The following is a 144,179-nucleotide window of genomic DNA, read 5'->3' as shown; positions in this document are numbered from 1 at the left end:
ATACGTACAATATATATATATATATATATATATATATATATATATATATATATATATATATATATATATATATATTACGTTGCAGCCTCCAGCTCAGCATAAAAGTCCACATCAAGGCCGGGCCATAATTGAAATATAGAAAGGTTAACGAAAGGGAATTTTGGAGGAAGTGAAAAATCTGTTTTCCAAAATGCGCCGTCATAATTATTCCGAAAGACATGAGAGGGCAAAGACTTCCAGATCTTCGAGGTGCAGGGAAAGAAAGTTATCAAAACGGCCCACCCTCGAGTTGCCAGCGGCCACAAAGTAATCATGGGACACAGCAGCTTGCCGAGTATTGCGTGGGCTAGTTACTATATAAGCCGCCAACTCTCGGGGGAAAAAGAAACAAAAACCGACATAAGAAGAAAGTAAACCAACATTGCGGCGTAAGCTAAGTGGGTCAAGTTTTGAAGTTAGCCTGGGAGAGTTGATAAGTTGGACCGCTTTCGACTCTTAACTTTATCAATCAAGATTACAGAGCTAAAACCACCTCTGACGTGAGAGCTGTCCTCCGTAAAAGGACGGATCAATCCTTTGTATAAACGGAGCAACTGTTCGGAAAAGAGAAATTTCGAAAACTAAACAGGAACCCCATTTTCTTAAGAGGCAGACTTAGGTATTTCCGTAATGTGGCGTTTCCACGATAATTTGGATGTTACAATAATACCGAGAATGTTCACTGAGTTAAGAAGAGGAATTAACGAACCGTCGAAGGAGAGAGGAAAGTTGGGAGGAATTCTGGATAGAGAGATGGACAGAAACTGGGTCTTGGAAGCATTAAACTTTAACCAGATTTCGTCTATCCCACTGATATATCCAGTCCAAGTCTTGAGTTTATTGAGGAAGTTGTGTCGAGACGAGATGCAGATTGAGTGAGAGAAGGAGGAGCAGAAGTGAAGGATGTAGAGGAATGCAGTGTTGAGTCGTCGGCGTTTGAGTGCATTTGATTATTTGTAGAAGAAAGAAATGCAGTGATAAAAAAGGAGTAGGAGACAACAGAATCTTGTGGGACACAAAAGTTGATGGAGAAAGGTATATATATATATATATATATATATATATATATATATATATATATATGAGAATAGAAGGGTGGTGTTGGAAAACATATCACATGGAAATTGAAAGACAGCTGCACCAGACAGACATTCGCAAATATATTTCATGAAATTCCAATTCAAAACTATCAGCGTCACTGCTTCTTTCATTCACCCCAGCCAGTACCTTATGTTGTGCTGGGGCCAATGATGTTCTCCCTGGGCAAACGATACTCTCTTGGGCCAATCACATTCTCCCTCCGGCGACGGTATTCTCCCTGGGAATTATTTCACTCGAACAATACTCTTCCAGGGACAATCATTTTCACCCTTTGGACAAATATATTCTCCATGGGCGATGATGATATTTCCCCTGGGGAAATACATTTCTCCCTAGATCAGTAATGATATTCTCCCTAGAGCGATAATACCATTCTTAGGGGCAATTATATTCTCCCTGGGACTACGGTATTCTTAAAGCGTCACTGGACAGACGAATATATCTTGAAGGAGTTAATGATATCACTGGTACACCCTGGACCCATCAGTCGAGTTGACGACATTTTTAAAAAAGTGCTAACAATGTCAGGCGTCAATATTTTGTCTTTTATGACCTATGTACATTAAAAGGTGAGGCGAAGCTATGCTACGCTAACCTAAGCTATGCTACGCTCGGATAAGGTTGGCTAGGTAAGGTTAAAGTTACTTACTGGTGATCACATTGCAATACTATTATCCAGTATCTCAAAACACATGTAGAGCCTCAGTAGTGACATATCTATGATCTATATCTTTCCTTAACATTCCTGATGAAATGATAGGATTACAGTATCAACGAAATGCTCAAGTACAAACGAAGGATGGAATCTTAAGAAGCACATCTGGTACCAGGTACAGAGCTGCTGAGGATCGATTGCCATTGAAGAACCAGTTAACAACCTCCTGACTCACGAAGCAGTTTACAACCTCCTGACTCAAGAAACAATAACCTCCTGACTTAAGATAACAACCTCCTGACTCAAGATAACAACCTCCTGACTCAAGATAACAACCTCCTGACTCAAGATAACAACCTCCTGACTCAAGATAACAACCTCCTGACTCAAGATAACAACCTCCTGACTCAAGATAACAACCTACTGACTCAAGATAACAACCTACTGACTCAAGATAACAACCTCCTGACTCAAGATAACAACCTCCTGACTCAAGATAACAACCTCCTGACTCAAGAATCAGTTAACATCCCCCTGACACAAGAAACACTGAACATCCCCCTGACACAAGACACACTTAACATCCCCCGACTCAAGAAACACTGAACATCCCCCTGACTCAAGAAAGTTAACTACCCCCTAATATCCTGACTCCCCCTCTCCAGTGGTGAGTTATCGTGGCGTCCCACACCAGACTGTGCACCCTCCACTGCTGAGACATTATCATTAGTGTACCATCTGTGGTACCAGAGGATCTGCTTCTCTTCCATCCTCCTCAATGTACACTTCACTCCCTCCTTCATTTTCAACATGCGCTCCATCACCACTCCACTCCATCATCTCTCCCCTCTCTACACCAACATCCCCAACCTCCCCAGCTTCACCATCATCATTCTCCACATTATCACCCCCCCCCCAAACATCACCACCACCCCCACATCAACGCCACCCTCCACATCCCCACCACTGGCCAGCAGGACATGGAGGACTTCTGTCGACAAGATCACAAGCGATGTCACCCATGAAATTAATCCACAGTCGAACCTGAGCCCGGGGGTCTGGTCTGCCTCATTACGGTCGGTGGTGAACCTCATCCCTCCCGTCTCACTAGGCTAGGCTCCGACGCCTAGCTACCTCACCACTCACACTTGAATCAATAACACCAAACACGTAAAATCCAAAACCAAGAAAAAAGAATGACTAGCATGAAAAAAGTTCACTTTAACATGGCCTGAAATCCTGTCCTGACCTCGCATTCAGCCCACTACTGATACTGGAAAACTGGGCTTAAAAACATTAGTGTAATCGCCAGAGGGAAATTAACAAGCTTTTGGCAAGTCTCACGTTCATCTCATTAGCGATCTGTAGCCGCCGTCCCGTGGGAGGGGGACGAGGGACGGTAACAGCCATTCATAAACGAAAAAAAAGAGATGTATCAGCGGAAAAGGGCTGTGTAAGGGGGAAAACTATGAGTAAGAGGAAGAGGAATGTATAAGAGGATAAGGGATTAATAAAACGCTTATGTATGCATTACCGGAAACCTTTAAAAACAAAGGCATAATAAGTATGGTTCCTTTGCCCGAGTATACACGAGTCTTCACCACGGCCACACTGACTGACTCCCCCAGTGAGGTGTCCACCATCCTTCGAAGTTCGAAGGCGTTCCTGGACTTCGAAGCCTGGACACACTGGCTGGCCAGAAGGCACGCGAGTCGTGGGACCGCCAACAACTCACACCTGGTGACCATAAAATGACCCTCTTCACCTCCAGTTACAACCAACTTCCACAAGTTTTACAATTCGCAGGAATTCTGAGAAGCGAAAGCGCGGGGCCGGACCTCCTCTCACAAACGAATGGCCTCGTCAGACTCAGAACTAGAGATAATTCTACATATATTTCCCCTCATTCCCTTCCAGAGCTTCGTCCTCATCTTCCCTGCTTCATGCAACCATCACCAGGAGTCGGGATATACTGCAGATCAACACGGGAATCATCATCACTACAAGTCGTCACAAATATTCCACAATCAGGCGCGGCGCTGCTTTGCTCTCTCTCTCTCTCTCTCTCTCTCTCTCTCTCTCTCTCTCTCTCTCTCTCTCTCTCCTCCAAGACCTTATTGGTTCTCAGGGCAGAACCTGGTATAACAGTCAGGGAAACAGGTGTTCTTTCATTTACCAAGGCATCCTGGAAACGTCTTTCATGGAATTGCAGTAAATGAGCACAAGAGTGCAATCTTATTTACCTGCTTCACAATGCATTCCTCGCCAGCTTTGAGCCCCAGCCAGACTACACAAGGCTTATGAAATTCTCGGGTTGCCAGATCATTTCTCCTGCGCTACGGCAGCTCTTTCAACAATGCCCAAATTAACCTCAGTTAAAATTAAAATCAAGCGAATCCAGCATTAGGTAAACTTTAATTAAACAGAAGGAAGAGATCCAACAGACGCAGTGATTAAAGTCCCTTTGTATAACGTGCAGCAGAGGAGGCAACAGACGCTAAGATCAACAACGAGCAGACGTAACAGCATCACCCACGACAAGTAAGCAGAAGTAACAGCAGCTGCAGCATTAAGGAACAGCAGCACACCATCGGGAACGCTCGAAGCAACAAGTGTACCAACAAGAAACATGAGTAACAACAACAACAACAACAACAACAACGGTGAGCTACCGTACCTACAACATCAACACCTGTGACATCATTACCAACACCTGTGACAACATTATTACCAACAACACCTGACATGCAAAACACCTACGGTCTCTACAGGAACAACAACAACAAGAACAGCAGAAGCAACAACAACAAGAACAGCAGGAGCAGCATCACCAACGGCAGAGAGTCAAGCTGGTCGAACGACACTGGCAGCAGCATTACCAACAGCAGGAGAGCCAACCACAGAGACCCCGGGCAAAAGTGAGGAGACTCCGGTGTAGTTGGCGGTCTTCCAGGGCCAGGGGTTCCAGGTTTCAGCAGCAGCAGCACCAGTATTCCAGGCCTCGCGCGCTTCCAGAGTAGAGCGCCCCAAAGTATTGATCGTGTAGTGTTGCCAAGATCGACCTTAAACCATCTCTACATGCGGTAGCTACACCACCGTCTCGCTGTTCCTCCTGCGAGACGGGTCGTGCGGTAGGTATACCCTGCCGTGTATGGGGGGACACCTCACCCGTCTGCTGGGTGATCCTGACGGGCTGACGAAGCTCCTGCAGGAGAGGAGGGCGAGGTGGGGGGTGGGGGCTGGCTGCAGTGTGCTGCGAAGTTAGAATGTGTGCCATGTCGCTGGTAACACTGCCCGAACCTTCTTCTCCTCTCACTACCCCAGAACCAGCCCTCTCCTCTCCTCCTCCTCCTACTCTCCCTTTTACTCTCACTACTCCCTCCCTCCCACTACAAAAAGACTAACCATGGGGGAGTCTGGACCCCTGGAGGAAGGACTTCCGTGGCCATCTTCGTACCCAGCGTCCTGGGGCATGACTGCCTCCCTCCCCGACCCCTCACCACGCTCACGCTAATGACTGCCATTCCCACTCCCACGCACCCCACTCTCTCCCTCCCACACTCACCCTACTCCCACGCACCCCACTCTCTCCCTCCCACACTCACCCTACTCCCACGTACCACACTCTCCCTCCCACACTCACCCTACTCCCACGCACCACTCTCCCCCCCACACCCACCCTACTCCCACGCACCCTACTCTCCCTCTCACACTCACCCTACTCCCACGCACCACTCTCCCTTCCACACTCACCCTACTCCCACGCACCCCACTCTCCCTCCCACACTCACCCTACTCCCACGCACCACTCTCTCCCTCCTACACTCACCCTACTCTCACGCACCCCACTCTCCCTCCCGCACTCGCCCTACTTCCACGCACCACTCTCTCCCTCCCACACTCACCCTACTCTCACGCACCTCACTCTCCCTCCCACACTCACCCTACTCCCACGCACCACTCTCCCTCCCACGCACCCCACTCTCCCTCCCACACTCACAACCCTCCTACGCACCACATTCTCCCTCTCGCATTCACCATATTCCCACGCACCCTACTCTCCCTCCCACACTCACCCTACTCCCACGCACCACACTCTCCCTCCCACACTCACCCTACTCCCACGCACCACTCTCTCCCTCCCACAATCTCCCTACTCCCACGCACCTCACTTTCCCTCCCACACTCACCCTACTCCCACGCACACCACTCTCCCTCTCACATTCACCATATTCCCACGCGCCCTACTTTCCCTCCCACACTCACCCTATTCCCCCCGCATTCTTCCTCCCACACTCATCTTAATCCCCCGCAATCTTTCATACTAATCCTACTCCCCATATTCCTCACACTGATCCTGCTCCCCTCTACCGCACTCTCCCTCACACTTGATCCTCCTCCCCCGCACCGCACTCTTCCTCACACTGATCCTGCTCCCCCGCACCGCACTCTTCCTCACACTGATCCTGCTTCCCCGCACCGCACTCTTCCTCACACTGATCCTGCTTCCCCGCACCGCACTCTTCCCCACACTGATCCTGCTCCCCCGCACCGCACTCTTCCCCACACTGATCCTGCTCCCCCGCACCGCACTCTTCCTCACACTGATCCTGCTCCCCCCGCACCGCACTCTTCCCCACACTGATCCTGCTCCCCCGCACCGCACTCTCCCTCATCATTCCGACTCTCACAAACTTCCCCTCGTCTTCACAATCTTTCGCACAGTTTTTTTGGGGCTGCAATTCTTCTCCAGAGACGCTGCGCCCCCCCCCCACCACCACACACACACACACACACACACACACACACACACACCTTCCTCCACCCCCAACCACCACCACACACACGCACACACACACACCTTCCTCCACCCCCACCACCTGTCCTCCCTCAGCCCCACCACCATTCTGTCCTCTTCTCATCTACACCACAACCATTTTGTCCTCTCTCATCTCCAGCACCTGCCCTCCCTCAGCCCCAACACCACCATTCTGTCCTCCCTCATCTACACCACAACCATTTTGTCCTCTCTCATCTCCAGCACCTGCCCTCCCTCAGCCCCAACACCACCATTCTGTTCTCCACCATCTCCAGTACCTGCCCTCCTTCAGCCCCAACTTTACCACCTGCCCTCCCTCAGCCCCACCACCAACATCACTGTCCTCCCTCAGCTCCACCACCTGCCCTCCCTCAGCCCCAGCAGCGTGGAGCGCCTCACCTCCTGCAGCTTGAGGCAGGGTTGTAGAGGGGGCCGGCCATCAGCACGGGCGCCCCTGGCCATCGACGTTTGACATTCCCCCCGTCGGTTCTGGACCCTCTGACGTCACGCTGTATACAGTATTACGTGATCATTTAGTTGATTGCTTGTGTTGTACTGACGGGTTGTTCTACTGTTGTTGATGTTGTAGCACTGTTGTTGGTGTTGTAGTACTGTCTTGTAGTGTTGGGCTGTTGTCTTGCTGTTGTTGTAGTGTTGGGTTGTTGTCTTGCTGCTGCTGGTGTTGTTGTTGTTGTTGTTGTTGTAGTGTTGGGTTGTTGTCTAGCTGTTGGTGTTGTTGTAGTGTTGGGTTGTTGTCGAGCTGTTGGTGTTGTTGTAGTGTTGGGTTGTTGTCTAGCTGTTGGTGTTGTTGTAGTGTTGGGTTGTTGTCTAGCTGTTGGTGTTGTTGTAGTGTTGGGTTGTTGTCTAGCTGTTGGTGTTGTTGTAGTGTTGGGTTGTTGTCTAGCTGCTTGGTGTTGTTGTAGTGTTGGGTTGTTGTCGTGGTGCTGCTGGTGTTGTTGTAGTGTTGGGTTGTTGTCTAGCTGTTGGTGTTGTTGTAGTGTTGGGTTGTTGTCGTGCTGCTGCTGACGTTGTTGTAGTGTTGGGTTGTTGTCGTGGTGCTGCTGGTGTTGTTGTAGTGTTGGGTTGTTGTCGTGGTGCTGCTGGTGTTGTTGTAGTGTTGGGTTGTTGTCGTGGTGCTGCTGCGTTGTTGTTGTAGTGTTGGGTTGTTGTCGTGGTGCTGCTGGTGTTGTTGTAGTGTTGGGTTGTTGTCGTGGTGCTGCTGGTGTTGCCACGGGGGACTGTATTCTTTGAGCTGTCTTCGGTGTAGTATTACCTGGGGTCCTCAGAGCTGCAGTGAGAAGGGTTACAGTGGAGGCTGTCCTCAATTTACAGATGGACGTCCATCAACCTTTTGAACATCCATCAACCACTCGGACATCCATCAACCACTTGCACATCCATCAACCACTCGGACATCCATCAACCACTCGGACATCCATCAACCACTTGCACATCCATCAACCACTCGGACATCCCTCAACCACTTGCACATCCATCAACCACTCGGACATCCATCAACCACTCGGACGTCCATCAACCACTTGCACATCCATCAACCACTTGGACATCCATCAACCACTCGGACGTCCATCAACCACTTGCACATCCATCAACCACTTGCACATCCATCAACCACTCAGACATCCATCAACCACTCAGACATCCATCAACCACTTGCACATCCATCAACCACTTGCACATCCATCAACCACTCGGACATCCATCAACCACTCGGACGTCCATCAACCACTTGCACATCCATCAACCACTTGCACATCCATCAACCACTTGTACATCCATCAACCACTCAGACATCCATCAACCACTTGCACATCCATCAACCACTTGTACATCCATCAACCACTCAGACATCCATCAACCACTTGCACATCAATCAACCACTTGGTCATCCATCAACACTCGGACATCCACAATGTAGTCTTCTCGTCGTGAATGGTAACAGACGAACACTAGACATGCAGGAACCTTGTCCTCGAGTCACTCTCTCTTGACCTCAAAGATGATATCCCTCCAGTCCAGCTCCACTGTTACCATGGCTCACTTCAGTCCCACCCAGCTTCAGGAATGAACTGCTGAAGCCAGTAGTAACAATACAGTGAATAGCTCACACACACACACACACACACACACACACACACACCAGGTGATAAGGCTTCACCTGCCCGGATTTAACCCCTTGAGCACGACGGTACGACCCTTGAGCACGATGGCGCGACCCTTGAGCTCGACGGTGCGACCCTTGAGCACGACGGTACGATCACTCAGCAAGACGGTACGACTTTCGAGTACGATGACCCGGGTTCTGACTTTGCTCTTAGGGTTAGGTTGAAGACCAGCAGGCCACCATACCTAGACACCTTAGCGTAGTTCTCAAGGCCTATAGATTCGTGCTCTCGGGTCGTATCATCGTGTTCAAGGGGAGTATCACCGTACTCAAAGGTCACACTACTGTATTCAAAGGTGGCACCGTCGTACTCAAGGGTCGTACCATCGTACTCAAAGGTCGCACCATCGTACTCAAAGGTGGCACCGTCGTACTCAAGGGTCGTACCATCGTGCTTAAAGGTCGCACCATCGTATTCAAGGGTCGTACCATCGTACTCAAAGGTCGCACCATCGTACTCAAGGGTCGTAACATCCTGCTTAAGGGTCGTAGTGTCGTAATCATGGGTCGTAGAGTTGCGTTTCTACCATCGCAATACTGTTCATCGATCCCACCTACACATCTACTCGAACAACAACCCAGCCTGACATACTCGTTCACAACATACAATTATTTCTCCCATCAGGAACCACAGATGAACAAAAACAAATAAAAGCCCAGAATTATCTCCGTCATTAATTCTTCACAATACTTCCCCCACCCCACCTCCTGTTTTTGTTACCGTTGTGCTGATGTGGCTACAATTACCGCCGCTCCTGCTGCTGTTATTACTTCTGTTGTTGCTGCTGCTGCTTTCGCTGTTGCTTCTGTTGTCCCTGCTGCTGTTGCTTCATTTGCAGGTACTTCTACTGATGCTACTCTTGCTTACTTATTTTGCTATCACTTCAGCTGCTCCTGTTGCTGTTACTTCAGCTGCTTTTGTTGCTGTTACTTCAACTGCTTCTGTTACTTCTCCTGTTCCTTTAGTAGTTGTTACTTTTCCTGTTGCTTCTGTTGTTGTTAATTCTCCTGTTGCTTCTGTTGTTGTTACTTCTCCTGTTGCTTCTGTTGTTCCTGAAGCTATCATACCGTTACTACTACTGCTGCTGTTGCTGTTGTTGTTGTTGTTGTTGTTGTTGTTGATGATGATGATGATGATGATGCAGTCAGCCGCTAGGAAGATGAATTTTACAAGCCAATGACGACATGAACAATCTCAGAATAGTCGGGAAAAAAATATTTAAATTCTGGTGAAGTTCTTCGACCGCCAGGAAGAAGACATGTACAGTACTGCGTCTGGCACAGACTTCGCTACTACACTACATCAAATAACAGAACAATCCTCGCTCAAAGCGCATTAGCGAGGGGCTAAACAAGGTGAAATACTGAGTTTACAAGGATGAAAAAATGATTTTCACCCCTAGGCAATGCTGCTGTAGCAACCAAGTCTCCGTAAAGGCTCTGTAACCTGACCTCATGCAATTCCTCACCCGCAGATTGGGTTACGTAATAGAGGACCACCCCCTCACCCACACGCCCTCCTCCCCCCAAACCCCCCCCTTCCCCCCTCCATTCACAAGTCGTCGGCTCGGGTTTAAGAATGGTCGGTCGGGACACGACGACGGACGCAAGTGTTTGGCCAAACACGCACAAGAACAACCCATGGGAGAGACGCAGATCTTCCGGCGCGCCAAGACCACACGCAAATACACCGAACAAATACAGTGAAAAGACCTCCGCGCTGTTTGCGCTCCTCGGTCGACAAACGCATACAAGCGCACGACAAACACATGCAAGCGTCCAAGAAGAGGTCGAACACCACAGACACAAGATCGGAAATGCGTTGCATCTGGGGTGTGGGAGGGAGGGAGGGGTAAGGAGGAGGAGCGAGGGATATCACATGGAAAGCTTCGTCAATAAACATCTTGTTGTCAGGTGGAGGGATGTGGGTCAGATGATCCTCCTTCCAGCCCACCTGAGTCAGCAGGGTTCTTCCCCTGAACTCTGCGGTCGCAGCTTGCCCCTCTCACACGACCTGGTAACCTGTGTCTCCTGCTCGAGTGCTCATCACTCACTAACTCCACACCTCGTGTGTCTGAAGACTCTCCACCGGTCATGCCCTGAAGACCTTCACTCCTCCCACTCGAGCGCTAAATTCTTAAGTGTAACACTGTCCTCCCTCGGTATAAAACCCACCTCGCGTGTTCCAGTCTGTCTCGCGGGACACATTACAGCGAAGTACTCGTCCTAAAAGGCTTATCTTCATGCCATTCTTCTCCACCGTTTCAGTTCTACATCAGAATGTCTCCCTTAACTCTAAGAAGCAGGAATCAAGTTCCTTAACTACAGAGTAATATGGCTGCCTCTCAAAGGTGTACTTGGGGTACCAATGGTGCTGACAATAACATAACACCTATGAGTGTCTCCTACACTTCTATAGAAGAAATACCATTCAAAGGTCTACAAAAGAAAGAAATAAGTCTATAACAGTTCTACAGTGATTGAGTATGTCCTCTGCACTACATGGAAGAATATTTTCTTAAACACCACTAGGACTATCCCCTTCAACTCCAAAACGATACGGGTGTTGTCCACTCTATCCTGCAAAGGCAAACCATCAATCCTAACGGATAAACATGCCTCCCACAACACAGCAAGGACAAACAGTCCCCCCTTAACATGAAGACTGTCTTTCTGAACCAGAAAACGTCAACAACTGCGATGCTACACCAATATGGCAGAGTCTCTCCTCCCATAATATAAATCGCTAAGAATATCTGTCCTCGCCCCCTGGAAGTCTCAGAGCGCCCACTCTGCTTCCCCTGTGTGTCTGGCTGTTGTGGGTCTGCTCGCTACAATACACCTGGATCACTCCAGACCCTCGCTCTCCAGTCCCCCATCACAAGCAGGCTATTATTACGACTATTGACCTTTCTTGGCCTGGAAGCTGTTCCTGGAAGGGCTTCGTGTTCCAAAAAGACCTCCATCCTTCAACTGTGTTTCCATATTCATAGTTGGTTTAGTGATCGAGGGGGAAGGGGGCAGGACGGCTTCTTCTTCTTGCGGTTCTATGTTCCAGGCTCAGTTCCAGTAGTACCTTCCAAGTTTCAGACGGACTTGACCCCATTTTCCAGGCGGAGCTCTACATGCCAGGCAGGTGTCCATGTTCCAGGAAGGTCTCCACTTTTTAGGCTTTACTTAATATACCGACGGGGATATAATGCCTCAGGAGGAATCACGTTCCAGCCGAGGCTCAACACTCCAGACACTATTTCTTGTTCTAAACGGAGCTTCACATCCATATTCATGGAGGGATTTAATAATCCATATTCGAGATGGGGATTGGGCTCCATCTTCCAGGTAAGGCTACTATTCCAGGCGAAGTTCCTACTCCATGAGAGACTTTATTTTACAGGCAGGTGTCCTAAGTCCTGGTGGAGACACATACTCCTTGTGCTTTAGTCACAAAACAGAAAGAACCAAATAAGAGGGAAGGGTTCAAGCACAAAGAGGACTTCTACTTAAGCCATCATCGACAGTGACGCCCTTACTTCTGAGAAATCTTCAGAGATTCTTATTTCCGAACTTTTGCCTTCTTCCATTTTCCTGTACAGAAGCACTGGAGACTTACCATCATGGCTAACCCTGTACAAGATCACTGAATCGTGCACATTTCGTTTGAGAATTAGGTCCAACAATCTTTCAACACGCAATCATGCAATGATCATGAGAACCTACCATACAATGATCATGAGACCCTACCATACAATGATCATGACACCCTACCATGCAACGATCATGAGACCCTACCATACCATGATCATGAGACCCTACCATGCAATGATCATGAGACCCTACCATACAATGATCATGAGACCCTACCATACAATGATCATGACACCCTACCATACAATGATCATGAAACCCTACTCCCTCGATGAAAATAATCCCCTTACAATTTCTTCAGGCACAGATCAGGTTCTGCATGACGTAATGATATCAAGTACGTGTCTCCACACCCATAAGGCCTGTCATCACCACTGCAATAATTTCTTACGTCCTCGTGAGACAGTGTGTTGATCGCCTCCAGTCTTCTGGGGTCTACACTCCCTCCTCCAAAATGGCTTGACTAATGTATGTTGCAAAGTCTTTAAGACGGTCCATTTCTCTCCTGTCAAGGGTAGAGACTTAGCCTAGCGCGCACCATGGATAAACGGTCGCTTCCAGTCACCTAATATTTTAGTAAATACCCAACACTGACGCTTAAAGTGTTCAATGAGCCAACGAACAGCACTGCCGCCTAGTGTGTTCAATGAGCCCACGAGCAGCAATGCCGCCTAGTGTGCAGTTGTTCTACGGACCACCACTACCAACTATTGTGTAAAAGTAAAATCCTCCAGGCACCCCACACTGTGTAACTGAATCAATACCTCGCGCTGCCGCCTAGTGTCTAAAAGCAACCAACACCCGCCGCTAATCGAACCAAGGTCCGCCACTGATATGGAAACCGAACTATCCATACCACACACTGGGTACAGTGACCTAAGGCCTAGTTCTGCAATGACACTTGGTGTGTCAGCCGAAATAAGTATTGCCCACCGCTGGCCGTATCTCAGGATATGTGCCAACCCGCACTCTGCTGCGCCGCCCTCATCTTACTGGGAATGGAACCTTGGAAGTTAATTTTCAATTATACTCGCCTCCCCAGCCAGTACTTCCACATTCTTGAGTCCCTCCACCAGCACTCCGGTCTCCACCATTCCTTCGCAGTTTCCACCATCATCCCACTGCAAACTCCATCCCCTTTAAAGTCTTCACCATCAGCCCTCTCTACAACCCCCAACATCCCTTCACAATCTCCACAATCATCCCCCTCTAAAAACCTCCAACATCCCTCCACAGGCTCTACCACCACTCCTCCATCATCCCATTCACCCCCAGCTTCGGGATCAGGTCCCTCCCCACCACCACCACCAGCCGGCATGACCCGGGCGGCGGGAGGAGGGCTGGAGCCTCTCCTGAAGGGGTGTGGAGCCCGGAACCCACAGAGTTGGAGGCTCTCCAGGACTGCAGAGACTAGAGGGAACCGGTGACCTGAGCCGGACGGTTCTCCTCGCTCCTGATGGCCACACACACACACACACACACATACACACAGCCACTCACCAACTTTTCTCGTGAGTAAACACCAGGAAAAGGTTTCCTGCTGACGTTGCGAGCAAGAGTAAATATACCATAGAAGTTAAGTGAAGGAGTCTACGGGGTCTGACCCAACACTTTTACCGGTCGTATGCAAAACGTCGGAGTCCAGAGCGACACAAGTGTTGGATCAGGAGGGCTACGGAACCGGGCTGGCTGAGGAGGTCCAATACCTTCATTTGTAGAGACAAACGGATCCCTCCAGCAAAGGTCGACAATTCCTCAGCACCATCTGGACGTTCACATTAAGTGTTGAGGACGGATAGATCCGCCATCCAACACACACACATACACACACACACACACACACACACACACACATTACATTCAGGCCGGAAGCTCCTCCGTGCGAACTATATTCTCGCAAAAAAAAAAATAAAAGGTGAGCGGAAAAATATAGTATCCCATGAAGCCAACATGAAAACGAGATGCGTGGGGGGTAACACCGGAGAAGAAAGAATGAACCATAAAGCTGAATATCCTATATGACCTTTTTACGGCTCCCACACTATCTCCCGGGAATATCTCCCGTTTATTACGACCCACATCTTCCCGGAGACTGGAGGGGGGCGCTCCACTCGCCATCACGTCTCGCAAGGAGACTCGTAAGCGAACCCTGAAATACCGAGCCTAACCTTCCAGGAGAAGGACTACAGGTGTTCCAGTACTGCCAAACCCTTGGACACTTTCCACATGAATGATGACTGGCACAGGAGGTCGTGATTTCAGCGCATCGCTGATCGTGACAACAACAATCGTACCCACAACCACAACACCTTCACTACATCACAAAGCATTCCCAAACACAACAGTTTCTGAAGTTGTAATACACCGCAGAAGGCGGTTCACAACACACGAGTAAGAAAACCAAAGCTACTCCCACTCAGTACGACGGGTGGCAAACCGTGTCATCATCGAGGATCATGGAGCCAGACCAATCCTTACGTGTGGGAGAGGGTTGGGGGGTGGGGGGGGACATAACCAATCATTAAATGAGGGGAGACCAGGAACCAGACCAATCTTTACGCGAGGGGAGAGCCAGGAACCAGGCCAATCCCTACATGAGGGGAGGCCAGGGACCAGGCCAATCCTTGCGTGAGGGGAGGGCCAGGAACCAGACCAATCCCTACATGAGGGGAGGCCAGGGACCAGGCCAATCCTTACGTAAGGGGAGGAAAGGAGTCAAGTAAATCCCTACATGAGGGGACCAGGCCAATCCTTACGTGAGGGGAGGAAAGGAGTCAAGTCAATCCCTACATGAGGGGAGGCCAAGGACCAGGCCAATCCTTACGTGAGGGGAGGAAAGGAATCAAGTCAATCCCTACATGAGGGGAGGCCAGGGACCAGGCCAATCCTTACGTGAGGGAAGGAAAGGAGTCAAGTCAATCCCTACATGAGGGGAGGCCAGGGAGTGTAGACATGACAAAGCCGACCAATGAACCGGTATAACTTTGATATCAAAAAACAAATTTACAATGTAAAAAAAAAAGTAGAGTGAGAGGGGAGAGCCTAGAGTGCTGGGCGAGGAGCGGAATGAGAGGGGTGAGGTACAGGACGTGCAAAGCGAAGGCTGGAGGGAAGTACTGAGAAAGTTGGGGAGTGTCAGATATTCTACCTGGCAGGGGAGGTAGACACTGTCTCATGACAGTGTACCGTCGACCAGATTCTGCCTATAGGTGGAGGGGTTAGTGTGTAGAGTCATGAGACGAGTCCTGGGCTGTCCCACCCCCTCCACCACTTCATGCCCTTGTTGAGAAAACACACACACTCGTGTCTCCTCCCTCAGTGTTAAATGTCATCCCCCTCCCTCACTTTCCTCCCCCACTATTCTCATGTCATTAGAACCTCCATCAACACTAGATGCACCCCGGCTCTTTCTTCTTCTTCTTCTTCTTCTTCGACCCGCTCGTCTCAACAACCCTCATTACAGAAGTTTGTTGAGTTCTCCGGTATCCCGATAATGATCACCCTGTAGCGGGGGTTGATCACAGCCCTCCACCCTGGAGGATTCTCAGTCCAACAATATCCTTCACTCACACCTCACAGGAGGACCCACCTCTCCTTCGGAAACAAACAGCTCTGGAGCCCACAGACAGTCTCTCTCTCTTCATCATTCCCTGCCGTACACCATCTACAGAACGAAGGTTGCCTACAAGCATGACGGGAGCGCGGGGTGTGTGCTCTCACTGGTCGTGGACCCGCCAGCAGGAGGTTGGGTCCACCGTAGACTTCCCAACCGTTCGAGCTCTACCACCCGCAGTGAAGTGCACGGGCTCTTAGATCCCGTTGATCTCTTCCTTCAGAGGAGATTACATGGTGTCATCTGATGCGTTTCCCAATCTGCCCTTCAGGTCGTCTCCCCTAGGCCTTGATGCCTCCCTTTAATTCAACGTATGTTACATCTATATTACCTTTAACTCTTGAGAATTCTCTTGTCATACATTTCTTACGGACTTCACCTCATGTTTGAATATCACACACTGACAGTGATGACCTTCTGGCTAAGAACGTCCGTGGACAGGCCCTCCCTGACGCCGGGGATACCCCCCCTCCCTCCTCTGTCACCGAGAGAAGATACGTTCAGCGGCTCTTCTCCGCACAATACATCTCAGGGATAATGAACGGGGTGAGGGGTATATACAGCCAACACGATGATCACTTTCTACTTTATCCATACAAGTGCCGTCGACGTAGACAAATGTTGTCTCTCCCAGCATTACGCTAGGACACAGACCTATCTGGCTAGTCTCTGAGGAGAGGGATGACCCAACGCTAACATCCTCTTCAACACTATAACCTCGACTGTCCCACTGTCAGAGTCCTCCTACAACAGGAAGAGTCGCTTATGACCACGTCACCACCAACTTGTACATAATAACTCGGGTGTAGTTCTTGCACGCGGCCTACGCTTTGGTTGGGTGTTAAGTCCCGTTGTCCTGAACCAATCTCGAATGTCTTCGTGTCATGAGTCCTGCGAGACATGAGGGGCCCTATGCACTGTGTCTGGCCGCACGGTCCTGCACTAGGCTTGTCGTCCCCAGGGGCGTTTTGATTAAAATAAAAGTTGGGTGAGATGCGCGTTGCCGAGTCTTGAGTCCGAGATGGAGAGCTTGAATGTTTGTAGACTGAATGCCATAAGTCACAGTATTAAGTGAGGCAGAAAGAAAAGGCAGTTTCCTGGGTCAAGGAAGAGAATTTGATAGACATTGTAGTCATGGCTCACTACTAACAAGCCAGTTGATCACTTATACCGAAGAAATGATACACTTACACTTCCAAGATGATGCACTTATACCGACCACTTCATGCTCATATCCTAACTTCCCCCCCCCCATCCACCTATCCATACACTTTCACCTGCCTGCTCACATACTTATACTTGCCAGCTGATGCACTTATACTTGCCCGCTGATGCACTTATAACGGCCCGCTGAGGCACTTATAACGGCCCGCTGAGGCACTTATACCGGCCTGCTGAGGCACTTTAACCTGCCAACTGATGCACTTATACCTGCCAGCTGATACACTAATACCTGCCCGCTGAAGCACTTATACCTGCCATCTGCTGCACTTACAGACACAAGACACTTGTGGTCACGTCTGTAGGTGTCTTTCATCAACACTTGGTCCAACCTTAGCCTCATCAAGGGCTCCGTCTCCCGGCCTCACCACACACCACCAGCAGCAAAACCAAATTCCCATCTCACAAGCGATTACGTTCAGTGAACTTTTACAACCATCTTCCTCCTTCCGTTCCCACACGCTTCCTGTCACTACGTTCGCGTACGTCATTCATTCCTTACGTGGCCCTTGTTGGTAAAAAGTATCAATTTCCTCCTCATCTTGTTAACGTTTTACACATTCTTCCTCCGTTCGGTCTTTAGGTATGTTGGTTCAGTCTTGCTTTCGTCTCAAGTGTCCGATGTCTGGGGCCACAGGAGAACCATCGTCTAGCCTCTGGTCAGAGTATCGCCTTTACCCCTTCCAGGCAAACTCCCTTTCTCGCTGACGACCATGAGACAGAGGAACAAGACCTTTGGGTAAAGGACATCAAAAGCCAAACTTCCTCCGCAGCGTCGGTTAGCTAAGTGCCATCGACTGCTTTTTTTTTTTCTTCTTCTTCTTCTTTTTTTAGTCTCAACGAACGTTGTAAATTGTTCAACAATGGTGCGGCCGCAGAGCTCCGTTCATGTGTCATCCCATGCCAGTCTGACCTACAGTGCAGCAGAGCTTCCCTGAACTGGCTCAGCCCAACCTAGTCTGACCTGACAGTGCTGTAGAGAGAGAGATCTCTATCTACACGTGTTATCTTAGCGGGTAATACATCCACGCCATATCTACAACGGCTCTATGCACTATAGTGAGTAGTAGTGCTCACATGGGATAGCATTTTCCTCTCTATCAGCCAGAATGGAATCAAAATCCTCCCGTCTGACATCTCCTCCCGCCACTGTCCTCGTGAGCTGTCTGTATGTGCCCCCCCCCCCCCCAACCACCACAGCCTGGACCCATGGCAAGCCTATAGGTGCTTCTTCCCATAGTGTCTATATGGAAGACTGGCCGTTATGGTACATGATGGCCTCAACCATGTGAAGCTGTGGAGGGATCTTCCTCTCATCTTTCCCTCTCCCTCTTAACCTTTCTACCTCTTGAGAGTCAGTTCTTCGAACACAGCAGGAGCCCAGTTTGATTATCTTATTCCTTTATATACAAGTTACTTTTTTCATCCATGGTGGTAAGAGGGGAAGCAAGCCTCGCCAGATACAATCGTCGATATCCAGAGAAAATGTATCTCTCCATCAGAGCAACAGACCTCGCTATATATGTATGGCTTGGTCGCCAGGGAGTGCTAAAAATTACTCTATATCATTTAAGGTTATATGTATTTTAATGAGTTCATTAAAATGGTAATTATTCCACAACTAACCGTGCAAGTCTGGACACCGAGCGATAAAAAGTGAAATAATGGCCAGAGACATTTTGACAACTCATTGTCGTCTGGATAAAATAAGAACAAAAAAAAAATAAAAAAAGAAAAAAATCAACACACCTGAAGGCCCATAAATTACCCAACAAAAGAGAATTTAACATTTTTGTGCGCTAGACAATATGAAAACGGACGAAGGATTGTGCTAAATGCTCTAAGGTCTTGCCTGACATTGGTACCCCTGTTTTCCTTATATATATTTTATCAAAAACCGTAAAACAAAGTCTACAACGTAGAGTACGCTGTTTTCTGAGTTATGATACATACATGCGTTTCGCACACGTGCTTACAAACACTACAAAGACAACAAGAGTCGCAGTGGTCAATTTGAAATCCATCAGATGCATTTGTGAAGATACTTTATTTGTTGGGTGTACGTAGAGCGAGAGCGGGCATGGCACAACAAAAAAAATTATCTTCAACTCCAGAAGAAAGTAATCAGGATTATTCGACTGGTGATTATAACATGACAATGACAGCCTTAATGATCCATACAGTCACTAGGCCCAGGGCACAAACAACCAGCCACCCAAGAGTAAATCATCTAATCAAACAATGAAAAAGTCAAACCTTCTCAGATATAACAACATGTCACACAAGCTGACTTGCTTATCTACCACTGATTATTACACGAAAGTGCACTTGGGAATTTATCTTGTTACATTTTCCCCGCGGACTCATAGGAATATGTATATATATATATATATATATATATATATATATATATATATATATATATATATATATATATATATATATAATGTATATATATATATACACACACACACACACACACAGAGGGAAACACAAAATGAAATAATGAATACATTAGCCACATCATGTAAGCGACAGATTATTTGCTTCATCTCCCACAGTTTAGCAAAAGCCGGAGTTAGGCGCCGACGGGTGGCCTAGTCACGGGGCCCTGTGGTCACCCATGAACATACATACACACCACCACCACACTATCATGAAGCACTGTATAAGCGAGATACGGAAACATCCACGTTTTAACTCTCTCTCTCTCTCTCTCTCTCTCTCTCTCTCTCTCTCTCTCTCTCTCTCTCTCTCTCTCTCTCTCTCTCTCAGCCATCAATACACCGTGGGGAACACACATCCCTGGTCTAGCATCATTCTCCCCAGGCCGGCAATAATAAATTCCCATATATTCCATCAGATACAATCCCCTGGGCCAACCTAGGCCTAACCTAACCTAACCCAACCAACCACTGGACTGACAACTTCATCTGGACTACACCCTTCCCATCCCTCCTTCCCTTCCCTCAGTTGAGGTGGCAACGGAGGTGTGGTGAGGGTGTGGGGGGGGGGGGGGGAAGGGGGTTGCCATAACCACCACCACCACCACGCCCCCTTCCCCCGCCCATCCCGAATCCCCCCAACTACACGCTTGAGGACCCGAGGCTGCCACGCCCATCCATGGCGACTGGGGGGGGGGGGGGTTAGGTAGGAGGGGGGGGGGGGTAGTATTACTGTCAAGCGCATTATCTTGAAAAAGCGTTGCCATGATCTTATGGCAACTTGAGCACGGGGGAGGAGACTTCCCACGGCCACCTTGCCACACGGCAAACCAAAAAATTGGACAGGACGACCAACCAAGACCCACTGGTAATCGAGAGGACAACTTTCTACGTGGAGTGAGAGAGAGAGAGAGAGAGAGAGAGAGAGAGAGAGAGAGAGAGAGAGAGAGAGAGAGAGAGAGAGATGCACTGCCCTCAAAAACTTCCTCAGCATAAATCCTTCACCTTCATATTTGTCGAACTCGGCCACGGGAAGATTTCCCTGTGGAGCCGTGGAGACCTCCTCGTTCCGTTTTCTTTCACCCCCTACTCCTTCTTTCACCCTCATTCCTTCTTCTTCCTCCACAAAAGAAGAAGAAAAAAAAAAAATGGACCGTCTGTCAATTCCTCTGGTGCCTTGTGATCTCTTCCGATCTATGTCCATCTTGGCAGGATGGTAAGGCATTTCTGATCAACGCTCACAGATGGTATGAAACTAGCTTGATCAATACTCACAGCTGGGCACAGATGGTAGGAAACTACTGTGATCAATATGCACAGCTGGGCACAGAGGGTAGGAAACTACTGTGATCAATATCCAAAGCTGGGTACAGATGGTAGAAACTACTGTGATCAATACCCACAACTGGTAGGAAACTACTGTGATCAATACACACAGCGGGGTACATATGGTAAGAGACTTGCATGATCAATACCCACAACTGGTAAGAAACCAATGTGATCAATACACACAGCTGGGTACAGATGGTATGAAACGACTATGATCAATAACCACAGCTGGGCACAGGTGGTAGGAAACTACTGTGATCAATAACCACAGCTGGGCACAGATGGTAGGAAACTATGATCAATACCCCCAGCTGGGCAGATGGTAAGAAACTAGCATGATCAATGCCCCAGCTGGGCACAGATGGTAGGAAACGACTCTGATCAATACTTACAGCTGGGCACTGAGGGTAAGAAACTATTATGATCAATAACCACAGCTGGAACAGATGGTAGGAAACTACAATGATAATCCCAGCTGGGAACAGATGGTAAGAAACTAGCATAATCAATACCTCCAGCTGGGTACAGATGACAGGAAACTACTATGCTTAATACCTCCAGCTGGGCAGATATGGTAGAAAACTACTATGATCAATACCCACAGCTGGGTACAGATAGCAAGAAACTAGCATGATTAATACCCCAGCTAGGAACAGATGGTAGAAACTACTATGATCAATACCCACAGCTGGTAAGAAACTAGAATGATTAATATCCCAGCTGACTACAGCTGGGGACAGATGCTAGAAAACTATGATCAACACCCACAGCTGGCCACAGATGGTGGGAAACTACTATGATCAATGACCACAGCTGGGCACAGATGGCAGGAAACTACTGGGATCAATACCCACAGCTGGACACAGATGGTAAGAAACAACTGTGATCAATACCCATAGCTCCCCAGTTGGCAGGATACTATTACAATCAATACCCACAGCTGGGCACAGATGGTAGAAAACTGTGGTTAATACCCACAGCTGGGCACAGATGGTAAGACTACTCTGATCAATACTCACAGCTGGGTAGAGATGGTAAGGAATTACTATGATCAATACCCACAGCTGAGTACAGTGGAGGGAGACTAAGATTAATAACCCCAGCTGGACACAGATCGTAGGATACTAAGATCAATAACTCCAGCTGGACGGATGGTAGGAAACTACTATAATCAATAACCCTAGCTAGCACAGATGGTAGAACATTGCTAAGATCAATAGTCCCAGCTGGACACAGCTCGTACGATACTGCTATGATCAATAACCCCAGCCCGACACATGGTAGGAAAACTACTATGATCAATACACCCAGCCGGGCGCAGATGGTAGGAAACTACTACGATCAATACCCCCAGCTGGGTACAGCTGGTTGGAAACTATGATCAATAACCCCAGCTGAGCACAGACGGCAGGATACTGCAACGATCAAAACACCCTGGTGGGCACAGACAGGAGAAAATCAACCCGGCCGGTTGGATACAGATGAAGGGACACTGCTATTATCACCCCCCCCCCCCACCCCCACCCGCGCTGAGCACAGATATTAGAAAACTCCTATGATCAATACCCCCAGCCGGACACATGGTAGGGAAACTACTATGATCAATACCCCTAGCTGGGCACAGGTGGTAGGAAAATGCAATGATCCATGCACCTCCGGGCATGATGGAAAGACACATCTTTAAAATTAAATGACTGTGAACTCCCTGGGTCGAATCCCTCCACTTGGTAAGCCACACATAACATTTTTCAAAGTGGAAACTTGTCACTCACAAGTAATAACCCACCGAGTAAATTCTAAGACTCACAGATGATGACCACACAAAAACTGAGAACCTCAGTTATATCGTACATTCTAGGATTCATGAATATTCGTATACCCAGTGACTCATGGGTATGGTTCTCCGATATTCACAAAACCCAAGATTCACAAATATCGTGAACCCAATTTACATATGTAAATTAACGTAAAAATATGTAGAGGTTGAAGCAATTCTGGGGCAGGTTGGCATGCCTGTGGTAGGCTCCCGAGTTCAGACATTTTCTCCACTTCGAAAAAAAAAATTTAATTAAAATAAAGTCGCATGGATGGTTAAAACGACTATGCTCTAATTTGACGGCCTTTTTTTCAACTAACCAGAAAAAACGCCGTTTTGAACCTCATATACATATTATAATGAGTTACCCTTTTCTTCAACATACATAAAATAAAACTACAGATTCGGATCCTTTATGAATATAATGAAACCGACGAGGAAGAGTGGCTGCCTCCCTCCCCCCACACACACTATGAAACGACTCGACCAACAGACGAGCGAGCGCCTGAGGACCACAGACAACGGAGGGATGGTCAACAGACAACAGACAGAGGTACAGACCAACCACCTAAGGATGGAAAGAGCGGACGGATGCACAACCAACAAGCACAGGACAAGTAATGCACAGAGCCCATAAACAATGGGCGACAGAAAGGCATCGAACGAAAAAAACAACAGGAACAATTCACCTAAACGAACGGCAAACAAGCGCTTTTGTTATGCTGGAATCCTTCTGTGCCGTATCAAACTTACAAAATTTACAAACTTACAAAAAAAAAAGATAGAGCTGTCCAAAGGGGCTTTGTAAGACTGTTGTTTTACATCCGCATGAATAAGCTAAGCTTCCTATCCCTGTGTAGGACTATGTGGTATAGTACAAGAGGTTTTCAGTCTGGGATCCCTAGTGATCCCTAGGGGGGGTTTCGCAAGACTAACTGGGTGGGGTTCCGTGGCTTCAAACAGTTAAAAAAAAAAAATTGAGAAAAAAAAACTATTGTGTTCTCATATTTTGTATTCTTTTCAGCTCGTGTAAGCCATAAAACAATTTCCAAAGCATATATCTAACATTTCTCTCTGAACTGTGGAAGGCTGCTTAGTGACGTTTCAAGTGGCAACATTTACTGAAGTGGCAAGAAAATGTTTCCGACACGAACGTCTTAGCGATGATGCAACCTGAGAGGAGCCTGGGACGCAGGATTACACCCTGGAATGTTAAATATTCCTCTATCTACCTACCTACCTACTCATCCATCTATCTATCTATCTACCTACTCATCTATCTATCTATCTATCTATCTATATATATATATATATATATATATATATATATATATATATATATATATATTCTTTCTTTTAAACTATTCGCCATTTCCCGCGTTAGCGAGGTAGCGCTAAGAACAGAGGACTGGGCCTTTTTTGGAATATCCTCAACTGGCCCCCTCTGTTCCTTCTTTTGGAAAATTTAAAAAAAAAAACGAGAGGGGAGGATTTCCAGCCCCCCGCTCCCTCCCCTTTTAGTCGCCTTCTACGACACGCAGGGAATACGTGGGAAGTATTCTTAATCCCCTATCCCCAGGGATAATATATATATATATATATATATATATATATATATATATATATATATATATATATATATATATATATATATATTATATGAAATAAAGTCTTTACAAGGAAAAAAGCGTCATTACATGACATCGAATGACCAACAAGATGTTTCCACCTCATGCCGGTATCTTGCAGACCTCATTACCCTGCACACGAGCGCTACGCATACCCCCACAACCCGTGTTCGCGGGTTACTCTGTCCCGCCGTGTGACAGGTGTCTGCCTCACAACGGCGTTGAGGTCTCCGTTTGTGGAATAAAGTATAAGCTTTTGCTCACTCCTGTAATTCCTAAAACTTTTAAAACATGCTCTAGAACCCGACGTCGTCAACATGCCATCGCGATGAAGAAAAAGGGACGTGTACGACCCCATATCCTGTGGTAGATTCCAGAAAAGGCTTTCAGGAGTCAATGGAACACGTAAACACTAAGAAACAAACTGACAACTTACCTCAGAAAATATCGACCTCTTGTTGATCTCCTCCAGAAGGTTTTTGGATTCCACAGGAGAGTAGAGAATGAGCACGCCTAAGAGCAGGAGTACGCTGATCATTTTGCCGTCTCACTGGGACAGAACCACACAGGAATTGATCTGACAAGACTCTCGTGCTCTCACACCAACAGTCTCATCACAAACTGCGCTAGTGAGAACGCCAGGGCTCCTCCCCACCCTGCGGAGTTATGCCAGAGCTCGCTAGATTACTCCCCGGTTCGTACGGTACACAATGCATTAAATTATCTTCTCTATCTCAAAATTAGGTTATAACAATGTGAAAATAACTATATCTTGTATTCTAAAGTGGGTTAAAAAGAAGGTCGCATATGATATGCGATCTTGTGCATTATTCTTCCCTAGTTGTTCATCATGTCGTCATCAGTGTGACGTCAGTGAGTTCAGCCAATAACGTAGCTGCGGATGATCGCAGCCCTCCTGACGTCATGTTGCTCCTTCACAGAAAATGTAACTGAATGAAGAGTAGACTAATGTAGATAGACCTTAAAGTTTATCCTGATATGGTTATAAACTGCAGCGTTTATCCAATAGTTTTATGGAATTAGGTTAATCATGATATTTTCGATGGTTGAATGATATATATGCTGGATAACATAGAATAGTTTTAATTCTGATTAGGCTGCCTATTTCATCATTTGAATACTTGCATTTTTTACAATCAAGATATGTACATACCTCCAGAGTTCTTTGACTCAAAGAAATTCAGAACACGACATCCCATGGAACTGCTAAGATATGCCAACCCATCTAATTCTGCTCATGTCCGGTGACATTCAAATTATATCCTCTGCTTGATGCACGATATTGTTATACATACTTCAACACTTAAAGAAACAATGTATCTATCTATCTCATATTAGTGAATAATAAATGCATTTTGCGTTACTGTTATGGACTTATCTAATACAAAGCTTCATATATTTAGCCCCTTCCTTACTAATTTGGGTTCTATGGCTATCACTATAAACAACATTGTCGCCCGATGAATGTGGTCACATGAATGGCTGACTGGATAGGCTGCATGGCATCTAATAAGGTTTAAGCTGGCACCCACATTCCTAATCGCTACTTTCGCCTACAAATTTTTTTGTTGATATTTTCTTTCGGTGTTCTTAAGATAAAGCATATAACGTTTCCAGATTGACATCTCACAGAATAATCCCATATGTTTAAATCGTACTGCACAAACACACCAAAACCGGTCAAGATTCTGACCGGAATCATTGACAGACTATAGAGGAAGGGAACACCAGTGTCATGAGAGGTAACAGGCCTTGATGTGACTATCGTCCGCTATTGGAGACTCCAACGTCAAATGAAAAAGAATTTGGAAATTTCACTTTGATAATGTCCTATTGTTCATTTTATTGTTACATGCGTTATAGATATCTGTATTGTAATATATATATATATATATATATATATATATATATATATATATATATATATATATATATATATAGATAGATAGATAGATAGATAGATAGATAGATAGATAGACAGATATACGAGCTCTGTCCACCGCTTTCCGCGTTAGCGAAGTAGCGCCAGGAACAGGTGAATAAAGACCACATCCGTTCACGTCCATTCTCTAGCTGTTATGTGTAATGAACCGAAACCACAGCTCCCTATCTGTAACCAAGCCCTACAGATCTTTCCATGGTTTACCAGAGACGCTTCACATACCTTGGTTCGGACCACTGACAGCACGTCGACCCATGTATACTACATCGTTCCAATTCACCCTATCCCGCGCACGCCTCTCAGCCTCCTATATGTTAAGGCCCCGTAACGCTCAAAATCTATTTCACTCCGTCCTTGCATCTCCAGTTTGATCCCCTCGTTCTCCTTGTTCCCTCCACTTTTGACACATATATCCTCTGTCAATCTTGCCTCACTCATTCTCTCCATATATCCAAACCAATTCAGCATGCCATCTTCAGCTCTCTCAACCACACTGTTTTTATTACCACACAATTTTTTCACCCTTTCATTACTTACTCGATCAAACCACCATACACCACATATTGTCCTCAAACATTTCATTTCCAACACATCCACCCTCCTTCGCACAGACTTATCTATAGCCCATGTCTCGCAACCATATAATAATGTTGAGAAAACTATATCTTCAAACATACTCATTTTTGCCCTTCCAGATAATGATCTCCCCTTCCACACATTCTTAAGTGCTCCCAGAACCTTCGCCCCCTTATCCACCCTGTAACTCACTTCCATGTGCTACTTGATTTATATCTACTGGATCAGGGATTTTTTTCTCAAGATTCCTGAACTTAATATACGACCCACTGCCGTCCCCTGGTCGCGGCTGCCGCTGCGACGCATACAACCCCACAAAGCAGCATCCGGGAGGTGTCGTCATCGAGTATCAGGACAGCTGTAAGGAGGACTCGGAAAAATTAAACCCTAGAATATGAGGGTGATCACAACGGGGGTCCGAGACACACACAGACACACACCGAGCCGAGCCAGTGACTGGAAACGAAGAGGAAGAATGAACGCAGGTGTGATCATAACGACGGAGTCCAATTTGTGATTTCCAGAGTTGATAACAAAGGCTAATGATTCATTATTTACCCGACCTTCCTTGGCTGCGAAAGTTTGGGTAATTGGCTTCTAGTGAGTAAACCACGACCATAGAGAGCAACAATGGGAAACTCAGAGATTACGCTTACATGCATTTGATTAAGATTAATTCTTTTTTTAATGCTTTTTGAGATGGCACAGGTAACTGAGGCTCAAATCAAGGCTATCTATCTATCTATCTATCTATCTATATATATATATATATATATATATATATATATATATATATATATACCCTAGCCTGAGCTAAGTACCCCTTTCATCGACTAACCACTAGGAATGGATGAACAGCTGGGTTCACTATGGACCGACTTCCGCAACCAGGATTCGAACCTATACGTTCGTCCTTGGGCAGGCCGGTGAATGCGTCACGGTCTGGAACGCTAAAACATGGAAATCTGACAGACTGTATGATTCCAGAACTAAATCCATTCACAGCAAAATGTTAAAGAAAACGAGTATGTCTGTCTCAATACGTTTTCACTGCATTAGTGTCTCGTGTTCTATCATATATGTTCTTTCCTTTCAAGCCTAGATCGCTTCCTTCTAAGCCTAAGCCTATCAGTGTCCGTCTGTCTGTCTTTGCCAGTCACACTCTCTGTCCGTCAAAGTCTTTCATTGACTGTCGCTGTCGAGAACACACACACACACACACACACACACACACACACACACACACACATTCCTAAGCCAGGTATCCATTTATCGACTAGCCCCGAGGGGAGGATGAACACCTAGGTCGGACGTGGATTCGAACCCACGCCTACCTGACTTATGGCCAGCAACGCTTAACAGCTACACCACAGAGGCATGTGTCTGTACTTCCCTAAGTTGTTTAGAGGAGTTTTGGGTCAAGTATATCTGTCTTTGTCTTATTCTTTATCTCTACGTCTGTGTGTAACTTTCTGTGCAACCATGTGTGGGTAGCTATGTCTCCTTGTGACCGTCTGTGTCTATATGCTTTTGTCTGCGTCTCATCGCGTGCCTGGGTGCCTGTACATGTCTGTAGTCATCTATACAAAGCAACACAGACTCTCCCAATGAGGACGCGCCAGGACAGACAATCCAAAGTTACTTAATACAAATCACTTGAAAAAATAAATCAATCTTCTACGATAAAATGAAATATAAAGAATGGAAAACCAGAAAAAAAACATTAAAAAATTAATAATAAAATTTGTTCTCATGTTCATGTTTCTGTATCGGTTGGGTTAGGTCGACTAGTATCGATGCATCACACAACACAGCACGAGGGTGGATGTGTGAACGCAAGGAGGCAGCTTTCCGTCCAAATTCATGGTGTTTCCATGCTACGTGGGAGACGACGATATATATATATATATATATATATATATATATATATATATATATATATATATATATATATATATATATATCCTGATAACCACGAGGAGGAAGATGAGACACAATAAGTTCCCAAGTGCACTTTCGTGTAGTGATCACTTCGTCAGGAGAGATACAAGAACGAGGTTGAAGACATAGAACAGTCAGTTGATATACAAGGAAGAGACGTAGCTAAGACACCTTATATATCAACTGAATGTTCTACGTCTTTTATCTCATTCTTGTATCTCCCTTGACGGTGATATCATTACACGAAAGTGCTGTGGAACTTATCGTCTTACATTTTCACTGTGGTTATCGGCATATACTAGATCACGCGCCCCGTATATATATATATATATATATATATATATATATATATATATATATATATATATATATATATATATGTATATATATATATATATATATATATATATATATATATATATATATATATATATATATATATATATATATATATATATATATATATATATTTTTTTTTTTTTTTATACTTTGTCGCTGTCTCCCGCGTTTGCGAGGTAGCGCAAGGAAACAGACGAAAGAAATGGCCCAACCCACCCCCATACACATGTATATATATACGTCCACACACGCAAATATACATACCTACACAGCTTTCCATGGTTTACCCCAGACGCTTCACATGCCTTGATTCAATCCACTGACAGCACGTCAACCCCGGTATACCACATCGCTCCAATTCACTCTATTCCTTGCCCTCCTTTCACCCTCCTGCATGTTCAGGCCCCGATCACACAAAATCTTTTTCACTCCATCTTTCCACCTCCAATTTGGTCTCCCTCTTCTCCTCGTTCCCTCCACCTCCGACACGTATATCCTCTTGGTCAATCTTTCCTCACTCATTCTCTCCATGTGACCAAACCATTTCAAAACACCCTCTTCTGCTCTCTCAACCACGCTCTTTTTATTTCCACACATCTCTCTTACCCTTACGTTACTCACTCGATCAAACCACCTCACACCACACATTGTCCTCAAACATCTCATTTCCAGCACATCCATCCTCCTGCGCACAACTCTATCCATAGTCCACGCCTCGCAACCATACAACATTGTTGGAACCACTATTCCTTCAAACATACCCATTTTTGCTTTCCGAGATAATGTTCTCGACTTCCACACATTCTTCAAGGCTCCCAGAATTTTCGCCCCCTCCCCCACCCTATGATCCACTTCCGCTTCCATGGTTCCATCCGCTGCCAGATCCACTCCCAGATATCTAAAACACTTCACTTCCTCCAGTTTTTCTCCATCCAAACTCGCCTCCCAATTGACTTGACCCTCAACCCTACTGTACCTAATAACCTTGTGTGTGTGTGTGTGTGTGTGTGTGTGTGTGTGTATTCGCCATTTCTCGTTTTAGCCAGGTAACGTTAAGAACAGATGACTGAGCCTCAGAGGGCAGAATCCTCATTTGGCCCCCTTCTCTGTTCCTTCATTTGGAAAAGTAAAACAGGAAGGAAGGATTTCCAGTCCCCAGGTTCCCGCCCCTTTTAGTCACGTTCTACGACACGCAGGGAACACGTGGGAAGTATTTTTTCTCCCCTATCCCTAGGGATAATATATATATGAAAGGGTAATCTCACCTCATTAGAAGCTCAAATAATTTACCGAAACATTTCACAAAAGTTTTACATTCCAACACCACCACACAGGCTTATACATCCTCTCACCACCATGCTAAAGTAGACTCTATGTCCTGGCTGTTTAAGGGGAAAGTGGGGACACTTTATGGTTAGGGGTTGGGGGGTGGATGATTGGTTGGCCTGGACAGAGATATGGATGTTGAACTACTCTTCTTATGTTATCTTGATAATTATTTCATAATGATTTGGATAATTACAGAATGTGTTTTAAAGTTACCTGGGGATAAGTTCAAGTTATGAGATATCAGCCATTAAGACAGATCTAATGACATTACGGGTAGTATGATTTAATGAGGAGTACCATATGACTAAGCTGTTAATGTCTTGAAGATGATCGTTTTCTTTCTAATGTTTAGCAACAGCATTACTGTGGTCACCTCTGCCTACTGAATGACTGTGCCAATAACATCTCTCAGTTTCTGTTTTAGCTACCTAGCTGTTGTATACACCTTTACATGCCTTACATATAACGCGTAAACACTCCCAATTTTCTGATGATTTGGTCTACCTTTAGTGAAGGTCTTACTGATGTTGTATTAGAAGGCAACATGAAAAGCACGACCGTTATTAGGTATCTGTCTTGCATTCGCTAACTTTGGAGAAAAGGGCGACGCTAATCATTTTGATCCATCATCCTTTTATACGCATTTGTTACTAGATGAATAAAATGTCTTCCTTGCTTTCCAGAAAGTATTGTTTACATGCCACTTGGGATCACATAAATGCCTAAAAGTACATCTTATATGGTTACATTTAGCTTCCAGACTTGTGGGATCACATATACGCAATGCTCTTAAAAAAAACATGGACGTAAATACAGACATTTTTACAGAATGATCGCGAACTGTAGAATGGTGAATATAACCATTAGCGTTTGTAAGCTTCCTGTAGATCTTGAAGGATAAGTGATCAAATTCCCAGGTTATCAACAACAACAAGAAACGTAATTTGTCTTTTTGTTCTCATTCAATATTGAATTTGAGTGTGCTGTGAATGTCATATATCTAATCAAAGAAACCACCGTAATCTTGTGCAGATGGTCATAAAGACCACACGCCATCAATGTATCTAATTCAAATTTCGGATGGTGAATGATAGAAGTTAGAATCACAGTCTCACAGCATTCCAATATAGATCACTGAGAACGGGACTAAAATTCTGTCTATAAAACTTACCCTCAGCATCTTGGAAAATATCACTGGAAACACAAATCTCTATCAAGTCAATGAAAGTTCCTATGGTTAGAGGTAAGTTATGAATGAGATCGGGTAATTTCCTCTTTAAAATAAGTGATGGTCTCTTTAATGGGGATCTGATGAACGGGAAATTCACATCAAACTGATAAGTTTATGCTCAGACAAATTGATTCTTAATGCGTTGTCGTAGAAAGCGACGAAAAAAAAAGGGGGGGGAGGGGGGTGGGGGTCGCTGGAAAACCTCCCTTTCTTGAACATCAAAATCTGAACGACGGAAAAGAACGAGCAAAGGATATATATATATATATATATATATATATATATATATATATATATATATATATATATATATATATATATATATATATTATCCCTGGGGATAGGGCTGAGGATAGGGGAGAAAGAATTCTTCCCACGTATTCCCTGCGTGTCGTAGAAGGCGACTAAAAGGGAAGGGAGCTGGGGGCTGGAAATCCTCCCCTCTCGTTTTTCATTTTCCAAAAGAAGGAACAGAGAAGGGGGCCAAGTGAGGATGTTCCCTCAAAGGCTCAGTCCTCTGTTCTTAACGCTACCTCGCTAATGCGGGATATAGTTTGGTAAAGTGTGTGGAAGAAGAAAGTTAAGAGTAAATGTGAATAAGAGCAAGGTTATTAGGTACAGTAGGGTTGAGGGTCAAGTCAATTGGGAGGTGAGTTTGAATGGAGAAAAACTGGAGGAAGTGAAGTGTTTTAGATATCTGGGAGTGGATCTGGCAGCGGATGGAACCATGGAAGCGGAAGTGGATCATAGGGTGGGGGAGGGGGCGAAAATTCTGGGGGCCTTGAAGAATGTGTGGAAGTCGAGAACATTATCTCGGAAAGCAAAAATGGGTATGTTTGAAGGAATAGTGGTTCCAACAATGTTGTATGGTTGCGAGGCGTGGGCTATGGATAGAGTTGTGCGCAGGAGGATGGATGTGCTGGAAATGAGATGTTTGAGGACAATGTGTGGTGTGAGGTGGTTTGATCGAGTGAGTAACGTAAGGGTAAGAGAGATGTGTGGAAATAAAAAGAGCGTGGTTGAGAGAGCAGAAGAGGGTGTTTTGAAGTGGTTTGGGCACATGGAGAGAATGAGTGAGGAAAGATTGACCAAAATGATATATGTGTCGGAGGTGGAGGGAACGAGGAGAAGAGGGAGACCAAATTGGAGGTGGAAAGATGGAGTGAAAAAGATTTTGTGTGATCGGGGCCTGAACATGCAGGAGGGTGAAAGGAGGGCAAGGAATAGAGTGAATTGGAGCGATGTGGTATACCGGGGTTGACGTGCTGTCAGTGGATTGAATCAGTGCATGTGAAGCATCTGGGGTAAACCATGGAAAGCTGTGTAGGTATGTATATTTGCGTGTGTGGACGTATGTATATACATGTGTATGGGGGTGGGGGTTGGGCCATTTCTTTCGTCTGTTTCCTTGCGCTACCTCGCAAACGCGGGAGACAGCGACAAAGTATAATAAATAAATATATATATATATATATATATATATATATATATATATATATATATATATATATATATATATATATATACCACATCGCTCCAATTCACTCTATTCCTTGCCCTCCTTTCACCCTCCTGCATGTTCAGGCCCCGATCACACAAAATCTTTTTCACTCCATCTTTCCACCTCCAATTTGGTCTCCCTCTTCTCCTCGTTCCATCCACCTCCGACACATATATCCTCTTGGTCAATCTTTCCTCACTCATTCTCTCCATGTGCCCAAACCATTTCAAAACACCCTCTTCTGCTCTCTCAACCACGCTCTTTTTATTTCCACACATCTCTCTTACCCTTACATTACTCACTCGATCAAACCACCTCACACCACACATTGTCCTCAAACATCTCATTTCCAGCACATCCATCCTCCTGCGCACAACTCTATCCATAGCCCACGCCTCGCAACCATATAACATTGTTGGAACCACTATTCCTTCAAACATACCCATTTTTGCTTTCCGAGATAATGTTCTCGACTAATATATATATATATATATATATATATATATATATATATATATATATATATATATATATATATATATATATATATATATATATATATATATGAAGCTTATATCCCAAAAATTTTCGTACATGCAGAGGAAGAAATATTATTTCCAATTTACCAAACAATTAAGCAACAATAAAAGTTGAGGAATAATTTACTATTTATTGCCGAAACTTTTGTTGCCCCGAGTCAAAAAGTAACATTTGAGTGGCCCGAAATACAACTATTACTGCACGAGACATGACACCTAATAGTTGTATGCATGACACATTCTCGAAATGTTAACAATGAAACTGAAAAAAAGTTAGAGAATACGTTCATACAAGGGTACATTTACGAAAGGTTTCCTGTCAGACAAAAGGGAGAAAAGAATTAAATGTAGATGATAATGAAAATACTTTACTTTCCCTCTAAATATATTTTCTTTGACAAATTATTCTGATCGTTTTCTTTTTCTTAAAGGGATAACCTTAGAAAAAACACCAATTTTCATTAAATGAACTATGTCTTCCTCCGTACTATTACTCTCTATCATATTTACTATGGAATAAAAACTACCAAACTGATCTCTCTAAATCACTCTCGATAAAAGATAATCTCATCGCCGTGTCATAATTATCTTAGAAAAATGGCTACTTAAGTTACAAATGCTTTATACTATTCGTTGTGATTCTATTAGTATCTTTGGAGAAACGATCACTTACATTTCATATTCAAAGATAATAAATATGATGACTGTAGTACATCAAGGAAATCTAGATGTTAAGTGACGTAAAAGTAAGTAATACACTTAAAAAAAAGAAATTCTACAGAGACCTTACCTTAATGCTCGCTATTCTAGTCGAAATACACCAGTCACGCTCATGAAAATATACCGACAGCATGGCATTAGACGTTAACGAATAAACATAATAGCGAGAGATCCAAGCCATTCCCAACAGGAGACAAATATGATGTTAGTACATTTCTATTATCACTTCGGCAACTGGGTCGGATTAGATGAGGTTCGTTTAGGTTCTGTCGATAATCTACAAGTGTAGATTGTTTGGAATGTGTTGTATAGTTCTGGTCACCAAACCTGATTAAAGGTGAAAAGAAACTTGAGCGAGTTCAGCGGAGAAATCAAACTATTTTCTACGCCCAGAAATATGCCTTGTGAAGAAAGACTCAGCATTGTTTAAAAAAGCCGATTCCGAGACGATACTTTTCAAAATATTAAACAATTTTAACATCTTGTACAATAACATCTTCATTCAAGCTGATATAATTACTAGAGACAATGGTATGAAGAGAAAATATATACGTAGTAGCAATGTGGGCAAAATTTTTTCTCATGTATGGCGGTTGAGCACTGGAATAAACCACATCCCAGTGTAACAAGTGCAAACATTATAATAACCTTCAAATCAGGAATACACATGTACGTCACTATTAATCATTATCAGAAAAAATATCTGGTTCACCACTTGAATGCCTTTCTTTTCAAAATACAGCAACAGAGCAGGTGTTATCAGACTGATACTAAACTTTTTCCAGTCCACACCTTCCATTAAAATATCCATGACAGTATCTTCTCTCCACATTACATGGTATCTTTTTCTTACCTTCAGTCAAGCCGGAGGGAGAGGTGGGTGGGGAGGCGTCTTCTGCACTGCTATCTTGTTTCAGTCAACACATAACTTCGTTATTGACCACTGGGTCTCTTATTATCTGAGCTTCCAATGCAACAATTCCTCCATGAGTACAATACTTGTAAAGACACACACACACACAAAAACAAATCTGCCTTGCACTTCTTGGTCTCAGGGAGCTTACCAGCGGAACAAGACCCTACACACCGCACTGACGGTTACAACAGGATGGGAAGACGCAGTGAGCGCCATCCCTCCTGAACGAGCGTCACCACAATATTGAGGTAACCAGTGAACCGATCATCACGATTTACTTTTGGTGCCGGTTAGCTCGTGAGGTGACCCGACACTGGCTTGTATCCGAACAGATTCGAACTCATCAGTGGCCATCACTTTAATCTAGATCCATTTCTTAAACAATGTAGAGCGGGTCAAGAGAGGTAGGCTGATGTATCTCCCATGGTCAAAAGGAGTCAACAGCTGCTTATTAGGTGGTAAAAAATCAAGCTTTCATTAGAACTTGATCATGAAGAATTGGCAAGTTGTTTGATGCAGGATTCGAATGCAATCCGGCACCAAGGGTAAACAGTAACGATAGGTTCAGTAACTATCATAGAATCGTTCAGAAATAACAGCACACACTGCGTAGTCTCGTCCTGTTATAACGTATTCATGAGTGTGGTGTATAAAGCCTTAAGCCACTGGGAAGCCCCATGAGACTAAGAAGTGCAAGTCACGTTTTTGGGACGTTTTCACGCGCCGGCGGTCACAAACAATGTTAACAAACAGCCTAGAACAAAATTCCCAAATATGTTGGAAAAAATTCCTTCAAATTCTCCAATTCTTAATTTCTATCTTGACGTTTCAATGAAAAACATATGTTTCGTGACATAAGACTCGTATATAGCACAGTAATGTTTTATTAATCTGTAGATGGGCTGGGGAAAATTAGTAATAAATATACATGGCATTGCTAAGCAGGGGATCGTACTAAATGTTGAGATATAAATAGGTTGAAAAAAAAGTTCAACTTTCTTACATTTACATTTCATATAAGTTCATTCATTGTATTACATCAGTCTGTATTCACATGAATTATACATATCTACCCCCATCTTTTTGATACGGTTATAACAAACAGAAAACCGAAACAAGAATCTGTCGAAAATAACGTTTAGATTGCATAAAACACCAAAGTAAAAGTGAAATGTTAAACTGAAAAGTGAGCAGCGTAGTATGAAAAACAGAACATGCTGACCATATTAAAAATTACAATTCATCCAGGAACCAGGAACTGCTGGGCATGCACAATGAACAAAAAAAAAAAAAAAAATCTTGAATCATTTGATCTTGGTGAGTCTGACCACATGTGCCTTGCAGGTCTACCGTCAAGTTCACTCTCACTTCACCAGCCCCAATGCAAATTCCTGGCGAGGATATTAAGAGTCTTTTATAGTAAAAAATAAATTGTTGCTGGCTAAGAGACCTATGAGATATTTGTACTCTGATGAATGACAACTTTCAAGCATTAAAATGAGTATCTCACAACCATCTTCAGAAAATTCATTCAGAATTCACTAAGTTATACTTTTTAGAGTCGTCTAAAATATTTGCAAAATCTCAAGTATCAAAATGAGCGAAAAAGCAACAAACTGCAATGATGTAAGTATTCTGTATACAAGTAAGAAGAAAGAAAGCACATTATTCATAGTCTTAGAACAGCGTTGTGAAAGATCCATTCTTGGAGTTTACTCCAATACGTAGTTATGAATGATGGCATATTACAAAACCACCACCTCTAAAGTGGAAAATTCATATCATTACATAACATATTTTCTTATTACCGACCACCTCATATTATCAATAAAGCATACCCCAAACCATATTGTTCATACCATATTGACAACCATTTTCCAAAATCAGTTTACTTTGTTGCTTCATTTGCAATTAATTCCTCAGTACAGTCACCTAAAAAGTGGTGAATACCTCATTACTTTCCATGTCGGTTCCACTCATCAGCCTCATTAGTTTCCATGTTGGTTCCGCTCATCAGCATTGTCATTTTCCATGTTGGTTCCCCTCATCAGCCTAGTTAGTTTATATGTTGGTTCCACTCACCATAAGGCCGTAACTTTTGTGGCTGTCACAGTTCACAGGACAACGCCGAACACCCATTATCCACGTTCATATTAGACAGAGCTTTATAATAAATTTACCAGTGATCTCTTAAAGTGAGCTGTCACTCAAATCTATTGCTATCTTACAGTGAATATAATCAGGATACACATGTAAGGTTTACCCTTTTCTCTCCTTATTCTCAAAGTATTCCCAACAAAGTATTTGATGTCTCAAGCTCATTTGTTCTTTATCTCGATTGCAAAGTTTTCCTTTCACAGCAATGTGATAACCTGAACATCTTCCCAGTGACGAGTTTGTGGAGGCTACACATACAGTTCTATAACTCGTGGTTAGATTTGATGGCACAATATAATTGTGACAGTTGTTAATCACATTCACTGAACCGTCTGAAAATATTGTTAAATACACCACATGAAAATCAGTCATTACATGTTAATGAACACTGTAGTATGGGATATCATGATAACTCACAACTATCTGGCTACATTTGAGAAAATATAAATATTTGCTCACAAAACGAAAATAACTAAAGCTATATCACTGATTGAAACAGCATTCTGGCACTCATAATTTCTCTTATCTAGATGTTTTCTCGAGACTTTGTTATCTAGAATTTTTTTTCGTCTTTTTAAGGATTCTATCTTTCACTTTAACTCATTTCAATGTAGTGGTCATTAACAAGCATTTCTTTCATTTTCACAATTCTTACAACAGGAAAGCCTGACACCAGAAAATGAATAAGAAGAAACGGTGCATTCAATTAATTCATGTTTTATTCTGAAAAAGAGAAAATGTACAACTATAGTATGCAGGCAATAATTTACAAATAATTTGTACCAGTAACAAAAGAAGTAGTTTTCATTGTAAAAACTTTCATTTATGAATTATGATACAATATGCACCAAATCAATAAACATTACTTCCTTTTCATAAAGATATGCATTAATACAGAGATAATCTTCAGGACATCCTGTCTTATGAGGATATGATTTAAATTTGATCTGAACTGCATCATTGTGTGACAGATGCAATACTCCAATACAAACATTCCCTATATTAAAAATGAGATATCGGAGTTTTGTGACGTAGATGGAACTACTTCAGAATAAAGCACCAAAAACATCCTCATCCCTGCAAGAGATCCTGAAAACCTTCCTGTAATATTTCATTATCAGATTTACGGTTTTCATATACTTTGCCAATAAGAACAGAGATCTCTCTAACATCTGCCACACTAACCAATGAAAAGTCACGTACATAATGCTTCCCACACACTAGGCAATCACTCTTCCCTAAATATTCTACTCTTGGAAATCTGATAAGAATTACTGTAAGCAAATGGAAAACCATTTTCCATGGTTTTTATTAAAAAGGGAAGCATTTGCACTTCAGTTGCAATAAATAACCAAGATCCCATAATTTAATCCAAAGATCCCTCGCCAATGCCCAATTGCAGTGATAAGACTATGAAAGGAAGTAATAGGAGTCAGCACCAAAGAATCCTTTTCATGGCTGCGTTGGCTATAACACATTTAAATATTTTGAGCTTGAGCCTGAATGAAGACAAGTCTGAGTCATAAATGTTATTGATTTTTTCTTGTGCTACATACTTTTGTGAATACCAGAAAATTACACTATATTTTCTCTTCATGAATGGTGCATGTGATGACAAAGACAGCTATTCATTCACAATGTTATGCAACATCAACAGAAAAACACGAAAAACAAAGATACAGACTACTGTACTTATTTTGAATAATGTGTGCTCACTTTCAATAAGAGATCTCAAAATTTTAAGACGTCAAAATAGTCTTTACAACCTAACAATAATAATATAAAGCCATTCATGCAGTCCTCTATCTAAAATTTCCATGATACTTGTGTTTCCTTTATATCTAAAGTGTAAGCAATTTTTCTGCATATTTACGGAGATGAAATGACCATTTTAGCTAACCCTAATACATTTGTGTTGACCAGTGCATTTTGTAAACAATACAGTCTGGGGAGACTTTGGTAACATAAAACATGGTTTTTCATTATCAATAACAGGAATACTTCTTTTCAGCTCATTTTTAAACATGTTAACAGTTGTTACAATGCATTATAAAAAGCTTCCCCACCTTCAAAAACTTTTGGAACATTTATCAATAACTGTAAAAGTGTATTTCTGTTGAAGAACAGTGCTGCTGATTGTAAAAAATATCAGTGAAACATATATTTCTTCAGTGCCCAGCTTAATAATTCCATACCCATGTTACTAGCAAAAACACAGATACATTTCATGCTATACTCCCCTAACCATGGTGATATGGTAAAAGGGAGGGAAAATCTAACATGGAGATGTTTCCTGGATGTTACCTAAAGTACAACAAATGTGGTCACAGTAAATTCTAAAAGACAAGATATGAATTAGACATCCATAACACGTTCTAATAGTTCTAGTTCATGTTGTGCTTATGCATACTTTTTCTCTGCCTCTATCTGTAAAACAAATTAAGTCAGAAAAAAATCATACCTTTCCAAATCACCTGAATATTCCATTATCCATTCATATTCTATAAAAAGCTTTCTCTTAACACTAGACTTTTGCTTTCAAAACTTTTAAGAATGAAAAACTTCAGAGAAACAGAAGCAATGAACAAGATAAGTTGGTCATATATGAAATACAAAGAAGTATGCACAACTATGATTCCTAATTCATATCTTACATATCTTCTGGACCTAATTTCAGGTTAATTATGTACCTTGTGTCTTTCAGCTAAAGTGAAAGTCCTTAACAAAAGGGAAAAAAAAAAAAAGCCCTAATATTGCCTCGAAGTGTCTGATTAAGAGATGTGAATAAGTTCTAAACTTGATAAACTGAATAAATCACAAAGGAACATGTAAACTATAGCTGTAAAAGCTACCTGGAATATGCTTCCTGAATTTTGAATATACAGTGATGGGTCACTATACATGAATAATTAATTATGACTTAACCAAGATAGGGGGACAATGGAATAAAAATACTGGAATAAGCTTGCAGTAGACTAAATAAACTGGAACAAATCAGGACTAAAAGGGAATATCTGCACTAATATGCATATTTTTTTAACATTCACTCTTGACAGCAATGCTATGAACATCTGAAAAAAGGTCTGCAGGCATTACCCTTGATTCGATAAACTGTACTTTTTTTTTCAATTACTATACATTAACTTAGTTAATTAAAATCACACAACCTTACAGGATATATGTGCATCAATTGCATGAATCTGTTCCGTAAAGAAAAGAAAATATTCACATATGTATTATGGGCACATAACATATTTTCCTCAAAGGACCATTAGATAAAAGAACAAACTAAAAGGATATATTTGCAAAGTTGATGTAACTTGTGTGCCTGTGTAAGAAATTCAGACTGATTTAATTCTAGCCTCTACCATGTCAAATCAAAGGAAAAAATTGACAACAAAGGCTTCCAAGGCTACTTGGTAACAATCTCGCATCCTCTTTGCTGAATAACATCCATTAGAACAAAGTTACCATTGCTCTCATCTGATGGGATGCATCCCTCTAAATGCAGGTTAAGTCTTATCAAAGTTTTTCATCAATGACATCATTTTTATCTAGAATGACATGCTCTACTCTCACACCATTGTCAATTATTTCCAGAGGAAAATGACCCACAGGATCTAATCCTGAGATTCTCCCCATACAGGTACAATGCATAATCAATTACCTTATGATTCTCTATCTCATGGGAATGATTTCTCTCAGTTTCATAGGATCAGTTTGTTTATGATTCAAGATGTATATACATGTTCAGTAAGCACACTAATTCATTTTCTATAAAAAAAAAAAAAAATTTAGGGCATCAGTAAAGTCTGATATTCAAACAAAATTTGACATATAAATAAGATACTGCTCCTCTTAACTCCAAAGGGTATGGCAGTAAATGGAAATAAATTGAGAATATTCCCATTCCGTTTTGCAGAGGTACTCTAAGAAACATAGTCTGGCTCCATGACCCTATACTAGCACACATTTAGCACCAGAGATAGAGATTTCTGCACCATATGCAATGTTAGACATGATCACATTCAAAGCAGTAATTACAGTCAACAATTATTCATTTGAGAACAAAAATCATAATTATACTTAGATTGATAAAAGATAAGAAAATTGTGTTCTATGAGTAATAAATGATTTTCCTACATTTATGGTTAGAAAGAATGACGAGCAAATACAGTTTATAAGTACTGAGTTCTTCTAAAACCCTCCGGAATTTTCATTCCACTAGGAGAAAATTACAAGCTTGTGAGAAAATGTAACTGCTTTTAGTGTAACTCCTGTCTAACATATTCTTAATCTATAGGTCACAGAAATGTATTGAAAAAAGATTATTACTACTGTACAGAAAAAAATCATATAATATGCTCTCAAAATATAAAGGCAGAGGGGCATTTACAACTGCTTTAAAAAAACTTATATGAACATTAAGCAATCAACTAAAGCTTAATGTATTTACAAACACTGCATCATAAGAAAAATGATCTCTTAATCCCTCTTACTTCTGAGAATACGTTTGGGGTTATATTTTAGAAATATTGTGTCATGGATATTACACAATTTCACTTTCAGAATATCCTGACTTTCAAAAACAAAGTTATCGTAGGTTATTTCTTTAGCTACAATAAACACAATACTCTGAAGAAGTCAAGAATCAATTTCTATCATTATTACGTTTGGTTTATTGCAAAACCCTTTCTGCTTACCATGAGACAAGTAATGTGGATGAATCTAAGACTCAAATGGATATGCATGGTAAAACATATGCTAGATAAAACACTGTCACCTTAAAAAGCATAGTAGGAGTAGGTGTAAGCTGTGTAAAAACTTCAATGAAGACTGATTTGGCTTTGGTACATTATATCAAACATAAAAGATATTCACAAAAAATGTTTTTGTTTGACATTATAATGTTACAATACTCTTCTGAATATACCTACAAATGATACAATAGCCAATTTTCAGCTAGAAATGAGACTCGTATGCATAAAATTAATCCTAGAATCTCACTCAACATGCACAGAGAGCATCTTTCACAGGGTGTTAGTGCCTGTGATGGACAACTCATGATGTACTATACCAAGAAAATCCTGACAAGTAAATTTTTACTATGACTTTGCCAGAATTATAAATGAAAAATACCTGTATCACATAAGAGTTACTTGCCCATTTCACATATAAGTTATAATTGACCTTAAATTTTGTTAAGTCTGCGTGAAGAAAAGAAATAAAACTGATTACAGATTCGTTATGACTGTGTGTGGAATGACGTCTCTCCCTTTCTACTGTATTCTAATGTTTCTTTACAAAAATTAGCAACAGGCCCACTATGTAAACAGTGTGCAAGAATTCAGAAATCTATGTATCTATATATATAGGTGTTAACTGCCTCCACCTATTAGGGGTTACACCAAGAGTGAAAAGTCACCTTTGGTGAACCTGCATCATTGGAAGTACAGTGTAATCATAGTACTTTCCACTCCACAGGAGTCTAGATTTTTCTACTGTAGGAAGTAGCACAATTTTGGGTTGTAGAGCCACAAAAAAGGTTCTGGGTAAGACTAGGGCTCATTCAAAAATACTTGTTCAGAGAAAATTATGAATAAGTACATCAGTTCCATAAAACTGAAAATAGTGCAGGCCAGTATATTTCAGTCCAGAGTCTAAGACCCTCTTCTATTTCCTTGTTCTTTTCCAGTATGGGATGTTCATGTTACATTTACTAGAGTGTTATCACACTTTTTGGATGCTGTTTCCTGTGGGGTGGGGTGTCACCAGGAATGAATTGAAGGCAAGCAAGTATATATAAATGTGTATATATGTATATGTCTGTGTATATGTTTATATGAATATGCATGTGTATGTATTTGTACGTGTATGGGCGTTTAAGTATATATACGTGTATATGAGTAGATGGGTTTTTCTTCATCTGTTTCCTGGTGCTACTTCACTGATGCAGGAAATGGCGATCAAGTATAATAAATAAAAATGAAATATTTCTATATTCTATTTATTATACCTAATCGCTGTTTCCTGCGTCACTAAGGTAGTGCCATGAAAAAGATGAAGAACGGCCCATCCACTCATATATACATATACATAAACACCCATAGGTGCACATATACATATACTCACACATACACAGACTTATACACATGCGCATATTCATACTTGCTTGTCTTCTTTCATTCCTGGCACTATCCTGCCCCACAGGAAACAGCACTGCTACCCACTGCTTCAGCAAGATAGTGCTAGGAAAATTGAAAAAAAAGGCCACATTCGTTCACACTAAGTCTCCACAAAATTTCAATCCAAATTAAACAACTATATGTGCACAGAAAATTTAGATACACATAGTGTGCATTATTTAAATGATGGGAAAGACAGATGGCATCAGCCTCTACAAAGTTGAAATACATATGGCTCAGCAATGACAGTTTCATAAGTCAATAAGTTATTTTTATGTGAAATGGAAGAAGACAAGCATATGCGATGCAGATTTCTTTAAAAATTACAATTTCAAGTTATCACAAAAAATATGATACAGAGATCAGCAAACATATTATTGGCTTAGCTACTGGACTCTGATAAGTAAGTCACTGATGCTACTTTACCTCAAAATGGAATGAGTTATACATTTTGCCACTCTCTTATGGCTTAAGAATACTTTCAGCTCTTTAATTTGTTTGGTTATTCAAATTCAGTCAGTGCCCAGACTGGTTCTTTGGTGAAGTGCAGTAGATTGAACTACTGCTTTTACCTCTCAAAATCTTAAATACTATTCCTAATAAAATAATGGAATTAAGGATGTCAAACCAGCAATCTTCTCTAACTGTTATAAACATCACACACATTAAGGATGTGTATTGCTCAGTGTCCATTGCATCCAAAAAATAATTTAAAGGTACAAAAATAAAAATATCACAATTAATGAGAGCAAGATGCTCGGTGTTTTCTGTTTTCCATTTACACAGAAAATCTGGTTAATACAACCATTGGCATTTATGCCAAGAGTTATTCAGCACATCACTAAATGTCACATTATTGGTAGTCTTTTGGAAGATACAGTAATTGTTTCAACCCAATTTTGACTAATAAATGATTGAAGTATAAAGTATCCAACAATCAATCAGTGACTTGTTTACTTTACTGTTCCATTCTCAAACTGTGCTGATAGTCTTGAAAACTAGTGCTTGCTACTGGAGAAAATTTTTGGTGGGGACAAGTTCTCCTCTTCTGATGATTCAATGTCATCTGATAAGGATGAGGTATCATCAGATGAGCTTGAAACACTAGGGGCTGGTGAGGGTGACGACATATTGCTGTGTGATGACAAACTGTCATTGGAAATACTGTCATTTGACATAGTCAAGGGAGCCGAGTCCACATCGGCATCTGGTGGATGGGTAGAGACGGACATAATGCGTTGGGAACCTGGGACAACAACCTGCGAGAGGAAACCATTGTTATTTTAAAAAATTTCTATGTAATATTTCACAAACTGTCAAAATATCTTAAACTTTTCAGTGGAGTCTTTACCGAATGAATAAGTACTCCACAGTTTCTATCAATATTAGAAACTACAGCAAATGTTATTCATTCATAAGCACATACATGATTTCACGTCAAGCCACAAGTTTAACTGTATTTATGTTTCTTCAATGCAATCTTGTTCACCAGATAAGAAAAATTTCAAATAAGCTGGTTAGTCACACATCACACTTACCTCATACAGCTGTGCCCCTGAGCGAATGTTATCAAGAATATGCCGATTCTCTGGGTTTGATAGTACTGATAAAACAAATGATCTAGTTTTTCTTTGTAAGTTTTCAATCTCTTGCTGTAATTCTTGGTTCTTTCGAAGTAATTCTGCTGTCTTCATGGTGATATCCAGTAAGCCAGTTTGACGCAAAACCTGTCAGGAAAGAAACAGGCAAAATGAGGCAAGGATACATAAAATACTTATAGTTCATCAATTTCTGTACAAAAGTCATGTACCTAAAGAATAACATGTTTAACAGTAGCAGGTTAACTCTTTCATTGTTCTGTGCCACCATCGAGGTATTTACTTACTAAAACATGCCATTCCACAATATATATATGTCAAGGCCACTCCCAAGGGTATACTATCCCAGGGGATAGGGGAGAATGAATACTTCCCACATATTCCCTGCATGTTGTAGAAGGCGACTAAAAGGGATGGATGTGGGTGGCTGGAAATCCTCCCTTCTGTTTATACTTTTCCAAAAGAAGGAACAATGAAGGGGGCAAAGTGAGGGTTTTCCCCTAAGGTTCAATCATCTGTTCTTAACCCTACCTACCTGATGCAGGAATTGGTGAATATGTATGAAAAAATATAAATATGCTTTGTTTTTACCATGCTTGATCGCCATATCTGCTCACATCCATTCTTTAGCCTTCACGTGTCATGCACTGAAGCCACAGCTCCCTATCCACCATACCCAGAACCCACAGGCACTTCCATGGTTTACCCTGGATGCTTCACATGTCCTGGTTCAGTTCCTTAATAGAATAATCAAGGCTAGAGGTGTAAATATGGAAGCGAAGAGAGGATTATGGGACAGCATAGTTCTCCTTACCCTGACCTATGCAGCTGAAACATGGACATGAAATGAGTCACAAATGAGTCGCAAAGGTAAAGAATAAGGGCTGTGGAAATGAGGTATTTGAGATGAACATGTACTGGTGGACTGAAAGCCTGGTTGGCTGATTATGTAGGTTGAGAATGTTGAAGGGATGCAATGAGTGGTTCAACTTGGTGATCTTGGGTGTGTGATAAGCCATGCAGAGAAGTGTTGGGCATGTGGGTCAGGTTTTGCAGTTGGGAACAGTTCAAGGAGGGCAGATAGAAAAGGTAGTATTAAGGTGTTATGGTGTAGTAGATGCTCCATAACTATATTTTCATGGATTGTATATCAATATGCCTGAACCTGAATCTTACAACACCAGGATCCCTTTCATGAGGATGGTGCTGCTGGGATTACAGGTCATAAAGTGTGGTGATGCTGAGTGCTTGTATGGCTAGAATTAATGCAAAGCAGCTGAAGAATTGAAGTCTGGTGTTTTCAGTGTGGAAGTTGTATCCTGGGTATGAGGTGATCTAGATAAAATTTGAATTCAAGTTTGCAATGTTGATGATAGGCATGGTGCAGAACAAAGATGAAACTTTTGTTTGTAGAGATGGCTGTATGTCTATTGGAAAATAGTTCAAGACTGGGTGGGGATGGAGAGAGCTGCTTAGTGTCTTTCAAGTCATTTTGGTGTGATTGTGTTTTGTCAATGTGGTGTTTGACAGTGTGCATTGGGGGAGGGGGGATCAGAGAGTACTGGTGTCTACAGTGTGAGGCTGGTGTGAGCTTTTTGTGTATGCATGAGGGCTGATGGGTAGCTATGTAGTGGTTTGGGAGGGAATCAATGCCACTAGAAATAATTAAAAGTAATGTTTAATGAGTATTTTTGTAGGTTCTTTTGGAAATGGGATGCTGCTGCAATAGGTAAGCATTGATTCCTGTGTGTAGGTTGGGGTGGTTTTGGTGGTGTGAATTTTCTTCATGGTTTGTCAGAGTTAAGTGTTTCTGGTTTTGTGGTTCATCACACTGAAACTGAAGAAGGAATGCCAGTTTGTTTTTTGTTATTCAGCTTCTAAGTTGGTAATGGCAGTGCTTAGAATTTGTGGTGGTCCTTCTGCCAATGCTGATGGTTTGGCTTTGTGTTTCTTTGCTTTAGGAAGTACATGGCTTGTGGGGAGAAGTCTGGAATGTTCTGCTGTCTTTGTCTGTGTGGAAAGGAAAAATACAACACAAACCTCAGCTGTTCTCAAGAACCGCTTCCGTCTTGATATATATGACTCCTTCAACCGGGTTGCAACATCTGTATCTGATGACGTAGGACTCTCTAACCTTGCTCGTTTTACTACTTCTTCTTGCTCTGTGTCAGAGCTGGTGTTTGGAGATGATAATGAGTCTGAGAGTCTCTCACTCCTTGAACTTCTGGGTGTTTGTGGTGTGTTGCATGGGCTTTGTGATCGTGGACTGCCAGTACTAGCCTCTGACAACTGTCTCTTGATACCATGTTGACTGCTGGGTGACTCCACTGATCCCTACAATGAAGAGATTTATATATGAAAATTTTTAAAAATATATAAAACAGCTCTATGTATAAGTTGAAAATGTACTGCACACATATAACTACCATATCTTATATGATCCCATATGATCAAGTATAATAATAAAAAATATAAATATACATCAGTCTTGATCGCCATTTCCTACATTGGTGAGGTAGCGCCAAGGACAGATGAAGAAAGGCTGCACCAGCTTACATTCATTCTCTTCCTGATATGAGTAATGCACTAAAAGCACAGCCTCTTATCCAAAACCAGGCCCCACAAAATTTTTCATGGTTTACCCTGAATGCTTCAAATGCCAGAGTTCAGTCCAATGACAGCAAGTCAACCCCTGTATACCTCATCATTCCAACTCACTCATCTCAAGCACACCTCTCCGTTCTCGTTCCCTACACTTCAGACATATGTATATATATATATCCTCTTTGTCAAACTTTCCTCACTCCATCTATCCAAACCATCTCAGCATACCCTCTTTAGCTATCTCATCCACACTCTCTTTATCACTACACCTCCTCTTACCTCTTCACTACTTACTCGATCAAACCAAGTCATACCTAATACCATCCTTAAATATTTCATTTCCAATTCATCCACCTACTCCACACAGCCTTACCTACAGCCCATGCCTATATCCATATAACACTGCTACGACTCCTAAATCTTCAAACATGCCCATTTTGCCCACCCAGATAATGATATCGCTTTGCACACATTTTCAGCTCCTAGAACCTTCATCCCTCACCCACCCTTTGACTCACTTCTGCTTCCATGGTTCCATGAAGTGCCATGTTCTTTAACAGGTATCTAAAACACCACTTTCTCCAATTTTTCTCCATTCAAACTCATACCACAATCAACCTATCCCTCGATCCTGCTAAATTTAATAATCTTGTTTTTATTCACATATACTCTCATCTTCCTCTTTTCACACACTCTTCCAAACTCGGTCACAAACTTCTGAAGTTTCTCCCTCAAATCTACCGCCAGTGCTATATCACCATAAAAAAACACATTTCCCAGGCCCCCCTCATCCCCTACTTACTGCATACGCCTACAAAGTCAATCTACCCCAAAATGAAGGAATGGCGCAAATCTTGGGAAGGACTAAAGAAACGGCAAAAGCATTTCATCTTCCTCGACAGGAAAGAAAATATACCAGCTCATATCACAAATCTTTCCCATGACAAGATAGCAGATTTCAATCTAACGATGCCTTATTTCACACACAAACACACACATGAAAAAAAAGTAATAACAGGAGCCTTTCATAAAACTGATTTTAAAGTACAGGTACGGGCGATAGCTCCCAGAGGTCCTACTAACGGTGGAGACAATAGCAGACAGTAGTTACTCTTTCACACTTCCTGTATGTCTGCCACTTTGACTATACAGAAGTACAGAATTCAGGTGCTTGTCCAAAGCGTAGAAGTATCCAGTCCCACTTTGATCTTCAACCCTTATGATTAGCTAAAAAGTCACTATTATGACTTCCCAGTCCTGCAAAATTTCAAAGCTGTATTTTCAGCCGAATGCTGCCTAAACTGAATAAACTGTTCATTATCATTATTACCTTAGAAAACATTGATGTGTAACAATAAGTACGATGCCTTTAGGTGCGTTATTCCCAGTGAAGGAGTACGGCTGGGTACATTACCTTCCTTCTATGAGTGTCAGTCAAGCCAGGTACAAATTACTCTTTTATAATTCGCCAAGCGTAATGCTCTCTCTCAGTTGCCAGTTCAATACTTCCACTGTATAATACTGCATAATTAATATATATATATATATATATATATATATATATATATATATATATATATATATATATATATAGTAAGTATTAATGTTGCTGGATCGTAATGGATGGCGATATACGGCACCCTAAGCATACACTAAATATTCAGCAGTTGAATTATCACTGATGAATAGGTATTATTAAATTCCACTACTGCTTTAATTCATCATTCGTATCGGCAAAATGTCGCTCTATATCACCTTTGCTGTTTAAAGGTGAGGCACCAAGCCGATGAGAGCAAAAGCTGGTCATAACGAATTCACCGGTATATATTCCAGCTTCTAAATAATAAAAATGGCTGCTCTGCCTACTCCACCAACAACATATTCAGTTTGCTAATAGAAATAAATCACGGACACCTCACATATAGTAATGTTTCAACGGTGCTAATTACAATACTGTAGTTGATCGTAACAACTCAAAATTTGATTAATTCCGTTACTTCTAGATACAATTCTTGTATCTCAGTCGCAGGTTTCGCATTGTTAAATCTAAATCTACATTACAGGCACACGCATCTGTATTTAACGGTATCAATCATTTGTCACAGAGTATATCAATCTATGCAAGGTTTAAGTACACCTGAATCTTAATTACGTTCGAACCTTTGTTACATTAGAGCCTTAACTAAACTCGAACCTGAACTTCACTTAAACATGAAGCTTAACTTCATCCGGACTTTAATTGTAAATGAACTCTAATTACACTTGAATCTCAGCTATATTCGAGACAACACTTGATCCATAACTATTCTTGAATCTTGAGTACATTCGAACCTTAACTACACCTGAAACATTTATTGACTACACTACAACGTTAAAGAAAAATCAACTTGATATTTACAAATCTGATTAATCTCATCTGCTGCACTTTCACATATAAACGCACTTACCATATGAATAAATCAAAATAGAAAGAAAATAAAGACTAGAAACGCTAACAAACGTATCTTCACTTTATCCTCGATAAACCGATTAACTCGTCTACTCCATCCTTAATAATCCCTTACGAGTTAGGCCAGAGGCCAGGTTTCTTTTAAAAATTGCAGTAGAAAAATTATTAGTAAATTCAAAAGAAACCAAGCGAAAACAGTGTCTTACCTCCTACGAACACATAAAGTATTTCACTATTAAATACATTACCACTAATCAATCCGACAAATAAATTAAATAGTCATCTGCTCTGTCTGACGACGACTGTCTAGGATATAATGCCTCTCAAGAACACGGCTCGGGGGTAGAGTGGCAATATGATAACCGTCGTCATTTGCCATTTCCGTGTCCGCTCAGGTTAACCTTTCACTGCACGCGCGCCGGGCCCTCACGTGTAGCTGATCAGCCCCCCACATGTGAACCTTCAGCCTCGCTATCCTGACAGTTCTCGTCACAACTGCGCACAGGCTACCCGAGTCATATCGTTTCCCACTGGATTCAGAAAGAAAATAAAGCGTAAGGAATGCTGTTGTTTTCATGATATAGATATACTGCACTTGACGGAAGAGAGGACTTTTCCATTTAAGGAGGAAGAGTTATAACAACACAACATGCTGGTATAACTATCCACTGCCATTATATTACGGTACGTTTCGCTGACCAATATCAGCTCCCTTTTTGAACACATACAAAGGATTTATGTGTAATGCGTTTGGAGGCGAGTGATCCACAAACTACAAAACCGAAGTTGAAGCCTCCACGTACTGTACCTCCCAATCTCACACTCGGTCTAAAAGCGCGTCACAGGACGTGACGTCACTTCCTGTGTGTTGTACGATCATACAAACGCCACAAGACATTTGGGGTACAAATCACATTGTTCTTGCCTGTTCTGTGCGAGACAAACGAAAAAATATGATATACCTGCTCTGTAGCTGTTGTTATTTTCTATATTTTGATAAACGAGGGAATACTATTAGCTGTGATAACACTGTGAATGCTGACAGCATGGAAATAATAAAAGTAGTATCAAAAAGTTAAGGAGTTGTGGGCCTTAAGAGCGTAGAACCCCCAACCCTCGTACTGTACTAAAGGGGTACTTAATTAGAGAGAGAGAGAGAGAGAGAGAGAGAGAGAGAGAGAGAGAGAGAGAGAGAGAGAGAGAGAGAGAGAGAGAGAGAGAGAGATGCTCTTTCTTCTTTGCTGCTGCAAGTGCAGTGCGGTGTCGGCCGCACACCAACCATGTGTCGTCGTTACCAGAAGTCGTAGGGAAGAACCTGCAGTCTCCCTCCCTACTACATTCTTGAGTCCCCGGCCCACTGACCTTGCCAGCCCATGAAGAGGAGTGAAGGGACGACCTTGCTTCCAATGATGGTCTTCTTGGTACACACTTTCACCACTCATGATTAAACTAATTTCCCTGAGCACAAGCTGTTTTTCCTACGTTGTATTAACCATCCCTTTAAAATATACTCTTTGTTTCTGTGCAGGTATACCTTTCGGTATACTTCCCTGCTATATTTTCACTTATCTTGGGCGCGCAGCACTAACCGCGACCAACATTATCCCTCCTCCTCTTAACTGCACGGAAATACCGCCACCCTCACATGCAGACTCACTACCATGCAAAGTTCTCGAGTAAGTCGAGCATTTTTGTTGAGCTGGGCCACTGGGACTCACATTTGGAGAAAGAGGAAGGGGAATGTGCTTCGACAGCGGTAAAGGACGCTGAGTGATATTTTCAGGAACAGTTTTATTTACGATTTCCTCGATCATATGACTACCAACAGGTCCTCATGTAAACTCAGACACGGATGGTGAGATCACTTCTCTGACATGTAAACCAAAATGGCCATGTACATCTGAACAAGCTAGAGCGCTACTGAAACCTGCGATACAGCACTATAATTTGGAACAAAATGAGTTTGTGTAAACAACGAGCAATGCTTACCTTATATAATTTCGTTTCCCAGGCCAGCATGTAAAAACATCACTACATACACACCTCTAGTCTGCCGTGGCTATATAAATAAGACACCAAAAATACGTTTCCAGCACACCTGCCACAAACATCATAAAACCTACAACATACGCTTATATATTAACTTTCTATTCTGCTTCACACTATTCCTTTCCTTGTCCAGCAACTTCCTCCTTACCAGAGAGAGAGAGAGAGAGAGAGAGAGAGAGAGAGAGAGAGAGAGAGAGAAAATAGTTAACATACATTATCGACTTCACACAACTATTAATTCTATAGACGCTTGTCCCCAAGGACGACACAATACCTGTACATAGATATGCAGACAGCAACATATCACTGAGTTCTGTTTGTGATAGTCGATAAAATCAGAAACCAAGCCAGATGTCGGTGAAAATGCAAATAGGTGACCCAAGGAAAAATGTCTAAATATTTTTCTTCAGATCTGAACATGCAAACGGGAAAGTGACGTTTTTGCAGTTCCGTATTTGCTCTTCCACAATTCAACAGCCCAGCGCCATTCCTTCAATTCTTTGGACCAGTCAATTTGAAACTTGGTAGGCGTATATCTTGGTTCAATACGCTCAGACCCCTTCCTATCTTTTAGATGGGGTCTTTAATAGGATTTGGAAAATATGAAATTTTCCTTGTTTTTGAGCAAATATCTCTCAAATTTATTTGCATCCTCTACACGAAGGGAGACATATTGCTTGTTATTCTTGTTTTTTTCTTTCTAATCTTACTTCCGACATCAACAGCGCAACATATCTTCATTTTTGGCTATTTTTTGAAAGGACAAAGGTCACCAAAACTTTAATTCTGTGTAACTGAACTCCGCCTTGCTTGCGGATTGGCGCGAGTCGTCACTTTGGCGAGGCTCGATCATCGTCTGTTGACAAAATGAAGTACAGTTTCGTCGACGAACTTCCCAGTCCCAAGGAACTACTGGAAGTACCTCATGCCTTGGAGCTACAAATGCTTCAGATTTGAAAGAGATCCTGAAGTAACACTTGGAGTTTCACAAGTCTTTCGGAGAGCGGTCCACGTTTTTATCTGGCTGAGACTTGATTACCAGTATTATTCCTGTCTCTCCTTCCCTGTCTGTTTCTGTAAGTAGTCAGGGCACCAGCAAAACTATGAGCTATCACTGGGTCCGCATCGCTTCATATGCCTGCCAGTTCATCTTATCCTACCTCCTCTCCTGACGAAGTCACATTTCCAAGACCTCACAAGATAGTCCAACCACAAGTGAAGCAGAGCAACCAATATTGGTAACGCACGCCATCAAGGACCAACAACCCCTACAAGAAAAAACCTACAACTATCTTTACAGACCACTGAGCACCCACTCATATTTTGCATGGCTGAAGACATATGCCTTCCTTACACCTCTCAAGATTATGAAAAGGTTCAAACCTGGTAATGCAAATCTCATGATCCTCTCTTTCAAGCGTCTGGTAATGAACATTCTGTAAACGAAGACTTGAGAAGTCAAGTCTCCAGACCTGAAAGTTAGGTTAAATGTTTATCAACACAAACTATGAAGACGTCACTTCACTATCATTCATCAGTAGCATGTCTCAATTTAGTTTTACGACTTAAGATAGAGGTATATATAATCTACTTACTGTCATACATTGAGAGTCCCACTTACCGAATTGCGCCTTAATATGCAAGAGTAAGAAAAATTTATACATGCAAGGAAGCTCTCAACTGTACTCAAGGCTCTCATTGCTTTGCTCCAATCCTACGATGGCTTGATTCTTTGTTCTAAAGTCATGTAATCATTTTATCATCCATTACAGTTTCGTTTAAGCTAGTACGATTAAACTTGACCTTGATGATCAGTGCGAGATGTCATCATCACTAAGTAAGAGCAGCGATAACTTTAAATTCAAATAATTTGAATGGTTTGCCAGACTACTGAGAGAGCGTATCTAGTTACTCTATGTTCACTAATGACTCTGGTATCAATAGCAACACGGCGCCCTTGTCCAGCTATTGCAATGGCTTGCCGCATCCCGTGTTCGATAAGTTCTGTTCCAGTAATATAGTTTCCTTCGCCAAATTCCCTTGCTAGGTGACCCAATCAGCCGCTACCTGACCAAGATTGAATTTGTACTTCAGCCACGGTTCCCTCAATCAGCGAGGCCTCAGTCCCTGGACCTTTTGTGCACATGTATTTCCCTTTGTGGCAACAATCATATCTTCTCCTTTATAATAATTATACTTTATCATTATTATTATCATTACTATTATTATCATTATTATCATTATTATCATTACTGCTTTGTTTTGTGTTACATTCTTATGTCATTTCTTCTGATATCAAGCATATTTATCCCTCTTCTAAGCGTCGGCCCATTTTTGTTTTTCTTGGTATTTGTGCTGAAGCTACAACCTCAGCTGCACTAGTCTTTCAGACACTTTTCATTATCTTACTGTAAGACTAAACACATTTTCCTTTCTTTGGCAATTACGAAACCCATTGTCATACCTCTAATGTCTTGTCTCTCCTTCCCTTTTCCTTCTACATCTCCCTATGGCATTTTTCCCTACTTTTCTTCCTAAACATCCACTTCATTAAGCTTTGAACTGTCATGCTGGTCTTTTTATCTTTCGCCCTTACTTTTCTGATCAGTGAGTTCCTTACTAGAATCTTCACACACCCTCACTTGAGCTTACCCACCACCACCTACGGTCACAGGAGAAGGGAAGCTACGCGACAATTACAAGAATTTTCGCAGGGAAGGAAGCCGAAACCATTATCACTCGGTTATTTTTAGACAGGCCGGCGATGGCGGCCTACCCCTAGGCTTGCCATCACACCCAGTGGACTGGAAAACACCACCGGTGTCCTCGTCTGCTCCAAAGTCTATATCGTTTACTATAGTATTCCCTGTCCCACTCCATACATTGCCCCCCTCCCCTCCTTTTTTTTCTTACAGAGAGGATGTTTTGCCATCAGCTGTATCGTTTCGTTTAATTGTCTACACTTTCCTGACAATCATCCAGCCATGCTTCTTGGATTCACTCCATACTTCAATCGCTCATAGGAACAAATACTTTTCTGTCCTGTTTCTACAAAAGATCATACCGTTATTGATCTGAAAGTGATTACAGACAAAGAAGAGGTCAGGTAGAATGAAGTTGTACGTTCCCATAACATTTTTGCCATGGTTAACCATACGATTAAAACGCCTTCGTAAACGGATTACAAGGATTTATTCCTTCTAATGGATACGTGGGTCTTTCTTTTTCTCCCTTCTCCTGTAATATGTTTCACCTAACCAAACAACCACAGCACAAATCCATCCCAACATCAGTTTTTATGAATTTTTATTTCTCTCTTGCCATGTTTAAAGCTATGTCAAATGACCAAGTTTCTCGTCTTATAATTCAAGGGCACTACCATCCCGGGTAAGACTTGGGCCTCCATATATCTGTTAAATCTATTCGCGAGCAAGATACACTTCCAACGTTCCAAATAGTGAACTGTCCCATTCGGACAACACTAATACCCCATGACTTCCATTATGTACCTGCCGCAAATTTATGTCATCGGCTAGGAAGCATTCATCAGCCTGAGGGATTATAAGATCTTTGAGCTTTTGTTAACACAAGTGAAGTTACGTCGTTCATCACACTTACTAGATAACCCGCCTCCAAGTGGCAAGTGTGTCGGGCCTGGATACCCGTACATAAATCTGTGGCTTTCTTTTTTTTTTTGTCAAGACTCGTGTATTCCGTAGCCTTCAAACCATCCAAACAACGCAACTTTCTCTTGCTTTCATTCAGTTGTATAAGTAATCAAGTACATCAATGATCATGGATAAATTGAGAGGCAAGCTTAATCTCGAGAAGTTTCAGGTTTTCATTTCCATCACCGTAGTCTAGTCAATGACATGTCGGGATGGAGCTGCAGCCCACAGACCTACCCCGCAACCAGGAGGACCGTCATTAGGCTTTACTTCTAACCTCGATGGCACAAAGGAGCGTTGCTATAACAAGTTTCCTCAGCTGATCCCACAACTTTAACGTTAGCAATGCTTTCGTACACCCAAAGAATGCGTGAGCGGATGCTTACGTTCACTTAAAAGTATAGAGATAAGTTTTGTACCATAACACTTCTGTTTTGGCAATTATTCGTCTTATTCACGCAAAAACCAAAAAAAAAAAAAAAAAAAAAAAAATCATGCACAAGGAAACACAATACGTCGTGCACGAAACATTTAGAAGTAGCTATAAAGTTTGTTGTGTATTTACCGGTACACACAAACTCTCTCTCTCTCTCTCTCTCTCTCTCTCTCTCTCTCTCTCTCTGACACCCTGTAACTCACTGAATTCTTTTTTTTCAGATACAATTAACCCTAAAAAAAATTCAGAGTTATAGGGTATTAAAAAGTGAATATATATATATATATATATATATATATATATATATATATATATATATATATATATATATATATACAGTATTGGAAAGGATCACAATTTTGCGCGTGATCAATATATTCCTATGAGTCCACGTGTTTCATTTTCCCCGTGGACTCATAGGAATATATACAGTATATGGAAGAATACTTCCCACGTATTCCCTGCGTGGCGTAGAAGGCGACTAAAAGGGGAGGGAGCAGGGAAATCCTCCTCTCTCATTTTTAATATTCCAAAAGAAGGAACAGAGAAGGGGGCTAAATGAGGATATTCCCTAAAAGGCTCAGTCCTCTGTTCTTAACGCTACCTTGCTAATGAGGGAAATGACGAACAGTATGAATATATATATATATATATATATATATATATATATATATATATATATATATATATATATATATATTATCCCTAGGGATAGGGGATTAAGAATACTTCCCACGTATTCCCGGCGTGTCGTAGAAGGCGACTAAAAGGGGAGGGAGCGGGGGCTGGAAATCCTCCCCTCTCGTTTTTTTTTTTTAATTTTCCAAAAGAAGGAACAGAGTGGGGCCAGGTGAGGATATTCCAAAAAAGGCCCAGTCCTCTGTTCTTAAAGCTACCTCGCTAACGCGGGAAATGGCGAAGTTTAAATATATATATATATATATATATATATATATATATATATATATATATATATATATATATATATATATATATAAATATATATTCCTATGAGTCCACGAGTTTGTATATCACAGGGATGAACAAATACAGGAAGGTAATTCCAAAAACGAGGAGGAAGAGGAGGAAGAGAGAATCAGTGATGATGATGATGATGTCAGGGCATTCGATAACGACCTGGTGAGCAGACATGCCAGGAGTGGTACGTCTTTAGTGACACTGGTGACGCGTGATGGACGGGACTTGATGAAGGCAGTGACGGTGGTGGTGGCCGTGGGGGGGCAGTGACGGGAGATGAGGCTATAACTTAGATACAGAACACCGACCTTGGCGGCATGGAAGTCTGGGTCGTCTGTAGTCTGGGACTGGGATGTTGTTAGGAAGGGGTAACGAGGGCTTGGGCGGTGCTCCCAGCAGCAGGCACATTGCTGCAGCTGAGAACCCACAACGTGACCAACCAGACACATGGTAAGGCTAGGACGGACGCGAGGCACTCGGCCAAGGATTTCTCAACGCATTCTTCATCAGAATTTCACATCTGTAGCTGCTTCCAAGGTAAGGCCAAGGAATATGGTCAATGCTAAAAAGTTGATGTTTATATGACTATAAAATAAAGACGAGATGAGGTGAAGGAACATGGCCGTACTAGAAAAATCATAGGTGCTTGAGCTTTACATGCATCAAATGTCATAAGGTTACGGTTGCACTGGAAGCATGGAATGCCTACAGCTTTCATCAGAATTAATTTGACATCACTCCACTGGGGGGCAGATCGACAAGAGAGATTTCCCTGAGGACTGGTCTCATCTGCATACTAGATGACTCCTGGATAGTTCACTCGTATGTAAAAGACGTACAACAGAAAACAACGATTGTGCCCCGTCGGAGCTGCTGCCACGTATACCTATACACCAATGTTTCAATGACGTGCATATGAAAGCACCTTTGTTGCACTCGTTCAGCGTCCTCACCCTGTGAACCCACAAATGTTCGGAGATGTTCATCAGAAATGCTCCACAGCTCCAGAGTTAGTAACTCTTCTGCATCGATATCATTAACCCTTTGAGCACAATTAAGTCACACTTAGATATAGTACTCTGACCATTAAACCCGTCCCCCAAGGGTCAGGTTAAATGTAAGACCATCCTACCCAAGGACCGTACAGTCGTGCTCGAGGGGTTATGGAACATTGTTGCGGAGGTCGTTGTAACAGTTGTTCTACAAGTGTACTCCAAGGAACAGTTACATGATGATATTCAGCAGGAGTTTTGCAGTGTTCAGGGAGAGTTTGTGGTGCTATAGTTGTACTCTCATCTCGTCCCTGCCTTAACTGTTCTAATGCAAGACTCAGTGTTCCGTTGACGTAAACACAGCTGTTCCAGTGCGATAGTAATGGCTAGTTTTTTTTTTCGAGGGGGAGGGGGGAGTGTTCCCATGGCTATTCTACTGACAACCCCCCCCCCCCTTACAGGTGGTCTGCTACTATATATGAAATAGTTCTATTACAGTAATCTGATGTTCCATTTTCATCACGTCTCCACAAACCGTCTCCTTAAAAGCCAGTCAATCGCTTCTCTCCCACCATTTTAAACTTCCAGTTTTCCTCTACACAATTTCCCACACTCCTACATCGCCTTCCCACGTCCAACTCACCCACCCCTCACTTGCTTCCTTACTTTTGCGTCTTATCGTTTTCACTTTCACGTTCACTTCAATTTTCAGTCTCCTTCATTCTCAAGTTCCTTCTGTTACATTAAAGTCTTAACTATCACTTGTTTTCTTTGGCGAAGAACAGCTTATGGGTACATATATATATATATATATATATATATATATATATATATATATATATATATATATATATATAAAGTGTGTACCAGACTCCGTCTGCTCGAGGTTACACCGAGAGGAAAGTCACGATGTGTCACTAGGAATAAAGTCTCGTCAAAGAACTTCTCCCTGGAAAGGCGTCTGTACTGCCTAGATTCTGGAAGTAGTAAAGTTTTGAGCTGCAGGAGCCTTTAGAAGGGCCCTAGGAATATATATATATATATATATATATATATAAACTTCAGGACCCCTCCAGCGGAGCTCCAGCACATTTACTTCCAAACACACCAGATACCCATTTAACGACCAGTCCTAAAGGCAAAGACGAACATTTGGGTTGGCTGTGAGCCGGCTGTTGTCCGCGACACTGGCTTTTCATCCTCCCAGCGCCGCATCTCCCTTAACTTCCGCACTCATCGCCCTTCAATATCCTCCACCCCTGCCCCTGTATCTGCCTCTACAAAGAAGTTTCCAGATTTTCATAATGGTACCATTATCATCACTTTTTGACTTTAAACTTCTTTCTATCGTACTTCTCCCAAACGACAGACGTTCTTCGTCTTCAACAATTATTCGTATTCCTAATCTTCAGTCAATTCTCGCTTACTTTCTTTCTCATATTTCATCTTCATGTTGGTACACCTTTTAAATGCGCATTCATGACAGCTAAAATCAGTTCAATTTTAGATACATTACTATATATTCTTTGAGCGTTTCCTGCAGCCCTTTCAACTCGTAAATTTTGCTCTCCTAAACTAAACTTCTTTTAATCATTCGTAGTTCCGCAGAAAGAGCAGAGCTTCCAAAATCGTCAGGTATATACAGACGGCAGGAAGTATCATCCAAATGGACACATCAGAGCTCCCACGTCCAATCACCCACTTCGCTTACCCCTGCCAGACACGTCACACCATACCAACCTCTCCAAGTCTAAAGTAAATTCTCTTCCCAGGCGGACCAAACCCTCTCGGACATTGCAAGATACCCTTATTCACCACCCTAACATACAACAAGACCAGGGAAGCCGGGCTCCCTGAATCAGCAATTACCGGCATTATACACACAAAACTGGCGTCTGATAATATCGTGGATGAATGGTGCTCGATAACGGGCATGTGTATAGTAGGTGAAAATGGAAACAGAAAATCGTGGCAGTCACCAGGGAATGTTTGATTCTCCTAAATGCGTGTGGGGCTCTTAACTTCGAGTTCTTAAATCAACTCGTCTGTCCACGGAAAAGAACTGGACTTTTCCCCTCGTATCTTAAGAACAGGTTGAAATGCATCAGAAACCCGAGGAACCGTTGGTAGCATTACAGGAACCGGTTCTCGCGCTGTGGAGACCGTGGGAACCGATGTCAAAATAACCAGACGCCGGGGAGCTGAACGCCAAGAGAATTACGTTAGCAATTAGAACTTATAAACGCAATGTAATCCAAACACTGATTCTCTGTGCAAGAACAGGGAACCGGCGTATGAGTTTTAACGTGCACTGTGGACGAGAGTCACTGTCTTGCGTACAGCGCCGCGGCCATACGACCACGGGTTCTTCTACTGAGAAACCCAACTTTAGTTAACGTGACGGCTCCAACACACGGCCGGCACACGTGCATCATGACTCTATCGCTACATCTCACAGACGTCTCAAATATGTACGGTGGGTAATGCCCACAATGCTTCTACCTTTTTTCTATCTCGTTTTTCTACATTTCAAGACTTTTATCTTCTATCATAATTATTTCCATCATGACAAACTTTCACTTATGACACGTAACTAAAGTTTATTTAATACACCAGCCATGAACTGCAACTTAAATCTCGTGGAAAGGTATAAATGCATTGTAATAATTAAAAGCTCACCAATAAGCCTTCAGTGTGCAACCATCCAGAGCAAGTTTGACGAGAGCAACACAAAGTTTTGACCATAAATAAGAATGGTTCCTAAAAAGCATCAACACACAACTCCAACTGTCATTAACACATATATGGAGCATGAATACTAGACTTAAGTTCCATACTTCTGGTTTGTGAATTCTTGCACACTAGACAATAATGACAGTTAAATATCTGTATTGTTTCATTAAGAAGACGCCGCAAACACCGTGAAGATTTGCAGCATCATACGTTCAGCCAAGCCTTGCTCAGCCGGTTATAAACAACTACGATACACGCAAAATGGCACACAAAATGAGAGAACAAGAAAATACAAACGATGAAAATATAATCAGCCTCGCCATTAAGTACTAATACTCCAAATAAACGTGTCAGTATATGTAAAATCAAGAAAATTTGGTCACAAGCTTATAACTATATACTTCTTGCACAACTGCTGAGCAAATATGAAATAAGAACTTTATACAGATTGATTCAATTTTCATAGCACTTGTTCAAACTGAAAGATGCAATTTAATGGAAAACAGAAATTAAGTAGTCTGTAATCTTAATGAGATACATATGGTCATAAACTGCAAACTTGAAAGAGATGAATTATCGACCAAATCGTTTTGGCTTGATTTTATCTGTAGGAAGACATTCTACGGAACATAATTCCATTCCATGCAAGGAGGAAAAGTGTCCAGCCACTATCAGACATCCTGAATATACTCTACGATTTCTAACAGCACACACGTCAGGCTTTCAGAAAGTTATGATTTCGTTTCTTCCATTACAATCCTGAGTTGTTCTGCCATTCTCAACTTAATACATTCCTATTCGTATGCGAAAATAAATCCATTCGTTTGCAGATACAGCATCCACTGGCCTCTGAATGTTAAGCAATATGGTGGAGACTCCACGACCTCAAGGCATAAATCATTAAATATAATGGAAGAACTCTCTCAATATATGTTACTAAACACTTGGAAGAGCCACCAATCAAATTCAAAGTTTTACCTTCACCACGATGGGTTCCGTGTCACAGATGCTAGTGGCGAACATTTCCACCACTTCCGGCACCCCCACGCCCATCTTGGACGTCTGGGGCAGTTTGGTCATGAGCAAGGGGTTTGCTGGAACGTCCTGCGAGGTAATGAGCACTAAAACACACACACACACACGTATTCACGTCCCTCTGCTCCGGTGAGAGCAGGAGGTAGCGGTGCTTGCGTGGCTTGTGGCCGAAAGCTTACGCCGATCGTGGCCCACTGGCTTGAGTAACAGTTCTCTTCTAGAATAAGTCTATGAAATCATTCAAATGTTCGGTTTCACAACTCCAGTTTAATTCCTTAGGGTCTACTTTGGTACAACACAGTATTTCAATCTTTAATGTCTAAATTTCCCTACCAAATACCACACACTGTCAGTTTCACCATAAACTAGTTATTTCATTTACCATGTTTCAGTACTGATGAGTTTTTCAATATTCCATTACTGTGGATTAAAATACCATCTACTATTCAACGAGCAACAACTTTTTCAATCTATTATTAGTTTCAGATGAACACGTTAGTCTCCCTTACACAGATTCTTCCACCAGCTTACTACACGGTTACCTTCTCATCTCCAGCGACACAGTAACTGACACTGTGGGAGGGTGAAGGGATCCAACCTGTGTAAGCCTGGCTGGCAGCGTACGCCTGTAGAAACTGTCGTACCGCACCGGGAGTGATTTATTAAGAAGCTGTAGTCGTCACCCATGCGTGTGGACTACAGTATTTATGATGTAGATTAGAATTGTTCGGGGCGCATTGTGGCTTAATGACTGTGTATAGTTACATGAAAAACATTATGGAGCACGACAGTTATGTAGGAAAGCCGAGCGCCATAGGCCAACCAAACCTTAGCGGAAAAGGTGTGGGATTAAACACACATATATATATATATACCTAGGGAAAGGGAGGAAGAATACTTTCCACGTATTCCCTGTGTGTCGAAGGCGACTAAAAGAGGTGAGAGTGGGGTGGCTGGAAATCCTTCCCTTCTGTTTTGCATTTCGAAAAGGGGGAACAGAAGGGGCAAGTGAGGATTACTTCCTCTAAAGCTCAGTTCTCTGTTCTTGACGCTACCTACCTAACGCAGGAAATAGCGAGTATATATATATATATATATATATATATATATATATATATATATATATATATATATATACATATATATATATATATATATTGCTTTGTCGCTGTCTCCCGCGTTTGTGAGGTAGCGCAAGGAAACAGACGAAAGAAATGGCCCAACCCACCCCCATACACATGTATATACATACACGTCCACACACGCAAATATACATACCTATACATCTCAATGTACACATATATATACACACACAGACATATACATATATACACACGTACATAATTCTTACTGTCTGCCTTTATTTATTCCCATCGCCACCTCGCCACATCCCCCTCCCCCTCATGTGTGCGAGGTAGCGCTAGGAAAAGACAACAAAGGCCCCATTCGTTCACACTCAGTCTCTAGCTGTCACGTAATAATGCCCGAAACCACAGATCCCTTTCCACATCCAGGCCCCACAGAACTTTTCATGGTTTACTCCAGACGCTCCACATGCCCTGATTCAATCCATTGACAGCACGTCGACCCCGGTATACCACATCGATCCAATTCACTCTATTCCTTGCCCGCCTTTCACCCTCCTGCATGTTCAGGCCCCGATCACTCAAAATCTTTTTCACTCCATCTCTCCACCTCCAATCTGGTCTCCCACTTCTCCTCGTTCCCTCCACCTCCGACACATATATCCTCTTGGTCAATCTTTCCTCACTCGTTCCCCCATGTGACCGGACCATTTCGGGGCACCCTCTTCTGCTCTCTCAACCGCGCTCTTTTTGTTTCCACACATCTCTCTTGCCCTTGCATTGCTTACCCAATCAAACCACATCGAACCACGTGTTGTCCTCAAACATCTCATTTCTAGCACGTCCACCCTCCTCTGCGTGACTCTATCTATAGCCCATATATATATATATATATATATATATATATATATATATATATATATATATATATATATATATATATATATGTTGTATGGTTGCGAGGCGTGGGCTATGGATAGAGTTGTGCGCAGGAGGGTGGATGTGCTGGAAATGAGATGTTTGAGGACAATATGTGGTGTGAGGTGGTTTGATCGAGTAAGTAATGTAAGGGTAAGAGAGATGTGTGGAAATAAAAAGAGCGTGGTTGAGAGAGCAGAAGAGGGTGTTTTGAAATGGTTTGGGCACATGGAGAGAATGAGTGAGGAAAGATTGACCAAGAGGATATATGTGTCGGAGGTGGAGGGAACGAGGAGAAGTGGGAGACCAGATTGTTGGTGGAAAGATGGAGTGAAAAAGATTTTGAGTGATCGGGGCCTGAACATGCAGGAGGGTGAAAGGCGGGCAAGGAATAGAGCGAATTGGATCGATGCGGTAAACCGGGGTCGACGCGCTGTCAATGGATTGAATCAGGGCATGTGAAGCGTCTTGGGTAAACCATGGAAAGTTCTGTGGGGCCTGGATGTGGAAAGGGATCTGTGGTTTCAAGCATTATTACATGACAGCTAGAGACTGAGCGTGAACGAATGGGGCCTTTGTTGTCTTTTCCTAGCGCTACCTCGCACACATGAGGGGGGAGGGGGATGTTATTCCATGTGTGGCGAGGTGGCGATGGGAATAAATAAAGGCAGACAGTATGAATTATGTACATGTATATATATGTATATGTCTGTGTGTGTATATATATGTGTACATTGAGATGTATAGGTATGTATATTTGCGTGTGTGGACGTGTATGTATATACATACGTATGGGGTGGGTTGGGCCATTTCTTTCGTCTGTTTCCTTGCGCTACTTCGCAAACGCGGGAGACAGCGACAACGCAAAATAAAATATAAATAAAATAATATATATATATATATATATATATATATATATATATATATATATTCATAATTTATTGCCTTTTCCTGCATTAGGGATGCTCCGTCAAGGACTAACGTAAATCCTCCTCCAGTGGTGTAAGTTGTTATTTTATTGACTAGTGGCGCCAACCAAGCCGAGAGTGTTGCATTACCTCACTTGGCGAGGTCGTCTCTCGTACAACTACACACCATCAGAATGCTATTGGTGGATGTCGGACATACAAAGGTATACGCAGTGGCCGGAATACATGGCCTGGAAGAAGCAGAGAGAGAGAGAGAGAGAGAGAGAGAGAGAGAGAGAGAGAGAGAGAGAGAGAGAGAAAGAGAATGTCGACAGGTAAGCAACTTGATACGTTGATTTTAACAAGATTGGAAAGATAATCTGAAGTCGGTTTCGAGACCCTACTTCATTTCTATTAACCACGAAAGAATTTGTCGCGAAAATAACAACTTCGTACATGATAGGAGTCGTATAACTGCCTTAGGACTGGTCCATGTGCGTGTAGCTGCTGGTCATCAGGATATTCAGATGTGAGTATAATGTGGGAGGACCGCTCGATCGATCTCAGCTGAACCTTGGCAGTCCTTTGTCACTTGAATAACCTGATTCCTGACTCCGTAACTGTGTCCACACACCAGAATAACAACTGCAAGTTACCTCGTCATAGGTGCTACCTCATGGAAGCCTCGAACTCGTGTCCCGGGTTAGTGTGAACCTCAGGGAGGTGAGAGCATCAACCGCCTGGCACCGAGGTGTGGACCCAGTGGCCGATGATGTTTAGGCCTACGTTGCTGTGATTAGTTGGCCCCTCGCCCGAGTAGCCGGCTGATGACCCACCTACAACAGGATCCTAGCCAACCTCTCGTCCCTTGCAGTCCCTAGAGACTCTCTCGGTATCAAAGCTGTGGACCTATGCAAACCCTGACAAGAAAATTAAAACCTTTATACAGTGAATGGCATCAGCGTCGGAGGCAACGTGACTTGGGAAGGAGTCGGCAACGCCTGTCCATGTCTTATAGACTTACGTTCTTAAAATATCACTGTCTGTGCTGGTGTACAGGTTAGTACTAGGCCTAAAGATCACATGGACCTCCACCCCGACGGGTGGGGATGGATGGGGGGGGGGGGGGTAGGCAGGTTAAGCTGGAGTATCAGGTGTCCATCACCGGTGGTACTGTTCTGAGAATTCATTGTATATCTTTCCCTGGGCTATGATGTACGAGTTACACGTCACACGTTCCAATTATAAGACTGTTATGGAAGGGGGCTCTCCACACACGCATAGCGTTGCTTATTATGTCACAAACATTGGGAGGTCAGTTATGGTCTCTTAAGAATGTAGCATTTACAGGCAATAGTTCACCACCCACGATCAATAATGGTCAGCGAATATGCAAATGTATACTACCATGATATCTATGCCTTGAAGAGAGAGAGAGAGAGAGAGAGAGAGAGAGAGAGAGAGAGAGAGAGAGAGAGAGAGAGAGAGAGAGAGAGAGTTGCATAGCGTTACATATATAAACGTCCAAGCGATGTGGTGCGGTCTTAACTCTCCTGAATCCTTTGAGTCCACTTCAAAGGCTCTCTCCCCACCCTCCATTACCTCCGGCAACACATCGGCCGGGAAACAGGTATGGAAAATACCTTGCAGGACTAATATGCCAGATAGGATTCTTAATGGAAAGTCGGAAGGTATAATGAACATATGTCTTGCATACCATCAGATAAAAAGAGAAAACAGTCTCTTCGCCCCCCCCCCTCTCTCTCTCTCTCTCTCTCTCTCTCTCTCTCTCTCTCTCTCTCTCTCTCTCTCTCTCTCTCTCTCTCTCTCTCTCTCCTGTTCCGGAACCCTTCTTTCTGTAGATATCATGGAAGTATACACATACATATTCGCTAAACAATGTTGAACGTGGTTGGGGAACAATTGTCGTACACTACATTCGTAGGGAGTATAACCGACCTACCCATCTTTGTCCCTGTAACTAAAGAATGATAGACGTTAATAAGAGAAAGTACGAGTATAGCGAGAGGAGGCGGGACGAGTTAAAGACTTAAGTCCTGGTATGTATATTGTTGGATCAAATGGCTATCAACGGTTTAAGGCCACGAACCCACAATCCTACCTACATGCCACAGAAAGTAAGGCAAACATTTCTGAACCTCATTGGCCGAGTATAAGTATACATACACAGCTGGGGAGATCCTTGTGCCTCGACAAATGTGTGGTGATGAGGGCTTCACCATGAACAGGTCTACAGGTTACCAGTGCCAGGTCGACAAGTGTGGTATCTGGTCGTCAACGAGTAAAAGGAACTTTAGGCTGCACGCGACCCCAGGGACCCCATCCAGCGTCGACCAGCCCTGCCCCACTCTCCCTCCTGCCCGTTCTCCCTGACCCCGCCACCAACAACTGGGACGTGAAGTTGTATTTCTCTCATATCAGTGTTCTATATGGCGACATATGATATGGTAACTCTTACCCATAGTATGTTCATGGCAAATTGGTTTTCTGATATATATATATATATATATATATATATATATATATATATATATATATATATATATATATATATATTATCCCTGGGGATAGGGGATTAAGAATACTTCCCACGTATTCCCTGCGTGTCGTAGAAGGCGACTAAAAGGGGAGCGAGCGGGAGGCTGGAAATCCTCCCCTCTCGTTTTTTTTTTTTTAATTTTCCAAAAGAAGGAACAGAGGGGGGCCAGGTGAGGATATTCCACAAAGGCCCAGTCCTCTGTTCTTAACGCTACCTCGCTAACGCGGGAAATGGCGAATAGTTTAAAAGAAAGAAAGAATATATATATATATGTATATATATATTTTCCCTGGGGATAGGGGAGAAAGAATACTTCCCACGTATTCCCTGCGTGTCGTAGAAGGCGACTAAAAGGGAAGGGAGCTGGGGGGCTGGAAATCCTCCCCTCTCTTTTTTTTTTTTTTTTTAATTTTCCAAAAGAAGGAACAGAGAAGAGGGCCAGGTGAGGATATTCCCTCAAAGGCCCAGTCCTCTTTTCTTAACGCTACCTCGCTATCGCGGGAAATAGCGAATAGTATGAAAAAAAAAAAGTATATATATATATATATATATATATATATATATATATATATATATATATATATATATATATATATATATATATATGTGGGAAGCATTCTTCTCCCGCTGTCCCCAGGGAGACATATGTATACGTCTAGTAACAACAGTTTAGAAAAGGGATAACAGATGTAAATGTTTGGACATTGTCCTATTCACCTAACTTAGCTAATATAAGACATCCTAAAAAAGAGTGCTTTTAATGTTGCCTTCCAGAATAACAATAAGACCTCAATCGTAAGTAGGCCAGCTTATCAGAACACAGGAAGTGTTTACGCTGTTAGATGTAAGGTATGTAAAGATGTGTACATTGGCCAGACAGGAAAAATAGAAACTGAAAGATGCTACTATTTTCACAGTCATTCAGCACGCTGATGTGACCACAGTAATGCTATCTGTAAGCATTGGCAGGAAAATGATCATTCTGTAGACCTTAACCACCCAGTCACATTGTACTCTTCATTGGATTATGCTGGTATTAGTAGCTTTTAACCAATCCCCAGGTGACTTTGAAACATAGATCAGGACAGGAGAACATAAGGAGATTAGCTGAACACGGATCTCTTTACTCAGGTTAACAACCTCTTCACAACCCCACCTAACCCTTCCTAGCCACAAGCAACCCCCTCCTCCGCTCCTTGTAAAAGCCGTGGATATATCAATTTCTACTGCGTCATTGCGTTAAGAGTCTGTAGGTCTGTGTCCTTGTGTTGTGTGTTGAAACTTTGTGAACTGCACACATCTGATGAGGTGGATTTCTTCCGTGAAACATGTAGCGTATCGTAAAGTTTCAGTAAACTACGTGAACTCCTACTGAAGTGCGATTGCACTTCATGCAAAACAATCTGAACACTTTTCCCAATGCGCTCCCGAAATTCTAGGCCGGGCTATCAACCACAGCAGGAGGACTTAGTACCACTGGACCACCGATGAGACAAAGCTTTATCATTTTTTGGACCTGCTATCTACTGCACCAGCGCTCACTCAGGATGAGGGGGTGCGGGCTGCCTGCCTCGCGCTACACAGTGAGTGGCTGGGGTCCTGGAACTGCAGACAGCAATTCCAGAGTAAGTGGTTTTGTCCCATAAGTGGTCTAGACTAGAGGTACGCAGTCCGCCTGCTCTTCTTGGTAGCCTGGGTTCGATACACGGGCTTGCAACGGTAAATGCGTGTGTGTGTGTGTTTGTGTGTGTAGGTTATTGTGGTGACTAGACAGAAGTTATATCTTTTGCCTTTCATTTCTCTAACGTTTCAGCTAGCATAAAAGAGACCTTCCTCAGAGAGACTACGATACGAAGACAAGAAGACGACGGTATTCCCTGTAGTGGATGTGTTCGCCAATTTACCACCAGGAAACAAGGCCATATATAGCCAGAAGGATCAGTCAACGTAAAGCTATCTGATATGTGCCGTACCGGGTTATCGAACACGCATGTCGTCCACGTTGAGAAATATGGCCACTCGCTAAGTTGAACGACTGAAAAGAACTTTCGTTACGACCCACGTATACGTAGGAGGAGTTACCAATAACCGAGAGGGTGTCGTTCGATGGGCTTCATAAGCTTCGAACATGACAGTGATAGAATATAAGGGGAACGCAGCTCACAGGCCGAGGAAAGTGTGGTAGTGGTTGGGAGGTTGGAGAACTCGTTATGTCGTCCAGCGAGGTGAGGGCTTGGCCCCCAACCATCCTAGCACGACGACATTTGGCCCCATCCATCATAGCACGACGACATTTGGCCCCAACCATCCTAGTACGACGACATTTGGCCCCAACCGTCCTAGCACGACGACATTTGGCCCCAACCATCATAGCACGACAACATTTGGCCCCAACCGTCCTAGCACGACGACACAACTCCTTCCATCCTAGCACGACCTTAGCTCCTACCACCTTAGTACGATCTTAGCTCCTGCCATCCTAGCACGACGATACTTGGCTCACACCGTCGACACGACAGCTTCGTGTAGGCCACGAAACATCTTCCTGTGACAATGAAGGCAACCGTGACAATATCTGTTGTACAGAGGTTATTACAACTTGTTTTTCAGTGGTGGATAAGTTACCTGCCACTTGTCATTCACTGGAGTACCAGCAGCAGGCGCCGCTCACGAGGTGGGACCTCGAGCGTTTCAGTGGGGTGGGGTGTGGAGGTGGGGGGGGGGGGGGGGGGGGGGGGGGGGGGGGAGGCGAGGCCGTTGACCGGTGCCGCTGTACAGATCTCTCCGTCCTCGCCTCTGTTCACCCGCTACACTTTGTCACACGTGTGTGTGTGTGTGTGTGTGTGTGTGTGTGTGTGTGTGTGTGAACGTGAGGTCGTCGATAAAATGCATCAGCTTTCATGGTTGTGTGTTCTGTATGTGTGTTCTGTATGTGTGTTCTGTGTGTGTGTCTTTTGAGCACACATCCCTATTGACATGTGTTGGTTGAGTCCGTCGCCTCCTGGAGGGCGCCAGGGCCGTGAGAGAGGCTGTGGTGCACGGTGGCTGACGGAGGAGCCTTGGAGTCATGTTCAGCCTTGGGGGTTCAGTGACGCGATCACTGAACCCAGCCTGTCGTGCATCGGGGAGAAAGTAGTCGTTCTTTTAAACCCCCTGAGCAAGGCGGTACGACCCTTGAGTCAGGTTAAAAGCCAAGGGTGGGCCCGTCGTGCCTAAGGGTCGTATCATCGTGTTCAAGGGCTGTGCGATCACCCTCAAGGATCGCACTATTGAACTCAAGATTTTGATGATTATAAATTCTTCGACTACGATCGTAAGCTTTCCAGAAAGTGGGCAGAAGTTCCTGCTGTAGATCATGTCAGGTAAGACAACCTCTGCTGGAGCTGGTTCTGGCGAGGTTGACTGTAACACATGACGTCACACCGCATCCAGCAGGGCGCACCGTACGCCAGGTGATAACGTGAATGTGTTGGTACGAGGAGACGATGATATACGCTGACACCCTCAACCATGTCGAAGGTTCTCTCTACCTCCTCCTGTCACCCACATTACACACACACACACACACTAACATACACACACACACACACACACACACACACACACACACACACACACGCTGACACCCTCAACCATGTCGAAGGTTCTCTCTACCTCCTCCTGTCAACCATATTACACACACACACACACACACACACACTGACATTATTTACACACGCACACACACACACACACACTGACATTATTTACACACGCACTCACACACACACACACACACACACACACACACACACACACACACACACACACACACACCCAAACACTAACATTATTTACACACACACACACACACACACACACACTGACATTATTTACACACACACACACACAAGCACACACACACACACACACACACACACACACACACACACACACACACACACACACACACACGTTTAAAAAACAAGTATAAAAACCCGGCCACGGTAATGGCAACAGCAACACTGGTAAATGGGAACACCTGTGAGAGGCCACGTGACCACCAGCTGTCTGCCTGAGGTGTGGTGGTGGTGGCTGGGATGGTGGTGGTGGTGGTGTGGGGGTGATGTGGGGGTGGAAGGAGTGATTGTGGGGGTGGTGGTGGTGGTGGGCGGGGATGATGTGGGGGTGGCGGTGATGGAAGGAGTGATTGTGGGGGTGGTGTTGGTGGTGGTTGGAGATGTGGTGGTGGTGGTGGCGGTGGTGGTTGGAGATGTGGTGGTGGTGGTGGTGGTGGTGGTTGGAGGTGTGGTAGTGGTGGAGGAGGGTAATTATGGGGTTGTTGTTGTTGGTGGTGGTGGTGTGTGTGGGGGGGAGGTGTCAGCAGTGGACTACATTATCCCAGGGACGCAACACACAAGACGTAAACCTTCAGGAAGAAGGTAAACCTCTGGAGAATATTGTTTGCACATCATTTTCTTTCTTCCTATAACAAAATCTTACGGAAAAAAACTGCTTAGCAGAGATTTTTTTTGGGAAAACTTCATTACACTTTGAAACGAAACTGTCTGAAATTTTTGTTATTCTTTCAGGATTTCGAGACTTTATTAACAATGTTGACACCATCTTCCCCGTGTGAGCGAGAAGAAGGATTGTAACGAACCAGAACAGACGAGGCTTTCAAGAGCTGTATCCTCGCCACAGACAGAACTACCTCCTTTCCAGGTATCATTCCTGGAAGGTCTGGAAGAGCTCGCGTCGTCGCGTAACTGAAGGCAGAACCATCAGCACAAATGACACATGCGACGTATAACCTAACCTTTGGGCTTCACAAGGAACCTGTCATGAATGGTGTAGCTGTGATCATGTGAAACCTGGAATTACGACAATCTTATCAAGAATCAGAGTAGATGAGGTGATGATAATGATGATGATGAAGAGGTGATGATAGCGTTGTCATGATGATGACAGTTGTGATGATGAGGGATGATGATGATGATGATGATGATGATGATGATGATGATGATGATGATGGCTTTCCTGGGGTCTGAGGTTATCAACACCATCATTATCCGGTGCACTCGTACACGGTGTATTCATGTCTACCTGTATCTATGATTCGTGATGAATGACGTATATTTGTATGACGCCTATCCTTGTGTATTATTTTCGGCGTCATGTATGGGGTGTTCACGTCTGTCTGTGCATATCAATCTGATACTCTTGAAGTTTATTCTCCTTACAGTGAGGACGTGGAGAATGGTACTGGCAGGTCATGAAGGCAGGGACAACCAGGTCTTCGACGGAGGTACAGGCAGATCTTGGAGGCAGGTACAGGCAGGTCTTGTACGTAAGTACAGCTAAGTCTCGGAGGCAGGTACAGCTAGGTCTTGGAGGCAGGTATAACCAGGTCTTGGAGACAGGTACAACCAGATCTTGGAGACAGGTATTGCCACGTTGGAGGTGGGTACAGGCAGGTCTTGGAGGTAGGTACAGCCAGGTCTTGGAGACAAGTACAGCTAGGTCTTGCAGGCAGGTACAGCCAGGTCTTGCAGGCAGGTACAGCCAGGCCTTTGAAACAGTTCTCCCATAAGGTTTTCCTCACAGAGTCAGGTTGAGGATCAAACACTCCATCCTCGTACATCGTCACGACCTCCTTGCACGATGGAGACCCGGGGGCTGGGTCCGATGCTGCCGCTGCTGCACTCTGGATATAAACAACTAGAACACAGTTAGACGGAGGGGACGCGCATGAGAAAGACAGACTAGGTGACGGAAATACAACACGAATGTTATAGACAGGTACAAAGAGGTTCGTATACCATACAGATGTGAATTCACGATACAGGTACAGTACAGTTGCGCTGGTACAGTGGACGCTACAGTGATCGGGTACGTCACCATGGCAACTTAGCAGTTACATCCGGACGGGCCAATGGACATGCTCATCTGGGTAATAATAGTAATGATAATAATAATAATAATAATAATAATAATAATAATAATAATAATAATAATGATAATAATAATAATAATAATAATAATAATAATAATAATAATAATAATAATAATATAATGATAATAATAATAATGATAATAATAATAATAATAATAATAATAATAATAATAATAATGATAATAATAATAATAATAATAATAATAATAATAGTAATAATAATAGTAATGATAATGATAATAATGATAATAATAATAATAATATTAATAATAATAATAATAATAATAATAATAATAATAATAATGATAATAATAATAATGATAATAACAATGATAATAATAATAACAATAATAATAATAATAGTGAACGGTTAACTGAATATGGGCAGCCATTCAGCTGATGATAAACAGTTGAGATATTACAGAACTGGGAGGTCATGATAGTAATTAGTTTATTCATTATAAAAGATCTCAAGATCAAGCTAAGGCTGGATACTGCCACGATTTGGACAAGCACATGAGAGAGACACACACACATCTACACGGAGCGGAAGATATACAGAAAGGTTTATTTAATGTTATCCATATCATACACTTAGTGAGGGTTAAGTTGAAACATCGAGTAATGAATAGTTACAAGTTGAGTAAGTTACAGTAGTGTATTAATTGATGTACCAAATAACGAAGAGAAAACTGAAGGTGGAGTGCTCATGACGTTGAGAAGGGCAGGTATAAGAGTCATCTTATATCTGTGTGGACGAGCTCTGATTGAGGCGATTGTGGAGTGGAACGTCGAGTGGAGTAGGGGACGGACGAGGGGTGGTGTGTCAGCATTATATTGCCAAACTACCGTGTGTGAGCTGCCGGTGTTGGTATGAGGAGGTGGACAGGTTTAAGCAAGATGATGTCCTCTTGGTTGCTGGTGTAAGATGGGCCCCAAGATGATTCTGCACGATTTTTTTTTTTCTTCTACATTCTTTCCAGCTGGTCCCTGTGTGTGGCTGTATGGGAGAAGGACCAGGTCTGATGGTGTGTGTGTGTGTGTGTGTGTGTGTGTGTGTGTTTGCGCGCGCGTGTGTGTGTGTGTGTGTGTGTGGTAGGGAGGAGAACTCCCATTACCAAGAGGACGCCGCCCTGATGAAGCTCGATCCCAAAACCTTGAAGATCGAGGCCACGATGCCCTTAGGCTGTGAACAGTGATGGGATATTTTCACAAGTCATGCTAGAACAAAAAAGAGAAAAAAGAAAAAAAAAAGTGTTGGAACAGCAGACGACTTGCCTCGCAAGTGTGTGTGGGTGTGTGTGTGTGTGTCAACGTCAGCTAGGCCACGTCAACGGCATCGACTGTTCCCTCCACGCACGTGGGATTCGAGGCGAGGCACGCGAAGGAGATACAGGGTAAGATAAGCGATGGCAACACTCACTGAGCTCCTGGTGGGGGTGTGCTTAATGAGGGGGGAGGGGAGGTGGCGGCGGAGAGGAGGAGGGGGGGGAGGAGTGATGATTCCACATGTTCAGGTGTTACTCAGATGGGTTAAATGAAGCGGAGAGAGAGAGAGAGAGAGAGAGAGAGAGAGAGAGAGAGAGAGAGAGAGAGAGAGAGAGAGAGAGAGAGAGAGAGAGAGAGAGAGGTCGTCAGTCACCAGGGGTTCAGGAGGAGCGATTGTGGCGCCTGTCTGGTAGCAAGTTTCCCAGCTTGGCTACACACAGTCTCCGTGGTCAGTGGTGATTACCTTCGCTTCTCATGAATCACATGGGTTCATGGCGCGCCACCTCAGAGCCATCTTTATCGTCGCTTGCTTTGGTTTTGGCCATAAAAAGGGGATTTTTGACGTACATATGTGGATGTAGGTTGCAGACGGCAACAGCACGTGGAAGTACTATAATACTAACACTAATGATGATAATGATGATAATTATAACAATGATAATAATAATAATAATAATAATAATAATAAAATAATGATAATAATAATAAAATAATAATAATAGTAATGATAATAATAGTATTAACAATAATAATAATAATAATGATAATGATAATGATAATAATAATGATAATAATGATAATAATGATAATAATAACAATAATAATAATAATAATGATAATGATAATAATAATGATAATGATAATTATGATAATGATAATATTACTACTAGTAGTAATAATAATGATAATAATGATAATAATAATAATAATACTAGTAGTAATAATAATAATGATAATAATAATAATGATGATAATAATCCACGGTGTATTAACCAAGAAGGTTAAACAATGTATTATATTGCAGAACGAAGTGTCTTGGTTTCCAATATTCCCACCTCCAACACAAGCCCTAAACTCCTCATGATGGAGTGTTGAAGTAACGTTGGCCGGGACCATCATACACTCACCGTGCCAGGAGAGGTCGTGGACACCAGCAGCCGCCCAGGGCGCCAATACGTACTACCCTCCGGTTACTAGATAAAAAAAAATTGAGTCCCATGGCAATGATGGGGTTGTACTTGAGTGAAAAGACAACTGAGTGACTGGTTGTAGTGAAAAATAGAGTAGTAATTAACGGTCAAGCCTCAGAATGGCTAGACATAAAGGTAGTAAACACGTTTAACTGCCAAAGGTAAATGAGGAAAAGAAAAATCTTGGGTGTATTAATCTCTGGCGACTTAAAACCAAGTAAGGAGTGCACAGAAGCTGTCAAAAGAGCGATCAAAGTTCATCGAATCATAGATCGGCCGTTCAAATTCAAGTATGGTGAAATCCTCCTTATTCTTCCCAGTTTATTGACTCATCCACGACTTGAATATTGTGTTCAGTCTGGTCACCTTAACTGAAAATAGACTCAGAATGGCGAGGGTATAGGGTCGAGCTACCAAGATGATTCTCGGACTGAGAATCCAATCCTACGAGAGCAGATTCAACGACGTGAAACTATTCAGTTTAGGAAAGAGAAGGTTCACATGTGATCCGATACAAGTATTCAAAACGATCAAAGCCTTTGATTACCAATCTGTCAAGCTCCTTCAGACTGGATTCGTCTGATTCACTCGTAGTGATGAATACAAACTCGTGGACAAACGAGTTACCTCGAATGAGGTGAAGTCCTTTTTCTTCAACAGGATTGTTAACAGATGGAACGATTTACCAGTTAGAGTGGTTGAAAACTGAACTATAGATGCGTTTACAAAATAGATTTGATGAATATTTTGCTTTCAGTCCATGACTTACATAATTTGTGCCTCTATAGTCACAGTGACAATTTTAGGTTATTCTCTTTGAATGATCTGTATGCCATCTAACATTTGCCTCACTACTCTGTGAGTTTCTGATACCTTCCACCGTCACAAACAGCCTCGATAGGACTCAATAGTCTGTGGCTGTTTGAATTCCTTTGTAACTGTATTACTTTGTAATGTTCAACTCATCACCATGAAATCTATAAACCATAAAGTTTGCGCTGTAAAACGTCCAGTACTATGTTGACCGACTTTTCTCATGTGCTTGTCCAGAACGTAGAAGTATCCAGCTCCCGCTCTGATCATATGTTCTTTTGTGATCAATCAACTGCTTACCATCATGGCCCCTAATTATGTAATTCCTCAGTCGAATGGCTGCCCGAATTCAACAGAACTTTCTTTGTCTTATTCAATGTTTGTTAACACACACACACACACACACACACACACACACACACACACACACACACCCTGTGTGTTACAGCCGCGTCAGCCCGGTGATAAACAGTAGCGATGGAGGTGCGGGGAGAGAAGGTGGTAGGATGGGGAGAGATATGGGGGGAAGTAGGGGTCATAGAGAAGAAATCGATGAGTAAACGAGACGAACGGGAAGGAGTGGGGGAGAGGAGGAGGGGTCGGAGAAGTGTGTGTGTGTGTGTGTGTGTGTGGAAGGTGGTGAGGTGGGTGGAGGGAGTAGGAAGGTGTGAGGGAAGTTGTGCTGTGAAGATCGTGGAGTTGAGGAGTGGGAGAAGCGAGGGTGTGTGATGCGGGGTGGGAGAGGCGAGACGACTAGGGGGAGAGGAAGGAGGGGACGTGGGGTGAGTTGGGGGAGGCAGTTGTGGTGGGGGGGTGAGGGTACGCCGGGGGTATTAGGGTGAGGGATGGTGTCAAAGCCAGAGAGGGTGTGCGAGCCGGGAGGAGCTTGGCAACACCGCCTGTCTCCCCTCACACGCTGTGTGTCGTGAGGTGACGCTACACACACACACACACACACACACCAGGGAAGGACGCCGCTTACCTGTGCGCTCTATACCTGACTCCACCTACCCCCAAGCCATGTGCCCTTCACACAGACTGTCACTTGAATGCTTTGTCCACGTATATAGAGATAATAATTCCTTGAACTTAATGCTGAAATGACCCAGCCCAGCCACACAACAGGGATGGATGACACCAACTTAGCTACACCAGAAGAACCTAGCGCTGTTTGCTGCTCTCGAGGCAGAGAGAGAGAGAGAGAGAGAGAGAGAGAGAGAGAGAGAGAGAGAGAGAGAGAGAGAGAGAGAGAGAGAGAGAGACAAATAAGACAAACCACAACTTGAGACTCAGTACTTAACTGTTGACATAAACATACATCAGCTGACGCTACATATGCTGACCACAACAGCTGATTAAGCTGACCTCCATCACCCTCCCCCCTCGCCTCCTCGTCCCTCAGCTAAACTTTCGAAGGGATGTTACTACATCCTTCGTCACTACTCCTCCTTCCTCATTCCTTCTGGACGAGTCATCGAGGTCCATCATCAAACGTCGGATGTTCACATAACTTTAGACACGACTGTTGGGGTGAAGTTCCTTCGTCTGGGTGACTGGGGGATAGGACTGTATTCGAGCCGCAGCCCAAGTTCGTTCGCTGCTCTTGGCTAAACTTGAATTCGAGTGGGACAACCTCAGCCACGTGGAAGTGGATAACCCCAGCCAGTGTTAAGTCGACCATGTCGGCTCTGACCACCGTGTGCTGTGTTAACTTCATAATCTACCTCTGTTAAGTATGTTAACATCATATTAATCCTCTGTTAAGTATACTAACCTTATATTAATCTTCTGTTAAGTATGATAACCTCATATTAGCCTTCTGTTGAGTATGTTAACCTCATATAAATCTCCTGTTAAGTATGATAACCTCATATTAACCTTCTGTTAAGTATGTTAACCTTATATTAACCTTCTGTTAAGTACATGTATGTTAAACTCATATCAATCTTCTGTTAAGTGAGATAATCTTATATTAACCTTCTGTTAAGTATGTTGACCTCATATTAACCCACTTTTACACATGTGTACCAGCCAGACAGACCTGGTCCACTGGCCCATGTGGACCCACAGTCGGCTTGGTCCACTGGCCCACGTGGACCAACCGTCGTCCCGGTCCAGTGACTCACGTGGTCCAACCGCCGCGCCGTCCTGGTCCACAAGGCCACGTGAACCAACTGTCGTACCGGTCCAGAGGCTCACGTGGACCACCCGACGTCCCAGACACGGAGCAGCTGCGGGTGAGGGGTTGGATGGGGGGGGGGGATGAGACACAGGTCTGGGTGGAATAACGGAACACGTGGCCAGGGGCCTGGCTGGCCGAGGAGGGGGAGGCGGGGGCGTGGGGAAGGCTAGGTCGGGGTCGGGGCCGGGGGCGAGGAAGGGGAGGAGGGAAAGGAGGGTGAGGGGGGGAGGGTTAAAGCGTATATGGAAGGGAAAGACAAGGAGGGGTGTGAGTGGGGGTAAATAGATTGGAGTGTGGAAGATGAGGGAAAGGGAAGGGAGAAGAGAGGGAGGAGAGGAAAGTGGTGGCGACAGGGGCCGGTAGGGAAGGCAAGGGAGGAGGAAGATGAGGAGGAGGAATGGAGAAGGGAAAGAGTTAAAGGTGTGGAGATGAAAGAGAGGGGAGAGGAAGAGGGAAGTGGAGTGGTGGGGAAGGGGAAGGAGGAAGTGGAGCGGTGAGGCAAGGTGAGGGAGAAGTGGAGTGGTGGGAGAGGGGAAGGGGGAAGTGGAGTATTGAGAGAGGGGAAGGGGGAAGTGGAGCGGAGCGGTGGGGGAGGACATGAGGAAGAAGAGAGATCGGGAAGTGTGGCCAAGTCCACGTGAGAGAGGTTCTAGACAGAGTGAGTGAGTGAGTGAGTCAGTCGTCGTGACCCCACACACTACACTCACCTCAGGATCACATCTTTGAGGCTCATTGACCAGGAATCCCATCTAGAGTAGGGAGGGGCGCCTCCACCACACTATCACCAGTTGTAACTGTCTGTTCGTCTTCCCTGCAACAGCTCCATGTTAGTTATGTAAACATAAACCTCGACTGCATAATGCGTAATGAAAATAACTAAATGACTCCTCTACGTTCTCTTTGAGACCCCTGTCCCACACTCATCATGGCAGGATCAGGTGCCACTGTCTTATGACGCCTGACTCTCACAGTTACACACACACACACACACACATACACACACACACACACACACACACACACAGACTAGAGACAAAAAGGAAATAGCAAGAAACAAGTCAATAACATACCATGACAAAAAGTAGCCGAAACACACTCGCTCAGAAGAACTCGAACAGAATATTTTGTACTCGGGACGAAGAGAAATCAACACATGCAGATCAGATCTACCGTCATAATATCATCCAGGATGAACCATATACACATATATAGTTCCACCAACAAGATCACCAAACATCTCCATGTTGTCGTCGCCTGACTAAGGCTAGGTTAAAGTTATTCATGATATCTGCGCCTCCTGTTGATCATGAACAGAATTCATGTACACTTTGCCAGCTAAAATCTACTCTCACGCCCTAGAATATTACAAGCTGCGTGTGAAGACTTCATCCATAACAATGTTCTACCTCGGATACTTGAAAGGTATGAGACATTTTTTGCTAATAGTTCATGTATCATATAGATTTTCATGATAAGCTAATCACTCATGTTCAACCTTTGTTAGCTGCTCATTTAACATTTATATTATTAAGTAATTCATTCAGTGTTGCCCGATCCGTATAAACATGACTGTCCCCATGTCACCTGCTAATGTAACTCATCATAGAGGCCCTAGTCCCTGCACCTTTTCTGAACTCTATATCCACTTGTGCACCACCTTCTACAGGAGGCTTGGCCCAGTCCCTGCACCTTTTGTGAACTCTGTATCCACTTGTGCACCACCTTCTACAGGAGGCTTGGCCCAGTCCCTGCACCTTTTGTGAACTCTGTATCCACTTGTGCACCATCTTCCACAGGATGGCTTGGAATACATAAAGAACTCGCAGCTCTTCTGACAAAAATAAGTACCTTCTCAGCATCCAAAATACTATGATTATAACACTACATACTTTCCCTGAGGTTTAAGGAAGTCAAGATAACAACTCAAGTCAGGAACACCACAAACAAACCCAGAGAACTACTGACTTCTTTACGGCTTAAAAGTACCAGAGAAAATATTCGAATCTTAGTGTCAGATGACTCCAAGGAAACAGTAACACCAACCTTTACACACCATCAGCATGGCCTCGGGAGGAGCAGGAGCACCACCTCTACTGTCTCGATCGCTACAAAGGAAATAGCAGCCACCAGAGGCCTAGGAAGGAACCAACAGCACACTCGTCCAGGGCGACATAAGCCAAACCATCGACAAGGTGTCAACAGATGGCCTACCATATGAACGTTATAGCTAGAAATGCTGGACATTAAGGGGAGATTAATGTGTAATTCTCTTAACTAACCAATGGACTGCGGCAGTAACTATGAACTGTGCGTCACCCAAATTTCCATCACTAAGCGGCGTCCCACAAGATGGGAGTCGTCACCAACGCTGTTCACAACTCCCCCAGCAGATATCCTCCTCCAGGAGGAATCATAAGCAGGGACGATTTGTATGAAAACGACGCTACCCAAATGCTACTCTCCAATAATACACTGCCCGAGAAGGCCCACCTTGTATAGTAAATAGCAGCCACGATGGAAAATTGAAGTAAACATAAACAAATTCACCACTGTGGCGCCGGGAGAACGAAACCCACTGACACAGTAACAGTTGATAACCGGGTGCACCACTCGATGACATGACACACTACCCCACAAAGTAACGCGATGGAGACAACAACACGGGAAGACCTGAACAAACTAGGCCACACACTACCGCCAGATCCAACACTAGAACACCTGGCCCACTAGGCCTCACACTATCACTAGATCCAACACTAGAACACCTGACCCACTAGGCCTCACACTATCACTAGATCCAACACTAGAACACCTGGCCCACTAGGCCACACACTACCGCCAGATCCAACACTAGAACACCTGGCCCACTAGGCCTCACACTATCACTAGATCCAACACTAGAACACCTGGCCCACTAGGCCTCACACTATCACTAGATCCAACACTAGAACACCTGACCCACTAGGCCTCACACTATCGCTAGATCCAACACTGGAACACCTGACACACTAGGCCTCACACTATCACCAGATACAACAATAGAACATCTGATTTACTCGGCCTCCCACTAACGCCAGTTTTAATTATAGACCAAGTCAACAAAAGTGTCGCACGAAGTAAAGCAACCGTGACGAGTTTGTATAGATTCTGGCACCTCCCGGAGAGGCACGCCCTGCATCTGGCAAAGGCTGTGATCTTTCCTCTATTGACCTAATTCCCAGCACCAACTCACCTCACCCCCCCTAATCCCGCATGCTGATGCTACACCCAGTGCTAGATGATAATGTCCTACGATCCCGCGCTAATGAAAGACAATTACATCAACAATACATGCCAATCTCAGTAACGTCAGGCGAAAAAGCACTCGGTACAGGTATAAGGGAAACAGCAAAAAAACAAAACAAAAGAATATGGCAGGAAAAAAAACGACGGCGAAGATACAAACTTCAGCCAGAAGCCGCGGACGGCAGCAGGGATATGGCACACACACATGTCTCCCACGCAACCACACAGCCACCATGAGTGAGGCTCTAGTCATCCCTCGATGATGTGCACAATCAACAGCTCATACTTAGCCTAGCTTAACTGACGTCCTTTCCAGGCCAACAACAACAACAAAATAGTAATGTACACATAGTACAGTGGTACATAAGTACATAAGTTGGGGCAATTGATCCACAGGAAGCCTAGATAATCCTCCTCCTCTGGGAACTGGACGATAAAATGGGTACACGGATTAGGCTAGGATATATATATATATATATATATATATATATATATATAGTTTTTTCTCTCTTTCCTTATACTTAACCGACGTCTCCCGCGTTAGCGAGGTAGCGCAAGGAAACAGACGAAGAATTGCCAAACCCACTCACATACACATGTATATACATAAACGCCCAGACACGCTCATATACATACATATACATTTCAACGTATACATACATATATACATATGTACATATCTGAACTTGCTGCCTTCATTCATTCTAGTCGCCATCCCGCCACACACGAAATAGCACCCTCCCCCCTTCCAGCGAGGCAGTGCCAAGAACAGACAAAATAGGCCACATTCGTTCACACTCAGTCTCTAGCTGTCATGTGTAATGCACCGAAACCACAGCTCCCTTTCCACATCCAGCGAACGTAGAGAAAACGCATCTGCTGGAACCACGCGAACAATCCCGTAAACCCTCACCAAACTCAGTGGCTATCTGCTCCTCATCCACTTTATCTCTGTCCAAGTTCCCCCCCCCCCCCACCAATCCTTCCTATCCAGTGATAAAAGGGGATGGGGATGGGGAGAGGGTTCGGTTGGGGCAATGGGAGAGGGTAGGTTAGGGAAGGCGGTAAAGGAGGGTAGGGAGAGGATAGCAGTAGGAGGAGGGTGGGGTTAGGTGCTAGATCAGATCATGACACATAGAGTGAGGGAGGCTCGGTGGTGTACATAGGTGTACATGGTGTTTGGTGTACTTAGGTGTACTTGGTGTGTGGTGTAAACATGTGTACATGGTATGCACTGTATACAGGGTGTCCCCCAAAAATTCACTCACTTTTTGACACCCTATAACTCACTGATTTTTTTTTAGGATCAAATTTGAATTTGAAAAAAGAAAACAATTCAGTGGGTTATAGGGTGTCAAAAAGTGAGTACTCTTTTTGGGACACCCTGTATGTGTGTAAATGATGTGTATTTTAGTGGGAATGTACACAAAAATGTACAGAATGAAAACACATATACATGGTCTGCAACGCTGGATAAACAAACACACACACACACACACACACACACACACACACACACCTCGTCCAGCCCTCGGTGCAGTAGGACGTGTGTGTGTGTGTGTGTGTCAGTGGCACTCTCAAGCCGTCTACAGGTCAACATGTCGACCTGAACTCTCTCTCTCCCACCACCACCACCACCCAGCTTTATACTTGGAAGACGCCTGATTGGACCGACCATCTTCACACACTCTTTACCATCAGTAAATTTGATTGTGTAAGATATGTACATACTAGATACCTTTACCAGTGAAAAAGTAAATCAATGACTCAATGAGTCTCAAGACGTCTCTATCGGAGCTGCAGTCCCCCTCAGTGTAAACATGACAGTGATATAAGTCTCTGGCCCTGTGACCGTTAAAGTTCCTCGAGGGCCAGGGGGAGGCGATCGCCAACTGTAAACACCAGGACAGTGACTGATACCAGCTAGCACCACACCACCAAGAACCCACCCTCCCTCACCACAATAACATCGCACCACCAACCACTGCTGTACAGACATGAGAATTGTCCTATACCTACTACTGTGAATGTCATAAACAACCCATGAACAAAGCACAGCGAAACAAGCAAACAGCTAATTTTCCAATTGTTATGTGTACGTTAACTATGTAACGCAACCAACGTGAAAATATTCATCACATGATGCTCACCATTAGATACGTAATATATTAGGAACAGTATTACTGCAGTTCGACAAATATGTACCTTTACATCATTTAATATTCAACATTAGATACATAACGTAAGTCAACATAATACCGCTGCAATTCAGCAAGTATGTAAATTTACATCATGTAATAATGTTCATCGAATCACCACAAAATGTATAATGTATAATCCAGAGAATTTGTTATGTAAAACTTCCTGTACTATGGAGAAAGACTTCACTCATGTGCTTGTATAAAGTGTAGAAGTATCCAGCCCCCACCTTGATTTTAATATCTGTATGATTCATCAGCAAGTAATTATTATGACCAACTCAAACTCATGTACTTCCGTAACTGTATATTTTCATCCGAATGTCTGCCTGAATTCAATAAACTGTTCCTTATTTGTTCATTTTACTAATGAGCCACTGTCGCGCAGTAATGGACATCGGATCCGAACCCTAAGTCTCGTGGGTTCGAATCCCTGACAGTGGAGCAGCAGCAGCTGGCTCACAACAAACCTTGCTGTTCATCCTCCACTTTGGGGACTTATAGATGAATAAATGAATAAGTACTTGGCTTGACTTTGGGTGTCAAGTGTAAAGCTATGCATAAGTTTAAGACGTAGCTTGTGTACAATGTTGAGAGACGGGGCAACACGAGCGTAAAACGTAATCACATAACACATAAAGGTAATCACACAGACAGACAGACAGACAGACACACATTCTCGGTCCCTCATGCACGACCTGCGGTGCTCCCAACTCCCTCCAGCCGTCATCAAGACCTCACCCAGCCGTTCAAGGAGAAGTTTACTGCAACACCCACGTTACCGACGCCTCCCGTCACCAGAGATCCTCACCTTCGAGTTCCAGTTTAGCTCCACAACCGCACCGAGTCCACGCCAGCTGGTGGAGCCCGTCGTAAGAGCAGCCCACCCGAGCCCCGCCTTTGAGGAATTCCCTTATAAATACCGCAGCATTTGTGTCAAGACCGTCTGTTGTAGCACCCTCACTCCTTATTATAGCCACATTGTCTTTACTCTTTTCTCCCTATATTTTCAGCCATCGTCCACGCTTAAATCAATACACCATTCATTGCCATTATTCTTATAATCTATATGTGCTTAACAAACACAAAAAACAGAATAACGAGTGAACGACAGACAGACACAGACCTAACACCCCCGCTACACAGACCCGTCCACCACAGCTACACGGTGCACAGACACGACCACAGTGCGGAAACAGCGCGCGGCGCGGCAGCCCCAAGCAGGAGGCCACGTGACGAAAGTACTGGTTGCCCTCATACCCGTCCCCCACCACACCTCTACTCCCTCCCCACCACTCCTCCCCCACCGCTACATTCCTCCCCTCCCCCCACAACAGAGTCCGCTCAACCCCTCCCCTGCTCCTCCCTCCCGCCCTACCAGAGTCGCACGCCAGGAACACGTGAGTGAACCAGCAGCGGAGGACGGGTGGCGGGGAGGGAACGGGAGGGGGAGAGAGTCGTTCCCCCCGACCTCCTCCTCCTCCTCCGTGTGCCAACCCATCTCCTCCCCTCCACCTCCACCATCGCAGGGGGTCCTTTTTTTTTTTTTCTCAACTGATTTTCCTTTTCACAGGAGAGTCGTCATACGTCACGGCACAGCAGATACACGATGCTGAGCTCAGGCTGCTGCTCTCCGACACCTGGCGTTCAGGGAGGTAGCGAGAGATGATCATGGAGATGACAACGATGACTTGAGTTCATGTGATGAAAACGGTTATTCATACTGTCTTCCGAGCCCTCGAGTAGGGTCCTGGTGGAGGGAGGAGCTTCGTTGCCCACTGGGTCGTGTCCCTACCTCACAGGGAAACGGTTCTTCAGGATGGACTCAGCTAGTCACAAGTTCCAGCAAGGAGACGCAAGTATGGTACAGTGGTGGAGTTAAGAACACATGTATCTACACCACTGGCGGCAACGCCCTCCTCCTCAGCCAGGTGGCTGAGTCGAGCACAGTCCACGGCAGACCCAGCGTTGGATGGGCCACCATTAGCTCACCATGACCATGGCATGGGAGTCACGCATGGCGAGAAGGTCTGGCATGGGGAAGAAGTCTGGCACGGGGAGGTCTGGCATAGGTGCATCAAATTACCGTGTCTTGACAATTGTATGGACACACCATTCCGCTCGGGACTTCATTCAATTCCTATAATGGCGCTCATAGAAATGATCTTGGCGGGGAAAAAGATGTTTTTGACGAGTTGAAAAAATGAAACTATACAAGATGACTGTGTGAGTGGAGAGATCTCTGGAGGTGTTTTTATTCAAACAAGCTGTGGAGGACGTTAGGTCGCCCCGAGCAAAACTTGAGGCACCCATGACGCCCCACCGTCTGTACTTGGCTTGAGCCTGGCCACCAAGCCAAGTGATCATGAGATAATCACCTTATACTGACTGACTGATGTGTTTACCTCCTCTGGAAGGTAATTACAGGATCAGTCCCACGATGTTGCTCGACACGGGGACACTCCAGGAAAGGCACCATGTATAGATTCTCGGTGTCACTCAGGTCGGGGTAAGGAGGTGTGTGTGGCGCTACACAGGCGCCATTGAAAATGGGGTCAGGTGGTGTGTCTGGCTCTGTTCAGATGCCAGTGGGAACGGGGTTACTGGTGTGCCTAACGTTGTACAAGCGCCACAGGGAATGGGATCATGGGGTGTGCATGGCACTACACAGGCACCACTGGGGACGGGGTTAGGGGGTGTGTCTGGCACTATAGAAGTCTCATTCCCACTCCAGTGTTCCAGAACTCCTGGCACTACTTTCTGGTTCTCGGAAAAATACGTAGTATATGGACGTCACAAGACCTTTGACATCAACAAGATGTTTCATAGAATATGCCTGGCTCCCATACTGGGGGCGGAGCAGCGATGCCTGGCTCCCATACTGGGGGCGGAGCTGTGATGCCTGGCTCCCATACAGGGGGCGGAGCTGTGATGCCTGGCTTCCATACAGAGGGCGGAGCTGTGATGCCTGGCTCCCATACAGGGGGCGGAGCTGTGATGCCTGGCTCCCATACTGGGGGCGGAACTGCGATGCCTGGCTCTCATGATATGTTGAGCATCTTCCAGAAGAAGTGGGGAAATGACTCTGACCCCACGTCCCCCTCGAACCTCGAGCTGACACTGATACCCCTCACAAGTGGTTCCTCTATGACGTGGGTCGCAAAGCTCTAACGCGTGATGGAATTCATTGCTAGTGTTAATGAAAGATGCTTCGGCCAATAAACGCTCCCTACTCTCACCAATCTTCTCGCCATCTTTCTATCAGTCTCTCCTTGACTGTTCTATCCAGAGCACCCCCCCCCACCCCACCCAAGCACATCACCCCTGAGGTCAATAAGTCCTGTTCTATCTACCGATGATAGCCTACGTGCGTCTTCTTCTGTTCCCAGGTCACTGAGAAACAGCCAGAGAGACTATATCTCTCTCGAACCCGTGCGAGCATCACAAGAGGTAAGAACATGTGATATGTACCCTGGCTCTGAAATGTTCCAGTTTCCTTCTTAAATGACGTCTCTCACCTCATCTCTTAACCACTTCAGGAAGGGACTTGGAGCCAGTCTGACGTCGTGTACCGACCGAGCAAAATACTCGCCTTCCTCACTGCTTAAATGAGCTCGCAAATGTCAATATTCGCAACGCTTTGACACGACGGCACGATCCTAGAGCACAGCGATACGACCCATGAGGATGATGGTGCGACCTTCAGCGTGATGACAGAGGTCTTACAATCATCATACCCGAGAGTTGTATCCACCGTCGTCAAGGGCAGCATTGCTATGTTCCAGGATCGTATGTATTAACCATGTTGTCTCGCGTCTGGACATCATGTCTCCTCTGTGTGAGATGTAAAACCTGGCAACTCTGGTTGAAGTAACTGTCTTAACTTCAAACTCTTTATTCGTCACAGCACTGTGCATGAACACGAGTCTCATGCCAGTTCGTCGACCTGTTATTTCCAGTTCTGAAAACCTGTTCAGTATTTACCTCATAAAATATATTTTGGAACTTGTTACACCTGTTCTCTTCCAATGTAGGAAATTCCATGGTGTCTATCTGTACGTTAGTTCCCTTACCTCTCGTACAGTCTTAGTTGCAGTGACTAGATTTGTGCAGTGGTTTCTAGTTTGGCTTTACATACTTTAAATACGTTTCTGAACATCTCCAGGTCTATTTACCTGAGGGCAAGTTTGATGTTGACTGGTATACAATTTCCTCCTTAGCAGTTCTCCTTATTTGCCTAAAGTTCCCTTTCACACTCCTGCAGGTTGTGTCCAGCAAAATGATTCTCATCATTACACTTTTCACTTTGCCCCGTCTTCGTCACCTTACATTTACGTGGGCTGAACTCCATCAGCCATACACCTGACCACAACTGATTCTTTGATATTTGTCCAACTGATTCTTTAGCATTTGTCCATTTACATCAGTCGTGTAGACACACCTAAATCCTCTAATAACTTAAGCATCATTCGCCAACATATTAAGGTACGATTCTGGTCCTGGCAAGTCACTTACATAAAGAAACAAGAATAGTTGTGTTATGACCGACTCTTCAGGGACCTTGTGTGTGTGTATGTGTGTGTGTGTGTGTGTGTGTGGCCTCATTTCCTTACCACGTATATCTCAGTGGAGACGACTGAATTCCCCCATACTAGAATCATTTACGTCCTCCTCCAGTGCCAAGATGTTTAATAAATGACATTCCCATAAATTCCATAGGAGAAGCTTGTACTGATACCAACAGCGTGACTGTAATAGCAGAAGAATGTTGAGTGATAAGTTTCGAAAAAGCCTTTCATTTACCACGTCAGTTAGGTGTATTTATAGCAGAGGGTTGAGATAAGGGAAAACAGATTGGGCAATTACCCAGTGAAGCCGACCGAGGACACATTGTGAAGTAATTGACTCTGTGCCTTGTTTCTCGTACAGAATCCTATTGCTATCTACAAACATGAGGTTGGATTTCAAACGAGCGATTTCCACCAAAGATTATTTCACAGATACATATACACCAATTACGACTACGTATTACATTATACATTTGCCCATTCCCTAATGTATTTGTATTAAACCTCATGGGGTACTCAGGCCACCTCCGTCCTCTGCCCCACATACTACTCCATCTTTCATCTATGTTGTTGGTCCTCACGCCACCTCCCACCCGCTGACGTATGGCACGTTTAGCGTCGCCTCCCGTCAACAGCAACACGTATCGCACATCACTGTGGGCTGCTGTATACGTTACTGTAATCAATGCAACACATGAATGGTGCTGGTGATGGAAACCTTTGAGGACATCCGTCAATGGTCCAGTTGTGTACTGTCTCTAGTGGGTATACATGTCGCTGGCGGATAGACGCAAGAGCTAGTCCAGAATCAACAAGAATGTTACTCCTGATTTTCACGAGGGTATTATATATGAACATACTATTGTAATACTCGATTGATGTGGTATATTGTGGTATATTGTATGATTATATCTTTTCATCACTGCACTATAGTGTTACTCTTGTCTGCTTTTATGTTACTCATTTGTGCAATATATCAATCTTAGATGGAACCACAGAATGTACTTACCATTTCTTTCATTAAGACCCTGGTACTGAAATTCTTTACCTGTTAGGAGCTAAGTGATTCATTTAGATACTGTCATATACGAATATTTTTTGTGAGCACAGACAAAACCAAAATAATAATACTGTGGTCAAAAAGATAAAGTAGTAACTTTTATTCCTTTGTCTCCACCATCCAATGGTCATAGTTACGTTAGATAATAATAAAATATTATATGACAAAGAGACTGTGTGGCGTGAGCATTATTCCCTATGATGTTTACAAAGGTGGAGGATCATCTGTTTGCTAAACGGAAGCATTTTCATGAGATCTCTGATAACTTTGTGGCTTGAATATGTGTATACATGTGCGTGTACGTGCGGGGAAATTTTTTTTTATAAATCGGTTGGACATGAGTGTGAATGTGTAGGGATCTGAAAGTGTATGAACGTGAGGTGTATCCCATACTGTACAACTTGTTTTCGAGATTTAAATACTTTAATCATAAAATCTTGCAGTTAGGATCAAACTGTTGAGAGGTTTACTAATTTACCAGTTCGTTTCACTGTCATATTACCTATAGTGATTTCCTGGTGTTTTAAGTAACTCATCTGAATTCGTCTGCCAAAGTTCGATCGTTAGTGTACTAATTACTGTTGATATCACTAATTCCAATGATGTTTACAGTTTCAAGCATAATACGCATCGGTTTTCTAATATTTTTGTGCACTAAATCATCGATGGCCTTTCATTAAAACGTAAGATTGACCAATACCTAAAAGTTCCACCAATCCAGCGGTTGGTATAACCAAGTGCGCCAGTGGTGAGGGAGGGTTCGAACTTTGGGCAGGTCTGCGTTCATTCTCAGGTTAGGCAGTACAGGAAAATCCCACACACAAATCAATATCATTTAGAGAATATATCGCACTGATGCAAACCCTGATCGTTACGATTAATATCTCGACATTTGCAGAGTTTATGATCACTTTATTTCTCTCTATATCATTGCTATTAACTACATCACCATCATTAATGACAAAATAGTGCAATGTTGATCCGCCTTTAACCAATAATCGCTACAGTCAGAAGGACGAAGTGTAATCCAACATCTGTGGCATTCTTCCCTAATGACTCACCATCTGTGTTCTGGCAGAGGTTCGTGCGTGTGTTGGTGTGAGGCTGTACGTGTGTGTACTCACGTGTGCCGGAGACCATTCTTTCTCTCCTTGAGTCACATCATCGTACATCAGCCACCTCCTAGAATGCACGTTCTGCGCCACGATGCCAGACGCACGAACCAACGCCAACACCGAACATGTGCTCGGGAGGAGGTGTGGCGGGGGGGAAGGAGATAGGGGGGGAGGGAGGTAGCTGGCGGGATTGAGTCAACGTCAGGCAGCTCCACCCTCACTGGGCTGCACCAAGTAACCTCAGTCTTTACTTGTTGCCTCCCCGGTCGGTCTCTGGCGGTCCCAGCGCCTTGTCACCGACATCGCCGGGAGATTATAATGATGTACACACACGTGGCGATGGATCCGACAACAATTTACATTCAATCTATCATTAGATATTCCTGGTTGGAGGGATGTAATCTAAATTCTAATGTATCTTCATTTCCTGTAGAGTTTAGGTAATACCATAGACGATCGTTAGGCAAAAACGGTAGGGAGTAAACCGTTGTACGATGTCGACTATACAAAAGTAACGTCATACCCTGGGAACTGTGTTGTTATCAGGCACAAGATATATTAACTGATGCTTAATCATTCCATACTACCTGCCGGGAGAGCACACACATGGGTAAGAAAGAAAGGGTTTCGTGTAAAGGAACGCAAGGGATGGTTCTAGAACGTGGTAGAACGGAATAATGGACCTGCATCACCCTTTTCCGAATATCGATCGCGAATTGGAGACAAATTTTTTGTTTTCTTCGCATCTCCCGAAACGGTAACATTGCGTTAGGTTTAGGGACATGTTTGATGTATGAGTGTATTTGTCACTGATTGTTCGGTTTTGATGAGTGCATTGCTAAACGAATGGGATGTATGCGTAAAACTACACAGATGACAGCAAATCACAAGGCAACCCTTTAGCCTTGGCTTAGATTTTGTAAACTGATATAAACTGCCTTTCACAAACAGAATTTTGTACTGTGAAAGAGGCGATGGCTTCGGGTCTGACAGTATAAACGGAGGCGATGTCGCCTAAAATGCAGCAGGAAAAACTGTTGAGTGGAGCGGAAGAGCGGCTGGGAGGCTCTCAGTGGGGGTACGTGTGAAGGTAGGGTTGCCAACGCACCGGTGGGGTTCAAACCTGTTTGCGATGATGCAATGGGATTTGCCTCACCAAGCTGGCCAGAGGATCAGTGCCGCTCCACCGGGGCAACAAAACGCCATGTACTTGGTTATTCTTTTTTGTCACGTTAGACACTTGGTATAAAGATCTTTCTCTTTTGTTCTTTAATGTTAGATTAAGGTCACGTTTACTTATTTATCGGAAGGGTGGCATTAAAATAGATTAGCCTTATTAACCTGTAATAGACTTAATTTATACCGACGTATGATTAACTTCCAAATGAACATTTTCAGTACGCACTTGAACTTTTGGAATGGCCGAACAAAGTTGGCAATATTAAGTTGGTCACTCGCGGTCTAGGGAGGTTAAGGAGGCCTTCGTACGCTGATGGCTCAGAGGAAGATGCGATATGGAAAGAGAATGGGGGACAGAACAAAGCCCTACAGGATCCTACCAGTATTATGGCAAGCCTGATAAGATAACCCGAATAACCTGAAATTTCGCCGAAGCCTCAACTTGTTTTTTCACACCAAGTTAAGATAGGTTGTTAGGTTGGTTTGAGTTGGGTTAAGATAGGTTGTTAGGTTGGTTTGAGTTGGGTTAAGTTAGGATAAGGTAGTTAGGTTAGGTTAGGTTGGTTTGAGTTGGGTTAAGTTAGGATAAGTTAGATAGGTTAGGTTAGACCAAGCTAGTTTAGCTTACTTTAGGTTGAATAAAGTTGGGTTTAGACCCTAAACCTAACTTGTAGGGAAAATGTATGGGTGTAGAGGGAGTTCATCAGGTGACCATATAACCCTGGTCTACTTGATGGCAACTGCCGTGTGTTCTACTATGGCTGGAGGTTTATTCATATACGAGTTCATGGTATACAAGTCTGGGAGTGGCTGTGGGATGGTTAAGCCCACTGGGAAAAATTGGTGTCAAGGACGAGAAAAAATAACTCACGGTGACCAATGATAGTCCAGTCATGAGGTGTGGGAGGAAGACTGGGAATGTCTTCATAAGAGCCGAGGTCCAGCTCACACGGTAGTCTGTGATGTTGGACCACAGAGAACTCGTCCATTCAATCCATATTTTTTAGGGCGTTTTACCTGTGCAATGTGTATGTGTGTGTGTGTGTGTGTGTGTGTGTGTGTGTGTGTGTGTGTGTGTGTGTAGGTCACGTGGTGCGGCAGTAGGGCTGCGTGGTGTGTGTGTGTGTGTGTATGTGTGTGTGTGTGTGTGTGTGTGTGTGTGGTGGGGGAGGGGGGGATCTGGGGCAGCCCCTGATGCTGGCCCACTTCCCTGATGGCAACACCCTGGCTCGGGGTGTGCCAGCCAGGGCCTGGCGGGAATGGGAGGAGGGGAGAGAGAAGGGGTGTGTGTGTGTTATGGTCCACAGAAGAGGCTATATATAGCAACATCTGGACTGTAGAATGTATGTAATCATCCATCATACATAGCGAAAAAAGTGTATACACCTGTGACAGTTGGCACATTGGAAACCCCCACCTCCACGCTCCTAGTGGGGTGGGAGGAGGAGGAGGAGGAGGAGGAGGAGGAGGACGAGGAGGAGGAGGAGCAGGAGAGGACGTATTTCCGGACCCCCTCCCCACCTCCCCCAACCCCCCCAGGGCCGACAGCAAGGGGTGCACGAGGAGGCTCAGGACGCCTCACAGTTGTTGCAGGTTTCAGTGCACGTTCTGCAACTCACGTCAGATCAGTGAAGGTTATCTGTCGCCTGGCGTTCATTCGTTCTGTAATCACTTATAATGTCGGGTTTCCCGCTTACTCTCCTGTGATACATGACGCAAAGCAACGCGGAATGAAGCTGTGTAAGAATTACTCTTTGGTGTCACCACAGAACATTCTTAAGAGAACAACAGAACTTGGTTGTCCTTAGTATTAAACACCTGATCGTCCTTGTATCAAGAACCTGGTATTCCTACGATCAAACACCTGGTCTTCCAAGCATCGAGAACCTGGTTTTCCTAAGATCAAACACCTGGTCTTCCTAGTATCAAGAACCTGGTCTTCCTAGTAATAGGGACTAATCATTGAGGTCAATTTTCTTACTAACATCCAGACGCTCAGACGAACGCATCTCGGTCCACGCAAAATACTTGCACATTTTCCTTTCCCAGGCGGACACTTTCTTCTAGATCAGGTGGTCTTCTTCACCTTTTCCCGCAGGTGGACCACTGAGGGTCTCCCACTTGGCATGTGGACCATCCCCTTGTGATGTAAAGGGGTTTTGAAGACACCATGACTAACACCATATCGCTGATTAATGTGATTAATATAAAAGAAGTATGATTTATATAATAAAGCTGTGGACGGAGATGTATAAATGATAGATGATTTTTTATTTTCTTTGGCTGTAATGGAGGTTCATCTAATTTTTTTTCCTTAGCTGTTTCATCGCCCAGCTGGAAATGGTTTATGGACCACAACAGTCACAGTCACAGGTAAACAACCCCGGCTCTAAGTGGACAACTATAACTACCACTGACTTTAGGGCCATGGGTGAACAACCCCGGCTTTTAAATGGACTACGATATCTACCACTGACCTCGAACTCTACTGTAGTCATTTACCAAGTGAGACTTGCACGTACACCACCCTCATACAGGAGGGGTTAATCCCTCTGGCACTAACGTTCCCTCCCTCCCTCCCTCCCTCATTCCCAGAGAGTCTGCGAAACCTACAACCTCAGCTGAGGCTAACACCACCACCACCACTGGTGGACACAGTCACTCACTCACAGGTGCAGGACAAAGGTGGATCTCTACAAAGGGACACAGACGCTGTGGTCACCGTTCACAGTGACAACCCTCACTGTCAAACAACGGGGAAGCCAGGATCAACACAGTGACCCTCACGCCTCCACCCTGAACTGTATGTTACTCTTATCTGCCTTGAGATTCATTGATGCCTTTGAGGAAAGGAGTTAAACTGCAGCTTATTCTTTCTCTCTTCATAAACAGAATCAAACTCGCTTCAACGTATTTGTACGAAGCTTGTGTCTGCAGCATGGCCCAGAAATGTTCATAGCGGAGTTACGGTACATTGTCTTTGCATTCCTTCAGACATGAGGCATGACAGGACGAGTGAAGTCAGCTGAAGGTTACGTCTCTGAAGGTGCAATTGATGAACAATGACGGAGGGAGAAGTCATTCATGAAAAGAGTTTAAAGGGAAAGTGACTCAAGCCGATTGACCAACCAATATGATATATCACGCCAGAGGAACCGCCATACATATATGGCTCAATGGTCAAAAAATCAGCAGACACACTGATGTTTTGTGGCCTGAGTCAGGCGCCCCTTGCTGATAGTTAACAAGCGTCAGTTACTCTCACAGTCGGTGGCACTATATAATTTGTAATCACTGCGTCATCACGTTATTTGTTATCTATTTCAATCACTGTGATCCACTTCCTTTACTGTTTCTGTTCTGTACGTCCACTTTTGCCGCACCGCTCACACGGTAGGTGGGAATGCACAATAGATTTACAGCTTTTTCGGGGAAAAAAACAAAATCTATTCCTAGACAGTCAAAGTCCATTCCCTGAGAATCAAAACCCACCCAGGGAAATCAAAATCCATCCCCGGATAATCAAAACACATCCCCATAGAATCAAAACCATTCCCGGGTAATGGGAAGCCATCTCCCGGAGAATCAAAAGTTATCCCTTGAGAATCAAAGCTAGAAGTAAGGACAGATGAGTATATTCCTCTTTCCGCATCTCTCTCACGTCTATCTGGAAATCTTTCGTGTGTCTCCCATCGTCACGACATAACACAAATCTTCGAAACTAGATTGGTAGGAATTCTAGATACTGACCGACCATACACAACACACGTCATTTTTGATTCTATGCAAATATCTTATCAAGTCTCAACTCGTCCTGGTTTTAACCCTTTGAACACAAGGGTACGACCTTGAATGAGAACGCTGCGACCTTTGAACAAGATGGTACGACCCTTGGCTTAAGATGGTCGGCACATTTGACCTAAGACTTAAGAGGTCGGGTCAAAGGCCAGGCCATCTTAACCACAGGTGCCGTATTGTTGTGTTCAAGGTCGTACCACAGAACTTAAATGTCGTACAATCGTACTTAAAAAGGTCGTATAACTGTATTTAACGGTCGTACCATCCTGCGTGATGGCGAACTTATAACAAGCACAGAGATTCAAGGACGTGAGGATACTCCTAAGTACTTGCAAACACGAGACATAAGGTGTAAACAAAGATTCAAGGACGTAAGGTTACATCTAAGTGCATACAAACAAGTCATAAGGTGTAAACAATCAAGTACATAGCAATTTACAAGTTATAGTTACTTATAAACATATCGCATTAGCAAATCACGTTTCATAATCCGTTATAAGTAAGTCTGGTTGTGTGTAATTAAAGTAGTTAAGTAGATATCAACGTGTATACCGAACTAAGAGAAAGGCTCAGGAAGAAGGGATTAGAATCCATAAAGATTAATGGCACGACTGTGTAAGGCGATTAGGGTCCAGAGGATGGACTGTAGACTTGATTACGAGGACTGGAGTACAGGTCTGGTTATAGGGTCTGGGTTACAGGCTTTGTCAAAGGGATTTCCATCCAATGCTAGATAAGGGGATTTGAGTACAGATATGGCACATCCAGCTTGGTGAAAGAGATCAGGATGTACACTCCTTTACGGATCAGGGAAGATAATCATTAGAGTGGAATACTTAACTTTATGATGTGTCATTTTCTTGCGAATTGTGTTCAAAGTCTAAGATAACTTATCCATCGCGCTATCTTAACAGGAGATAGCGGAGATATAGTACAAGTTATTTTTCCTACTACATGTTGTTTGGCCTTGATGTGAGTTTACCATCTTGAGCACGACGGTACAACCCTTTTTGGTCGTACCGTTCTGCTCAAGGTCGTACCGTCCTGCTCACTGTTACTACTGTCGTGATCAAAGATCACAGCGTAGTGCTCAAAGGCCATACTGACGTGCTCAAAGGCCATATTGACGTTCTCAAGGGCCATACTGGCGTGCTCAAAGGGCCATACTAACGTGCTCAAGAGCCATATTGACGTTCTCAAGGGCCATACTGGCGTGCTCAAAGGCCATACTGACGTGCTCAAAGGCCATACTGACGTGCTCAAAGGCCATACTGACGTGCTCAAAGGCCATATTGACGTGCTCAAGGGCCATACTGGCGTGCTCAAGGGCCATACTGGCGTGCTCAAGGGCCATACTGGCGTGCTCAAGGGCCATACTGGCGTGCTCAAGGGCCATACTGGCGTGCTCAAGGGCCATACTGGCGTGCTCAAGGGCCATACTGGCGTGCTCAAGGGCCATACTGGCGTGCTCAAGGGCCATACTGGCGTGCTCAAGGGCCATACTGGCGTGCTCAAGGGCCATACTGGCGTGCTCAAGGGCCATACTGGCGTGCTCAAGGGCCATACTGGCGTGCTCAAGGGCCATACTGGCGTGCTCAAGGGCCATACTGGCGTGCTCAAGGGCCATACTGGCGTGCTCAAGGGCCATACTGGCGTGCTCAAGGGCCATACTGGCGTGCTCAAGGGCCATACTGGCGTGCTCAAGGGCCATACTGACGTGCTCAAAGGCCATACTGACGTGCTCAAAGGCCATACTGACGTGCTCAAGGGCCATACTGGCGTGCTCAAGGGCCATACTGGCGTGCTCAAGGGCCATACTGGCGTGCTCAAGGGCCATACTGGCGTGCTCAAGGGCCATACTGGCGTGCTCAAGGGCCATACTGGCGTGCTCAAGGGCCATACTGGCGTGCTCAAGGGCCATACTGGCGTGCTCAAGGGCCATACTGGCGTGCTCAAGGGCCATACTGGCGTGCTCAAGGGCCATACTGGCGTGCTCAAGGGCCATACTGGCGTGCTCAAGGGCCATACTGGCGTGCTCAAGGGCCATACTGGCGTGCTCAAGGGCCATACTGGCGTGCTCAAGGGCCATACTGACGTGCTCAAAGGCCATACTGACGTGCTCAAAGGCCATACTGACGTGCTCAAAGGCCATACTGACGTGCTCAAAGGCCATACTGACGTGCTCAAAGGCCATACTGACGTGCTCAAGGGCCATACTGGCGTGCTCAAGGGCCATACTGGCGTGCTCAAGGGCCATACTGGCGTGCTCAAGGGCCATACTGGCGTGCTCAAGGGCCATACTGGCGTGCTCAAGGGCCATACTGGCGTGCTCAAGGGCCATACTGGCGTGCTCAAGGGCCATACTGACGTGCTCAAAGGCCATACTGACGTGCTCAAAGGCCATACTGACGTGCTCAAAGGCCATACTGACGTGCTCAAAGGCCATACTGACGTGCTCAAAGGCCATACTGACGTGCTCAAAGGCCATACTGACGTGCTCAAAGGCCATACTGACGTGCTCAAAGGCCATACTGACGTGCTCAAAGGCCATACTGACGTGCTCAAAGGCCATACTGACGTGCTCAAAGGCCATACTGACGTGCTCAAAGGCCATACTGACGTGCTCAAGGGCCATACTGGCGTGCTCAAGGGCCATACTGGCGTGCTCAAGGGCCATACTGGCGTGCTCAAGGGCCATACTGGCGTGCTCAAGGGCCATACTGGCGTGCTCAAGGGCCATACTGGCGTGCTCAAGGGCCATACTGGCGTGCTCAAGGGCCATACTGGCGTGCTCAAGGGCCATACTGGCGTGCTCAAGGGCCATACTGGCGTGCTCAAGGGCCATACTGGCGTGCTCAAGGGCCATACTGGCGTGCTCAAGGGCCATACTGGCGTGCTCAAGGGCCATACTGGCGTGCTCAAGGGCCATACTGGCGTGCTCAAGGGCCATACTGGCGTGCTCAAGGGCCATACTGGCGTGCTCAAGGGCCATACTGGCGTGCTCAAGGGCCATACTGGCGTGCTCAAGGGCCATACTGGCGTGCTCAAGGGCCATACTGGCGTGCTCAAGGGCCATACTGGCGTGCTCAAGGGCCATACTGGCGTGCTCAAGGGCCATACTGGCGTGCTCAAGGGCCATACTGGCGTGCTCAAGGGCCATACTGGCGTGCTCAAGGGCCATACTGACGTGCTCAAAGGCCATACTGACGTGCTCAAAGGCCATACTGACGTGCTCAAAGGCCATACTGACGTGCTCAAAGGCCATACTGACGTGCTCAAAGGCCATACTGACGTGCTCAAAGGCCATACTGACGTGCTCAAAGGCCATACTGACGTGCTCAAAGGCCATACTGACGTGCTCAAAGGCCATACTGACGTGCTCAAAGGCCATACTGACGTGCTCAAGGGCCATACTGGCGTGCTCAAGGGCCATACTGGCGTGCTCAAGGGCCATACTGGCGTGCTCAAGGGCCATACTGGCGTGCTCAAGGGCCATACTGGCGTGCTCAAGGGCCATACTGGCGTGCTCAAGGGCCATACTGGCGTGCTCAAGGGCCATACTGGCGTGCTCAAGGGCCATACTGGCGTGCTCAAGGGCCATACTGGCGTGCTCAAGGGCCATACTGGCGTGCTCAAGGGCCATACTGGCGTGCTCAAGGGCCATACTGGCGTGCTCAAGGGCCATACTGGCGTGCTCAAGGGCCATACTGACGTGCTCAAAGGCCATACTGACGTGCTCAAAGGCCATACTGACGTGCTCAAAGGCCATACTGACGTGCTCAAAGGCCATACTGACGTGCTCAAAGGCCATACTGACGTGCTCAAGGGCCATACTGGCGTGCTCAAGGGCCATACTGGCGTGCTCAAGGGCCATACTGGCGTGCTCAAGGGCCATACTGGCGTGCTCAAGGGCCATACTGACGTGCTCAAAGGCCATACTGACGTGCTCAAAGGCCATACTGACGTGCTCAAAGGCCATACTGACGTGCTCAAAGGCCATACTGACGTGCTCAAAGGCCATACTGACGTGCTCAAGGGCCATACTGGCGTGCTCAAGGGCCATACTGGCGTGCTCAAGGGCCATACTGGCGTGCTCAAGGGCCATACTGACGTGCTCAAAGGCCATACTGACGTGCTCAAAGGCCATACTGACGTGCTCAAAGGCCATACTGACGTGCTCAAAGGCCATACTGACGTGCTCAAGGGCCATACTGGCGTGCTCAAGGGCCATACTGGCGTGCTCAAGGGCCATACTGGCGTGCTCAAGGGCCATACTGGCGTGCTCAAGGGCCATACTGGCGTGCTCAAGGGCCATACTGGCGTGCTCAAGGGCCATACTGGCGTGCTCAAGGGCCATACTGGCGTGCTCAAGGGCCATACTGGCGTGCTCAAGGGCCATACTGGCGTGCTCAAGGGCCATACTGGCGTGCTCAAGGGCCATACTGGCGTGCTCAAGGGCCATACTGGCGTGCTCAAGGGCCATACTGGCGTGCTCAAGGGCCATACTGGCGTGCTCAAGGGCCATACTGGCGTGCTCAAGGGCCATACTGGCGTGCTCAAGGGCCATACTGGCGTGCTCAAGGGCCATACTGGCGTGCTCAAGGGCCATACTGGCGTGCTCAAGGGCCATACTGGCGTGCTCAAGGGCCATACTGACGTGCTCAAAGGCCATACTGACGTGCTCAAAGGCCATACTGACGTGCTCAAAGGCCATACTGACGTGCTCAAAGGCCATACTGACGTGCTCAAAGGCCATACTGACGTGCTCAAAGGCCATACTGACGTGCTCAAAGGCCATACTGACGTGCTCAAAGGCCATACTGACGTGCTCAAAGGCCATACTGACGTGCTCAAGGGCCATACTGGCGTGCTCAAGGGCCATACTGGCGTGCTCAAGGGCCATACTGGCGTGCTCAAGGGCCATACTGGCGTGCTCAAGGGCCATACTGGCGTGCTCAAGGGCCATACTGACGTGCTCAAAGGCCATACTGACGTGCTCAAAGGCCATACTGACGTGCTCAAAGGCCATACTGACGTGCTCAAAGGCCATACTGACGTGCTCAAAGGCCATACTGACGTGCTCAAAGGCCATACTGACGTGCTCAAAGGCCATACTGACGTGCTCAAAGGCCATACTGACGTGCTCAAAGGCCATACTGACGTGCTCAAAGGCCATACTGACGTGCTCAAAGGCCATACTGACGTGCTCAAAGGCCATACTGACGTGCTCAAAGGCCATACTGACGTGCTCAAAGGCCATACTGACGTGCTCAAGGGCCATACTGGCGTGCTCAAGGGCCATACTGGCGTGCTCAAGGGCCATACTGACGTGCTCAAAGGCCATACTGACGTGCTCAAGGGCCATACTGGCGTGCTCAAGGGCCATACTGGCGTGCTCAAGGGCCATACTGGCGTGCTCAAGGGCCATACTGGCGTGCTCAAGGGCCATACTGGCGTGCTCAAGGGCCATACTGGCGTGCTCAAGGGCCATACTGGCGTGCTCAAGGGCCATACTGGCGTGCTCAAGGGCCATACTGGCGTGCTCAAGGGCCATACTGGCGTGCTCAAGGGCCATACTGGCGTGCTCAAGGGCCATACTGGCGTGCTCAAGGGCCATACTGGCGTGCTCAAGGGCCATACTGGCGTGCTCAAGGGCCATACTGGCGTGCTCAAGGGCCATACTGGCGTGCTCAAGGGCCATACTGGCGTGCTCAAGGGCCATACTGGCGTGCTCAAGGGCCATACTGGCGTGCTCAAGGGCCATACTGGCGTGCTCAAGGGCCATACTGACGTGCTCAAAGGCCATACTGACGTGCTCAAGGGCCATACTGGCGTGCTCAAGGGCCATACTGGCGTGCTCAAGGGCCATACTGGCGTGCTCAAGGGCCATACTGGCGTGCTCAAGGGCCATACTGGCGTGCTCAAGGGCCATACTGGCGTGCTCAAGGGCCATACTGGCGTGCTCAAGGGCCATACTGGCGTGCTCAAGGGCCATACTGGCGTGCTCAAGGGCCATACTGGCGTGCTCAAGGGCCATACTGGCGTGCTCAAGGGCCATACTGGCGTGCTCAAGGGCCATACTGGCGTGCTCAAGGGCCATACTGGCGTGCTCAAGGGCCATACTGGCGTGCTCAAGGGCCATACTGGCGTGCTCAAGGGCCATACTGGCGTGCTCAAGGGCCATACTGGCGTGCTCAAGGGCCATACTGACGTGCTCAAAGGCCATACTGACGTGCTCAAGGGCCATACTGGCGTGCTCAAGGGCCATACTGGCGTGCTCAAGGGCCATACTGGCGTGCTCAAGGGCCATACTGGCGTGCTCAAGGGCCATACTGGCGTGCTCAAGGGCCATACTGGCGTGCTCAAGGGCCATACTTATATATCTAAATGTACATAAGAATATTAAGATATGATGTGCTTAAACTAAAAGCGAAGTTCTATTGAATCAGATACAACCAGAATCTTTGGCCAGAACAACTTTAGCATCTCGTAGAGAGAGCTGAGCCGAACATCGGGTGTTCCAGAACTATATTAAAGATTCCGTTTCATTACAACTTACAACCTATGCCACTGCTTCCTACAACCAGAACTCTCCCTCCTACAACCAGAGCTTTGATTCATGTTGGACGTAATGGTGTAGTTTCACTAACTATGATATTTTCCTATGGATCACCACACTCTCCCGCCTTCCTCACCACCACACACTCCTCCCTCCCGTATTACCACACACTCCGTCTGGCCGTCTCTCTCTCTCTCTCTCTCTCTCTCTCTCTCTCTCTCTCTCTCTCTCTCTCTCTCTCTCTCTCTCCTAACGACCGAGCCCCCGGCCATCACCAGCCAGGACCGTCCTTCAACCAGTAATCACAGATAATTCTGCGAAAGATGATTATCTGTATAATCACCCTCAACAACTCGCCTCAATGACAGTGTGGGAGGGTGGCGTATGTAGTGTTGCAGCAAGGGTTGTTAATACAGCTTACTGAGAGTTACACAGATACACAGACCACACTAACCTAACGTTCAAGGAAGGTCGTTTGGCCTGAACACTACTTAGGAAGAAGTACAAGTCCCCTTAAAAGCAGTAGAGGAAAAGGAGAGACAAGCAAAGACTCTCTCCCCACTCTCTACTCCCTCCGGCAACACACCGGACGGAAAACAGGTGGAAAAAATACCTTGCTGGATTAATATGTCTGAAGGAAATGTTTACAGGAAAGTCATAAGGTAGAAGGAACATGAATATGTCATGCATCCTATCACCAACAACATAAATCCTTCGCTTATTGTTATAGAGACAAGAACAAAGAAAAACTTGAGCTCTAGCCTCTCGAATCACCATGTCTATGTATATATTCCTGATGTTGCGGAATGATACACTCATTCTTAACTACTCTCTCAAAGCAGGTGACATGGGTTAATCAGTGTTGGTATGTCACCGCTGCATGGCCAGGGAGAGAGCAGTGGTTGAGGAGATAGCATGATATACCATTGCGTTATAATGACTGATTAAATTAATCGTTCAGCATCGGATTGTAACAAGAGATGATCAAACCTAATTTTGAATTTATTAAAGGACTTGTTCTCAACAACATTTTCTGGAAACTTATTCAACGCATCAATAATGTCGTTGATAAAAGATATTTCTTTCGTTGCTAATGCTAGCGGTACTGTAAAGAAATTTTTCAATATCGAAGTTGTTGAATCCTTTAAGTACTTTATAACATTCTATAAATTTGCCTCGGAGACGCCTCTAGCTCAGGGAGAATTAATTTAATTTTTTCAGTCTCCTCAAATGATTTATTACGCAAGGAAGGTATTAATTTAGCTGCTCTTCACTGTACTGCTCCTAATTTGAAAATATCCTTGCTTAAACTGGGGGACCAAAACTGGCGACATCACGTCCATGCTTTTGTACGTAAAGTTTCAGTGAATAAATCCTAACATCCTATTTGCTTCTTAGCAGCTTTATCACAATGCCGGGAAGATTTGATGTTGTTGAAGACAGTGATCCCTAGAGCCCTCACACTAGGGTGTCCTTTATCTCGTGGTCCATCAATTCATAAACGAATTTTTTGTTGAGGTTTCCTACATGTAAGAGCCGACATCTATCGACGTTAAATGGCATTTACCATTTTCTAGACCATTCAGCGAATTTATCTAGATCCTCTTGTAATCTTAAAGGCCTATCTTCTTTAGTTAAGATGGCATTGCAAATTTCGAGACTAGGCTATTCAATCCTACGTCCATATCTTACATACGAATGTTGAAAAGTATAGACGCAAGTACCGTCCTTGGCGGACCCCACTAGTAACGGGTGACCACGGTGATGATTCCCCGATTCATTACGACCCTCTGCCTCCTATCACATCACCAGGCTTCAATCCTGTTTCCTATCACGTCACCAGGCTTCAATCCTGTTTCCTATGCAACCAGTAATCCCTAAAGCCCGGACTTCATGCATCAATATAAGGTGGGGGGAATATGTCGAGTGCTTTCAGGAAGTTCAAAAATATGATATCTATTACTTTTGTCTTGCCATGGGGATTAAATATATAATTGAGGATAGAATTCACCGAGGTTTGTAGGGCATGATCTGGGCCTTCTAAATCCATGCTGTGTGTTATTTATCAAACTGTGCTGTTCCGAGAGAGAGAGAGAGAGAGAGAGAGAGAGAGAGAGAGAGAGAGAGAGAGAGAGAGAGAGAGAGAGAGAGAGAGAGAGAGAGAGAGAGAGAGAGAGAGAGAATGTACTGTGTACATTACCTACAATCTATTTCTTGTCTATTGTTAGAGTTTGGGCAGGAAGACCCACTCTGCGTTCTGAAAGAATGTGAGGGCAAGAAGGACACACGGCTCCTCTGGGGTGAGTGATATGGTTAGTTTGTTGGAATGTGTCATCCAACAGATCGTAAGGATCATTTTGGGTGACTCTCTGAACGGATTGTCGTCTTTAGTTACTATATATGTTAACGACAAGAGGTGAATACCAACTTGAAGATCAAACAACACATTGTCATCACGGAACAGATGAATGTTATTTCACTAAGTTTACTACACACACACATACACCCACACACACACACACACACACACACACACACACACACACACACACACATATATATATATATATATATATATATATATATATATATATATATATATATATATATATATATATGATAGTGTTGCCAAGTAAAAGATGACATGTAACTCTTAAAAAAGTTACTTCATGTTTTTTGATTCTTTAATTCAGGACCGTAGTGCATCTATTTACATGTTGCAGGGGTGACCCAGGGTAGAACTCAGGAATTAAGTATATATTCAAATTCAAATTCAGAATTTACTGAGACTTTATGTAAAGTACAGTTTCTAGTCACATGACTTCTTTTTTTTTTTGTACGCAGCTGTACCACGAAGACATCACAGCAGCGACAGGTGTTGGCATACTACAAAACTTTGGAATAAATGAATCATGATACTGGCTGGTGTAGAGTGTGGGACCTTTGGACATCATGGTGTCGCCTTTAGTCTGAACTATGAAGAGTTGTCGAACTCTCGTGCTCTCAAGGACCATATCATCGAGTTCCAGGGTCGCATCGTCGTGTTCAAGGGTCGTACCGTCGTGCTCAAGGGTCGTACTATCGAATTCAAGGGTCGCACCGTCGGACTCAAAGATCGTACGGTTGTACTCAAGGATCGCATTATCGAGCTCAAAGATCGTACCGTTATGCTCAAGGGTCGTACCGTCATGCTCAAGGATCGTACCTTCATGGTCAAGGGTCGTATCGTCATGCTCCAGGATCATACCATCATGCTCAAGGATCGTACAGTCATGGTCAAGGGTCGTATCGTCATGCTCAAGGATCGTACCGTCATGCTCAGGAATTCACTCATGGTCAGAGGGAGCATATTACATCATGAATACGTTGCATGAGTTAGACCTCATCAGTCAGCGGTGTGCATGTGATATCGTGAGCGTAGGTTGTGCGCACACTGTACCCAGTGGACCTGAGGTGGACCTGAAGAATGTTGGAGACCTTGCCCGGGGACCCACAGACACGCGGACCTAAACTACACACACGCACACATGTACCCACGCAGGAACACACACACACACACACACACACACACACACACAGACACACACACGCACATATGTACCAATGCAGGAAGAGATAGGACCCCGCCAGTGGAAGAACTCCCTCCCTGTACAGTACACATAGATAGTCACACACAAGGAAGTACATAACCATCACCCACTCACTCTCCCTCACTCTCCCCACGTGACCACACCCTCATTTGTACTACAAACGAACACTGTTCATACAGCTCACCTCCCAGCTCCTCTCATGCCTCATGACCCGCCCTAAAACAGACAAAACTCAAGCTGTAGCTACTATATCTTCCAGTCCACATATCCTCCCACATGTTTCCACAAGACCACAGCTCTCTCTCTCTCTCTCTCTCTCTCTCTCTCTCTCTCTCTCTCTCTCTCTCTCTCTCTCTCTCTCTCTATCTATCTCTCATTGCAGCTTCAGCGCCGCGCTACGTTCAGTCACAGGGAAACGATGGATGCTTTTCGTAGTGAGAAGTTCCTCGCCAAGATTGTACTCCTTTTTGTCCACCGGCGATAATACAGCCACAGAAAGTGGTGACTTTCCTCACACTGAGCACCTTCATGCACAAGCTGAGTCCGGTAACACCCACGCAAGTACATACACCGCAGCTTTTAATAACGTCAAGTGTTTACGCGTATGTGTGTGCGTGTGTGTACGTTCCTCAAGGCCAGAGTGTAGCGCCTGAAGGCCCCAGGTTATTGGGAGAGGTATTTTCTTCAGAATCTGGGGAGCAAGAGTTTAAGGAGCCGCATATTGGTCTTGAAGGCCATTTTGTGGTCATCAAAGCCCACCAAAGCCTTATGCTAAACACTTTGTTTACTGCGTTCGTTCAAAATAGTCGACCTGGCCGTCTCAAATTACGATAAAGGAAACTCAGGACCAGAGGCTGGATACAAGGCTATCATCTGCATAACCCTTCTTCGTCTGCACCTGATGCTACTTCGATATCGCGGGAAACACGAATATATATATCATACTTTGCCGCTGTCTCCCGCGTTAGCGAGGTAGCGCAAGGAAACAGATGAAAAAATGGCCCAATCCACCCACATACATATATATATATACATAAACGCCCACACACGCACATATACATACCTATACATTTCAACGTATACATATATATACATACACAGACATATACATATATACATATGTACATATTCATACTTGCTACCTTCATCCATTCTCGTCGCCACCCCGCCACACATAAAATGGCACCCCCACCTCCCCCCGCGCGCGTGCGAGGTAGCGCTAGGAAAAGACAACAAAGGCCACATTCGTTCACACTCAATCTCTAGCTGTCATGTGTAAAGCACCGAAACCACAGCTCCCTTTCCACAGCCAGGCCCCACAGAACTTTCCATGGTTTACCCAAGACCTTCACATGCCCTGGTTCAATCCACTGACAGCACGTCCACTCCGGTATACCACATCGTTCCAGTTCACTCTATTCCTTGCATGCCTTTCACCCTCTTGTATTTTCAGGCCCCGATCGCTCAAAATCTTTTTCACTCCATCCTTTCACCTCCAATTTGGTCTCCCACTTCTCGTTCCCTCCACCTTTGACACATATATCCTCTTTGTCAGTCTTTCCTCATTCATTCTCTCCATGTGACCAAACCATTTCAATACACCCTCTTCTGCTCTCTCAACCACACTCTTTTTATTACCTCACATCTGTCTAACCCTTTCATTACTTACTCGATCAAACCACCTCACACCACATATTGTCCTCAAACATCTCATTTCCAACACATCCACCCTCCTCCGCACAACCTTAAGTACAGCCCACGCCTCGCAACCATATAACATTGTTCCAACCACTATTCCTTCAAACATACCCATTTTTGCTCTCCAAGATAACGTTCTCGCCTTTCACACATTCTTCAACGCTCCCAGAACCTTCGCCCCCTCCCCCACCCTGTGACTCATTTCCGCTTCCATGGTTCCATCCGCTCCTAAATCCACTCCCAGATAACTAAAACACTTCACTTCCTCCATTTTTTCTCCATTCAAACTTACCTCCCAATTGACCTGTCCCTCAACCCTACTGAACCTAATAATCTTGTTCTAATTCACATTTACTCTCAGCTTTCTTCTTTCACCCACTTTCCCAAACTCAGTCACCAGCTTCTGCAGTTTCTCATCCGAATCAGCCATAAGCGCTGTATCATCAGCGAACAACAATATATATATATATATATATATATATATATATATATATATATATATATATATATATATATATATATATATATATATATATATAATTGGAATTGAGTAATGAAGACTGTGATGTAAAATAAAACTAGAGCAGGAAACTGAGTTGGTTTACATGAATAAAGGAAAATTACATTATTCCCCAGTTCTCTCAGAGAACATCTGTATCATATTGTAATTAGTGCTTGCTCTGATTGCATTAGCATATGCACTAATTACATTAGCATTTGCGCTAATTACATTAGCATTTTTACCGATTGCATTGATATGTGCGCGAATTGCATTTGAATTCTAGGGAGTGTCTTTTATGCTACACAGCTGTGTGGCAGTGATCGAACCCTGGACCTGATGTAGTTACTGTCGGGGTTTCGGAACCAGTCAGCTACCTGGATGATTGTCAGATGTATGTTAGGTGTTGCCCACAGCCAGCCACTCCTCCATATACCCTGACAATTGCGTTTCTTAAGACCTCCTTACTCATTCTCTGTTTCCTCTATTGTATATATACATACATATATATATATATATATATATATATATATATATATATATATATATATATATATATATATATATATATATATGCATATATAATATATATATGTAAACTCAGGTCCCCTTGCAAGGGTCTTTGAAGGCTTCAAGCCTGCGCTACAATCAGTAGCAGGGAAAGTATGGACTCTTTAAAAAAGTGAAGGTCCTTCGATGAGATATACTTCTTTTCCTCAACTGACGATGACATACGCCTCGCCAGAGGTGACTTTCCATTCCCGCCTTAACCACATGCAGGCGAAACCCAGTAACGCCTATATACAGTATCTATATATCTCATGTTGCAGGCTCCTCTCATGGAGAAAAGTCTACCTCAAAGCTGAGCCTTTATTGAAATATAGAGAGGCTAATGAGAGGTGAAAAGATCTGACATGGGAAAGTATTTACGAATTTTGGAGGAAGTGAAAAAAAACCTGTCTCCTGAAATGTGCCAGGTCATAGTTTTTGGGAAAAAAAACATGAGAAGGTAGAGAGTTCCAAAGTTTCGAGGTGTAGGGAAGAAGCAATTATCAAAACGGCCCACACTTGAGTTGCCAACGGCCATACTGTAATCATGTAAACTTGCCGAGTATTGCATGGTCTAGTTAGGGGTGGGGAGCACACAAGCAGCCAGCTCTCGGGAGCAAAAACCGAAGTAATACCTAATGAAGAGGGAAAGTGGACCAATTTTGCGGTGTAAGGCAAGTGGGTAAGTTTTCAAGCTAGCCTGGGACAGTTTACAAGTCGAAACGCTTTCGACTCATCTCTGTCGAACAAGGATGCAGAGCTAGAACCATCCAGATGTGAGAACAATACACCACACAAGAAAGTTTCGACATTTAAAGAGGACTCCCAATTTCTTAGACACAGACTTTTCTATTTCCATAATTGTGGGGTTTCCAAGATAGAGCAGATGATTGTCCTCTTTCTCAACCTCTGCACCTTCCCTTTGACCTCCAGCCACTTTCTTTTATACACTTTCCAATCATTCACACAACATTAGTTAAATCTTATTGCGACGTATTGATATACATGGTTATCTATTACACTGCTTGGAAGAATACACTCGCTTGATGGTAAATGTCTCGCCCTGCTGGACGGCCTCAGGTGTCTGCGAGATATATGTAGACGTAAAATGTCTTCTTTCCTGTTGAGGTCTTGGTTAGGACGCCGTGTGGCTTTATGTCATTGTTGACGACTTTGATGATGACCCTTGATCTGATCCTTACGTGTGAGGTTAAAAGCTACTCCATCATACGCAACCGGCTCGCCGTCGTGCTCAAGGGTCGTACCGCCATGCTCAAGGGTCGTACCGCCATGCTCAAGGGTCGCGCCTTCTTAATGGTCGTGTTGGCGTGCTCAAGGGTCCTACCTTCTTGCTCAATGGTCGTAAAGTCGTGCTCAAGGGTCGTACAGCCATGAGCAGCTTAACATTCAGATCAGGACCAAGAAATCAACCATAAGGTTCCTCTTGCCCTGATGGTATAGCAATCAATATATTCTTTAAAGAGAGAGAAAAAAAATATTGTAGCTGGATGGAACCTGCTGGCGGTGTCTTCTGGCAAACCAATCAGGCATGTGTGACCCGCGGGAGCTGATGAACTACGTGGCTGGTTGCTTGGTCCCTGAGGCTTGAGGCCTACCAAATGCTTGGGATATCAAGGCTGTCAATCTCAAGTTATAACCCCGATGGAAAAAAAATCTTGGAGAACTTCTTCAGGTGTTCAGTACCTTCTTTAGGTCAATACATTCCTCAGGTGTTCAACACCTTCCTCAGGAGTTCAATACATTCTTCACGTGTTCAACACCAGGAGTTCAATACATTCTTCAGGTGCTCAACACCTTCTTCAGTTCAGTAAATTCTTCAGGTGTGCACCTTCTTCAGGAGTTCGATACATTCTTCAAGATACTTTCATGGCCGCCCCTTCCCTCACTACATATATTGCCCAGGATGTGATCAAAAATATAGATACAGATACTCGAGAACAGATACCCAACAGAGACCTGAGGAGTATATGCCTCAGTGCTACGAGTCTTCTGGTGATCAGACCACTGATGTATGTCAAAGCTTCGCTCTTCACACCAGAAAAAAAGAGTTTATTTTCTGCTCTGCTCTACTCTCAGTTCCCAGTAAATATTCCTTTCTTAAAAGGCCAATCTGAAGGTGACACACCTTGTGTCTTCCTCTCGGTAGCGTCACAAACTCCTTGCTTCGTGCGTGTACCTTCGTCCTCTCACAGTACCTATTGATTCCCCTCTCCTCTGCTGCCTTTGTCTCAGCTCTTACCTCTCATTTCCTCTTCTCCCTTTCGCTCCCCTGACTTACTGTCTTATCTCCCCTTCCTATCATCCTCCCAACACTCCCTCCCTTTTTATGCCCTTCTTACCTCAACCCGTCTCCCATCTCTACTATCCCTCTCACTTCCTCACACTCTCTCTGTTCTTCAACTCTGCCTCATACTACTCACTCACTCCTCCCTCTCCCTGTGCCTCTCCTCCCTCCTGCTGGGGTGAGCACATGGCCCATCGCGCTGCTCTACGCCCACCTCCGTACTATTGATCTCTCCTGTAGTGCTGGCCCTGGGGAGGCCACCATGGGGAGGGACGATAGTGGAGGGTTGGGGGTGTTTGTGGAGGGTTGGGGATGTTGGAGAAGGGCTGGTGACGATGGTGGAGGGATGGGGATATTGATGGAGGGTTGGGGACGATGGTGGAGGGTTGGGGATGTTGTTGGAGTGTTGGGGACGATGATGGAAGGTTGGGTTTGTTGTTGGAGTATTGGGGATGTTGTTGGAGAGTTGGGGATACTGATGGAGGGTTGGGGAGGATGGTCTCTGGGGGGAAGAGCGAAGACAGGCAGGACTGGGAGATTACGAACTTCATCCTAGGTATATCTTCCTCAACGCGTATGTATTGAGGAGCTGAAATATACATTGAAATATTCACGCTAGCATACATGATCATTCATCTGAGTACACATTCATACAAGTATACATGATCATTCGTGGACGTTTATAGGATTATACTTATATCACAGGCAAGATGGAGTATAAGAAGGAATACATACGTACGTACATACATATCATGCATACATATCATACATACATATCATGCATACACAACAAACAGACTCAAACATATACACACCGACACACTGAAACAAAAAAGTAGACATGACACACATACACACGAATACATACACTCACAGTCGAGCATACATTACTCACACGCACCCAGAGCCAGTCCTCAAGGGACACCCTCAGTGGTGTCAGGCTCCGCCAACCTCTACGTTTACACAGGTGTGAGGCACCAAGGGAGAAGGGAGGTATATCAAACGTGACCTGATATCAGCAATTAGATTTCTCCTCCTCATTTCCTCATTCATGAGCTTAATAACCCTCGTTAGGATTGCTATTTCTGAGGCTAAGGAATCTAAGGCCTAATTACCTGACAGCTGATCAAAAGAGCCTAACGTAAAGGTGATTATGTAACCATGAAATACACTGATGATCATTAATGTGAAGATCCTTAAGTACTGAGCAGCGTTGAGGGATCTTCACACCACTGAAGCAACAGAAGCAACAGAATTAAGTGCTTAATTACATACTTAATATTGATTATAATTATATTAAATGGTAATTACTCGACTAATTACACGAATTCTAAGGTTTTGACGACAGATTCATACTCAACAAACGTAAAAGCATCTACGCTGGTATGTTCAGGAAAATTTGTTTTCTCAAAAAAATCAAGAAAAATTTTATCCGATTTTCAGCTTCTTCAGATTTTAATAAAAATCTGGGATATGTGGTATTCTAAATGGTGATTAAGGATATCGAGTCTAAAACTGCATTTCGAAAAATTAAGCGCTTAATTACATACTAAATATTAATCATAATTATATATTGCTAATTACTCGACTAATTACACGAAGTTTAAGGTTTTGACCACAGATTCTTATTCAACAGACGTAAAAGCATCTATGCTGAAATGTTCAGGATAATCTATTTTCTCAAAAAAATCAAGAAAAATCCAAGGCTAGCTGGAAAAATATTTTGCTCCGATTTTTAACTTCTTGAGATTTTAATGAAAATTTGGGAATATGTGGCATTGTATATGGTGAATAAAGATATCGAGTCAAAAGACTGCATTTCGTAAGATTAAGCACTTAATAACATACTTATTAATTTAATTATAATTATATTAATATGGTAATTACTCGACTAATTACAAGAATTTTAAGGTTTTGACCACAGATTCGTACTCAACAAAGGTAAAAGCATCTATGCTGAAATGTTCAGATAAATCTATTTTCTCAAAAAAATCAAGAAAAATCCAAGGCTATAACCTTTAAAAAAAATTTCCTCCGATTTTCAATTTCATGAGATTTTAATAAAAATTTGGGAATATGTGGTATTCTATATGGTGATTAAGGGTATCGAGTCAAAATTAAGCGCTTAATTACATACTTAATATTATTTATAGTTATATTAATATGCTATTTACTCGACTAATTACACGAATTTTAAGGTTTAGACCACAGATTAGTTTTCAAGAAACGTAAAAGCATCTATGCTGAAATGTTCAGGAAAATCTATTTTCTCAAGAAAATCAAGAAAAATCCAGATTTGCTCAGATTTTCAACTTCTTCAGATTTTAATGAAAATATAGGAATATGTGGTATTCAATATGGTGATTAAGGATATTTAGTAAAAAAACTGCATTTCGTAAAATTAAGTGCTTAATTACGTACTTAATATTAATTATGATTATATAATGCTAATTATTCGTCTATTTACACGAAGTTTAAGGTTTCGACCACAGATTATTATTCAAGAGACGTAAAAGCATCTATGCTGAAATGTTCAGGAAAATCTATTTTCTCAAAAAAATCAAGAAAGATCCAAGGAAAAATCCTGGAAAAATATTTTGCTCCGATTTTTAACTTCTTCAGATTTTAATGGAACTTTGGGAATATATGGTATTCCATATGGTGATTAAAGATATTGAGTCAAAAGATTGCATTTCGTAAAATTAAGTGCTTAATTACATACTTATTAATTAACTTATAATTATATTAATATGGTAATTACTCGACTTATTACACGAATCTTAAGGTTATGACCATAGATTCGTATTCAACAAACGTAAAAGCATCTATGCTAATATTTTCAGGAAAATCTATTTTCTCAAAAAAATCAAGAAAAATCCAAGGCTATAGCCTTGGATAATATTTTGGTCAGATTTTCAACTTCTTCAGATTTTGACGAAAATTTAGGAATATTTGGTATTCTATATGATGATTAAAGATATCGAGTCAAAAGATGCATTTCGTAAAATTAAGCGCTTAATTACATACTTATAAATTAAATTATAATTATATTAATATGGTAATTACTCGACTAACTACACAAATTTTATGGTTTTGACCAGAGATTCGTACTCAACAAAGGTAAAAGCATCTATGCTGAAATGTTCAGGAAAATCTATTTTCTCAAGAAAATCAAGAAAAATGTAAGGCTATAGTCTGGGATAATATTTTGCTCAGATTTTCAATTTCAGATTTTAATGAACATCTGGGAATATGTGGTATTCTACATGGAGATTAAGGATATCAACTCAAAAGACTGCATTTCGTAATATTAAGCGATTAATTACACATTTAACATTAATTATGATTACATTATGCTAATTACTCCACTAATTACACGATGTTTAAGGTTTTGACCACAGATTCTTATTCAACAAACGTAAAAGCATGTATGCTGAAATGTTCAGGAAAATCTATTGTCTCAAAAAAATCACGAAAAATCCTTGGATATAGCCTTGAAAAATATTTTGCTCCGATTTTTAACTTCTTCAGATTTCAATGAAAATATAGGAATATGTGGTATTCAATATGGTGATTAAGGATATTTAGTCAAAAAACTGCATTTCGTAAAATTAAGCGCTTAATTACGTACTTAATATTAATTATAATTATATTATGCTAATTATTCGTCTAATTACATGAAGTTTAAGGTTTTGACCACAGATTATTATTCAAGAGACGTAAAAGCATCTATGCTGAAATGTTCAGGAAAATCTATTTTCTCAAAAAAATCAAGAAAAATCCAAGGAAAAATCCTGGAAAAATATTTTGGTCCGATTTTTAACTCCTTCAGATTTTAATGGAAATTTGGAAATATGTGGTATTCCATATGGTGATTAAAGATATTGAGTCAAAAGATTGCATTTCGTAAAATTAAGTGCTTAATTACATACATACTAATCTAATTATAATTATATCAATATGGTAATTACTCGATTAATCACACGAATTTTAAGGTTTTGACCACAGATTCGTATTCAACAAACGTAAAAGCATCTATGCTAAAATTTTCAGGAAAATCTATTTTCTCAAAAAAATCAAGAAAAATCCCAGGCTATAGCCTTGGATAATATTTTGCTCAGATTTTCAACTTCTTCAGATCTTAATGAAAATTTAGGAATATGTGGTATTCTCTATGGTGATTAACGATATCGAGTCAAAAGACTGCATTTCGTAAAATTAAGCGCTTAATTACATACTTATTAATTAAATTATAATTATATTAATATGGTAATTACTCGACTAATTACACGAATTTTAAGGTTTTGACCACAGATTCGTACTCAAAAAAGGTAAAAGCATCTATGCTGAAATGTTCAGGAAAATCTATTTTCTCAAAAAAATCAAGAAAAATCCTAGGGTATAACTTTTAAAAAATTTTCCTCCGATTTTCAACTTCTTCAGATTTTAATAAAAATTTGGGAATATGTGGTAGTCTATATGGGGTTTAAGGATATCGAGTCAAAAGACTGCATTTCGTAAAATTCAGCGCTTAATTACATACTCAATATTAATTATAATTATATTAATATGGTAATTAGTCTACTAATTACACGAATTTTAAGGTTTTGACCACAGATTCGTATTCAACAAACGTAAAAGCATCTATGCTGAAATAATCAGGAAAATCTATTTTCTCAAAAAATCAAGAAAAATCCCAGGCTATAGCCTTGGATAATATTTTGCTCAGATTTTCAGCTTCTTCAGATTTTAATGAAAATTTAGGAATATGTGGTATTCTATATGGTGATTAAAAACATCGAGTCAAAAGACTGCATTTCGTAAAATTAAGCGCTTAATTTCATGCTTATTAATTTAATTATAATTATATTAATATGGTAATTACTCGACTAATTAAACGAATATTTTGGTTTTGACCACAGATTCGTACTCAACAAAGGTAAAAGCATCTATGCTGAAATGTTCAGGAAAATCTATTTTCTCAAAAAAATCAAGAAAAATCCAGGCTATAGCCTCGGATAATATTTTACTCAGATTTTCAATTTCTTCAGATTTTAATAAAAATCTGGGAATGTGTGATATTCTACATGGTGATTAAGGATATCAACTCAAAAGACTGCATTTCGTAAAATTAAGCGATTAATTACACATTTAATATAAATTATGATTATATTATGCTAATCACTCGAGTAATTACACGAATTTTAAGGTTTTGACCACAGATTCTTATTCAACAGACGTAAAAGCATCTATGCTGAAATGTTCAGGAAAATCTATTTTCTCAAAAAAATCAAGAAAAATCCTACGCTATAGCCTGGAAAAATATTTTGCTCCGATTTTTAACTTCTTATGATTTTAATGAATATTTGGAAATATGTGGTATTCTATATGGTGATTAAAGATATTGAGTCAAAAGACTGTATTTCGTAAAATTAAGCGCTTAATTACATATTTATTTAATTATGATTATATTAATATGCTAATTACTCGACCAAATACACGAATTTTAAGGTTTTGACCACAGATTCGTTCTCAACAAAGGTAAAAGCATCTATGCTGAAATGTTCAGGAAAATCTATTTTCTCAAAATATCAAGAAAAATCCCAGACTATAGCCTTGGATAATATTTTGCTCAGATTTTCAACTTCTTCAGATTTTCATGAAAATTTAGGAATATGTGGTATTCTATATGGTGATTAAAGATATCGAGTCAAAAGACTGCATTTCGTAAAATTAAGCGCTTAATTACATACTTATTAATCAAATTATAATTATATTAATATGGTAATTACTCGACTAACTACACAAATTTTATGGTTTTGACCACAGATTCGTACTCAACTAAGGTAAAAGCATCTATGCTGAAATGTTCAGGAAAATCTATTTTCTCAAAAAAATCAAGAAAAATCCAAGGCAATAACCTGGGATAATATTTTGCTCAGATTTTCAATTTCTTAAGATTTTAATGAAAATTTGGGAATATGTGGTATTCTACATGGTGATTAAGGATATCAACTCAAAAGACTGCATTTACTAAAATTAAGCGATTAATTACACATTTAATATTAATTATGATTATATTATGCTAATTACTTGACTAATTACACGAATTTTAAGGTTTTGACCACAGATTATTATTCAAGAGACGTAAAAGCATCTATGCTGAAATGTTCAGGAAAATCTATTTTCTCAAAAAAATCAAGAAAAATCCAAGGAAAAACCTGGAAAAATATTTTGCTCCGATTTTTAAGTTCTTCAGATTTTAATGGAACTTTGGGAATATGTGGTATTCCATATGGTGATTCAAGATAATGAGTCAAAAGATTGCATTTCGTAAAATTAAGTGCTTAATTACATACTTATTAATTAACTTATAATTATATTAATATGGTAATTACTCGACTTATTACACGAATTTTAAGGTTATGACCACAGATTCGTATTCAACAAACGTAAAAGCATCTATGCTAATATTTTCAGGAAAATCTATTTTCTCAAAAAAATCAAGAAAAATCCAAGGCTATAGCCTTGGCTAATATTTTGCTCAGATTTTCAACTTCTTCAGATTTTGATGAAAATTTAGGAATATTTGGTATTCTATATGGTGATTAAAGATATCGAGTCAAAAGACTGCATTTCGTAAAATTAAGCGCTTAATTACATACTTATAAATTAAATTATAATTATATCAATATGGTAATTACTCGACTAACTACACAAATTTTATGGTTTTGACCACAGATTCGTACTCAACAAAGGTAAAAGCATCTATGCTGAAATGTTCAGATAAATCTATTTTCTCAAAAAAATCAAGAAAAATGTAAGGCTATAGTCTGGGATAATATTTTGCTCAGATTTTCAATTTCTTCAGATTTTAATGAACATCTGGGAATATGTGGTATTCTACATGGTGATTAAGGATATCAACTCAAAAGACTGCATTTCGTAATATTAAGCGATTAATTACACATTTAACATTAATTATGATTATATCATGCTAATTACTCGACTAATTACACGATGTTTAAGGTTTTGACCACAGATTCTTATTCAACAAACGTAAAAGCATCTATGCTGAAATGTTCAGGAAAATCTATTGTCTCAAAAAATCACGAAAAATCCTAGGATATAGCCTTGAAAAATATTTTGTTCCGATTTTTAACTTCGTCAGATTTGAATGAAAATTTGGGAATATGTGGTATTCTATATGGTGATTAAAGATATCGTGTCAAAAGACTGCATTTCGTAAAATTAAGCTCTTAATTTCATGCATATTAATTTAATTATAATTATATTGATATGGTAACTACTCGACTAATTACATGAATTTTATCGTTTTGACCACAGATTCGTACTGAACAAAGGTAAAAGCATCTATGCTGAAATGTTCAGGAAAATCTATTTTCTCAAAAAAATCAAGAAAAATCCAAGGCTATAGCCTCGGATAATATTTTGCTCAGATTTTCAATTTCTTCAGATTTTAATAAAAACCTGGGAATGTGTGATATTCTACATGGTGATTAAGGATATCAACTCAAAAGACTGCATTTCGTAAAATTAAGGCAATTAATTACACATTTAATATAAATGATGATTATATTATGCTAATCACTCGACTAATTACACGAATTTTAAGGTTTTGACCACAGATTCTTATTCTACAGACGTAAAAGCATCTATGCTGAAATGTTCAGGAAAATCTATTTTCTCAAAAAAATCAAGAAAAATCCTACGCTATAGCTTGGAAAAATATTTTGCTCCGATTTTTAACTTCTTCTGATTTTAATGAATATTTGGAAATATGTGGTATTCTATGTGGTGATTAAAAATATCGAGTCAAAAGACTGCATTTCGTAAAATTAAGCGCTTAATTACATATTTTTTTAATTATAATTATATTAATATGGTAATTACTCGACTATATACACGAATTTTAAGGTTTTGATCACAGATTCGTTCTCAACAAAGGTAAAAGCATCTATGCTGAGATGTTCAGGAAAATCTATTTTCTCAAAATATCAAGAAAAATCCCAGACTATAGCCTTGGATAAGATATTGCTCAGATTTTCAACTTCTTCAGATTTTCATGAAAATTTAGGAATATGTGGTATTCTATATGGTGATTAAAGATATCGAGTCAAAAGACTGCATTTCTTAGAATTAAGCCCTTAATTACATACTTAATATTGATTATAATTATATTAATATGCTAATTACTCGACTAATTACAGGAATTTTAAAGTTTAGACCACAGATTCGTATTCACGAAACGTAAAAGCATCTATGCTGAAAAGTTCAGGAAAATCTATTTTCTCAAGAAAATCAAGAAAAATCCAGATTTTTCTCAGATTTTCAACTTCTTCAGATTTTAATGAAAATATAGGAATATGTGGTATTCAATATGGTGATTAAGGATATTTAATAAAAAAACTGCATTTCGTAAAATTAAGCGCTTCATTACGTACTTAATATAATTATGATTATATGCTAATTATTCGTCTAATTACACGAAATTTAAGGTTTTGACCACAGATTATTATTCAAGAGACGTAAAAGCATCTATGCTGAAATGTTCAGGAAAATCTATTTTCTCAAAAGAATCAAGAAAAATCCAAGGCTATAGGCTGGAAAAAATATTTTGCTCCGATTTATAACTTCTTCAGATTTTAATGAAAATTTGGGAATATGTGGCATTCTATATGGTGAATAAAGATATCGAGTCAAAAGACTGCATTTCGTAAAATTAAGCGCTTAATTACATACTTATTAATTAACTTATAATTATATTAATATGGTAATTACTCGACTTATTACACGAATTTTAAGGTTTTGACCACAGATTCGTATTCAACAGACGTAAAAGCATCTATGCTAAATTTTCAGGAAAATCTATTTTCTCAAAAAAATCAAGAAAAATCCAAGGCTATAGCCTTGGATAATATTTTGCTCAGATTTTCAACTTCTTCAGATTTTAATGAAAATTTGGGAATATGTGGCATTCTATATGGTGAATAAAGATATCGAGTCAAAAGACTGCATTTCGTAAAATTAAGCGCTTAATTATATACGTATTTATTTAATTATTATTATATTAATATGGTAATTACTCGACTAATTACAAGAATTTTATGGTTTTGACCACAGATTCGTACTCAACAAAGGTAAAAGCATCTATGCTGAAATGTTCAGGAAAATCTATTTTCTCAAAAAAATCAAGAAAAATCCAAGGAAAAATCCTGGAAAAATATTTTGGTCCGATTTTTAACTCCTTCAGATTTTAATGGAAATTTGGAAATATGTGGTATTCCATATGGTGATTAAAGATATTGAGTCAAAAGATTGCATTTCGTAAAATTAAGTGCTTAATTACATACATACTAATCTAATTATAATTATATCAATATGGTAATTACTCGACTTAATCACACGAATTTTAAGGTTTTGACCATAGATTCGTATTCAACAAACGTAAAAGCATCTATGCTGAAATTTTCAGGAAAATCTATTTTCTCAAAAAAATCAAGAAAAATCCCAGGCTATAGCCTTGGATAATATTTTGCTCAGATTTTGAACTTCTTCAGATTTTAATGAAAATATAGGAATATGTGGTATTCTATATGGTGATTAAGGATATCGAGTCAAAAGACTGCATTTCGTAAAATTAAGCGCTTAATTACATACTTATTAATTAAATTATGATTATATTATGCTAATTACTCGACTAATTACACGAATTTTAAGGTTTTGACCACAGATTCTTATTCAACAGACGTAAAAGCATCTATGCTGAAATGCTCAGGAAAATCGATTTTCTCAAAAAAAAAATCAAGAAAAATCCCAGGATATAGCCTTGAAAAATATTTTGCTACGATTTTTAACTTCTTCAGATTTTAATGAAAATTTGGGGATATGTGGTGTTCTATATGGTGATTAAAGATAACGAGTCAAAAGACTGCATTTCGTAAAATTAAGCGCTTAAGTACATATTTGATTTTAATCATGATTATATTAATATGCTAATTACTCGACTAATTACACGAATTTTAAGGTTTTGACCACAGATTCGTGTTCAACAAACGTAAAATTATCTATGCTGAAATTTTCATGAAAATCTATTTTCTCAAAAGATTCGTATTTTGCTCCGATTTTTAACTTCTTCATATTTTAATGAAAATTTGGGAATATGTGGTATTCTATATGGTGATTAAGGGTATCGAGTCAAAAGACTGCATTTCGTAAAGTTAAGCGCTTAATTGCATACTTGATATTAATTATAATTATATCAATATGCTAATTACTCGACTAATTACACGAATTTTAAGGTTTTGACCACAGATTCGTATTCAACAGACGGAAAAGCATCTATGCTGAAATGCTTAGGAAAATCTATTTTCTCAAAAAAATAAAGAAAAATCCAAGGCTATAACCTTAAAAAAAATTTTCTCCGATTTTCAACTTCTTCAGAATCTAATAAAAATTTGGGAATATGTGGTATTCTATATGTTGACTAAGGATATCGAGTCAAAAACTGCATTTTCTAAAATTAAGCGCTTAATTACATACTTAATATCAATTATAATTATATTATGCTAATTACTCGACTAATTACACGAAGTTTAAAGTTTTGACCACAGATTCTTATTCAACAGACGTAAAAGCATCTATGCAGAAGTGTTCAGGAAAATCTATTTTCTCAAAAAAATCAAGAAATATCCAAGGCTAAAAATTTTCTGAGATTTTCATCTTCATACTTTAATAAAAATTTGGGAATAGGTGGTATTCTATATGGTGATTAAGGATATCGAGTCAGAAGACTGCATTTCGTAAAATTAAGCGCTTAATTACATACTTGATATTAATTATAATTATATTAATATGGTAATTACTCGACTAATTACACGAATTTTAAGGTTTTGACCACAGATTCATACTCAATGATCGTAAAAGCATCTATGCTGGTATGTTCAGGAAAATTTGTCTTCTCAAAAAAAATCAAGAAAAATCGAAGGCTATAACCTATAAAAAAAATATTTTATCCGATTTTTAGCTTCTTCAGATTTTAATGAAAATCTGGGAATATGTGGTATTCTATATTGTGATTAAGGATATCGAGTCAAAAACTGCATTTCTTAAAATTAAGCGCTTAATTACATACTAAATATTAATCATAATTATATAATGCTAATCACTCGACTAATTACACGAAGTTGAAGGTTTTGAACACAATCAAGAAAATCAAGAAAATCAAGAAAAATCCAAGGCTATAGGCTGGAAAAATATTTTGCTCCGATTTTTAACTTCTTCAGATTTTAATGAAAATTTGGGAATGTGTGGCATTCTACATGGTGAATAAACATATCGAGTCAAAAGACTGCATTTCGTAAAATTAAGCGCTTAATAACATACTTATCAATTTAATTATGATTATATTAATATAATAATTACTCGACTAATTACACGAATTTTATGGTTTTGACCACAGATTTGTACTCAACAAAGGTAAAAGCATCTATGCTGAAATGTTTAGGAAAATCTATTTCCTCAAAAAAATCAAGAAAAATTTCCTCCTATTTTCAATTTCTTCAGATTTTAATAAAAATTTGGAATATGTGGTATTCTATATGGTGATTAAGGATATCGAGTCAAAAGACTGCATTTCTTAAAATTAAGCCCTTAATTACATACTTAATATTAATTATAATTATATTAATATGCTAATTACTCGACTAATTACACGAATTTTAAGGTTTAGACCACAGATTCGTATTCAAGAAACGTAAAAGAATCTATGCTGAAATGTTCAGGAAAATCTATTTTCTCAAGAAAATCAAGAAAAATCCAGATTTGCTCAGATTTTCAACTTCTTCAGATTTTAATGAAAATATAGGAATATGTGGTATTCTTTATGGAGATTAAGGATATCAAAAAACTGCATTTCGTAAAATTAAGCGTTTAATTACGTACTTGATATTAATTATGATTATATTATGCTAATTATTCGTCTAATTACACGAAGTTTAAGGTTTTGACCACTGATTATTATTCAAGAGACCTAAAACCATCTATGCTGAAATGTTCAGGAAAATCTATTTTCTCAAAAAAATGAAGAAAAATCCAAGGAAAAATCTTGGTAAAATATTTTGCTGCGGATTTTAACTTCTTCAGATTTTAATGGAACTTTGGGAATATGTGGTATTCCATATGATGATTAAAGATATTGAGTCAAATAATTGCATTTCGTAACATTAAGCGCTTAATTACATACTTATTAATTTAATTATGATTATATTAATATGGTAATTACTCGACTAATTACACGAATTTTAAGGTTTTGACCACAGATTCGTACTCAACAAAGGAGAAAGAATCTATGCTGAGATTTTCAGGAAAATCTATTTTCTCAAAAAAATCAAGAAAAATCCAAGGCTATCTTGGATAATATTTTGCTCAGATTTTCAACTTCTTCATATTTTAATGAAAATTTAGGAATATGTAGTATTCTATATGGTAATGAAGGATATCAACTCAAAAGACTGCATTTCGTAAAATTAAGCGGTTAATTACACATTTAATTTTTAATTATAATTATATTAACATGCTAATTACTCGATAAATTATACGAATTTTAAGGTTTTGACCATAGATTCTTATTCAACAAACGTAAAAGCATCTATGCTGAAATTTTCAGGAAAATCTATGTTCTCAAAATTCAAGAAAAATCCAAGGCCTTTAAAAATAATTTTCTCCGATTTTCAACTTCTTCAGATTTTAATAAGAATTTGGGAATATGTGGTATTCTACATGGTGATTAAGGATATCGAGTCAAAAGACTGCATTTCGTAAAATTAAGCGCTTAATTACATACTTATTAGTTTAATTATAATTATATTAATATGCTAATTACTCGACTAATTACACGAATTTTAAGGTTTTGTTCACAGATTCTTATTCAACATACGTAAAAGCATCTTTGCTGAAATGTTCAGGAAAACCTATTTTATCAAAAAAATTAAGAAAAATCCAAGGCTTGGGATAATATTTTGGTCAGATTTTCAATTTCTTCAGATTTTAATGATAATTTAGGAATATGTGGTATTCTATATGGTGATTAAGGATATTGAATTAAAAAACTGCATTTCGTAAAATTAAGCGCCTTATTACATACTTAATATTAATCATAATTATATTATGCTAATTACTCGACTAATTACGCGAATTTTAAGGTTTTGACCACAGATTCTTATTCAACATACGTAAAAGTATCGATGGTGAAATGTTCATGAAAATCTATTTTCTCAGAAAAATAAAAAAAAAATCCACGGCTATATGGAAAAATATTTTGCTCCGATTTTTAACTTCTTCAGATTTTAATGAAAATTTGGGAATATGTGGTATTCTATATGGTGAATAAAGATATCGAGTGAAAAGACTGCATTTCGTAAAATTAAGCGCCTAATTACATACTTTTTCATCTAATTATAATTATATCAATATGGTAATTACTCGATTAATTACACGAATTTTATGGTTTTGACCACAGATTCGTACTCAACAAAGGTAAAAGCATCTATGCTGAAATGTTCAGGAAAATCTATTTTCTCAAAAAAATCAAGAAAAATTTTGCGCAGATTTTCAATTTCTTCAGATTTTAATGAAAATCTGGGAATATGTGGTATTATACATGGTGATTAAAGATATCAACTTAAAAGACTGCATTTCGCAAAATTAAACGATTCATTACACATTTAATATTAATTATAATTATATTAACATGCTAATTACTCGACTAATTACACGAATTTTAAGGTTTTCAATTCAGATTCTCATTCAACAAACGTAAAAGCATCTATGCTGAAATTTTCAGCAAAATCTATTTTCTCAAAAAAATCAAGAAAAATCCAAGTCGTTATACAATAGCCTTGGATAATATTGTGCTCAGATTTTCAAGTTCTTCAGATTTTAATAAAATTGAGGAATATGTGGTATTCTAAACGGTGATTAAGGATATCGAGTGAAAAGACTGCATTTCCTAAAATCAAGCGCTTAATTACATACTTAATATTGTTCATAATTATATTAATATGCTAATTTCTCGAGTAATTAAACGAATTTTAAGGTTTTGACCACAGAATCTTATTCAACAGACGTAAAAGCATCTATGCTGGAATGTTCAGGAAAATCTATTTTTTCAAAAAAATCAAGAAAAATGCAAGGTTAAATTTAGTATAACCTTGAAAAATAATTTCTTCCGATTTTTAACTTCTTCAGATTTTAATACAAATTTGGGAATATGTGGTATTCTACATGTTAATTAAGGATATCAACTCAAAAGACTGCGTTTCGTAAAATTAAGCGATTAATTACACATTTAGTATTAGTTATAATTATATCAACATGCTAATTACGCGACTAATTACACGAATTTTAAGGTTTTGACCACAGATTCTTATTCAACAAACGTAAGAGCATCTATGCTGAAATTTTCAGGAAAATCTATTTTCCCAAAAAAATCAAGAAAAATCCTAGGCTATAACCTTTAAAAATAATTTCCTCCGGATTTCAACTTCTTCAGATTTTAATAAAAAATTGGGAGTATGCGGTATTCTACATGGTGATTAAGGATATCAACTCAAAAGACTGCATTTCGTCAAATTAAGCGTTTAATTACATATTTAATATTAATTTAATATTGATATGATTATATTAAATAATATTAATTCAATATTAATATGATTATAATAAAATGCTAATTACTCGACTAATTACACGAATTTTAAGGTTTTGACCACAGATTCTTATTCAACAAACGTAAAAGCATCTATGCTGAAATGTTCAGGAAAATCTATTTTCTCAAAAAAATCAAGAAAAATCCAAGGCTTGGATAATATTTTGCTCCGATTTTCAACTTCTTCAGATTTTAATGACAATCTGGGAATGTGTGTTATTCTATATGGTGATTAAGAATATCGAGTCAAAAAACTGCATTTCGTAAAATCAAGCGCTTAATTACATACTTAATATTAATTAGTTATATTATGCTAATTACTCGACTAATTAAACGAATTTTAAGGTTTTGACCACAGATTCTTATTCAACAGACGTAAAAGCATCTATGCTGAAAATTTCAGGAAAATCTATTTTTTCCAAAAAATCAAGAAAAATCCTAGGCTATAACCTTTAAAATAATTTCCTCCGATTTTCAACTTCAGATTTTAATGAAAATTTGGGTATATGTGGTATTCTATATGGTGATTAAGGATATCGAGTCAAAAGCCTGCATAAAATTAAGCGTTTAATTACATACTTAATATTAATTATAATTGTATTAATATGCTAATCACTTGACTAATTACACGAATTTTAAGGTTTTGACCACAGATTCGTATTCAACAAACGTAAAAGCATCTATGCTGAAATTTTCAGGAAAATCTATTTTCTCAAAAAAAATCAAGAAAAATCCAAGGATATTTTGCTCAGGTTTTCAGCATCTTCAGATTTTAATGAAAATTTTGGAATATGTGGTATTCTATATGGTGATTAAGGATATCGAGTCAAAAGACTGCATTTCGTAAAATTAAGTGATTATTTACATACATAATATTAATTATAATTATATCAATATGCTAATTACTCGACTAATTACACGAATTTTAAGGTTTTGACCACAGATTCTTATTCAACAGACGTAAAAGCATCTATGCTGAAATTTTCAGGTAAATCTATTTTTTCAAAAAAATGAAGAAAAATCCAAGGCCTTGAAAAATAATTTCCTCCGATTTTCAACTTCCTCAGATTTTAATAAAGAATTGGGAATATGTGGAATTCTATATGATAAATCCATGAAATCCTGTTTCCTAATTCCAATAAAGAGCCTCTGAAATCGTAACCTGAATCCATCGAATCCTCCTCTGAATAAACCGAACCCTAGTCTGAAGCTCCGAATCTTAAAACGAACTTCTTCGGAACTAATGTGAACCCTTTGACTGTTCGGCCTGTCTCCATCGCCTTCACTACCTCTCCCTCCTTCCCCACTCCCCATTCCGACTCTTCCTCCGTATGATGGCCGCCGAAGTCATTGATCTCAAGGATCTCTTCATCACCTTGCCTGAAAGGCTCATCAAATACGGCCTTTGAGGCAGCCATGGCCGACTTGATGAATGTATAGTGGGTGGCTTGATGAATGAGCACGATGGGGAGCAGGATGATAAGAGTGGGAGCAGGATGATGATGATGACGGGCATGTGGGAAAGGAATGAACGGGAGGGGTAACTATGGATGATCAGCAGCAAGGGTGAGGTGATGAGCGGAAGCAGAGGATGAACGAGCAGGAAGCGGAAGGATAATGGGTAGAAGGTGGTGGAATGATGACGATGAGGAGGAAGATGACGAGTAGGGAAGGAGACGTGATGGTCCATGATGAGGTTATCTGCTGCAAGACAATAACAGCATCACTGAGCTTCTAATCTTATTAATGTCAGAGAGAGAATAGTGAAGCAGGAGGCTCCTCCCCTCCCACCGCTCCCTCCGGCACAATAGCCAGCGCGAAGCAGCTGAGCAGAAGCCCCATGTGATGTATGGAGGGTCTACTGCCACAGAAATTTACATAGAAAATGTGCTTGAAATAATAACTGAAACAGTTGAAAACGATTGATCCAAGGTGGAGACTCAAATCTACAAAGAAATATGAGGTCAGATGATCTGGTACTTCAAAGAAACTCATGGATCTATTTTTCCATCTTGAATGTGCTTGTTTACTGATAAGTGATATCGCTGAAGTGTTTGTGTAGCCTCGTTTGAGACGAGTTGATAGTCTTTGCAATGACAACATCTGGTGGTAATGTATTATATCATCTTACAATTCTACACAAGAAAAACAAACAAACTTATCCCCCTTTAGCATTATTTTTCATTCCTTTCAACATCATGTCAATTCGTGACATGAGGAAATTATGGCATGTTAGTTTGTCATTCGATAGTATCTCGAACATTCCTTAGGGTTTAGATTGAGGTGTTGGTGAGGTTTGTTGATGGTGGAAAAGGTTGGGTAGGTTGTTGGGGATAAGGTGGTAGCGAGGGTAAGGGTGGTTGCTGGGTGGTGAAGGTTGGGATGGCGGCAAGTACACGGGAATACACGGGATGGACAAGGGCGCTGGCGGTGGTGGCGAGGGCTGTGGTGTCTCAGAGGATTGTGGTATTGGGATACGTTGTGGTGTTGACGAGGGTTGTGGTGTTGACGAGGGTTGTGGTGTTGGGATACGTTGTGGTGGTGGGGAGGGTTGTGGCGTTGGGATACGTAGTGGTGTTGGGACCCGGTGTGGTGGTGGAGAGGTTTGGTCAGCTGGTGACCGGGCCGCTGTAAAGCGAACATTGCATCCTTTGTGTTATAGCTCACATTTCTTATTCTGAGACCCAGCATCATATTAGCTCTCTTATATGTAGCTGGATATTGTTTAGTATACTCTATGACACTCCTGATCATTACTCTGAGGTCTCGTTCTTTATTCATATCTAATACTAGTTTACTGGACGCTGTACATTCATGATGAATATATATCTTTTTTTCCGGAAACGCATTAGTTTTTGCGTCTGTCTACAGTGGAGTCCATTAGCCAAACGTCTGACCACTCAAACAATATGTCCAATTCACTGAGCTTTCATGAAGTCTAACTAGGCTGTATTTTACTAATTTCGCGCTGTCAACAAACGCCGCAAATCAACTAGCGAGTCCCGTCTTCAGGCCAGTGTTGTGGGTGATGAAAAGTATAGGTGCCAGGACTGAGAGCCTTGTGGTACCCCCTTGCTTGTCACTTGAAGCCAGTCGGTTGCTTCCTCCACTTAAATACTCACTACTATCGTTTCCTATTTCCTAGCCAGGCTGGTATCGCCACACAGACTCGATCTCATATACCGTGAGGTTTAATCTTAACGTAGCAGTCTTTTATCTGGAGCTTTGTTAAAAGTTTTCAAAGGATTCCAGTTCATCACATCTGAAGGTATATATATATATATATACCCAGTCATTACGAGTATACGTATATGTGACTTAAAGAATTCAACCAGATTCATTCCACATGATATTTCATTCAACACCGTGTTGATGATAGGTTGTTGGTTTTCTATCGTCTAAGAATATAATGATTTCATCTCATAATTATCATTTCGTACACTTTCTTCAGTACCTGACGTAGGGATAATTGGACTGTAGTTCGAAGTGATTTTCTTTATCTTGTTTTTGAAAAATGGGAATCAAACAAGCTTATTTCCAGTCATTTTTACACTTGCCTTTCTTGCCATGATTTACTGAACATTTTGGTGATCGGAAAGGCTATTTGGCCAACTTCTTTCAGTATTCCAAGGGAGAGGTCGTCTGGAGGGAGGGTAAGGAGGGGGGGGGAGATGATGAGTAGGAAGGGGAATGAAGTGGGTGATGATGAGTAGGAAGGGGAATGAAGTGGGTGATGATGAGTTGGAAGGGGAATGAAGTGGGTGATGATGAGTAGGAAGGGGAATGAAGTGGGTGATGATGAGTAGGAAGGAGAATGAAGTGGGTGATGATGAGTTGGAAGGGGAATGAAGTGGGTGATGATGAGTAGGAAGGGGAATGAAGTGGGTGATGATGAGTAGGAAGGGGAATGAAGTGGGTGATGATGAGTAGGAAGGGGAATGAAGTGGGTGATGATGAGTAGGAAGGGGAATGAAGTGGGTGATGATGAGTAGGAAGGGGAATGAAGTGGGTGATGAGTAGGAGAGGAAGGGGAATGAAGTGGGTGATGATCAAGAGAGGATGGGGAGGGATGAGGAACCAGGGACTGGAGAGATGATGAGTGTATCGTAATGGCTGTACTGGTGATTAGCACTGGGTGTATTGATGACTAGTGCCTGTAGTAATGGTGATCGTTTGGGCTATATAACCAATGTCTTTAATTAAGGTAATTTGTGCTATCATTACGAGCAATTAGTGATTACAGAACCTGAGCCTTGCCAGCGAAGTTTGTTACTGTAATAGCATCAATCACAGGTCATCAATAACTACATGTGATATTACAGTAATGATTGATACCTTCAGGTCTTTTATGTAAGTATCGAATGCCTACTGTTACCTGTTAATACGTGATAAAGTTAACTGTTAATACGTGATACAGTTGACTGTTAACACGTGATACAGTTAACACGTGATACGGTTAAATGATGATACGTGATACAGTTAACTGTTAACACGATATATATCGTTAAATGATAACACATCATACAGTTAATTGTTAACACGTGATAAGTTAAATGATAGCACCTGATACAGTTAACCGTTTACACATGATACAGTTAGCAGGTAAGAAATGACAAGTTAAATGGTAACACGTAGTGCAGTTAACAGTAAACATGTAATGCAGTTAAATGTTAACACGTGATGCAAAAGCTGTTAACACATGATGCTTTTTAACTGGCACACCACGTGACGCTGCACACGTCAAAGTTGACATTTAAATCATGTTTTACTCTCACCTTCCCCCCCCCCCCCCAACCCCGACATTCGCGTGTGCGTCCTTCCTGATAACTACATAACTACTTTATCATCGGTCGTAACATTTATCATAATTTGATGAATAGATCCTTACTGTAGCTGCTGAGAAAAGGCCTGGATGGTTAACATTTTTTTGGGTTGTGTATTGATACTGTCAAGAGAAAGAAAAGAAATAGTTCATTTTTTTTTTTTTTGTATTGAAATCGAAAAGGTCAACACAGCTGTTGTGATGAGGGAGGGACAGAACGAACGAACGGACGAACAAACTCGAGACTGGCTCGGCCAAGTGTGGGGAGACACGTGATTTTCCCCCCAGGATAGACGGCCGTATCCTGCTATTCTCCTCCAGAAGAGATGTTGAATAATGTCCATTAAGGACGCTGTCGTCCTGTGCTTCAACAAGGAGGAAGGAAAGGTAGAAGATGAGGAGGAGAGGAGGACTAAGGATAATGGAAGAATAAGATAAGAGATAATACATACATTTCCTGGGAAAAAAAAATAATAATAATACAATTCTTCCCCTCGGACGATCAATCCCTATAGAGTCAGGGCCAGGTGAGACCACATAATCCTCCGCTGCACACCGACAACCCCGACATCAAACAGAATTGAAACCTCTGATGCGAACACACTGAGGGAATACGATCCAACCAGTGTTTTGCTGGTGATGTAACTAGTGTGTCTCACATCCTCTCTAAGTTATGATGACGGTTACCAAGCGGAAGGCGAGGAAGTTAAGCGGTAGACAGACAGACAGACAGACAGACAGACGTAAGACGCAATACTGTCAACTCGCACACGAGTTAAGGTCTTTCACGCAGAAAGTTTTCATGAGTAAATGTCGGTAGATATCTTATCATACTACTGACATTTCATCCTTCAATCAGACACTAGTGTTACATTGAAACGTTCGCGTGACTGTTCAAATGTAATTTTCTAACCCTAAGATTATCTTAAGATTTATGAATCACCATCTTTGCTATCACTCGATTCAGTGGAATCCATTTCCATTATCTTGGGAGTTCACAGGAAAAATGTGATCAACAGATTTATGTCAGATGGATGGGGGTGGGGGTGTCACGTGGCCCCTTACTGAGCCTCATGATGGGTTATATACCATCGTAAAGTTATATATATATATAAAGATGAAAAAAAAATATATCATTACCATCCCAGAGATCCAGCAGCAGCAGCAGCAGTTCCCGTGACGTGAGTAGGCCTATGTTGCTGCGGGGAGAGAGAGAGAGAGAGAGAGAGAGAGAGAGAGAGAGAGAGAGAGAGAGAGAGAGAGAGAGAGAGAGAGTGTCTTGGTAATAAGGTCTAAACATTTCACTGTCATTAAAACTCTATCCTAAAATCTTATTTTCCAACAATTGTCACAGACACGCAACTTATTATGAATCCATTTCTAAAATGTTATAGATTCAGGTCTGATATCTGCCCCATACTGTAGAGAGGTAATTACACACACACATACACACACACACACACACACACACACACACAAGTTATGAAATATGTAAAGAAGCTTTTGTTTTTTATAGCATAAGCATGATGGTTGAGTGGAATACAATGACTGGGGACATGGTTAATACAGGCACTAAAACTATATATGAATTTAAGAAGTTGTTTGACAGTCGAGAATGTTCAAGAGATGGGGACCCAAGAGTGTAAAACTCCTTCCCACTACAGTGCCAAGAGGTAAGCACACAACAAAAACTACCAGAATTAAGAGGGCTGAGTTACAAGTTGGGTTAGAGGCCTTTACGTATGCCAACCCTGGAGGAATAAAGAGTGAGGGGTGATATGATCACAACCTTTAATTTTTGAACCAGACTGACGACACAGACATCCTCAAGAGACGTGGGGATAGAACAACCACAGGACACAATATGTAATAAAAAAAAAAAAGCTTGTAGGAAAGAATAGGAAGAAATACTTGTATGCTATTAACGTTGGGGGATGAATGGAATGAACTGAATGAGAATAGAACGAATATGGACAAAATGTAGAGGTTTTGAAGAGTTGAAGGATTGCCTCCAGATGTAGATCTCCCTCTGCATAGTAGTATTAGTAATAAAAATTAGGTAATAACATGTATACAGTTTTTTTTACGGGCTTCCGTAGGGTTGAGGTTAGCTTCGCAGACTATGGGGTCAGCACGTGCCCGCTCAGCCTCAGGCCCCTAAGGGTTCGATATTATGGGCGCGGTAATCAGTCCCCACACAACCCAGGTGATCTTACTCCCCCTCCCCTCCATGAGGCTGGTCGATAAGTGGATACCTGGTTTAGGCTGGTGTGTGTGTGTGTGTGTATGTATACATGTATAGGAGTAAAGACATGGTACATATATACAAGGTTAAGAGACGGGGTAACATGAACGTCAGACTCCTTTCATAACACACACACACACACACACACACATATTCATTTATATCTTATTTTGCTTTGTCGCTGTCTCCCGCGTTTGCGAGGTAGCGCAAGGAAACAGACGAAAGAAATGGCCCAACCCACCCCCATACTCATGTATATACATACACGTCCACACACGCAAATATACATACCTATACATCTCAATGTACACACATATATAAATATACACACACAGACATATACATATATACACATGTACATAATTCATACTGTCTGCCTTTACTTATTCCTATCGCCACCTCGCCACACATGGAATAACATCCCCCTCATGTGTGCGAGGTAGCGCTAGGAAAAGACAACAAAGGCCCCATTCGTTCACACTCATTCTCTAGCTGTCATGTAATAATGCCCGAAACAACAGCTCCCTTTCCACATCCAGGCCCCACACAACTTTCCATGGTTTACCCAAGACGCTTCACATGCCCTGATTCAATCCATTGACAGCACGTCGACCCCGGTATACATATATACATACATACATATATATATATATATATATATATATATATATATATATATATATATATATATATATATATATATATATATTATATATATAGACCATCTTATCTACCAGTAATCTATCCAATGAGATTTCGTCTTCATCGATTCTGTTCGTCAACATATGTTCGTGTACAGACACTAAGATCATGTTTTTTTTTTCTTTCTTTTCCAGAGCGACGACTGGCTGTACCACCATGATCACGGAACAAATTACTTTGGCATCGACTGCCGTCTCATTCAGTAGTTGAGGTAACATATCTGATAAACTCTATCTTACTCTGTTTACATTGCGATATCCCTGCTTATATGATGTCTACGATTTGTGAAAATAAAGAAGGAAATTTAATATCTTTTAACGTATGTGAACCTCATTCATCGATGAAGGCAAAGGATCTGATATCTTTTAACGTATGTGAACCTCATTCATAGATGAAGGCAAAGGATCTGATATCTTTTAACGTATGTGAACCTCATTTATAGATGAAGGCGAAGATCTGTTTGGGCTGCGTTGGTAAGGGTGACGCTAAGTGAATAACTGATTTCATTTCCCGGATGTCAGCTGGTTAGAGACTTCGGATAATGGTTGTAGGTTTGGGGTGCATTTTTAGAGAAAAAATAATGGAATACTAAGATAATATAAACATTCTACTAAAGATTTCAATGTACAACTCGATGTATTTTTCTACTGGGAGGCAAAAGTGTGTATTGCTGAGGCTTTGTTGTGGGAGGCCTGAGATGTTGTTGGTTTAGCTACGTCTGGCAGCGGTTCACCCCACCCCTCCGCCACTCTCTGAGGTAACTCGATAATTTTCTCTTCTAATGGACTTCACTTTGCTTCCTTTGTTCCCTAGAGAATGATTCCCTTGTGTGTCATTCTCTTATCTACGGCGAGCGAGGGAGGAAGTACCTCATATGAGAGAGAGAGAGAGAGAGAGAGAGAGAGAGAGAGAGAGAGAGAGAGAGAGAGAGAGAGAGAGAGAGAGAGAGAGAGATTACACTGAGATAAGCTAGGTACATCTCCACCTGGGGATGTATGTGTCCCCTAGCATGCAGCAAAGGCCAGTACAGCCTTCACATCTCTGGTCAACAGCTGGGTGACATTCTCCACATTAAACCACAACGAACCAAAAAAAAACTTAACCCCCCCAAATGCAATGAGAGGGAATTGAGTCCATGGACACCGATGAGGACCTTCCCTCACCCACGTGGTCACGTGAGTCAGTCACGTGGCCGCGGGATCACGTGGAGCTAGCGCGTCAGGCTTGCCAACAACGGCGGGGGAGGGTGAGGGGGAGGGGATCCCGTCAGGGTTGCCACTCCCCGCTGCAGTGTTCCAAATGATGTAATGTTTTTCGTTTCCTGTTCATTGGGCCGTATGACCTTATTGTATCAGTCTTCCAAAATAATGAATTATTAACAGTCATTAGGGAAGAAATACTGATAAACAAAAGTACACACACACACACGCACACACATACACTCAATAAATATGTATATATATGTAAATATATATATATACGAAACGTCATCACAAAGTTCTAGAACAGCCTTACTTTTTACGGAATATCGTACATATAACATTTTTAAAAGCCGTCCGATGGAAAGTTAATCCCCCATCTGATGACAGGCAAATGTCACCTCCGGAAGCAAACATCTGGAAGTCTTCAACTGAACGAGTTCGTCTCCCACGTTATTCTGGATGGTGGAAGAATATCATCAAATATTTTACCGTTCAACTTCACTTTCATCTTTTTAGTGAACAGAAAAAAAATATCACATGGAGGCGAGGTCGGGTGAATACAGTGGGTGTGGAGAGAGCAGTGTGTGTGTGTGTGTGTGTGTGTGTGTGTGTAGGAGCGTTGTCATGGTCCAAAGACCATCGACCATGTTCAAACAGCTGGTGGGTGGCGGTTCGTCTTAACTTCGTCCCTCAGTTGAAGCGGAACCTCTTTACAAAAAGCCTGGTTTACTGTCTGACCGCTCTGTATAGGTGTGAACCTTATGATCACACACATCTCGTGAGAGGTTGAACATGAAGATCTCTAGGACACAATAATGATATCATGAAATATATTGTCTCCGGTGGAGGGGATGCCTTAAACGCTAACCCTAGGTGGATCCTAACTGCTGCTGTATCAAACGCGCACTCCTACAGCTGTCTTGTGTACCGCCATACAGGTAAACGTACGCTCATACAGCTGTCATACGTACAACCGTACAATTATCATACTTTTATCATACATATAGCCATACAGCTTTCATACGTGCAACCGTACAATCATCATACTTTTATCACACATATAGCCATACAGCTTTCATACGTACAAACGTCAATCATCATACTTTTATCATACATATAGCCATACAGCTTTCATACGTGCAACCATATATGTCATACATGCATTTTTATAAAAACAAAAAATCAAGATAAACATACAAAGCAGATCAAAGATAGTAAATATGTAGGTGGTAGGCGTAGGCAAGTATAGAACGTACAGTGGGTACAATTCTCCCGTCACATTTGTAAGAAGGTGTAGGATACATCATACTCTTGATATACAATTACACGATAGTAAGTGTCAATGAAAGTTACCATGCGTGCATCCGTGCAAATTTCGTGAGTGTATCCACGTCATTTTTCAGACGTACATCCGTAATACTATACGTGCACCTGTACTCCTCTAATACGTGCACCCGAACATCGCACGTATAACCGTACAATTACCATACGTGCACCCACCCGTGCTGTTCTGGGGTATTCCAGCGAGGAAGACTTGATTCGTTACCAGAGCTTTAAGTATATCAACAGCAGGGCTGGTAAACAACGAAAATCTATATAGTATACGACTGTCGGAATTAAGAGTTTGGTCTAATTAAACTTTTGAGCATGACGGTAAAATGGACGGGTGTACAGATCGCCCCGTCATGCTGTAGAATAGTACTTTCTTGCTAAGGAATTGTACCATCGTGTCTGCTGATAATAATTATATCTAGCAACGTTCGGCATCTCTGTGAAGTTGCCACTTTACCAACATATGCAACAACAACAAAAACAGTTACAATATCTCTTGTTTCCACGGGTGTGGTGTCAAGGCCATATAAATGTTAATTAGCACGAGTCAATTCCCAACAAATATTAATTACCACCAGCGTCAGCTGTGACAACGTTAATAATAGGAAGAAAATTATATGTGCAAGGTCGCACAGCCTACAGTGTATTACCTGTCACGTGTTTGAAGTTGAATTGCAATCAAACTGTTATTAAACTGTCGTTAGGTAACCCCGAGGGATCTTTTTTTTTTTTCTACTCGGAAAATAGAATGCAGACTGTATTACTATCTGAAGAGGTGAACTAGAGAGAATAGCAGCAGGAACAGCTGTACAGCAGCAGTAGCAGAATCAGCGGGGAGAGCAAGGGTCAAAAAGAACAACAGAAGAATACAATTAGAATTAGCAACGGCAGAGGAAGCAACAATAACAGTAACAATAACGGTAGGTGAAGTAGAGACAACACTGGCACCGAAATAGCAGCAACAACGGCAGCAGAACCAATGGCAGCAGAAACAGAATGAACAAATGAAACAGCGGCAGCAGAGAACAGCAGGAACAATTGAAATAACGGTAACAGAAGTAGGAACAACAGCAACAGAAAGAGGAACAGTAGCCAGTAACAGAAGGAACAACAAGCATCCACAACGCCCCCGCCAATAACGCCGCTCATAGAGATATTCAAATGTATTCCGTCCAAACTGATGGTATGTCGACTGACCTAAGTGAGCGAGTCATTCATCTGAGGACTGCTTGAACGACACTCGCGGACGCCATGCGAAGCTGAGGGAGCGTGTGTGTGTGTGTGTGTGTGTGTGCAATCGATATGTTTCCATATTTGTGCAGCTTGTTGGCCTGAAAGTATATGTAATATAAGGTTTAAGGTCATGCCTTCGTGAGCGTTGAAGTAATGCGTGGGGGTTCTGAGGGGTTTCAATTCTGTTCATGAAACCACTTTGCAGGGACTTGTGGATTCATGGTTTGTAATATCTTTAATATTTAATGGAAAAAAAACATTATTTGGTGAACGGTCACCACACAAACTAGTTTCAATGATATAATCAAGCGCTACTGAAATGATCGATAAAAATCATCTTAGTCTTTACAATACTAATAATATCTATACTAAGAGAAGGAGATAACATCCCAGAACCTATCACCCTTACATGGATCATAACGGCCACAACTCTCCTCTCCCTCTCCTTCCACCGTCAAATATATTCCCTTGCAACTGACAACTTGACACATAGCGCGGGAAATATCAGTACTGATCGGATGGTAAGATCAATAGATATTCTATATTCAGATTACGGTGAATATGTCCGAAGTACATCAAAAGGGACGCATAGAAAGACAGAAAAGTATCTTCTAACGCTTCTATAAACTGGGAATCACTGTAGGAGGTATGTGTTTGATGTAGATGATAGGGAAAACAGTGATCTTACGAGAGGTTGCTTCAGCAAAGAGCCCCAGAGACGAGGTGGCTGGCGACATGTGGCAGTTCTTTTTTCGGTATCTGTCTTTTTTCTACTCTCCTCCACTCCCCCCCGGTCAACCCACATGTTGCAATGGGGTGGGGGAAGGGGCAATGAGAAGAGAGCATCATAATAATCATTAGAATGGGTTAACAAAAGAGCGAGAAAAACGGTTGGGGGAAATAATAATTGACAAACGTTTGGCAACCGCACTGCATTGTTATTGTTTGACTTGCCAAGGTACGATGCCTACCAAACGTCAACCACGTCAACGTGACCCCAGAAGGGCTACACCCACGTCAACGTGACCCCTAAGTTGCCTACACCCACGTGATCGTGACTGCTAGATAGGCTACAGCAACTTAAATGTGACTCGTAAGTAGGCTACAAAACCACGTCAACGTGCCGTAGATAGGCTACACCCACTTCAACGTGACCCTAAGTCGACTACACCAACATTAACGTGACCCAGAATAGGCTACACCCACCACGTCAACATGACCCTTAAGCATAGACTTCATCTAAGCAAAGTACACCTAAGTTAAACCCTATCCTGAACACAGCACCATTATTAAAACAATAAACCACAGCTTGCGGCAATTGGCTTAAGTCAACTCCAAACGACAAGAGATGCATCGTATGACAATACAGGTATGTTAATACAGTGACATTTTCAAAGGAATCTTGCTAAGCCGAGGCAGAGTTCCGACAGCATCATGCTGAGCCATCCTATGTGTTTCTATGAACGATAGTACCAACATGGTAAGTCAGTCTATGGTGGTACCAACATGGTACGTCGGTCTACGGTGAGGTAAACTTGGCAAGTCAACATTTACGGCAGTACAACCATGACAATCCATCATATGTGGCGTAGGCACCTTTCCGAAGCCATCTCTATGGTAATGTAACATGTTAAGCGGTCACACATGGCCACATGTGAACCTACCTACAGAATTAAAGCATGAGCAGAAATGGTGCCTCGTGATGTCAGTAGGACATACAGTAAGCCACATGAAGCCATTATCATCGACGGTGATGAAGAACAAGCCATCTACACTGTCCACCAAGGTGATACCAACATCGCTTCACCCCATGGTAACAAGGCCGGTGTTCACACCTACACGCGAGGCGAGCTGGGTTCGAATCTGCCGCCGGGCTGGCGAGGCAGGGGTGGTGGTGGTCGCATCCGGCGTGTCTTGATGACTCAACCTGTTTACATGTATTCCGGAAGTGGATATGTGCATTTCCGGTCTGTGTTGACTTGCGGCACGTGCTCCAGGAAGACCTTGCAGGCTGATGAGCCAGGTCATGAGGGCGTGTGAGTAGGCTTGGAAGCCAACCTACGCCACTACACTACCCAAGCGCTACAACAGCTACAATGTTTGGCGGCTGGAAGGTAATGACTAGCACTTATGGCAACAGGAACATGCTAAGCACGACCCATGGCAACAGAAACATGCTAAGCACGACCCATGGCAACAGGAACATGCTAAGCACGACCCATGGCAACAGGAACATGCTAAGCACGACCCATGGCAACAGGAACATGATAACCACGACCCATGGCAACAGAAACATGCTAAAGCACAACCTGAGGCAACGAAAACATGCTAAACCACAATCTATGGCAACAAGAACATGCTGAAAAACACCAGTGATGATAGTAACATATCAACGAGCATATACGGCACAGGGAACATGTCAAGAAGTACAACCCATGGCAATATGAACACATCAAACAGCAGCTACGGCAGAAGCAACATGCTTACCACCATCTGTGACAACATAAACACCTTATCTACCATCAGTGCCAACAGTTTCCACAGCTTTTCAGAACACCATCCTGCCTCGTCCCACACACTTCACATCGCGTGCATCAGTTCTCAGTATAGGCTTCACTCTCTCTCTCTCTCTCATCAAAGCGAGGCAAAGATAACACACAAGTGGACGCAATTATCTCCAAGATATGAATAGAGACGACTTCCTCGACAGTCGCTAAGGTTGGATTACCTTTCCACGAAACGATTTCTTCTGATAAAGGAAATCCACGAAAATGTTCGGTGCAATCACTTCTAAGTTGAAACTGTTTTCCTCTCTCTTTCTGGTAAAATATAAGACGAAAGAAACACAGATTAAGTATCTAAGACATTTTCATATTAGAAACCTTAAGATTTCTTTTTCATGTTGAAGCAATTTAATGCTTTTATGAGTGAATATTCGCATGTGTCTGTGTGCCGTCCACACTCCACACATGTGGTTCATGTGTCCTCTCCAACATCCTCTCTCATGTACAGCTTGTGCTCAAATGTGGCCACGAAGACAGGGAGACTTCTCAAGACGACAAGAATTTGGCTTTGATGCTGTTGATGTCTCTCAAACCCGTGACGCGGCCTTAGTAGCCGGGTATTTCTCACTGTGTGTTTCCAAAGACGTGCCAAACATGGGACTGTCGACAGACGTAGACCAGTGTGTTGTGAAGTAAAAGTGATGTGTGTTAAGTAAGTCCTGTTCTGCTGAAAATGGTGTCACCCTTCCCCAGTATGAGGGTGGTGTCACCCTTGCCTAGCATGAGGAAGGTGTCACCCTTGCCTAGCATGAGGAAGGTGTCACCCTTGCCTAGCATGAGGAAGGTGTCACCCTTCCCCAGCATGAGGAAGGTGTCACCCATCCCCAGTATGAGGGTGGTGTCACCCTTGCCTAGCATGAGGAAGGTGTCACCCTTGCCTAGCATGAGGAAGGTGTCACCCTTCCCCAGTATGAGGGTGGTGTCACCCTTGCCTAGCATGAGGAAGGTGTCACCCTTGCCTAGCATGAGGAAGGTGTCACCCATGCCTAGCATGAGGGTGGTGTCACCCTTGCCTAGCATGAGGAAGGTGTCACCCTTGCCTAGCATGAGGAAGGTGTCACCCTGCCAGCATGAGGGTGTGTCACCCTTGCCTAGCATGAGGAAGGTGTCCACCCTTGCCTAGCATGAGGAAGGTGTCACCCTTGCCCAGTATGAGGGTGGTGTCACCCTTGCCTAGCATGAGGAAGGTGTCACCCTTGCCTAGCATGAGGAAGGTGTCACCCTTGCCTAGCATGAGGAAGGTGTCACCCTTGCCTAGCATGAGGATGGTGTCACCTTGCCTAGCATAAAGGGAAGGTGTCACCCTTCCCTAGTATGAGGATGGTGTCACCCTTGCCTAGCATGAGGATGGTGTCACCCTTCCTACCATGAAATGTCAACCAGCTTCCCAGCAGGTGTAGAAGTGGTGTCAACCTGCCTAGCATGAGGGTGTCACCCTTGCCTAGCATGAGGGTGGTGTCACCCTTGCCTAGCATGAGGAAGGTGTCACCCTTGCCTAGCATGAGGAAGGTGTCACCCTTGCCTAGCATGAGGATGGTGTCACCCTTGCCTAGCATGAGGATGGTGTCACCTTTGCCTAGCATGAAGAAGGTGTCACCCTTGCCTAGCATGAGGAAGGTGTCACCCTTGCCTAGCATGAGGATGGTGTCACCCTTCCCTAACCACAAACCTACAAAAACAAACAAGGCAACATTTTCCCAGCAGGTGTAAACATCTGGTGATCAACTCTGACCTTATCATGGACAGAGATGGCCAGACAGCCCTCTGGACAGATGGCCAACTCGTGGTACAAACAGAGGGTCCCTCTCATAGCCTCACTTTCAACAATATTTCCCCCCACTATTGAGAAATATCTCCCCCGTGTCCTGGGACACTGGCCTCCTACTGATCACAATGAATGTGCGGGAATTCTCCCTCCAGCTGAGGTACGACTCCGTCGTCTCATTCATCTAGCTTGCGAAAAGTCGGACCTCTGGAAAAATATGATATGGATAAAGCATATATATATATATATATATATATATATATATATATATATATATATATATATGTATATATATATATATATATATATATATATATATATATATATATATATATATATATATATATATATATATATATATCACCCTATCCCTGGGGATAGGGGAGAAATGATAATTCCCACATATTCCCTGCGTGTCGCAGAAGGCGATAAAAATGGGTGCGAGCTGGGGGGGAGGGGGGGGGGGTGAAATCCTCCCATCCTGTTTTACTTTTCCAAAGGAAGGAACAGTGAAGGGAGCCAAGTGAGAATTTTCCCCTCGAAGGTTCGGTCCTCTGTTCTTTACGCTACCTTGCTGACTTGAGAAATGGCGAATATGTCAACAACAGCAAATCACAAGAAATATCAAATAATCATTTAACTTTCAAGTAAAACGAGCCAAACGATCAGCGAGCACACTGGGTTGTTCACGTCATATTTCTGTTACGTGGTTCACCGGGTGATTATCGTTTCTCGTTACGTTATGATACGTAACTCTGCGCGTTATATATGATCACTACTGCCCCACCCTTCTTGCAACACCATTCAACCTCCAGTTGTGTTACTCATACACCACATCTGCAACACAGCAAGGGGTTCACGTGGGTTCGAACGCCATTATCAGTGTTGATATTACTGTGGTTGGTGAAGGTTTTACCCAGGACTCATCCCTGATAACTTCTGATCAGTTCTGTTAGCGACTTCACGTCCACCTGTGGTCACGGTCATGACCGAAGAGGGTGGGCTGTGATGTCTCGACAAATGATGACTTACCGTCATCTTGAGCACGACGTGACGACCCACTGGTTACGATGCGCCTGGCCTCTGTCCTCACTGATTGTGCGTCAGGTCAGCGTTTGACACGCAAGGACCGAGTCGTCGCGCCTGGAGGTCAAAGGTAAAATGAGAGGTCATGAATAGACGAAGAGAAAAAAATTATAAGCGTTGTAAGTGATGATATATATATATATATATATATATATATATATATATATATATATATATATATATATATATATATATATATATATATATATATGTGTGTGTGTGTGTGTGTGTGTGTGTGTGTGTGTGTGTTTCTCTTAATTCATTCGTTTCTACATTCTGTATTTTGTAATTACCCGGCTAACGTAACCTAAGCGATTCTATTTATGAACACATTCTTCAAAATAACTCACATTTGACATGTATGAAAATAATGGGACAATTTGTAACGACTCACATAGCTGAACACTGAGGTTACCTCTATTAATAGAAAGATCTACATCAAATAGGATTTTGAATAAGAGTGTAAAACACTTATGCAAATGTAAAAATAAAAAGCTATAAGCGCCAACAGTGAGGCATGTTAATCACCAGACGATAGATATTAGAACAAACAAAAATCTATCTATAATGCCCGGGGAGCACGTGCTGGCAACACGTGTCGCACAGCCTTATCACAAAAGGTAGATGCAATGTTTACCATTGAGTTACTAATGATGATTGTAACCAAATGGAGAGATTAGTGGCAGACCTGTTGCCAAGATATGATCATGGCCTCTCCCTGAACCCCATCATCCAGTCAGACCAACGTCTAGAAATCGAAAGACGATGGTAATCATTAAATTAATCATATGAATCTATCGACACCT

The 144,179-nt window shown here is 42.4% G+C and overlaps 2 protein-coding genes across 11 annotated transcripts in view; both read right to left on the bottom strand.

The window, feature by feature from the left end:
* Fas1 (fasciclin 1) overlaps nucleotides 1–25,167 on the bottom strand; it is a 541,608-nt gene extending 516,441 nt beyond the window's left edge. For 4 of the 8 annotated variants that reach the window (XM_071667104.1, XM_071667101.1, XM_071667102.1 and 1 more), the window contains exon 1: nucleotides 24,932–25,137. In XM_071667104.1, the coding sequence (XP_071523205.1) occupies nucleotides 24,932–25,033 (102 nt within the window). In that variant the 5' untranslated portion in view covers nucleotides 25,034–25,137. Of the gene's footprint in view, nucleotides 1–24,931 lie in introns of all 8 variants that reach the window. The other 4 variants (XM_071667105.1, XM_071667106.1, XM_071667107.1 and 1 more) reach the window with 3 other exon arrangements.
* Nucleotides 25,168–38,408: 13,241 nt separating this feature from the next.
* Nucleotides 38,409–143,430, bottom strand: LOC139751554 (uncharacterized). Of its 3 annotated transcripts, none has more exons than XM_071667099.1 (4): nucleotides 143,320–143,430; nucleotides 47,531–47,824; nucleotides 45,431–45,619; nucleotides 38,409–45,151 (listed from the first exon to the last, which is right to left on the bottom strand). In XM_071667099.1, the coding sequence occupies exons 1-4, from the start codon at nucleotides 143,323–143,325 to the stop codon at nucleotides 44,891–44,893; spliced, it is 750 nt and encodes a 249-aa protein (XP_071523200.1). In that variant the 5' UTR covers nucleotides 143,326–143,430; the 3' UTR covers nucleotides 38,409–44,890. The 3 variants fall into 3 exon arrangements, with proteins under 3 accessions (XP_071523200.1, XP_071523198.1, XP_071523199.1); XM_071667097.1 differs by lacking the exon at nucleotides 143,320–143,430 and adding an exon at nucleotides 62,378–63,013; XM_071667098.1 differs by lacking the exon at nucleotides 143,320–143,430 and adding an exon at nucleotides 49,425–49,513.
* Between the last annotated feature and the right edge of the window lie 749 nt (nucleotides 143,431–144,179).

The sequence above is a fragment of the Panulirus ornatus genome, chromosome 11 (genome assembly GCF_036320965.1).
Source record: "Panulirus ornatus isolate Po-2019 chromosome 11, ASM3632096v1, whole genome shotgun sequence".
Taxonomy (NCBI): domain Eukaryota; kingdom Metazoa; phylum Arthropoda; class Malacostraca; order Decapoda; family Palinuridae; genus Panulirus; species Panulirus ornatus.
The sequence above is the reverse complement of the archived record's forward strand: the minus strand, read 5'-3'. Positions and strand labels throughout refer to the sequence as shown.

What these genes read in the sequence shown, in the direction of transcription:
- LOC139751554 (XM_071667097.1), bottom strand. Translation starts at nt 62,479, where the DNA reads ATGACCAAACTGCCCCAGACGTCCAAGATGGGCGTGGGGGTGCCGGAA. An exon ending in CGGAACCCATCGTGGTGAAG is followed by an intron (nt 47,825 to 62,377) that starts GTAAAACTTTGA and finishes TCTTCATTGTAG; the next exon opens with GGATCAGTGGAGTCACCCAG. An exon ending in GGTTCTTGAGAACAGCTGAG is followed by an intron (nt 45,620 to 47,530) that starts GTTTGTGTTGTA and finishes CTTTCCTGACAG; the next exon opens with GTTTTGCGTCAAACTGGCTT.